Below are 144,179 nucleotides of genomic sequence, written 5' to 3' on the forward strand. Positions count from 1 at the left end.
TTGTCTTACAAGTACAAATGCTTTGCCTATAAATATGGCATTGCATCCTTCATTTTTTAGTGTTCATTCACTTTGTAATCAAAGCATTTGTAAAGCTTTCAAGTTGTTCGTAACTTGCTTGATCGTTATATCCACAGTTTTCTGTGCTTTGATAACCCGGTTGTTTTAATCACTAAATCTAGAATATACCCTGTCGAATTTATTCTACGAACTTTAGTGGACATTAAAACTGAACCATTTTAATTATATAACGACTTCAAACTTTGTTATATTAATTGATTAAAATCTGATTAACAAATCATATTCAATCAGATTCACTTCCGCGACGATTTGGTACTGATTGTATTCAACCCCCCCTTCTACAATCATATCTGGACCTAACAATTGGTATCAGAGCGAGGTTGATACCATTTTTTCGTATCAGATCCTATACACACTCTGTAACGTCCAAATATTTTTTATTCGAATTAATTTTATTCCAAAAATTAATTTTGATTAAAAATATTTTTCTTTCAAAAATCTAAATCTCTCCAAACACTATTCATTTCAAATCCTTAAACATGAGTACACAAAAGATCAGTAGCATCAAAATCCCACCGTTCAGCCAGGAACACTTTGGCCTATGGAAGAGGCACATGTTCCTATTCCTCCGCACTGCGAACAGAAAATACATCGGGATTTTGGACAAAGGTGTTACTACTCCGATGAAGGGATTTTGGACAGAAAATATAGCACCCCTTTGGAGTTGAGTTTTTTTTACTTTTGATGCTATAATATAGCAATAGAACCAAGTATAGTATTGCATGTCTAACCAAAGAGATTTCATTATCTCTTGGGTGTAGATTTTTAAATTTTTTTGACTTATTATAGTTTTGAGTTACCTTCCTTATTTATTAAGAATCTTTATACTATTTTCATATATTTATTTTTTTATTTTTAATTTTTTGACGTGAACTACCTACATATTAAAAGATTGGATGTGATCGTTTCCCGCCATCAGCTGGTTTTCCCCAAATCGGAGAAATCTAGGGTTTTACTCTTAGGAAGAGAGAAAGGAAGAAAAGAAGGTTTGGTTTGCGTTGTGTACAGATGTCGTCGTTAAGCTGGAGACACCACACGCTCATTCAGTCGCTCTTATCCCGAGGCCCTCTCAAGGAATCTGAGTTTCGTTCCATTTTTACTAAAATCACTGCCAATAGATCAGGTCCATCTCCTTTTTTTACACCCACCACTCTTTTATTATTAGTATGATTATTATGTGGAGATATTTGCTGGGTATTTTTGTTTTTCGTTTTTATATGCTGTTCTGTTTTTAATTACTTGTTGCCTTTTGTATGGAGTTTTGCAATGGATTATTTTGTGGATTAGATGAAAATGTATATTAAGAGATTACGATAATCATAGACCACAACTTTATAAAACTGATTGAATTTGATGACATGGATAAGTATCTTGCTCAAGTAAATGCCACCTTCGTAACCCTTTTTTTGTGAAACTAATCATGGAAGAAGAGTCCAGACATTGATTAGATTTTTTCCTTTGATTTTTATCTGTTATTTCGAGTTTTAGAATTTCCATATTAGTCATTACCTTTTGTTTGGAGTTTTCGGTGGATCAAATGTATCAGATGGAAATGTGTATCAATGGATTCAGACACAACCTTTTGGAATTTTTTGAATTTGATGACATGGAAAAGTCTTTAGCTTAAGTCAATCACCGGTTTTCGCATTTTTGTTTATCGTAATTACGGGGACTTGTTTTTGTTAAACTATTAATGAAGATTGTCCTGTGTGGTTTTTGTACTTGGTGACTGAGGAAACTACATGTACTAGTAATTCTTGATTGTAACATACTTTGTTAATTGTTTGTTTTCTATTTTTTTGTTACCAGATAATGATCGATTATTCCATGATTACCTCAAGAAGATAAATTCCTGTCTTGCTTATGTTCAGTTTGAGTTACGTGCGTTCAGAAACCAATATGATGGCACGGTGTATTATGGAGGGGTTAACAATGTTGCAGATGAACAGTCCAAGCTTGGCACTAAGTACACGGTTCCTCAAATTGCTTTCTATAAAGGAATTGTAAGTGTTGGTCTTCCTCTGCATTAGTTGCATTTTTGGTAGTTTGAATGTTTGTGCGATTTGTTTAATACGCCACACTTATAGTTACTGCTTAACTTTCTTCTTCTATCTGGTAAGATTCTATTAACTGGAGAAATTGTATAAAGAAAGTACCTGGTGTGAGAAACTAAGTTGTTTTAGAAGATTCCCTATCATGCCCCATTTCATAGTCAACAAGATATTTCACAAGGATAAATTATCCATTGTTTAAATGTATTTCTAAAGTTGTAATATATCAATAGTTAATGCATTTAAGATTTATACTATCTATGAGATAGTTACTTTCCTAGACTTTAGAATTCTACCTATTTCAGCTCATACTGTCTTACTATTAGATACAAATACATAAGCGTCTCTGGGTAAGCAGTTTTTTTGTATGAGTGGTATTAGTTTGCCTCATGTTTCTGCTGATGCAGCAATATTAGTACTTATTAGAGGTCAAAGTGCATACTATTGGATGTATAAGGTCATGGGTTGTGTCTGCTCTCTAATATAGTTGCTTAGGTATTCTTATGTGTCAGACATAGGAACCTATTATATCCAGTTATATATCTGTGGTACACTTTTAATTCTTCACTTTGTCCGCAGAACCATTTTATTAGTAGCCTGTTTTTATTTCTGACATGCAAGCACTAAATATCAAATCAAAGCAATTATACAAGATGATACTGCAAAAGGCAGCATTACCAATATTGATGCTCTTAATACAAGGTTGGAAAATCAGGTACTTATGCCCTACTTATCTAAAATATTTCCATGAGCATGAATCCATAAATGTGTACATTTTTTATGTTTCACTTACAAATATCCACCCTGTAATTTGTGATTTCTCATTTACCTCCTTTGATTAATATCTAATACAATAAAGAATCTTGCAACAATAATGAATTTGCACAATTCTTTGGTAGTTCTATTGCCGAAGGCTATATATGTGTGTGGGATGTTAAAAAGCCCTCTCAAGTAGACATAATGTATGTTTATTAAGTTTTTGACCAAAAAACCCAGAACTCTCTCTTTATACTTTAGTGTACTTATCTGGTCTTTATCTTGCCCCTATTCTTTCTTTGATCATGCTGTTCCAGCTAATCCAGTCAGTAGTCATGCTGAAAAGCTAGGGCTTAATTTAGCTGAAAAGTTATAATTATTATCAAATGAAACTTTGCAACACAACTTGAGAATATACCTTGAATATTAATTATTGCAGTTTCTCTTAGAATGTTTTGGTGTATCTAGGTTCCTAATGGAGGTGGGCCAGAGTCGCAGGGTGTTTCATCTCAGGTTCCTGCTGCTTTCAGAAATTTTTCTTTGTCCCAGAAGGAACGAACTCTTGATGAGCTAGTACGTGATTAATGGCTATGTGCAGCCTCAGATGGTAGGATTGGGCTTGGTGTTAGATCCTTTTTGGACCTAAGGAGCTGGTTTCGTAGTAATGACGTTCCTGCTTTTGATGTCTGTAATGAGGCTGGAGTGAAGGTCCCTCTTTTCACCATATATATGAGCTCTCTAGAGTTTTGAAAATGCATGTTTTTCTTTTTATATGAAAATTGCGTTACCTTTTGTTCTTTTTATTAGCAATATCACATCCAATGAATTTCTGAAATTCCTGTATAGAAATATTCCCAGTAATGAAGAGCAAGAGTTTCTAAGCACATGATATATTGACCAAATTTACATTGTAGTGCTCAACATATCCCTTAACCTGTTCATTAGTTTCTTAGAAATCCCTTTGTTTCTTACATGTCACTCAATTATTTCTCACTTGGTAGTTTTGTTTATGGAGTGTTACTTGATATTAAAGGTTTAGATAACATTTTCAGCCCTTAGATGACTCTGATAAGTATTTGCTGCCGATGGTTGTTTTCAGGCAGATCCATGATCAAATGGAAGTTGTTCTGTCTGACCAGGAAATTTTCCCAAAGAAGGGTAATATGTCTAATTTTCCTGCTGTTACATTTACCAATAATTTGAACTACAGGGTCTTTGTCAAATCATCTACAACCCATATAATCTGCTGGCGGAGAGGATCTGCCCCGGTTGTGGCCCACAATGGGATTATTCAGTGCCCAAAAGTGAATTTGTTGTACATGAGGAGGAGCTGCAAAATGGGAACTCTCAGAACGAACCACCTCCTGAACCCCCCAGGAGGAAGAAGCAGATACGCAGCAGAACTGAGGACGACACTAGTGGATCTGGTCCTTCTCAGACTTGCACTGTCAAATCTGAAATGAGGACAACCCGGCGCTCCTCACAGCTAGTCGGTGCCAGCCAAATTTAACCAGTACCTATTTACTGGAAAATTCTCTCAGAATCATGCTTGTAAAATACGCAATTGTCGCTTTCAGACTGGTTGTTTTGGATCCTGGAATCAGGATATGTTTCGAAACCAAGCTTGTAAATTTTTCTGGAACTAAATGGTTTTGGTACACTGAGCAAGCTTGTAAAGCTTACTTTGTTAAACTATGTCTTTCATTGCAAGTTGATTGACATTGTTTTAGTTCTGTTTGGTCTTTATTTGATTGAAGAACAAATCAAGGAAGAATATGCGTTTAATGAGCTTGTCCTTTTTTTTGAGTGTCACTCATCATCATTGTCAATGTCATCATTTTTAGTGATCAACTGCATTCACCTCTTAGTCCCTCTATCTCCATCTTCCCTGTCTCATTAATAACAATACCATCTCAGAATCCTTAACTAATCGCTCGATGCTCTCCAGAGTTGGTTCGTTTGTAAACTTCATTCTCTCTTTCCTTAGTGGCCAGGCACCTGTTCCTAACAAGCTCTTCCTAACATGACGCATGAACTTGGCCCTGTTTTTTAATCTGCGAACAAATTGAAACTATTACAGGGTGAATTATCTAGTTGGTTGCTCAAGTCAGTTCAAACTTTCAAGTTAATCATTCAAGTCAATTTGAAATATTAAGTTGGCCACTGAACTTCTTTCTTAAATGAGTTCAACAGAGTAGAGTGCTGGGGAGCACTCAGCCAAAAGGAAATGCTGCTGGATGAAGCTCATTTAGCTAATTTACAGCCTACATATCCTTCATTTACAACCTATATATCCCACAATCTTTTTTCCTCCCTATTTTTGTCAAACTCCTTAACTAATCTTTTTTACTCCCTTTTTTTGTCAAACTCCTTAACTAATTTTTTTCCTCCCTATTAAGTTTCATCACGATCTAAGCATAAAATCCGGGCATTGCATTTTGGGTGTCACCAATCTTTTTTCCTCCTTATTTTTGTCAAACTCCTTAACTAATCGCTCGATGCTCCCGGAGTTGGTTCCGTAAATTTCATTGTCTCTTTCCTTAGTGGCTAGGCACATGTTCCTAACAAGCTCTCCTTGTATATATATTAAGAGTAGTGTTAGGTGCATATCATTGTGTACATAAAATTTGTACAAAATGATATGACAATTGATATGTGATGTTTTAATTGGGGTGTTTCATGTGAATACAGGACGCCCGTTTCAATTAAAACCAACCACATATTATTATTGTACAAAATTTTGTATACACTTATTTGAACCAAATATTTTCCATATATTAAACATGACGCATGAACTTAGGCCCTGTTTTGTAATCTGTGAACAAATTTGTAAGGAATGCCGCAGAAAGTTATAAGAAACTTATCATGTCACTAGAAACAATTATAAGGTTAATTATCTAATTAGGTCATTGAAGTCAGTTTAAAATATGAAATTGGTCACTAAAAACCGTCTCAATCAGGTCACTTATTCATTTTCTTAAATCAGGTGTACATTTCGTCAATTGAGTAAAAATCTGTACACAGAAATTACTTACGTGCTAGGAATGATATCGATGTGGCTAACGTCTCTTAAGCTAACCATAATTACTCGACTAAAATTTAATTAAACTTGAGCTTAAAAACGTGAATTATATAGAAAATAAAATCAATAATACACGTAAAATATATATATATATATATATATATATATATATATATATATATATATATATATATATATATATATATATATATATATATATATATATATATATATATATATATATATATATATATATATATATATATAGGGGAGGGTTCCGGTACAAACTTACAAACTTACAAACTTTTTTTGTTCAACACATATATAACTTGAGTTCAACATTTTTTTAACATATTTTGTTGAATATCGATTAAAATAGTGGTGGAGAAGTACATAAACCAATTTTTAAATGTAAGAACTAAGGTAAACATGTTATTTAACTAATATTTATGTTTCTAGACCCTACCCAAACCCCAGAGGTATAGTTTAAACATCTTTTTAGATATATTCAACACAATGATAATTAGTGTTCAACACCCGATGTTGAACCCCAATTATAAATGTGTTGAAAACGCGATTTATTTATGCGTTATTTCTAAAAATTGTGATGTTTTTTGAAGAATTTTCAACATGGATACTTTATATAACTAAGGATTAACACGATGGGAGAATAAAAAAAAGTTTGTAAGTTTGTAACTTAAAAAAGTTTTTATTTGATCCTATCCCTATATATATATATATATATATATATATATTAATAATAGTAATAAAACACCTATTCTACTCTTCTTATTTATATACTTTCTGAAGACTTATTTTGAATTTCATGATTAGTTAATTTTGGGTAATTTTATTGACTTGACATCATTTAATTTTTTGTCGAAACATGTATGTTTTAGTTTTTATTGTGTATTAAGCTTTTTATAGATGAAAGTCTGTAATGTTTCCTATATCCTCATGTATGGAAACATGAGTAACATGGAAACACGAGTAACCGAACATACGTACATGTTCATGAAATTTTTTAATATTTTTTAAAAAAATTTATTATGGACAGAAGTAGCAAATATTAATAGTAGAAAAATCGAAAAAAAACCATAACCGACTAATGGTTAACCGCAACCGAAAAACCGTCTTAATCGGTGTGGTTACGGTTAATGATAATTAACCATACCAAACCGCATTTGGTTACGGTTAATGTCCGGAACCGCACCAAACCGCACCATGCACACCCCTGTACACAATTATGTGCACCTAGACTACTCTTAATATATATACAAGGAGAGCTTGTTAGGAACATGTGCCTAGCCACTAAGAAAAGTGTGAATGAAATTTACAGAACCAACTCTAGGGAGCATCGAGCGATTAGTTAAGGAGTTTGACAAGAATAGGGAGGAAAAAGGATTGGCGACACCCAAAATACAATGCCTGGATTTTATGCTCAGATCGTGATGAAACTACTTCATCATTGGAAAATTGTGGGATATATAGGTTTTAAATGAGGGATATGTAGGCTGTAAATTAGCTAACTGCTCTATTTACAAATAAAAGAGCTCTTTTGTGACATGACATCCATGTTACCTTCAAAATTCTATAACTTAAAGCTACAGTTGGAATGATCTTCTTAGATTCTCTAACTCTGGAAGGTCTGAGTGAAATTAAACCCAAACCGGAGACTCTTCTAGTTCTGGATCATGACTAAACAAATGCATATCTCCATGAACCAAAGCATTTCACACCTGCTTGTAATTATAAAATCTTCATAACTACGCGAATCTGAAAATTTCACGAAAAACAGAAAATTATACTAGTGGTTAAGAAAGTGGAATCAGTAATGACTACATGCAATTCTTTTGAGAAGATGAGAGATCTAAGCCTGGCAAACATATCTAGAAGAAAATACCAACCGCTTATGTGACAATGAACATGAAGAGATATTTTCCCTGAACTTTCTTCCATTTTATAACCACTTCATCTCTTGGTAGTTTATTATACCATCCTTGTATATATCTGACAAAAATAATATCATTTTTTTCATATTGTTAAAACATAACTTCATATAAACAAGCACAGAACCATCTTTAACTGGACATGAACACTCACGCAAATAAGGGAAGATCATGATACTACTGGCAAAATATTCAATTTTTTCATATGGACACTTGTTGATTGTAATAATGATTATAATAACAAAATCAAAGTATTGATTAAAAAAACAATAAACCAACAAAAAGAATCTATCCCATCAAATCAACAAGTCAACCCAAAATAAGAAATAGCTCTACAGGACGTAGAGAGTTCGAATCTGTTTACATAATTATACTTTTCATTGTTTATGGATTGATGGAGATAATTTGTGTAGAAAAATTACATAATCTCTCAGATGACCTTTGATATGGGGATAAGGGTGTCTGACCTATATCAACCTTACATGATATGTCTATTAGTAATTCTTTTGGATCTTGTATGCGTACTACAAATTAAAGCACGTTCCTTTTGTATACGGAGTCATTGATCTTAAACATTGCCAAATAATTAGGTTCGAAGAAGGTGCTAAAATTCTCTGTTTTTTTTTGTTGTTTGAAAATCTGTTTTATTCAGTGTACCTATGTTTCTTGCCTTCACTTTAACCTTATACTGTTGTAGAAATTTGGGTTGCAGATTCCTTTATAAGTTCAAACTAACAAAATCTCACAAGAGAGCTAAAAACCAGAGCCATATAGCCAAAGAACAAAGAGTAGATTCAGAAGTGCAAACAATTTAAGATAGTTTCAGTCAAACAAACATGATGGATATTACAAGAAGAATCTATAAAGCAGCCAATGTCATTATCCTCTTCTATTGCAACTAGGTACTACAATATATGAGATCAACTACACTATCCCAAAAACAACGATAGGCGATACAGACTACAGTCATAACTAATCAACGTGTTTATGTAACCTTATTGTCCTGTTTAGGCTTCAAGTTCCTCACAAAATCATTCAAATCCCACATGGACTCGCTGTCAAGAGCAGAAACATCGAGCTCAATTTCCCCGTCTCCATCAGGTGTTGTCAATTTAGGATTCCGCTTGGCCACAATCTGCAAAATCTCATCCAAATGTTCGTCAGCCAAGTCTTGCAACACCAGCCCCAACTGATCCCTTTCCTCAACACACATGTCTCTTCTCTTCCGTGGATTTTCTTTGGCCTCTGCCACTGTCCTCTTCTGCTTAGGTACCGTTTTGCCAGCAACTTCCTTGCAAACTTTCTTAGGCAATGCTGGAGTTGGAAGCTTCTGCAGGGGCTTTTCTGGATCGCGCTGAGAAGACACCACTGCTGGTGTTTGTATAAACTCAGCCCAGGGCTTGCTACGCCTTTTCTGTTGTGCACGCTTACCCTTAAACATCACACCGCACTTGCTCATCATGGCTGCCTCAACTTTTCGGGTCTCAGTCGAATCCAACTCCATAGTCTTGTTTTTCATCAAACGTTTACGTTTAGTTTCTGTATGAGGAGAAACAACAGGCATTGCACGCTTTTGGCCAATGATCTTCTTACTAGCCAACTCCAATTGACGGGACTGAATCTGTGTTAGCCAACTCTCAAGTCTGTCAAGATGAGAGATGAACTTGTGCTTGAGTTCCTTCAACTCAGTTTCCGAATACGAATCAAGATGGTAGATCACACGAGACTTTTTGGTAGGTTGGGGGTTTAGATTGAGATTTGTGGAGTTGTTAATGCACGGAGCCATGATCATGTGTTTAGACTGGAGTAGAAAATCAGAGAAGGGTTAATGATGTTAGGTAAATTGGATGAAGAATTTAAAGAGAGATCACAGCAGATAATCCAAATAGGTTTAGGTTTTGGTTATGGTTAGTGACCGTTTAAAAAGTGTTCACACTGCCTCAACCTGTAAACCTATTCGTATTAGGTAAATCTATTGTGTGTAGGAGCAGGACTGGTTTTTGATAAGCGAGGGTATTGGCATTAAGGCAAGATCACCGCAAGGACAAAGGAAATCGGATCATGTGAGAAATCTTCTCATCGTATATAAAAATAGATTCTGGACCCATGAGAATGTAATCCCAAATATATATAATTAAATAGCTTATAACCGAGCACGGTTGGATAGCTCACTGGTAAAGAGATGAACCTGGTTCACCCCGAGTTTCGTAGAACAGATACTCATTTGTAAGGTTATAAGCCATATTTGTCAAAAAAAAAATAGCTTATAAGAGCATCTCCAACGGCGTTGGCTATAATCGTTGGCTAAATTGGACCTGTAAGACATTATTTAAAATTTGCTGAACCTGTAAGACATTTTGCTTCAATGGTACTGGCTATATTGGTTGGCTATAATTTAAAAATAGTATGTTATTAATATTTTAAATTGTTAAAATAGAATATATCAGTTCAATATAGTAATAAATGATGTCCAATCTTCCTACAGATTTTCTTACAGACCTGTAGAGGTTCGACAAATTTAACCATCCATAGGAGGTTGGCTAAATTTATAGACAACAGGTGAGCATGGTTGGAGTTGAGTTTTTGGAGCTGTTGGCTAATTTTTTTTATTTTAAGTAAGCCAACTCACCTTTTAGCTAAGGGTTTTAGATGGTTGGAGATGCTCTAACACGTGCAAAGCACGGGCGGATATAATATTTATTATTTTATCGTATATATTTTAAATTTAACTAATATTGTGAAAATAAAATTATGATAGAATAATGTGGTTAAATAAATTTTTTATTTAACAGTTGAATAAATTCTTAATAGTTAGGTTCGTCAAATGACTAATTAAAAATTAGTTCGAAAATTTATACTTTAATGAAAATGTTAAAAATTAATAATTTAATATATAACATATTATAAGTTAAAGAGACATGCAAACCCAAATACCGGCACATCATACTAACCTAATTTTTAATGGTTTGGTTTAATAAATAATGAAAAGCATATTATAACATTTTATAAATTAAGGAGGTCTGTGGGTCGAATATCAACCTGATCACCAAACTTGACCGAGCTTTAATAATAATAATAATAATAATAATAATAATAATAATAATATACAGTATAGTATAGATTTATCATATTACTTTTTTAACTGAGATCATTACAGTATTTAAAAATAATGCTGTTGATAGAGGAATTTGGTAATCAACAAAGATGAGGTTCATGGCCGGAATCAAGATCCGTGACGGTGGTTTTGGTCGCCGGAGAGTGGTGGTTGTTTGTTTTAGGGGGTGGCTGAGATTAGGGTTTTGAGTTGGTCTCACGTGCTCTCAACTCATGATCCCCTAATGTGCCTACGTACCCCTATATTTATAGGGGATCAAGCCGTACGTAGTTCTATTGAACCAAGACTCCTAATTTGTTCAAGACTAGGCTTCTTGGGGATAAGACCAACCTTAAGCCGGTGACTTATCACTTAGAGTTCTACTCCAGTTAGAATTAAGCCTTGAGGCAACTACCTCAGACTCCTAGTCCAAGTACATCACGGATACGGCATCATCTCCACTACGAGAGATGACACTAACCGCTACTTTTCGTAGCATGGAGGAGACGTCTGGTAGAGCCGTGACCAATTCCTTGTGGTGTAGGGACGCGCCCTTATCCCCTAGTGAAGGTTCTCACTAAAAGGTAAGGCCAATGAGGAGCCAAGTTACACGATCGTCCCAGTCCCCCAATGAGGACTAACTCACCAGAATACAGGACCCGGACATATGATCGGCCTTCATGTCACCCCTGAGGGCCTTCTACAATCATGATCACCCCAAGCCCCCGCACGAGGACAACCCGGCAGATAGCAGGATTGGGGATTATAGATCATGCCCGGACGTAACCCGGGAACTACCAGATGAGCCTGATAACTACCAGATGAGCCCGGCACTAGTCTTCATATCCCTCGGAAGGGTAGGTCTTCGTATCCCTCGGAAGGGTCGTCGTCGAGACTCACTCAACCTCACACATATTCATCACCTGTGGGCGCGACCACGGAGGGCGCGCCCTTGACCCTTGTTCCTCATTCTCTTCACACTTCAGACACGTGACATCCTGCTCTTGAGACAAAGGGCCGCGCCTCCCGGATTACCCGCGGAGGGCGCGCCCTCTCCCAATTCACATGGCCAAATGTGGCCAAATATGGTCAAGCCTCTCATAGAGGTTACACCTCCAAGGGGTACGCCCTCTCAAAGAGTTCAAGCCTCTCATAGAGGTCATACCCCTCATAGAGGTTACACCTCCAAGGGGTACGCCCTCTCAAAGAGGTCACACCTCCGAGGGCCGTACCTTTTCATATATACTCATAGTCAAATTTTGGGCATAACAAGTACTCCCCAAATTTTCTTGATATTGGAGATATCAGGGAAATTTTTACCTCATACCACACATCCTCTTCCGAGAGCGCGTCCGCGCATAGAGGCGCGACATAAGCCACTATTATTCCTCGACATTCCAAGATGCAGGTTGTGCACAGACCTTGCAAGTATATAATGTTGGTATCTTTGATTATTTTAGCAAAGTGGCTAGACATGAGGCAGGCGCATCCTTATGATGTGTTCATAAGTAATGAGCAATCTTTATAAAAGAAAACAGGGGACGCGACCTATCTGTCGTTGACAGTGGCGCAGCTTCGCTTATTCCTTCCAAAGAACACATTCAACCATAACATTCGCGCCAATGAACTTCAACAAAAGAAGGGCGCGCCTTCGCGGTGCGAAGGTTGGTGGCTGTTTTTCAGCCTTAGTGTGTCCATGGTACCTAGGAACAGTACATATAAGGCGCGACTTACAAAACGGCGCCGCCTTGTTATAATATGACCCCTTTTTTATCTTTTTCTAAAGAATTGCCTAAGCAGAGGGCGCGGCTGATGGCGCTGCCTTGCAATATTTCTTTTCTTTCAAGGACTGTATAAGCAGAGGGCGCAGCCTACGGCGCAGCCTTACTTGTAACGTGGGCTCTTTTGATCTTTTCCAAGGATTAAGTAGAGGGCGCGGCCTTTGGCGCAGCCTTACTTTTTCACGCGTGAATCACTTGCTTAAGAAATTCAAAAGGACCACTCTCCAGTCCATACATCATCCCATATGGGGCATCACGAATCTTATCGTGGTTTATATAACTCCGGTGCATCGCACGGGTCCCAGAGCTCATAGCTCAATGGGGAATCAATAGTATAAAGCGTTACCCAGATCATATCATGGATATGTAAGATCCAGAGCGCGCTAATATAGTGTCCAGAGCGTATCATGGATGGTTAAAATTCACAGCACCCAGAGCTGGTCATTGATAATTAGGCAACTTTTGAAAGGCCTTAAGTGTATCATGGTCAAAGACCTTGTAGGTATCATGCTACGTTCATGTAGAACGGAGGACGCGCTCTCATCAAGATGGACAGCTCCTTTAGCATGTCGGACTTGACCTGCACTCAATCATGTATACCACTTAATAATGACGGTCAGTGTTACCTCATGACGTGCCCTGTTAGGGGGAAGGCATGTCCTCCCGAATTATCAACCCTGGAAACATGACTTTGGAACTCGGGGTGCGTCCAACTAGGAGGAGGCGCATCTTTGAAGCATCTTCCTTCTCAACCTTATTATCCTGGGGGCGCGCCCTCATGCGCTTTCTCGGGTGATGAGTACTTCCGAGAGGGCGCGCCCTAGGGAGGGACGTGACCTCTTCAAGACTAGTGAGCTCCTTCCTGAGTATGTTTGTCTTCATACATAATCATATTAAACAATCAATGCATCAGATATACCTGAGGGCGCGCCCTGTCAGAAGGAGGCGCGCACTTCGTTCTCTGACGAAATACCAGTAGGATATGGCGCACGCCTTTATGTGGGCGTACCTTGTTGGAGGAAAATGCGACTACTCCTCACGGCCAAGAGGTGTACTCCTCATAAAGGTAACACCGTATTACCTGTGAATTTATACATGTAGTAGTCTTAGGGAACCAAATATTGAGGGAGTTTAATATTTACCTGAGGGCGCGCCCAGTCAGGGAAAGGCGCGCACTCTTACGACTTTTTGAGCTAGGTTCCATCTAAATAACTCGCCCTTCGTAACTTTCCCGTTCATATCACCACATGTGGTCAGGCCTTCAACATGCGCCTTCTCGCGAACCTCAAATTACTTGCTCTGGGGAGGGCGCGGCTCTTTAGAAAACCGTTGAGGCTTCAAGGGAGGCGATCTCCTTCTCGTAATGACTCAAACCACAACAGACTTGTTAGCAATAACATGCGAAAGCATTATGAGAATCTTACCCGGAGGTGCGCCTTCTTCGAAGGTGTAAGGGAATTCGTTCCTCACGGTGGTAATTGAGCACCACATCACTTGGAGGCGTACCCTGTCAGGGGGAGGTGTACCCTGTCCAGGGGAGGTGTACTCTATCCGGGGGAGGTGTTTATGGCTTTTTCTTCCTTTAATTCATATTTAAGTGCCCTAAGTTGACCGGGCCAGCAGCTAATCCAAACGGACCTAAAAAATGAAACTTTTCACAATCGGGGTAGCGCGGGCGCGCTACCAGGGCGCACCAAGGGCGCGGGCGCGCCGCTCCAGGGCGCGGGCGCTCCCAGGGCGTGGGCGCGCCGCTCCAGGGCGCGAGCGCGCCACAATGACAGACACGGGCGCTCCCAGGGCGCTCCCAGGGCGTGGGCGCGCCGCTCCAGGGCGCGGGCGCTCCAGGGCGCTCTCAGGGCGTGGGCGCGCCGCTCCAGAGCGCGGGCGCTCCCAGGGCGCACCCAGGGCGCGGGCGCGCCGCTCCAGGGCGCGGGTGCTCCCAGGGCGCTCCCAGGGCGCACCCAGGGCGCGGGCGCGCCGCTCCAGGGCGCGGGCGCTCCCAGGGCGCACCCACGGCGCGGGCGCGCCGCTCCAGGGCGCGGGCGCTCCCAGGGCGCGGGCGCGCCGCTCCAGGGCGCGGGCGCGCCACATGGGCAGACCCCGGGCGCTACCAGGGCGCTCTAGGGCGCTCGTGATTTTCTTTCTTTTCGCTTCATTTCTCGACTTCCAACCCACCGTATAAGCTTGGAAAAGTCCATACTCCCTCCACCTAGGTTCTTCTGTCCGGGGGAGGCGTACCCTCTTCGTAGGTGTTAGGTCTCCGAAAATCGCATCCTTCACCGACTCCCCGGTCCAGAATACCTTGTTCGCATATTAGGTTACCTCCTAGAATTTCGTTGATGATCGTCCTCCTTCAAACTTCCGATGAAGGTCTCCTCTTCTCTTGTGCTCTAGCCATCGCCCTGCCGGAAAACGATCCTCCTCTACGTGCGAATCTCCGTCGTGTGACATCTCTTCCTCTTAAGATGATGATCTTGAATAGCCCCTCCTTCTAGCGCCAATTTGTTGATAGAGGAATTTGGTAATCAACAAAGATGAGGTTCATGGCCGGAATCAAGATCCGTGACGGTGGTTTTGGTCGCCGGAGAGTGGTGGTTGTTTGTTTTAGGGGGTGGCTGAGATTAGGGTTTTGAGTTGGTCTCACGTGCTCTCAACTCATGATCCCCTAATGTGCCTACGTACCCCTATATTTATAGGGGATCAAGCCGTACGTAGTTCTATTGAACCAAGACTCCTAATTTGTTCAAGACTAGGCTTCTTGGGGATAAGACCAACCTTAAGCCGGTGACTTATCACTTAGAGTTCTACTCCAGTTAGAATTAAGCCTTGAGGCAACTACCTCAGACTCCTAGTCCAAGTACATCACGGATACGGCATCATCTCCACTACGAGAGATGACACTAACCGCTACTTTTCGTAGCATGGAGGAGACGTCTGGTAGAGCCGTGACCAATTCCTTGTGGTGTAGGGACGCGCCCTTATCCCCTAGTGAAGGTTCTCACTAAAAGGTAAGGCCAATGAGGAGCCAAGTTACACGATCGTCCCAGTCCCCCAATGAGGACTAACTCACCAGAATACAGGACCCGGACATATGATCGGCCTTCATGTCACCCCTGAGGGCCTTCTACAATCATGATCACCCCAAGCCCCCGCACGAGGACAACCCGGCAGATAGCAGGATTGGGGATTATAGATCATGCCCGGACGTAACCCGGGAACTACCAGATGAGCCTGATAACTACCAGATGAGCCCGGCACTAGTCTTCATATCCCTCGGAAGGGTAGGTCTTCGTATCCCTCGGAAGGGTCGTCGTCGAGACTCACTCAACCTCACACATATTCATCACCTGTGGGCGCGACCACGGAGGGCGCGCCCTTGACCCTTGTTCCTCATTCTCTTCACACTTCAGACACGTGACATCCTGCTCTTGAGACAAAGGGCCGCGCCTCCCGGATTACCCGCGGAGGGCGCGCCCTCTCCCAATTCACATGGCCAAATGTGGCCAAATATGGTCAAGCCTCTCATAGAGGTTACACCTCCAAGGGGTACGCCCTCTCAAAGAGTTCAAGCCTCTCATAGAGGTCATACCCCTCATAGAGGTTACACCTCCAAGGGGTACGCCCTCTCAAAGAGGTCACACCTCCGAGGGCCGTACCTTTTCATATATACTCATAGTCAAATTTTGGGCATAACAAATGCTAATGTATTTTAGTGGAAAAGTATCACCGGTTATTTATTATTAATTATATATAATAATATTATATTTTTATAAATATGTCGCCCGCTCTGTTTATAAACTCGGTGATTAATAACGATTAATCATCAATTAATCCTTATTCCACAGCTCGCCGAACTGATTAAATATCAGATATTCTATTAATCCCTGATCAATCCAATTAATCCTCGATTAATCCTTGTTCGGTGTCTTTACCGATTAAATCTGATTCCTGCTTGTTACAACACTGATCACCCGTGTTAATTGTTGAAAATCGATTTTTTTAGTTTGAAAATCTAAAAGATATAGTGTGTTTTAGTTAAAATGGTAATTACTATGTTGCTTGATGTTATTTTAGAAGATTGAGTTTTTTTCGTCTATAACATAAAGAGATAATATATTTTAGTTAAAAAAAATAATTAATTATATAGATAGGCACGTATTTAGGCCCAATACCGACCGATCAAACTTCTGATTTCCGACTTTAATAGTATAGTATAGATTATAATAATATTCTTTTTTACATGTATGTTGCATCATGCATGTGTTATTTTTTAGAAAATCGGTTTTTTAGTTAAATATCTGAAAAAGATAACGTGTTTTTATGTTGTCTAATGTTATTTTTAGAATTTTGAGTTTTTTTAGTTAGAAAATATGAAAAAGATAATAGTTTTGTTAAAAAGGATAGGCCCAAGTACCGACCGGGGATAATTGATTATATAAAAAGCCCATAATTTGGCCTAAGTACCGACTAACCAAATTTTTAATGTTCCGGCTTTAATAGTATAGCCTATAACACGTGCAAATGCACGGGCGGGTAACATATTTGTTTTTATCGTATATATTTTGGATTTAACTAATTTTATTGTAAAAATAAAATTATGATAGAATAACGTGATTAAATAAATGTTTTATTTAACAGTGGGATAAATTCTTCATAGTTAAGTCCATTAAATGGTTACTTAAAAATGAGGTCGAACATATATATTTTAATGAGAATGTTAAAATAGTTTTTTTTACATGTTATAGTTTAAGTAGACCTATAAACTCAAATATAAACTAACCAATCTAACCTTTTAATATTTCGTTATTAATAATTAATAATATGGTATAAAACATATATTATAAGTTAAAAAGGCGCATGAAACCAACTACCGATCCATCATACTAACCTAAATTTAATATTTTTGTTAAATAGATAATAAAAAATATATATACTATAACATGTTATAAATTCAAGAGCTCCGTGGGTCGAATACCAACCGATTCACCAAACTTAACTAACTGTCCAACCAACTGAACTTGTTATGTTTTGGCTTTAATAGTGTAATGCTCCTGTGAAGTGTAGTTGTGCAATTTATTTTTAAAGTTTTCTTTATCTAAATTAAAGTTTGGATGTTAAACTTTTATTCAGGGAAAAAATCTCAAGAATAAGTTTCACTACTATATTTTATAGGAGCATTAAAATGCGTGTCGAGTAGTTGAAAAAAAACGTATACAATTAAATGGGACAGAGAGAGTAGTATATTATAGATTTGTAATATTTTTTTTAATGTGAGATCATTAGAGTATTTAAAAATAATATTATTAATGTATTTTGGTTGAATAATATCACATATTATTTATTAATAATTATATATAATGATATTATATTTATATATATATGTCGCCCGTATTAATTGTAAAAACTCGGGTTTTTAGTTAGAATATCTAAAAAGATAATGCGTTTTGTTTAAAATTGCTATGCTGCTCGATGTTATTCCCATGTTAATTGTAAAAACTCGATTTTTTAGTTAGAAAATCTAAAAAAGATAATGTGTTTTGTTTAAAATTACTATCTTGCTCGATGTTATATTAGAGAGTTTCTTTTAGCTAAAAAATATATAAAAGATAATACTTTTTAGTTAAAAAGATTCAATTGGCTATATGGATAGGCCTGCCCAAGTACCAACCTCCCGACCGATATAATAATATTTTATTTTTACAGATTTGTCGTCCGTGTCCGTATTAATTGTAAAAGACCAATTTTTTAGTTAGAAAATTTATAAAAAGATGATATATTTTAGTTAAAACGGTAATTACCACATTTCCCAATGTTATATTAGAAGATTGAGTTTTTTTCAGTTGGGAATATAAAAAAGGTAATATATTTTAAATAAAAAAAATAATTGGTTATATAGATAGGCCCCGTACTTTGGCCCAAGTACTGATTGACCAAACTTTTAAGAAGATTGATTTTTTTAGGAAAAAAATATATAAAAGATAATATATTTTAGTTAAAAAGAGTAATTGGCTATATAGATAGGCGCGTACTTAGGCCAAAGTACCGGCCGCCCGACCAATATAATAATATTATATTTTTATAGATATGTCGCCCATGTCCGTATTAATTGTAAAAGATCGATTTTTTAGTTAGAAAATTTATAAGAAGATAATATATGTTAGTTAAAAAGGTAATTATCATGTTTCTCAATGTTATTTTAGAACATTGAGTTTTTTAGGTTGGTGTTATGGTCAGTTTTGGCCATGGAAAGAGAAGAGAGGGCGCGCCCTCCACGGGACAAGTCGGGAGGCGCGGCCTTAGGTTTCAGAGACAAGTGTGCCAGGTGTGCAAAGTGAAGAAGGAAAGGTAGCGAAGATAAAGGGCGCGTCCTCTATGGTCGCATCCACAGGTAAGTATTGTGTGTGTGAGGATGAGTGAGTCTCAATGACGACCCTTCCGAGGGATATGAAGACTAGTGTCAGGCTCATCTGGAAGTTATCAGGCTCATCTGGTAGTTCCCGGGTTACGACCGGGCGTGATCTATAATCCCCAATCCTGCTATCTGCCGGGTTGTCCTCGTGCGGGGGCTTGGGGTGATCACGGTTGTAGAAGGCCCTCAGGGGTGACATGAAGGCCGATCATATGTCTGGGTCCTGTATTCTGGTGAGTTAGCCCTCATTGGGGGACTAAGACGATCGTGTAAATTGGCTCCTCAATGGTCTTACCTCTTAGTGAGAACCTTCACTCAGGGGTAAGGACGTGTCCCTACACCTCAAGGAATGGGTCACGGCTCTATCCGATGTCTCCTCCATGCTACGAAAAGTAGCGGTTAGTGTCATCTCTCGTAGTGGAGATGATGCCGTATCCGTGATGTACTTGGACTAGGAGTCTAAGGTAGTTGCCTCAAGGCTTACTTCTAAGTGGAGTAGAACTCTAAGTGATAAGTCACCAGCCCACGGTTGGTCTTATCCCCAAGAGGCCTAGTCCTGATCAAACTAGGAGTCTTGGTTCAATAGAACTACGTACGGCTTGATCCCCTATATAAAGGGGTACGTAGGCACATCAAGGGGATATATCGAGAGTTGTGAGAACGAGAGCATAAATATATTCCCTTGATCTCAGCCACCCTCAAACACCTAAAACTATCGTCCACGGCGGATTCCCGTCATATAGTCACCGTGAAACACCTAAGTCCGGCAACGAACCTCACGTTTGTTGATGCACCAAATTCCTCTATCAACAGTTGGGAATGTAAAAAGGTAATATATTTTAATTAAAAAGAATAATTGGTTATATCAATAGGCCCGTGGTTTTGCCCAAGTACCGACCGACCAACTTTTAATGTTTCGGCTTTAATAGTATAGTATAGATAGCATAGAAGTATAGATAGGTTAATTATCTAATTAATTATCAAAATAAGTTATTAAGTTAGGTTTTTCTCAATGAGGTCACTTTTTTAAATTAGATGTACACTCCATTAAGTGATTGTTGTCCCGGGACACCCGGGTTCGACTCTGGCTCATCCTGAGAATTATTAGAACAGATACTAATTTGTAAGGCATATAAGCCTGCATTATCAAAAAAAAGGTTTGTAGATAGGAAGTTGCTTACGTGACGGTAATTGTCTGACCTTGTATGCCCAGCCCAACACTTGTATCACTGTATGGCTGTATCTATGTTGTCAAAAGACACATGTAAAAACACCCTCCCCTTAAAACAATTGTATACATATATATATATATAGGCACTTGCTCAAATGAGAACTTTCTTAAATTGAGAACCGTGAGAACTTTTTTAATTTATCAAAATCTCATTCATTTGAAGGGCCCCGCCAGGGGCACCTTCACAAAAAATGTATATAATTATGGTCTCCACCTAGCTAGCCAAAAAAAAAATTATAATAAAAAATCACTGATGACGTGGCAGTGGACTTATTTTTTTGAATTTTTTTTTTTTGACTAGTTAGGGAGAGACTAGTTTTATATACATTTTTTATATTGGGTACCCACTAGTTTGATGTTTAGATTAGTCAAAATATGATAAATTAAGGAAGTTCTCACGGTTCTCATTTTAAGAAGTTCTCACTGGAGTAATCCTCTATACATATATATATTAATATATTTCGGTTCGGTTAATTTCGGTGCGGTTTTAGCATAAAACCGAAAATAAAACTACACCACTAATTTCGGTTATTTATTTCGGTTTTATTTTCGGTTTGGTTTTTTTCGGTGTGGTTTTTCGGTTTTTTCAGGGTTTTTTTGCGGTTTCGGTTTTTTCTGCTCACCCCTAATTGTGTACATAAAATTTGTACATAATGACATGTCAATTGATGCAAAAAGTTTTATTTTGGGTGGTTGATCCGTTGATATAAATACAGGAGGTTCATTCCAATTAAAACTCACCTCATGTCATTATGTCCAAATTTTTGTACACAATTTTGTGCACCAAGCATTTTTCATATATTAAACATGACGCATGAACTTGACCCTGTTTTGTAATCTGTGAACAAATTAGGGACACCGGCTCCTCTGAGCCTATATGGAACGTCGGAGAAAATTATAAGAAACTTATCATGTTAGTAATTATAGGGTTAGTTATCTAGTTGGTCACTAAGTCAGTTTAAAATATCAAATTGGTCAGTAAAAACCATCTCAATTAGGTCACTTTCTCAAATCGTGTGTACATTTCGTCAATTGAGTAAATAGATGGAAATTACTTACGTGATAGGAATTATATCGATGTGGCTAATAGGGATGGGCATTCACCCCGCCCCGCTCGATCCCGATCAGATCCCCGCCCCGTTCAGGTCGGGGATTCGGGGAATTTTTGGGGTGCGGGCGGAAATCGGGGAAAGTATAATAAAAAATTCGGGGATCGGGTCTGGTGTCTCCCCGATCCCCAACCCCGATTGTGTATATATATAAATAATAATATATTTAGTATAATATATATATTTAATAGATAATTTTTATAATATTATTAAAATTAAAAAATGATTTTTATTTTTATTGATTGATTATAATATATTGTAATATATTATATTTTAAATTGTCGTTTATTTATATTATAAATCAATTTTAATATGATTTGATATTGAAAATATAAAATAATATTATATTATTAGTATATTAGGAGTTAGTAGTTTGTTTTTTTATTAAAAATATATTATATATTATAAAGTTATTATTTTTTATTAAAAATTAAAATTCCCGAATCCTTGCGGGGATCCCCGATCCCCGCCGAACGGGGATCGTGGAGGAAAATAATCCCCGTTCGAGGTTTGGGGCGGGACGGGGATGGGTATTGAATTCGGGGATCGTTATCCCCGACCCCGAAGTGTCCCCGCGTCCATCCGTAGTGGCTAACATCCGTTAAGATATTCATTATTACGCAACTAAAATTTAATTAAACTCGAGTTTAAAAACGTGAATTATACCAAAAATAAAATCGATAATACATGTATACAAGATTACAAGTGTTCTAAGAGGAGGGTGTTTTTACATGTCTTTTGACAACATAGATAGGTACTCGTTATACAGGTCAGGCAATTACCGCCACGTAAGCAACTTCCGTCAACAAACTTTTAAGTACTTAATGTAGACAGTTTTCGGTAACTAGCTTGATAACTGACTTTAACCCATTAATTATATATATTTGGGATTTTATTTTCATGGGTCCAGAATCTACTTTTATGTACGATGAGAAGATTTCTCACATGAACTGATTTCCTTTGTCCTTACGGTGATCTTGCCTTAATGCCAACACCCTCGCGGCCTCGCTTATCAAAAACCTAATACGAATAGGTTTACAGGTTGAGGCAGTGTGAACACTTGTTCAACGGACACTAACCAAATCCTATTCGGATTCTGCTCTGCTGTGATCTCTTTAAATAGTTCATCCAATTTACAAAACATGATTAACCCTTCTCTGATTTTCTAAACCAGTGGTGATGGCTTCGTGCATTAACAACTCCATAAATTTCAATAAGCTAAACCCCAAACCTTTCAAGAAATCTGGTGTCATCTACCATCTTGATTCGTATTCGGAAACTGAGTTGAAGGAACTCAAGCACAAGTTCATCTCTTATCTTGACCGACTTCAAAGTTGGGTAAGACAGGTTGAGTCACGTCAATCGGAGTTGCTTCAGCTTCAGGATGTCGATTTACGTAAACAAGGGAACCCTGTTGATAAGGCTAGTAAGAAGATCATTGGCCAAAAGCGTGCAATGCCTGTTGTTTCTCCTCATACAGAAACTAAACGTAAACGTTTGATGGAAAACAAGACTATGGAGTTGGATTCGACTGAGACCCGAAAAGTTGAGGCAGCCATGATGAGCAAGTGCGGTGTGATGTTTAAGGGTAAGCGTGCACAACAGAAAAGGCGTAGCAAGCCCTGGGCTGAGTTTATACAAACACCAGCAGTGGTGTCTTCTCAGCGCGATCCAGAAAAGCCCCTGCAGAAGCTTCCAACTCCAGCATTGCCTAAGAAAGTTTGCAAGGAAGTTGCTGGCAAAAGTGTACCTATGCAGAAGAGGACAGTGGCAGAGGCCAAAGAAAATCCACGCAAGAGAAGAGACATGTGTGTTCAGGAAAGGGATCAGTTGGGGCTCGTGTTGCAAGACTTGGCTGAGGAACATTTGTATGAGATTCTGCAGATTGTGGCCAAGCGGAATCCTAAGTTGACAACACCTGATGGAGATGGGGAAATTGAGCTCGATGTTTCTGCTCTTGACAGCGAGTCCATGTGGGATTTGAATGATTTTGTGAGGAACTTGAAGACTAAACAGGACAATAAGGTTACGTAAACACATCGACTAGTTATGACGTAGTCTGTAGCGGCCTATTGTTGTTTCTGGGATAGTGTAGTTGATCTGATATATAGTAGTAGTACCTAGTTGCAATAGAAGAGGATAGTGACATTGGCTGCTTTGTAGCTTCTTCTTGTAAGGTCCATCTTGTTTGTTTGACTGAAACTATATTAAATTGTTTGCACTTCTGACTCTACTCTTTTGTTCTTTGCCTGTATGGCTCTGGTCTTTAGTTGTGTTGTGAGATTTTGTTAGTTTTAACTTACAACTTATACACTTAAACATAGTGATATAACATCTGAAATCACTCTTGCTATCTCTCAGACTATTAATTACTCTCAGGCATGAGATACTCAGAGTATTAAGATCTTGTATTAAGATATTATGAACAGGGAATCATGCTATTCTTTTCAATGCAACAAAGAAAAAAAATTGATCATCCTATTTTATTCCATTATTACAGATAACAAATAAAAATACCAGAGTACCACAGATTATAAAGCATACAGTAGCTCCCAAATATTGCCAGGATAAGTGATAACACACAGCCCACTCAGTATATCACACGTTTTCACAGAGCATATCAACTGGTGGCAACCCTAAAAAGTAAAAACGAGTAATATGTTTGAAAATTGAGAAGTGACAAATTAGTCGCTAACATTTGCAAAACTTTGTGGCTGAAGAAAACCTTGACCTGCCTCATATCAGGTCTAGGACTCTAGGGACTGTTAACAGAGGTCAGTATGAGCATCGAAGCTAACATGGGTCAAAATTTCTATCAAAAACCAAATTTACGAAACAGCCTTGAAATTTTGAAATGAGCAAACCATCAAAATACAAGAAGCTTACATCAAGGATTCTGGATTCAAGAGAGTAGCAACATTGTATATGTTACAGGAAATGTAAAAATGTCACTCATATTATAAAGTCTATTGCTACCACATTATGCAAAAAAATATTAAACATGTGCAGAAACCTTTGAACCACAGAATAATATAACATCTTTTATAAAATATGTTCCCAACCATTTTCATAGACATTACAATCTAATGAGTCAGTAACAAACCCATAAGTCGGAAACCCACTGAAATCGAGTTTTCTAGAAAAACCAACATTATAAGAACGATACTACCATACGATTAGCTAGTAAAATAATATAGAAGAACATGAAGCACGATGTATCCTCCATACCAGCTGCTTGCACAACACCAACTAGATCGCAAAACTTGTACCTAAAGATATAAAGTAACACGAATTAGAAAATTTATTAAATTAATTGACAGAGATATAGCTACATCTAGGTAATAAATACCCGAAGAAGCGAGAAAGGAAGTAAAAACGAGAACATGGTAATGGAATCAATCTACGGAGAAGTGGCAGACAATGTAACGGGCTGTTAGGATTAAAACGTGTACATACAAATTGTATGCTAAATAGATCTGACAGCAGACCTGTATCAAATTGATACAAGGTTAACAAATGTGTACCAATGTGATGCGTTGTTCAATGTGTCACATCCGTACGACATGCGTATAAGTCAGCCTACAACGGTGATACAGTGTACAGAAAGACTTATAACTATATATGTTAATCTCTGTCGTCTATCTTCTCTTGAAATAAAAACATCAGACACATCCGTTTTTCTTCAGCATATTAGAAGGATACACATATTGTTCATGCGTGATAGCAGGATACGCAGTCAGTTGCATGTATTTTTATTGCTATATTATTGTGTTGTGCCATGAATAAATTTGCAAAAGACGTGCTTGTTTCTTATCTCTTGATTCGTATATTGTCTAAAATCAATAGATGGTGCTAATAATGGACTAAGGACATTGGTTTTTGTAAGTTTTACTAGTATAAATAGATGTGTGTACTATATGGATGAATGTGTATTTACATAATGACCAAAAACAGCACATGTTGAACATTTGATTACCATTTATGTGAACTATGTACCTTATGATGTACTTTTAATTTTGCTCATTACGTAACATAAATGTAAAATAGGGAAAGAAATAAGGATATTACATTTTTACATGATATTTTTCAGAAGTCGTTTTGAATCAAATACTGGGCATGTGCCTTTTCCTTGATCTTAGTTTACCTCAATGTAATGATAAGAAATAAAACATGAAGAGCTACTATAAAATGATAGGCTAAATAAAATCAGCAAAACATATTGACATGCATGATGGCAAAAAATTTAGGTAAGTTGCTTACTCTAGCTTCTAATTCTACTACTGACTCGTGATTCTTATTTTTTAACTATTGCAACCATTGTTTAGCTTAGTATTGGCAATACTTGCACTGTATAAAGTGAAAAATAAACATAAGATCATATTCTAAAAAGATAAATGAACACATCATATTACTCTGCTGACATAAATTTTCGTGATGTGCTGTAAATGATCTACATTAATTTTTATTGCAAAGATGTTATATTAATATACACAACAATATATGCATTAGGCTTTGGAGTTCACATACATTTGACAATGAATTACAAAGATGTAAAAAAACTAATATGTACGGCGTTTTCAGTTTGTTTCTTGCGTAACACCATGACCATTACCAAACCCTCAGTTTCAACTTTTTATGGTGGTTCTTCAATTTAATTTCTGACTTACTGTGATAGGTATTAAAAACCCTACTTCATTCATATTATCTTATTAATAAAATTCGATTCTGGCACTAACTTTCTCTTCCAAAAGTTATGGTTTAAACAATTAATGTTTTTTCTCTTTGCAGAAAGATGTTGGAAGGATGGATGAAAAAGTAAACAAGACAGCTAGGAACTTATTATTTCTTTCTTTCTTAATACTGACCAGAAGGATTTTGTTCAGCTACAATGCTCATTTGTGCAATACGCTCTTCTTTGGGAATTTTAATTTTCTGTGACTGTGATTCTGCAAAAAGTACCAATAGCATCAGTATTTAGTTAGAATATACATTGTCCACATATGTGTATACACACTCACACACATTTATAAATGTGTGTGTGTGTGTGTGTGTAAAAGCGATGCAGTTTAAATGAACCTTTCGTCTTTCTAAAGCTTCAATATCTGTTCTTTCTCTCCAGTTGCTCTTGTGCAGTTTAATTGGCCGATTTCCAACATACTTGCCTGGAACAAATCAACATATACATCAGCTTCTGATTCATATTCTTACACCAGACATATTACTCCTTGTCAACATAGACATACCTTTATTTTCTAGATGTCTTCCAAATCATTATCAGCCTAGTTTGCAAAATATATTTTATACAAAACTAATTATTTGAATGCTAGGAAAATGAACAAGTATACATCTTCTAAAACTGTGTTAGTTACTAATTACATTGTGAGTATATCACCACGTGAATAATATTTCATAAATAATTGTATTCCATAGTCATTCAATCATTTACAACACAAATAGTTACATACTTACATAAGAATTATGCACAATTGTACCCAGAAAACTCAGTCTTAAGGACCAGCATCATTCCAAAATATCCCAAATCCTACAAGTGACTGATCAAATTAGTACCACAAGTTTCAATGCACTAATTTCAACCGTCACTTGTAAGAAAAAAGACATTCTAACATATCATATTCCTACAAGTAGCTGATCAAACTAGTACCAAAAGTGTTTGAGAATCCACCATAGGCTAACCCTTAAGTGCTAACCCATTTGGTGCACAATGGTAGTGAATTTGTTCTGTATAGATGCATCCGAAATTTCTCATACAATTGATGTGGGAAAGTGGAAGTAACAAAAGTAGCAGTGACATTACAGCTTCACGCCACACCGTACAAGGATCTCACTTACCATTCCAGAGATTACAAATCATGACCCATATTGACTAGAGACTTCAGAAATATAACAAAAAATAAGCACTTGAAATTTTGTATTACGAATATAGCTTTCAAATCAAGATAAAGCATACAAAAACATAGAAACTACCCAAAACAGTGTCATGCATACTCATACAAGTTAAACAAACTGTTATTATACTAGATACACATTCCTCCCCATTTTCGACTTGCGAAATCTAACTTAACACAAAACTCAAAAAATCTATCCACTTAAAATTAGGAAATATAGTTATCAGTCACATATGATATACACAGTACTACCAAGTCCTACTGTTACACTGTCATTATATAAAATCAAACAATGCAACCAATTTTGGGTGACAATAAGTTGATGTATTTTATTCAGAAATATAACATAAGTAATTTGGATCAGATGGAGCATTTCTTAAAAATATATTTTGCTTAAAAATACAGAAAGCAGATGTAAGAAGTATAGAGAAACGATAATTATAAGCAATGGAAGTGATATATTTTCATCACAGCAGTAAAGAAATCACCAGTAGATCTTTCTGAAGTGCTGCAGATATTGCAATAGCCTAAAAAAAATCCTCATTTCATGTTATTTTATAGATTATATTAGAATAGAAACTAAGCTAACCAGGCTTTTTTGCAATCCATCGCAGTTCTGTTATCCGGTGGAAAATACATAAAGAGGGCAATTCCCAACCTGGTATCTTTCAAAAAAGAATGTGCAACTCAATTGGAATTTGAATCTCAAAAAGAAACTAAAGTAGACTTGCCTATGGGGTAAAAGACTTTCAAACATGCCCCCATCGTAAAGCAAACTCAAGACAGAACACCACAAGGTGAGCTCACTCTAACAGTTTTAAGGTTCACTGAGATACAGTTCAAGCATGAGTACAAACATGAGATGAACTTGTAAGACTGATAATCTTTAGACCAGGTAAATGCAAGGTGTAAGGTCATAACACAAGAAAAGCAACCAAATTAGTCATATGAGCAACAAGCAAAAACTTCATTTCAGACGAAATATAGTCCTTCTATCTATAGACCTCTTCTATCTAAATCCTAACATTTGTCAGCAAGCCTGGTTGACACCTCACTTTGAAACAAACTGCGTCATGTTGCAAGAATTACCTTAGTTCTCCCATTACGGCCTAGAAAAACTGAAGAAAGACAAATCCACCAAAAAGACTTCAGTAACTTTTAACTTTTACATCAGCATATGGAGTTGCCTAACAGCAGAGCTTACTTATTTAAAAAGCAAGCAGTTACAAAAAAAAAAAAAAAAGAAACAGGAAAAATGTAAAAAGAAGTCAATATGGCTTCTAACATCCATCAACTATAAGATAAAAAAATTAAGTACAGAGAACGTACCCTGGCCATATTAAAAGAAGGAAATCGTGAGAATGCTTTCGAGAGAATATCATCATTCACCTCATTTCCAAGATCACCACAAAATAGCCGGAAATCATCTGCAAAACAAAACATTTAATGAGCTTAAAAGAGAGACTAAGATTTATATCATAACTAGGGTAAGGCCAGAAAAAGAAGTTTTATCTAATATAGTAAATCAATTAACTTACTATTAAATATAAGAAACAAACTATACATCCTTCTGGTGTGTGTGTGGATGTCTGGATGACAATAAATAATAAAAACTAAATATCTTTGCTACTGAAAGAAGGATTGAGTCCTTTGTAATGTTGTTGTTTGTATGTTCATATCTCAACCTTCATCCTACCCCTGTGGCCTGTACTACATCAAACAGGCTGTAAGTCCTACTGATCCCATTCCTGTCCAAAAAATAACTGAAAACACCCCCAATGGACCACTGTCCAAACCTCACTTGATGTCTCGGGACTTTCGTCAAGGACTTGAAAGAGACAAACACACTAGAAATCCCTACTTGCATACCCTTCTATTTCACAGCCACCACCGTTGCAACTAGAATTAGTCTGTGATATTTCATAATTCAGACATAAACCTACCTTGCAATTGCGTATCTGAAGGTAACAGATGCCAACTCCTGCTAGCTGGATACTCATGAAATAGAAAGATTACTATGATACTAATAAGTATCATAGCGATGACAAATATAAGTGTTATATTCAGTTGCTTTTATCCAGTACAGATCAAAGTATGGGTAGTTACAGGGTTGTTTGGGAGTATTGTCCTCAGAGTAGTTATTCCAAACTGATGTGCCTTGTAATAAACATTTGTGCAACTTAATCATTGATTTATGCTAGTTGCGCTAATGTTTAATCTCTATCAAACATTTGTTTTTTTTTATCTATGAGGCCTTTTGTCTAAACTTCAACCCTTGGAACTTGAAGTGATTTTCGACTTTAAGTAAAAAATGTGTGCTTGTGTAGCAAGTTAAAAAGTGACTTGGTTAAAAACAGTTTAAAGTCATAAGTTGGTACTATGTATCTATTGTTGCTACTTCCCTTATCTCTGTCACTGTCACCAAATAGTTAAGTAAACTAATTCTAGTCAAACTCAAATTCTAAAGTATATTCTCCTGGGTATATATACTACCAAATTATAAGAATCCTAAAATGTTCCTAGTAATCATATAATAACACCAGTAAAATAATGACATAGAATCTTTTATCTAAAGAACATAATAATAATAAGTCAACTAATTGTCCATTTCCAAGATATGCATCATCTTCTAAACCATGTTCCTCTGATAACCTATGTTAACCGGACTCTTCATTTTGTCTCGAGTACCCGTGTCGGACACTCGACACTCGGACATGGGTATGGACACTCCGACACTTATTTTAAGCCAAAAACATGTAAAATTTTCAAATTATTGCCGAGTCCGACACTCCGACACGTATCCATGTTGGACACTTTTAGCCGAGTCCGGGTAACTTAGCTGATAACTATGGAGATCATACTTACTTCCAAAACAATGGGTCCCATTTCAAACTTTTTTAAAATTTTATTGTGTGTGTCCCACATTTTACACTCCCACTATCACATTCATTACTGCTAGGGATAGATAAACTGATATAAAATCGAATCACGCTTTACTGACAGAATTACAACTTTTAAAGTTGCAAGTAGACTTTAAAAATATTTGTCACCAGAAAACCCTGACAAAGAGGTGCTTTGCTTTGCCTGCTAGGTATGTGAAAGCAGTTGGGGTATGGTTAGATGTTGTTTATGTTACCCGGACTCGGATAAACTGTCCAACATGGATACGTGTCCGAGAGTCGGACTCGGCAATATTCTGAAAATTTCACATGCTTTTGGTTTAAAATAAGTGTCACAGTGTCCATACCCATGTCCAGTGTCAAGTGTCTGACACGGGTTCTTGAGGCAAATTGAAGAGTCAGGGTAACATAGTGTGAGGTTCCATCTTTTTTCAAATATATTCTTTCTTATGGGTTCATCTCTTTTTATGTGTGCTGTGTTTTAATTAAGGACTTTAATTTGATTAGATCTTTATAAATGAGTATTACTGATTTCTAGCAAAATAAAATTGGTTGCACTTGGACTTGGACATACTAACAATTTAGAATCAATCAAGTAATATATGGTTTAGCACAGGTATAGAAAAATTAATATTAATTTATTAATCATAAACCAATATCTAGGAAGTGGAACATACTTTCGGGCCACTCTGCAAGAATAGGATCCTCCCATGTTTGACCAGCTGCTTTACGAGGTATAGCTTTTTTCTTAGTCTCTGCTTTGTGTTCGATTTCACTGCTTGCAAGAGCAGCTTTTACACTTTCCAGAGCTTCAGGAGCTATGGTTTGTGCATCCCTTTGGAATAGCTGTTGAGCCTGTTCAACATAGAAATATACTTCAATTATAAATACATGGGACTTGCCAACACAGCTATGATACACAATTTGGAGATGTTTATATTACAGTACTAAAGTGTCACAATATCTGGGTAAAACGTTTTTTCCACTGATAAGATTTAGATGAGAAGGTTAAGATATTAGATATGGTAGATGTTATATGAATGAACTCAAAGCAAGACCGATACTCGATATAACAAAGGATATGTAAGAAACCTAAAATAAGTGTGCGCACAAATCAGATGAAAATGGAATCAAGTGTGAGGACATTCCACCAACTTATTATAAGAAACTCAAATGAGTACATATATGCAGCCAATAAAAGAGAAGCCAGAAATGAAAGAATCTACAAACTTAAGGTATACGCAAAGGGGCGTGATTAAACCATATAAAAGTTTGATTCGCTGATTAAACTTTGTGAAAATCAGTGTAGCAAAGCTTGATCAGCGAATCAAACTCTAAGGACATGCTTGCACAATCACAAGAAAACACATCCAAGCCCTCGGCACTGAGATGGCCATGAGGAAGCTTGTTTAATCTATCAGCATTCGCAATTTCACTCCACACTGCCTACTGGCCTCGGGCCTTGACCTTGGGCTTCATGTAAACTCCATCCAGATATTCTGCATACAAAATCATTGTCCATCTGGATTATCCTTCCACTATAACTTCTTTAAAAATGCAACATATCTCTTAGCTTTTGTTCCAAAATCACAATGACACCCATGCTATTTCATAAAGAATTAATTACCAAAAAAACTATATAATTATGGTGTTTTTTTCAATTTAATCATAATAGTATATTTGTTGCAGGATAATGCAAGTAACTTTAATAAACTTTATTTTAAAAACCCAATCTCACTAGTTTATAATCATGGTTAAGTTAAAATTAAGATGAATGCCACATATATTATCAAGTTATTAATTAAATTATTTGGTACATGAGTTTTATTAATAACTAGTTGAGAAGCCGCGCGTTGCGGCGGCCTATAAAAATTATATTAATGATTCAATATTAATATTTGTATAATAAATTAATTTTGTGGTTGTTTATAAAATGTATATTAATATTTCAAAATTAATGTTTGTAGGATAAAATAAATTTATATTATAAAAATCTTGATGTAATACCAATACTAATATATAAAATTGCATAATTGGACTATAATTCATAGTGAAAAAATGAAAATAAATTTATACACGTAATTAAATTCAAAACATGACGAATCTTAATTTTATTTGTGTTTTTTTTTAAAGTAATCTTGTTCTTACATTGTCACCTTCCTCTAATTTTTTTGGATTGATTGTGCACAAAAACATCTAACTTAAATCTGTGAGATAGCTAACAACCTTTATTTTTTAATACTGTATAAGCAGCCTTCACTTACGGAGAAAACATATTATGCATGAATAACTTTTTTCTGTATACAAAATAAATTATATAAAAATTAACAACAACAAACATGTCCGGTGAACAAAACAAAAAAACAAACCAGAACAATTTTTTCTCGATCTCTCTTTATGTTTCTCTATCTTTGTTTCTTTTAACTCCCCACCAAACTCTTTCTCTTCTCTCGGCACTAACCACACTTATGATTCGAATACACATCAATTCTCGAGCCCGGATAGAGGACTCCATAATTATTCGTTCGCCAGAATCAGAAGTAAAAATTTTGGTAGAGTTAGAAATTGAGCAAGAGAACTATCGTCAGAAATATGGTTGTGGTATTGAGAAAAAGAGGAGGTTGTGTTTCGATAATCCAAAATCCTACGATCTATAAAGTATTTATAGGTGCAGAGAGACTTGTGTGCTACTCTTTCCCATAATTAAATAATTTGAAACAAATTAGATTAAAACTTTCAAGTTACTATTTTTCATAAATAGTCTGAAACAAAATCAGATTCTGAAACTTGCTTCTAATATATCAGAAACTAAAAAAGGTAGTTCTAATTTTTGATAATTTTCATTCAAAAATTCCAGAAAATTAGAAAAATAGAACGAAGCAATGTGAACAATTTTTTCTCGATCTCTCTTTATGTTTCTCTATCTTTGTTTCTTTTAACTCCCCACCAAACTCTTTCTCTTCTCTCGGCACTAACCACACTTATGATTCGAATACACATCAATTCTCGAGCCCGGATAGAGGACTCCATGATTATTCGTTCGCCGGAATCAGAAGTAAAAATTTTGGTAGAGTTAGAAATTGAGCAAGAGAACTATCGTCAGAAATATGGTTGTGGTATTGAGAAAGAGAGGAGGTTGTGTTTCGATAATCCAAAATCCTACGATCAATAGAGTATTTATAGGTGCAGAGAGACTTGTGTGCTACTCTTTCCCATAATTAAATAATTTGAAACAAATTAGATTAAAACTTTCAAGTTACTATTTTTCATAAATAATCTGAAACAAAATCAGATTCTGAAACTTGCTTCTAATATATCAGAAACTAAAAAAGGTAGTTCTAATTTTTGATATTTTTTCATTCAAAAATTCCAGAAAATTAGAAAAATAGAACGAAGCAACGTGAACAATTTTTTCTCGATCTCTCTTTATGTTTCTCTATCTTTGTTTCTTTTAACTCCCCACCAAACTCTTTCTCTTCTCTCGGCACTAACCACACTTATGATTCGAATACACATCAATTCTCGAGCCCGGATAGAGGACTCCATGATTATTCGTTCGCCGGAATCAGAAGTAAAAATTTTGGTAGAGTTAGAAATTGAGCAAGAGAACTATCGTCAGAAATATGGTTGTGGTATTGAGAAAGAGAGGAGGTTGTGTTTCGATAATCCAAAATCCTACGATCTATAGAGTATTTATAGGTGCAGAGAGACTTGTGTGCTACTCTTTCCCATAATTAAATAATTTGAAACAAATTAGATTAAAACTTTCAAGTTACTATTTTTCATAAATAATCTGAAACAAAATCAGATTCTGAAACTTGCTTCTAATATATCAGAAACTAAAAAAGGTAGTTCTAATTTTTGATATTTTTCATTCAAAAATTCCAGAAAATTAGAAAAATAGAACGAAACAATGTGAACAATTTTTTCTCGATCTCTCTTTATGTTTCTCTATCTTTGTTTCTTTTAACTCCCCACCAAACTCTTTCTCTTCTCTCGGCACTAACCACACTTATGATTCGAATACACATCAATTCTCGAGCCCGGATAGAGGACTCCATGATTATTCGTTCGCCGGAATCAGAAGTAAAAATTTTGGTAGAGTTAGAAATTGAGCAAGAGAACTATCGTCAGAAATATGGTTGTGGTATTGAGAAAGAGAGGAGGTTGTGTTTCGATAATCCAAAATCCTACGATCTATAGAGTATTTATAGGTGCAGAGAGACTTGTGTGCTACTCTTTCCCATAATTAAATAATTTGAAACAAATTAGATTAAAACTTTCAAGTTACTATTTTTCATAAATAATCTGAAACAAAATCAGATTCTGAAACTTGCTTCTAATATATCAGAAACTAAAAAAGGTAGTTCTAATTTTTGATATTTTTCATTCAAAAATTCCAGAAAATTAGAAAAATAGAACGAAACAATGTGAACAATTTTTTCTCGATCTCTCTTTATGTTTCTCTATCTTTGTTTCTTTTAACTCCCCACCAAACTCTTTCTCTTCTCTCGGCACTAACCACACTTATGATTCGAATACACATCAATTCTCGAGCCCGGATAGAGGACTCCATGATTATTCGTTCGCCGAAATCAGAAGTAAAAATTTTGGTAGAGTTAGAAATTGAGCAAGAGAACTATCGTCAGAAATATGGTTGTGGTATTGAGAAAGAGAGGAGGTTGTGTTTCGATAATCCAAAATCCTACGATCTATAGAGTATTTATAGGTGCAGAGAGACTTGTGTGCTACTCTTTCCCATAATTAAATAATTTGAAACAAATTAGATTAAAACTTTCAAGTTACTATTTTTCATAAATAATCTGAAACAAAATCAGATTCTGAAACTTGCTTCTAATATATCAGAAACTAAAAAAGGTAGTTCTAATTTTTGATATTTTTCATTCAAAAATTCCAGAAAATTAGAAAAATAGAACGAAGCAACGTGAACAATTTTTTCTCGATCTCTCTTTATGTTTCTCTATCTTTGTTTCTTTTAACTCCCCACCAAACTCTTTCTCTTCTCTCGGCACTAACCACACTTATGATTCGAATACACATCAATTCTCGAGCCCGGATAGAGGACTCCATGATTATTCGTTCGCCGGAATCAGAAGTAAAAATTTTGGTAGAGTTAGAAATTGAGCAAGAGAACTATCGTCAGAAATATGGTTGTGGTATTGAGAAAGAGAGGAGGTTGTGTTTCGATAATCCAAAATCCTACGATCTATAGAGTATTTATAGGTGCAGAGAGACTTGTGTGCTACTCTTTCCCATAATTAAATAATTTGAAACAAATTAGATTAAAACTTTCAAGTTACTATTTTTCATAAATAATCTGAAACAAAATCAGATTCTGAAACTTGCTTCTAATATATCAGAAACTAAAAAAGGTAGTTCTAATTTTTGATATTTTTCATTCAAAAATTCCAGAAAATTAGAAAAATAGAACGAAGCAACGTGAACAATTTTTTCTCGATCTCTCTTTATGTTTCTCTATCTTTGTTTCTTTTAACTCCCCACCAAACTCTTTCTCTTCTCTCGGCACTAACCACACTTATGATTCGAATACACATCAATTCTCGAGCCCGGATAGAGGACTCCATGATTATTCGTTCTCCGGAATCAGAAGTAAAAATTTTGGTAGAGTTAGAAATTGAGCAAGAGAACTATCGTCAGAAATATGGTTGTGGTATTGAGAAAGAGAGGAGGTTGTGTTTCGATAATCCAAAATCCTACGATCTATAGAGTATTTATAGGTGCAGAGAGACTTGTGTGCTACTCTTTCCCATAATTAAATAATTTGAAACAAATTAGATTAAAACTTTCAAGTTACTATTTTTCATAAATAATCTGAAACAAAATCAGATTCTGAAACTTGCTTCTAATATATCAGAAACTAAAAAAGGTAGTTCTAATTTTTGATATTTTTCATTCAAAAATTCCAGAAAATTAGAAAAATAGAACGAAACAATGTGAACAATTTTTTCTCGATCTCTCTTTATGTTTCTCTATCTTTGTTTCTTTTAACTCCCCACCAAACTCTTTCTCTTCTCTCGGCACTAACCACACTTATGATTCGAATACACATCAATTCTCGAGCCCGGATAGAGGACTCCATGATTATTCGTTCGCCGGAATCAGAAGTAAAAATTTTGGTAGAGTTAGAAATTGAGCAAGAGAACTATCGTCAGAAATATGGTTGTGGTATTGAGAAAAAGAGGAGGTTGTGTTTCGATAATCCAAAATCCTACGATCTATAGAGTATTTATAGGTGCAGAGAGACTTGTGTGCTACTCTTTCCCATAATTAAATAATTTGAAACAAATTAGATTAAAACTTTCAAGTTACTATTTTTCATAAATAATCTGAAACAAAATCAGATTCTGAAACTTGCTTCTAATATATCAGAAACTAAAAAATGTAGTTCTAATTTTTGATATTTTTCATTCAAAAATTCCAGAAAATTAGAAAAATAGAACGAAGCAATGTGAGAGGCGCCACCTACACGCCCCTCGCTTCTCCTTTATATAAGTATATTGATTTTACTATCTCATTAAGAGTCAAAATCCTAATTCACAATCTACACAAACGCAGCGCGTACTAAAACTTATGTTCGAAGGCGACCATGTTCGTGTGATTTTTTGAAACCACCGTCTGTCAGGTACTGTATATCGATTATTTTTCATGCGATTTATATTAATTTATATCGAATTGATAATTTTATTTAAGAAAAAATAGATTTTTTCGCCACCAAACTTATTGTGTATTTAGAAATTTAGAACTAAACTATGATTTTTTTGTCACTGATGTTAGGTTCGGATTTTTTTGTCACTGATGTTAGATTCAGATTTGATTGTTAAAACTATATTATTCTTTTTAGCATTATTAAAATACTATGGTAGTTTGCAATACTTTAGTGATATGAAAACAAGGTTTAACACACATTTTAATACTTCTAAAAAATTTAGTTTCATAAATTAATTTTTTTTTCTAAATAAAAATTTATTATTTGAATTTTTATGCACAAAAAGAAAATGTACATATAGCTGACTTCTTATGTATGTATAATAAATTATGTAAAATTTTAAAATTAAATTAAAAAAATTGATGTCTTGTGCTGCTTGTGACATTCATGTCAGCTATGAATTAATCATGGTTAAAGATTCATTAAAATTGGGTTATGTCAAATTGATTTTGTATTACTTAGTTGCATTATTCTGCAACAAAAACAGTTTTATGGTTAAAATGAAAAAATCACATAAGTTTAATAGTTTTTTTGGTAATTAAGTCTTTCAAAAATAATTTTTTCTTTCATGATCATAGAAATTATAATATTTTAATGTAAAACTGAAAACCAAATATAGAATCTCATCTTAAACTTGAATTAAATTCAAATTTTAAGCTGAATAGCGTTTTATTATGAATGATAATAGTATCCACCATGTTTAATAATAAATATTTATTAAAAATAACATGATTCTATGTAAAATAATCGTGCAAAAAATATATTTATATGATTCTATTATGGATTCTGATCTGGATTCTATAATATTTAATATCAATAATTTGGATGAGTTTGGATGTTAGATTTAATATATTAAGTTTAATTAGTGTTTAGCTATGTAGTTATAACCTTAACAAATAATTATTTGTGAATATTTGTGAAAAATGAAGTGTTATGACAGTGTTCTGTGTTGTTCTTTTTTTAAAATGTTCTATGTGGAGTGCAATCCTATATATATTTACTTATTTAAAAATATATATTTATATAGTATATATTCACGTATATATAAAACCATATCATACGCTAAATTTTTGTCAAAAATAAAACCCAAAAAAACAGACTTTACCGGGTCGAATTCTTCTTTCTCTTGTCTCCTGGAAAAACCTTAAACCTGACCTTCACTCTCACCCTCTGCGAACACCCAAACACTGATGTTGCGAGCTCTATCAAGCACAAGAAACAATGAGCTTCCAAGAAGATATTATTCAAGAATTAGTATACCCCCACGTAATTGCACCCCCAAATCACACACAGTAGTGCGTGTTTCCCCCAAAACCAACATCGCCCATCTAGGCCCACCTCCCAAGAATGAGTATAAGCCTCGACAGCTCTTGTCTCTCCCTCCTTTTCCTTGTAATCATCAGCTGCCCAGCTTGCTCTCGTCTCGTGTCACTGCGATTATGTGGATGAAGTTTTATTTTCAAGATATCGAAGCTCCTGTTATTCAATCCCACTTCAACAAGGGGCTAGTAAGTTCTCGACTTGAATGTCGATGTTGGAGTTTTGATTGCTGATTTATGTGGATGCTATATGCGATTTTGTGATGTATGGGCTCGTTTCGTCTTATATAAATGTGTTGTTCAGTTGTTAGTAAGTGTATTTTTGTAATGTAGTGTAGAAGGTACTGGAATATCAAGAATGCAATAAAAGTTAATTAGGAGGAGAAAGTAATTGATTTGCGGAGGAGGCTATTAATGGAAGGGGTGAGCTATGTTTTTTTAAGTTAAATCCATCAGGTACCATTCTATTAACAAATTTCTTAGGCTGTATCGTGTAAAGTTATATAGAATCTCGGCCAGCTCGACTTATTAATAAATTATAACTAAGCAGTGATTTTCGTTTCCCCCAGCTCAATCTGTTCCTACCTAGAATTTTCTCGTTGTAATTTTTCATCCCAACCTGTTCCTATCAAAGAATTTGTTTGCTTATATATATATTACCGGTTACCTATGATTTATTTAGTATGAACTACAAGGCAAAGGTATGGCGTACAACTAGAACCTGACTTAAACAAATAATAGATTAGATTCACTAATAGATCAAGGATGAACAAGTTTAGTCGGAAATTCTTCATGAAACAAAGTAATAATGTAATTAATCTGCAGTGTTCTATCATAGCTGAGCTGGCCTTTAGTCAGATGACTCAGATCAATGGTTACCGTAGAAGATAAATAGAGGCACAACTCATTACTAAATTATAACGTGTAAATATTTTTGTAGTAAACTTGATGTTGTGTGTGCATGTATTCATGGCTTCTGTTCTTCAGTTTTTGAAAGATACCGTGTTCTCTTTAGGATATTTTATACTAGTATTCTGTTGGCAAGTCGCCCTATATATTTTTCTTGACAACAAAAAAATAGGCCCCGGCCTTGGTCCACCTCCCCCCCTCCCCCAGAATCCTAGTTTCTTTCTCACTCTCTCCCAATGTCATAATGTTCAGAATGCAGCAGCGAATCACAGAAAGATTTTATCTAAGAATTAGTCGACCTCCACCAAATTGCACCCCTAAATCACACACTGTGTTGCATGTAGCCTATTCAACTAAAATAGCCCATCCTGGTCGACCATAAACATCGCCCAAAACCACGACAGTTCTTGTTTCTGCCTCCATTCCCTCATTAATCACCCAGTTTGGTTTTAACACATTTAACTGCAATCATATGGGTGAAATGTTTTTTTTTTTAAATATTGAAGTTTCTGTTAACCAGTCCCAGTTTTTATAATTTGTCTTATTATATGCACAAGCTTGTGTAATTAATTCCCTTTTTATTTGTGTGTTCTAATTACTTTAATTGTTTTATTTCGTTTTGGGGTTATTATATATGATGTTCTCTGCTGGTTAGATTAAGTGTATAATTTGTATTCAACAGGTGCATATAGATGATGATAATCGTTCAGATGAGATATCTCTATATAGCCAGGGAAAAACGGATCACCTGAGAAAGGTAATACTTCGATTAATGGGTTGTTTAATTGTTTCTAGAGCTTATTGCACTTTGTAACCCTACACTTTGGCTGATTAGCAAATCAGACCCTACACTTTGAAACGTGACAGTTTGTAACCCTAAGTTTCATTTAGCTTTCGATTTGTAACCCTGGCCCACACATCCGTTAAAAACAACCGTTGACTTTAACTGCTTGAGAGGTAACAGTGTGTATATTAGTTTCTAACAGCTACTTTACCCCCTGTGACCTCTCAAAATTTATGTATTATATTTTAAAATTATTTCTGAACACACACAACAATATATATTAAATCACAAATAATTTTTAAAATATGTATTTATTTTAAAATTTTAAAATAAGTTACATCGTTTATGTAAAAATAAATAAATTTTCAGATTCTAAATCTCAATATGTATTTTAGAAATTATTTTAAATTGTTTTACATCGTTGTGTGTGTTCAGAAATAATTTCCAAATATGATACATAAATTTTGAGGGGTCACGTGGAGTAAAGTAGCTGTTAGAAACTAATATACACACTGTTACCTCTCAAACAGTTAAAGTTAACGGTTGTGTGGGCCAGGGTTACAAACCGAAAGCTAAATGAAACTTAGGGTTACAACCTGTCACGTTTCAAAGTGTGGGGTCTGATTTGCTAATCAGCCAAAGTGTGGGGTTACAAAGTGCAATAAGCTCTTGTTTCTATTACTCCAACAATATTTTGTGGGTTTATTTCAGTGTTCTAAAAATCGGTCTAGGCGGCCGCCTAGGCGGTGCCTAGGCGCTAGGCGGCCCCGAAACGCCCCGATTCGGTCCTAGGCGGTGAATTAGATGTTTTTTTACAAAAATCGGTCCTAGGCGGTCAACATCCCGCCTAGGCGGTCCAAATCCCGCCTAGGCGGTCCAGGCGGCCAATAACAAAAAAAATAATATTTTTAATAAATAAAATCTTAAATTATAATTATATTATAAGAAATTAAGTATTCACTTGTACTTAACTTAATATCTTATAAAAAAAGTAAAATGACTAATATTTTTATTTAATATTTCTTACATTATTTATAAGAGACTGATTGGTATATATTTATTTAATCAACGATTTTGTATTACATGTATTAAGTATTTATTTTATATATAATATTATATTGTTTACCGGTTTCACTCTACTAGTAGTGAAAAGTAGATAAAATTATTAAATACATTTAATTATAATAATTTAAAAATAATATATGTCCGATTAATGCTCCGATTAATCTTTCCGATTAATCCCCGTTTTACCGATTAATCGCTAGAAGGTACCCCGACCGCCCTGGGACGCCTAGCGATTTCTAGAACACTGGTTTATTTATTCTACAATCTGCAGTACCGTACAGATTAAGCACAGCGAGGTCATGAAGACAGGGGCAAGGATTTATGTACCTGTTTCTGTAGCGGAAACAAGAATCTCGAACAGATTTAACTCTATACCAACGGGAACATTGTATCCTAATGCTGATGAGATTGAGTATCTGCAAAGGCTTGTCAAATACAAGGCATGTCTCTATGTCTTCTATTTTTTTCAAATAAGTTGGAATTGTGAAAAAACCTACAGTATTATAAAAGTGTTGATGCCTCTACTCAATCATATTATGAATATTGCTACTTTGATGTTTGATTTTTCCCCTTTGGAGATGATGTCTTGTTAGGGAACACTAGATGACTAATAATATTTGACTGATTATCTTCTGTCAAAAAGTAACGTAGTTTTCTTTTTTGCATTGTGTGGAATTATTTATATACAAGTTTTTTCTTACTAGGGGAATATATGTCATTCAAAATCTGTACTATTCGGGGTAGAAGCAAACTGCAAATGTACTTTTGTAGCTTATAAAATGGCTTCATGATAACGCTTTGGATCAAGATATGGTTACCTTATTAACTTTGTTATTCCTTTGTGTTTTCTGAATCCAGGACTCTGCCATAATTGTGCTAAACAAACCTCCCAAATTGCCGGTGAAGGTATGCTAATTTAGGATGCTTTTGCACTCCACCTGATATAATTTGTTTCCCTAAATGATCTTTAAAATGCTAGGGAAACCTACCTGTTCATAACAGCATGGATGCACTGGCTGCTGCAGCATTATCTTACGACTATGATGAAGGTCCTAAATTGGTGAGGTTCTTGTACATGTGATATCTTTTCTCACTCTTTTGCAATGGATTCCTTATGTTTTAGAAACAGCCTTTACTAAATCAGATCATTTTTTGGACATGTGGTTGAGCAAGATAATTCTGTTACATAATTTGTTATACGTGTGGTGTGTACTATGTGTACTCTATATTTATATGTACGTGCAGGGTGCACACCGATTCTTTCTACATGTATAGTAATGGCAATCTTGTTATATTAGGCCACTTGTGTAACTTATTTATGGAGTAATTTTAATATGAAATATGTGTCCAATTTTGTTTCTTTCTAAAATTACATTTCCTTTACTATTGTGGTTGTGGTTCATGTTTCTGTGGATGGAATGCATAATACATCTGTATTTGGACATCCTTATGTCAGGAACTCCAGGCCCTGGCAATGTATTTTTGTATATTTTTAGTGTTTTGTTGTGTTTAGGAGAGAGAATTAACAGAATAACAAGAGAACATAGGAGAAATAGCAGAAATATAGTTAGATTCAGTAGAGATACCAGAGATTAGGTAGAGAAATGAGAGAAAGATAGAATGGGTTAGAAACCTTAAAGAGAGAAAGACAGATAAGGTACAGAGAGAGGAGAGATGGTGGAAATCATTCCATTTCATATATTCAACATAATCGAAATGTAATTATAGACACTCTTTAACTAACTAGGAACTGAAATGACACCATCACCCTTATTATTACTATAGTACTGCTACTCTGCTAGTGACACAATGACAAATCTATTACTAATGCTAACATTCAAGACACCTTATCCGGTAGTTGTTATGAAGAGGCTACCTTAATGCTTTTAGTCATATAGTGAGTGTTGCAGTATTACCAGGGCTTCATTTATATATTCTAAGAGTCTTCCTGAATCCTGATCTTTGGTTATTTGTTCAGTCTAGAGAATATATGTGTGTGTGTGTGTGTACATGTATATATATGTGTATATATCTATATGTGTGTGTATTATAATGTTTTTCCAGCGTTTGTTTGATTTCTGGTAAATGTTTTCTTGATTTTCAAGTGTTTAGTTTTGGGAAAATCTTTTTTCTGAAGGGGGAAGTTCTGTTGAAAAAAGCTATGGTTGTAGGGAATTTTTTTTTCAATATCTGAAAATTTTCTCGCCATCCTCATCAATTTTATATTTATAGTCAAACGGTGGAATATAATTTGTTTTTCATGTGAATAAATTTTTTCTTAAAAATAAAGTATCCATAAAGTCTCCCAAGATATATCATGCGGAAAATATTTTCCAAAATCAAGTACTGTTCCAGTAACAAATGGAGCCAAAAATGTGCTCGTTTTATTAAAAAGAAAGGATATTTTGTGAACCTTAGGAAAGTTGTATATGTGGTTATGTTGCATATCTAATGTAATAATTTTTTTGTTGAAATTAAAATTACATTCATATCTCAAGTCTCTACACGCTTTTCAATTTTTTGATGCTAATGCGAATTAAGACAATTTTGGTCTACTTAACCGCTTGACATCATATAAAATTTGTTGGCATGCTATTTAATAGGTTCATCGTCTTGATAGAGAGAGCAGTGGAATTCATTTAATGGGCAGAACAAAAGAAAGTATAGCTCATCTACAGTGGTTGTTCAGCAGCATACCGAAGGGAAAGTCCTCGGATAAGGTACGATAGATCACGTTCTTGTACATACTCACTTCTGGAGGGCCAATGGTGCTTCTGATCACAGTTCGATTGAGAATTTTATAGTAATGTTTCAATTGTGACTAATGTACTAGTATCTTATTACTAACTTACAATGTTAGGCTTGGAATGATGCTTGTCATGCAACATATCAGAAATACTGGGCATTGGTCATTGGTTCTCCCAAGGAAAAAGAAGGGTTGATACGTGCTCCCCTGACGAAGGTTATCCCCCCCCCCCCCCGGCACACACGCACACGCACACACACACACACACACACGTCGTTATCGATGTGGTTACACCATCTTTTATGAGTGCCGAGCGGGGTGGATTTGTGCATTGAATAATTCGTCCAGGACCTTTTCAGGCATGACGAAATGACAAACCTTAAATCAATTGCAGGTACTTCTTAATGATGGAAAAACAGAGAGAGTTATATTGGCTCATGGCTCAGGTTTAGAAGCCTCACAAGAGGCAGTAACAGAATATCGAGTTCTGGGCCCTATGATTAATGGATGCTCATGGATTGAGTTGCTCCCACTTACTAGCAGAAAAGATCAGGTAATTAGATGCCGGGTGTATGTTTTCCCATTTATTATCCATTTCTTAAGACTTGCTATTAGTGTTAATATCATTCATCTCTGTTTTTGAGTGGCCTTTGTTGAATTTACACGTGTATCATGTCTGTTTGTGATCAGGCATATGAGCATATCTAATTGTTTGCATATTAATATTCTGTCCCTTCAGGTTACTTATATCATGTAACTATCTCATGTTCTGGCCTTGTATTGCTGTTTCTTTAATTTCCCATCTGCAATTTTGTGCTATTAAGAGTTATTTTAGCCTAGCTGATAAATTTGCTACAATAAATATAGCACCGTCTATCCTATGTCGTTAAAGGTATACAAGAAAAGTTACAATTATAATAACAATACTCTCCACTTTAAACAAAAGTAGTCAGACAATGATACTTTTGGCATGATATTGAAACGTTTAGATGATTTAGAAATGATTAGATTATATAGGGAATGTGCAAGGTGGAGCCAACAAAGATTCAAAAGAACTTGTAGGGAAAGCTGTAACAACTCCAATTTTGCCGGATATGTAAGAGGGAATTGGCTCTTCAGAGATAACTGCCACCATGTAAGCTAGGGAAGTTTTCATTTATTTCTGCCCCCCATACTTGTATTAGTGGTTTAAAAATAAAAAGTTAAGTGGTTTCTAATGCTTTCACTTGTCCCGACATTTACCTGTCAATTCCAATCCCTGTTGGGCCTCATACTCCAAATACTTGCCCACATTAGCTATCACCATTTATTGCTTCCCAAACTACCTTTCTTTCAGGTTAGGGGAATACTCGTTGCTTTCAACATCCGAATTGCAAAAACGAACAATTTTTATAGTTGATTAGTTGTATACATTTTAGCTTAAAAGATGTAATGCATATAATAAATACATAATGATGAGAACCAGAAGGGAGCTGGATTGGTGGGAGCCGACCCTTTAAATACATCAGTTATATTTTATTTGAAGAGTTTTTTTTTTTTTTTAAATAAATCTAAAAGCGATCAGTTCAGGATCAATAGGTAAAATGTTCAATCTACTAAACCATCATACCACAGAATAGTACTTGTTTCCTATTATATGTCCTTTGTTTTATTTTATATTCAATTTAACTACTGGTATGGTGGCTAATGATTTTTCGTTTACCAAGGTTATAGTATTAATCATATATATGACGATATACATGCCCTAAATTCAGTTGTGCATATCTTACTTCATTTTTTTAGACACTTGTAAAATTATCAGCATGATTTTGGAGTTATATTCAATAAATTTTAGCTCCTCACCAACATTTCTGGTTCTGCCACTGCATATGATCACTCTGTCTTATCTAAATCATATATGTAAAATAAATAAAGGAGATTAAATGTTCCTTGTATCTGGTGGATGATATTTGCATTACTATTGGTATTGACTATTGGGTTTGTGTTTATCCTTGAAAAACATAATCATCACGCTGAGAGCTCACTCAAGTCCTCTGCTATTACATTTTTTCCGGACAGATCCGTGTACATTGTGCTGAGGCCCTTGGAACACCAATTGTTGGTGACTATAAATACGGATGGTTTACCCACCGTAGATGGAAGCAAATGCCTAGAGTTGATTTTGAGCCAACAAGTGGTAAACCCTACAAGATGCGGAGGCCAGATGGATTGGATGTTCAAAAAGGAAGTGTATTATCTAAGGTACCGTTGCTACACATGCATTGCAGGGAGCTTGTACTTCCCAATATTGCCAAGTTTATCCAGCTCCACAAAAATTCATCAGAAAAAAAGCATAAGCCTCGGGACAGTAACTCTAAGCCTGATCTGCTTAGATTTGTCGTATCGATGCCGTCACACATGAAGATTAGTTGGAATCTTATGTCTTCTTATCTGGTCTAGTAACACTGAAAATTATACATCAGAAGGCTAACATCTAAACTGAGGCAGTTAGCAGACCAGAATTATGCCATGAATGACGATGGTTGGTACCTGGAAGTTATGTTCATATTTTGTAGAATACTTGTGTTTATTTATTAACACAGTCATCATGTTTTTCAGCTCGTCTTTGGAAGTTATAATTAAATGTACATATTGGTACAAAATTATTTTAATGATGAACTATAAATAATTTACTGCCAATTTTGCTAGTTTAAATATAATCATAATACTCCCTCCGTCCCAGTCAATAGTATACATTGGGGGACGGGGGCGCGGCACGGACTTTAATGCTTCAATATAGTATAGTTCTGTAAATTATTTTTAAGATTTTCTTTTTTTGTATAAAAATATAACATTTATACTTTTATAAAAAAAAGAAAATCTTAAAAATAAGTTGTAGAACTATGTTTTATAAGAGCCTTAAAAAGCGTGTCGAGCAGTGAAAAAGAAACGTATACAATTGATTGGGACGGAGGGAGTATACTGTCATAGGCACATATTTGTTGCCCAAGTAGGTATAACAGCATCTCCAATAGCGTTGACTATAATCATCGGCTAAATTGAACCTGTAAGATATTATGTAAAATTTGCTGAACCTGTAAGATATTGTATGATATGGTTATATTGGTTGGATATAATTTAAAAATAGAATGTTATTAATATTTTAGTTTGTTAAAATAGAATATATCAATTTAATATGGTAATAAATGATGTGCAATTATTTTACAGATTTCTTATAGACTTGTTCAACAGATTGGCTAAATTTATTATATTTAGAATATTAACTCACTTTTTAGCTAAGAGCAACCTATATGATGTCTTGAACTCACATTTAGGTAATGTGTCAAAAAAATGCACTCCAACAATATCCTAGTGTTATCTTAAATCACTAGCACAACCTTAGAACCTAGCCATTATTTATTTATAGGTAACCCTTAGCCATTACCTATTTAATATTTATGAATAAAATAATCATCTCTCTCCTTCTTTCTTTGTATCTTCTTTCCTTTTCCCCTTCTCTCTCTCAAATTTATTATTAAAATAATCTTAGGAGAACAAATATAGGAATTACTATTGGAGTTGACACTAAAAATAGATTACCTAAATCACTAAGACATACTAACACTCATTATTTTATATTATTTATAAGTAATAACATAGGTAATCTATTGGACTTGCTCTAAGGGTTTATATGATTAGAGATGCTCTAACAATTTATGTAAGTCCGGATTTAGACGATTCGATCGTATCCGCAGCAAGGTAACATAAAAGATCGCAAAAAATTAAACATGAAAATGGAAGTGAAAGCGAGCTTAGGAGGCCAATCAATGCCTAGATGGTTGGCAGTTAATGACAAGTTGACAACAGGGAGCAGTGAGATGCACAACAAATTTTTCTACCTAAAACAGAAGTATCGTTTCTCCTCTGTACTCGGTGATAAAATGAATGGAATGATCTGTTTAATATATATTATTTATTATATTATTAGTTAAATTAAATTATTATTCTATATTAAATATATATATTTATTTATTAAAAATAAATATAAATATCTTTTGGAAGAATATAAAATAAAATTAAAAATAATTTCCATATAACTTCCTCCTTTCTATTTGTCTTATGCATCAAAAATTCATATCTCGAGAATTTGAGATAACGAGTTAAAAAAAAATCATCCATACTGATTTTTAGTACCACCATCCAAATCAGTCAAATGGTTTGTAATTTGTATTGCCTTTAAAATTACAAGTACTACATTTGTGAAAAAAATACCGCTTCCCTTGAAAACATTGTGTGTGTTATAAAATAATATATTAAGTGATTGTCAAAAGCTTAGTCAAGAAGACTCGCAAATCTTATCAAGTAAGTTTGGTGAAACTTACTAAGGAAGAATCGCAAAGCTTATCAAGGAAGTCCGGCGAAACTTACTAAAGAAGACTCGCATAGTTTATCGAGGAAGACTTACGATACTTACTCGAGAAGAATCGTAATACTTAACCTAGAAGTATTGCAAATCTTAGTTAGGAAGATTCATCAACCAACCTCTATAAATAGCTGGTTCAGTTGAAATGAATTCAATTCTGAAATATTCTGAAATACAACTACTTTCTCTCTCCATCTCCTATTCTCTTTATACTTTCTAGAATAGTTTCCTTTTCTTAATTTTGTATAGTTTAATAGTATATATTACAAGATTTACAACACGTTATCAGCACGAGACTCTGCCGAACTGAGATATGCCAAAGAAGGACTCTGCCAAACTGAGATAAGTCAAACAGGTACATCATAAACAGGTACAATCTAACCAACTCTAAATACTGCGACTTTCACAGAAATAAGGTACGATCTATCTCTACTCATTTTACGATTATTACTATCGTTATAGCTTATGACTTTACTATTGCTTGATTTGTTAATGGCGACAATGCCATTAAAACTTTTTAGTTATATCATACTGTATAGATATTAAATTGTTTTTGTATTAACTTGAAATATTGATAGGTCATGTTTTAAATATTTATTTTACATTCAGAATGACGAACCTTGTAAAATTAGAATTTGTTGCCTTGGATGTTTCTGGGAATAATTATCTATCTTGGTTCCTTGATGTGATATTACACCTTAGTGCTAACAGCCTAGGACACTATTGATTTAGAAAATAATCCCCATTGTTTAACAAAATGTCAAACCAATTATCTTTCTAAGACATCACATCCATGAAGACCTAAAATCTGAATATCTCATTATCAGAAATCCCCTTACCCTTTGGAATAATCTCAAGGATAGATTTGATCACCAGAAACCTATTCACTTACCATCTGCCCGTTTTGACTGGTTGATTTGAGGTTACAAGATTTCAAATATGTAGCTGAATATAATTCTGCTTTTTTCAAGATAAGCTCAAATTAATTTTGTATGGTGAAAATATTATTGATGCTGAAATAATTGAAAAGACCCTATCAACTTTTCACCCAAATACTATGATTTTGGCACAACGATATAGAGAGCGGAGTTTCCAAAACTATGGTGCGATGGTATATCTCCTTCTTGTGGTTGAAAAGAATAATGAGTTGCTATTGAAAAACCATCAGATTCGTCCCATAGGCTCTGCCCAGGTACCTGAAGTACATAACACGTCATTCCTGAAGAATGAACGTGGGAAAGGGCATAGAGGAGGACGAGGTTATGGACGAAACTGTGGACGTTGAAATTTCCATAGTCGGTTTCGAAATCAATATCATTCTGGCCACCTAAAGGGGCAACGTGATGGTTAAAACTCAGGCCACTAGAAATGACAACGTGAAGTGCCAAAAGAAAGGCATCCAAGAAGGAGAGAACCGAGGCATACGTCATTGGTGCGGATCTGAGGGACATTGGCAATGTACCTATCGCACACCTAAACATCTTGTTGATCTGTATGGGTTATCCAAAAGAATAATGGAAAGAGAGTAGAAACAAACTTTTCTAATTATAATCTAGTTGATGAACCAATCAATAAGGTCTCAAATGAAATAGATACTGGTGCTAACCTTTATTATGGTTGAGAGGACTAGACTTCATACGTATTGTCTTGCTTTACTTATTACCTTTATGTTTTACTTATTTTCTTTATCTGCTTGTTTCATGTTGTTGTTTGGTATACTCGGTGTGTTTTTAAAAGATGTTTTTCATTTATATATGTATAGAGATGGAAGATATATGCATTATTGATTGCACAACCACACACTATTTTAAAAAGTTAGAAATACTTTCACAGTTGACTAATAAAACCAACTTACATGTCTTTGATACATCATACATAATAGAGGTTTCTGAGAAGCTAGTTTTATTCTGCCAAATAAGACGCACATAAGATGCTCTATACTCTAGAAAGGCAACTAGAAACCTACTAAGGTTTAAAGATACTCGTTTGTAATGGTTTCACATTGAAACTACTGATGAGAATGAAAAAGAATATCTTCTCATCACCTCAAACACCGTTGACAATAAAAAGGTCTTTGAAAAATTTCACTCAATTTCTTCAGGATTATATGTTACAAGAATAAGAGCTATTGAATCTCATAGTGTCAACATTCCCAAAGTCACAAACCTAAAACTACTTTTCCCTTGACATGAAAGGCTTGATCATCTAGGAATATCTATGATGCGTCATATTATTAAAGAATCTAGAGGACATCCTTTTATAACTCAAAAGGTAATGCCCAAGGTGAACTTCCTTGTTCAGTATGTTCCTTAAAAAGTTTTGATTGTCTGATCATTCCTAGTTAAGCTTCAAACTGAATCCCCGAAATTCTTAGAAAGAATTCAAGGTGACATTTGTGGTCCTATTCATCCATCTTCTGGCACATTTAGGTACTTTATTGATGCGTCAACTCGATGATCCCTTATATGCCTTTACCAAATTACTTGCCTTAATAATCAATAGAGTAAAGAGCTATGTGAGCTACAATTATTTAGTATCTTGTCAAATAGTAGTTCACAAATAAAATCGAATCATATGATTGTCATAGACAATCTTTTGGTTAACTGGTCATTAAAAAGATTTTAGAGATACTAGTGGGGGACTTTTGATAATTGAAGAATGTGCCCTTATTGCATTGTCACAAAGAACTACACTGAGGCACAATAGTATATATGCTGGTTTTGATTCTTCGTTTAATATAAGGTATCTAGAGCCATTAACTGGTGATATTTTTTCTGCTCAGTATGCTGATTTTCATTTTGGTGAATCTATATTCCCTAAATCAGGGGGAGAAAATATTTTGCATAAATTATGTGATATCTTCGAATGCATCAGTTTTGAATTATATTGATCTACTAATAATATGGGTCATAACTTCAAAGAGTTATTTATATGCAAAATATTGATAATCAATGCCGAATTCTTTTAGTGATTTTTAGACATATTATCACACATACATGCTATTAATGCTTTGGTAAGGATTGAAATCACGATTTATAAAGCAATTTTTGAAGAATTGGTTAGAATATAATAAGCACGCCGGAAGCGTGGGAAATCTATTCGTACATATGATATTGTACTGTGAAATTACAAATTGATTATACTTGCCCCAGAAGTGGCAAGCTTTTTGATATATACCCTAAAAGCGGTATTACCCCTTGTAGAGGTTATTCTTTTATGAAACGGAAATTAATTAGACTTGCCAAGAAGTGGCAACATGTAAAGCATAATGTAACGTAACTGTAATTACGATAACTCAACACAACAAAAGACAGGAAACAATACGTAAGTATTATACAGGAATCTACAGGTTGGAGATTCGATACGAACAGACAAAGACAATCAAGATATCTGAGACGAGCATCTGTCCACTGAAAGAAGTTCATTAATATGTTCAAGCCTCAGTGAAGAATAAAGTTCAATGTGTCTGTTATCAAGATTGCCTGAAAAACAAGTATCAAAGACCAGAAGATTTCAGTATATTTAATTTGATTATTTATAATCAAATTTATCGAAGCAACATCTAACCCGGAATGACTGATCAAGTATGTTATCAAGCAAAGGATTCAAAGAATCATTTCAGTTCGAGTCGTTCGTGAACCAGACCAGTGCACAGGACGTCAGGACATACGAAAGTATTCAGTGGATTCGATCAACGGATTAATTGATCAAGTCAATCGAGCTGCTCCTGTATTCATTGCCAAAGGGACTTATTAATTAGATATATATATATATATATATTAATTGTGAATTATTTGAATTTGAATAATTCAAGTAATTAATTAAAGACAATTAATTATATATATATGTATATTTAATTAGTATGCAAAATGGAAAGACATGAGAAATTGTCTAAGTACCAAGTTCATTACAGGAGGATATAAGTGCACTTGGAGCGCAAACTTTGACCAGTCAAAGTTTGCGACTCCAAGGTTTACTCACAGCATTTCTAATTATATTCTCTAAGTCATGGCTGTGTACAAAGCAGTGGCGCAAGGTTTGACCTCAAGTCAAAGCGCCAACTTTGACTTGAGTCAACCTCTTCTAAAACTGGCTAAGGCAACTCACAGTAGTTCAGTGGTGCCCAAGTGAGGCGCAACCTTTGACTCACAGTCAAAGTTTGCGCCACAATTCTCCAACCAAGTTCAAGCGCAACTTCAGTAAAATCTTCTAAGGCATATACATAGAAGCACTGTTGAGCGCAATCTTTGACCAGGAGGCGCCAAGTTTGACTATCACAATTGAAGGCACTGAAATATACATATATGTATATATGGAGCGCAACTTAGCTATACATATATTCATATATATATATATGTATATGAAAGTGGCGCCAATCTCATGTGCTTTGGAGTTAGTTTTATTTTTATAAAACGAATCCGTCCAGGACGAACTCAAGTCGTCCAGGACGAACTCGTTAACCATGGTTAGATTTTGTAAAGTCTATAAATAGGGCTTTGTGTTTTCATTTGAAAACAACTACACACTTTGTAAGTGCACACACTATACACGTTCTCGAGAGTTAAATTAGAAGATCGTATTTATCGAGAGTTTGTAATAGAGTGATTGTAGTCTCTGCAGCCGACACTTGTGTTGGAATTTGTAGCACCCGAGGATTATTTCTAATACAAGAATATTCCCCGACTTGCTGGAGTTATTTATTTACGATTGATTTAACATGGACTGAAACAAAGATTATCCGCAATTAAATTAAATCGAAGAAAATTGGTACGACGTATTCAACCCCCCCTTCTACGTCTGATTGGACCTAACAATTGGTATCAGAGCTTAGCTGATCGATATACAGATCTGAGATCCGTAACCAATCTGAAAAGCTAGCTGTCCGTACAATCGTAATTTTATCTGATAACAATGTCGACACACAAGTTAGGAATCAAAGTACCTCCATTCGACAAGGATGACTACAACAACTGGAAGATGAAGATGTTGCTGTACATCAGAGTTGCTAATCCCATGTTCATTGGGATTCTGGAAAATGGTCCATTTGTGCCTATGAAGATTATTCCTGAATCTGTTGAAAATGGTGTTCGTATTCCACAGAAGTCTGTTCCTAAAGAGAAAAGTGAATACACTGATACTGATAAGGAATATGTTGCACAGGATCATAATCTGCAACTCATAATTGTTGAATCAATGACCAAGACAATGACACATCTGATACTAAGTCTGAAAACTTCAAAGCAGATGTGGGACACTATTGAGGCATTGATGGAGGGATCTGAAGAAGTCAGGGAAAACAGATACGATATGCTAATTGCCAGATATGAAGCATTTCAGGCAATACCTGGAGAGAACATTTCTCAAATCTACGAGAGGTTCATGTTGTTACTGAATGAACTCACCCTGCATGGAAAGACTTATCCACAGAAAGAGATTAACAGAAAGTTCTCATTTGTGATGCCACCCCATCTAGTTGTAAAGACAGAGACCATCCGGGAAAGAAGCGACTTCAGGACTATGACTTTGGAAAAGCTGTTTGGAAAACTGAAGACGTTTGAGATGGAACTTGAACAGAGAAAGATCATATATGGTGGTGGATCAACAGAATCCAAGAGTATGGCCTTACAGAAGACCACTGCACTGATTGCTGATCAACCATACTTTGGTTATCAACAATTAGTTGAATATGGTATCAATGATCACACTGTTGCTCAGAGTGATTGTTCATCCATCAAAGCTGACTATCCTTCTACCATTACTGAGATTGTAGAAGCTGAAGTTGATGAAGTTTCTGAAGAACCGGAGGATGAGTTCTACACTCAAGAAGAGCTGGAGCAGCTGGAAGATAAGTCAATGGCTTATATGGCTGCAAGGTTCAAGCATATCAAGTTCAGGAAGAACCCCCGGTACAAGAAAACTTCAGGGAACAAGTTTCAGGGTAAAGGAGGATACTCAGGCTCAGGGTCAAAGACTACTGGCAGTTTCAAACCAAACATGTATGACAAGAGCAAGGTCAGATGCTACAACTGCAATGACTTAGGGCACTTTGCAACGGAGTGCAGGAAACCCAAAGCAGCTCCTGTCAGAAGCAACTCATATGATAAGAAGAATTCTTATGAGGATCTGAAGAAAGAAAATGAGAAGCTAAAAGCTAAGTTGGAAGCAATGGTGGCCAAGCACAAAGGAAAGGCTTACATTGCTGAGGGAAAAAGCTGGGATGACACAGATTCTGATGATGAACCTGTCCAGAGCAATTATGCATTTGCATTAATGGCTGACACTGTCGAGGAATCTCCATCTCAGGTATCTCCTGAAATTTCTGTTGATGACATGACTACTGCTGATTATAAAAAGACTATAAATGAACTAGGTCAAGAGATGTATAACTTGCACACTAGTTTGTTAGCTTCAGAATCAGATAACAGTAGTCTCTCTCTAAAAATAGCTAAACTTGAAGAAAGAGTAGATGATATAGCTTTAGAGAAACTCATGAACACTAACCTTAAAGATAGAATTGAATATCTAGAGAATAAGGAGAAGTGTAGTGCAGAAATTGAGGAGTCCCTTAGGTCTCAGATTGCTGACCTAGAAACTAAGCTTAGGGCCTATCAGAATTCTGCCTTTCTACAGAAAGAGATCTTGGATAGTCAAAGGGTTGATAAGAAGGTTGCTATTGGCCTTGACTATAGTTCTTTGGAAAGAGCTAAAAGAAAGAAAAGAAAAGAGAATGAAGGCATATTTGTTTCAGCAGGAACTGAGAATGCTCCTGAAGGAACAAACATACCTAAAATTCTGAAGAACACCAAGACCCCTATCTTTAGAATGGCTCAAACAGAACCTTTGATAGAAGAAGACCTTGTCATCAAGGAAGAGTTGAAAAATGAGGAAGTTGTTAAGCCTCAAGTAAAACAGGAATCACAAGATGTACCTTCTAATCCCCATGTCAGAGATGAATCAGATAAAACTGGATTAGGAAGTATTAGTTCCAACAAAAAGAAGAACAACAGGAATGGCAAAATAGATCCTAAGACCACCAACTCTAGGAATTCTAATGCTAGAAAGGTTTGTAATAATTGCTATTCTACTAATCATCTTACTCATGCATGTAAAGTGATTAAAGTAGATAATTCTGTTTCTAGCATGCCTAATACTGTTAACATGAATGCTGTTCATTTGCCATGTGGTAGAGTAGGTTGCATGCAATGTGCTATGAATATGATGTCTGCATGCTTTACCATGTTGAATGCATCTTTTTCTGCACCATCTGCCATGAATATGAATATGCCTGCACCTTCTGTTGCCCCTGTGGCAAAGACTGCTAGTCCTTCTAAAAAGAAGGAAACTCCCAACTCCAAGTCTAAAAGCACTTCTGCTAAGACTACAAAGGAGAAGAGTCCAGTCATCCCTGAACAAGTACATGTTAAACCAGTTTCTGTTGATAATCCTGTTTCTACTAAATCACCTGGACCCAAGAACGTCTGGGTACCAAAGAAAGTTTAATCCATTTGTGAATGCAGGGCACAGGAAAGAAAAGAAAAGTTGTGTGGGTTCTTGATAGTGGTTGTTCAAGACACATGACTGGTGAAAAGTCCCTGCTCACAGATGTGGTGATGAGAACCGGCCCAATTGTAATCTTTGGAGATGACAGCAAAGGTTTTACAACGGGATATGGTAAGCTGAAAGTTGGAAATGTCATAATTGAAGACATCTCTCTGGTGGAAGGACTCAAGCATAATTTACTAAGTATCAGTCAGTTCTGTGACAAAGGATACGACGTAATCTTTCAGAAGGAAGTTTGCTTAATCCAGAACCGGAAGAACAAGGATCTTACACTCCGTGGTGTAAGAAAATCAAGTTTGTTTATAGCCGACATAGACTCAGCAAGTAAGGGGGAGGTCAAGTGTTTCTACACCAAGGCCTCTGCTGATGATAGTTGGTTATGGCATCGGAAGCTCTCACACTTGAACTTTAAGACTATGAACTCTTTAGTCAAAAGGGAACTTGTGAGAGGATTGCCACAGAAGGAATTCTGTCAAGAAGGACTCTGTGATGCATGTGAAAAAGGGAAGTCAAAGAAAGCATCACACAGGAGCAAAGGTATGACTGATATTGGTTCACCCCTTCAACTGATTCATATGGATCTGTTTGGACCAGTCAACATTCCTTCTATATCAAGGAAAAGATATGCTCTTGTGATCGTCGATGACTACTCAAAATACACATGGGTATTATTCTTACATTCAAAGGATGAAGCAGCACTCGTCATCATTGATCATATCAAGAAGATTGAAAAGGAAGCAGATCTGCCAGTAAGGGCAATCAGATCAGATAATGGAACAGAATTTCGTAATGCTGTTCTTAATGACTTCTGTACTGATAAGGGCATCTCTCGTCAGTATTCAGCTCCAAGGACTCCACAACAAAATGGTGTCGTAGAAAGGAAGAACAGAACCTTGATTGAAGCAGCAAGGACAATGATTAGTCAATCAAGACTTCCAATCTATTTCTGGGCTGAAGCTGTAAGCACTGCTTGCTACACTCAAAATCGTACCCTGATTAACAAAGATCTGGATAAGACTCCTTATGAAGTAATGGCCAACAGAAAACCATCACTGAGTTACTTTCATGTGTTTGGTGCAAAATGCTTTGTGTTAAAAGAAGAGCATTTGGGAAAGTTTGATGCCAAAGCTGAAGAAGGCATTTTTCTGGGTTATTCCTTGGAGTCTAAGACCTACAGGGTTTATCTGATCAATGACAACAAGCTGATTGAAAGCATCAATGTAAGATTTGATGATACCAAACTCCCAAGTCTTCAAAAGGAAAATGAATCTGATTCTCTGGAGTTTGAGAATTTAGAAGACATCTACTTAGGAGAAGATGAACCTGAAGCTGATATAAGAGATCCTAATGCAAATGAAGAGAATGCTGATCCTGAACCATCTGGAGGAAGTATTGGCAACAATACAAATGATCATCATGGTCACAGTGGTCAAAGTGGAGGATCATCAAATAGGATATACATCAGCTCAGGGGGAGTAAGTCAAAATGGATCTACTAGTCATCACACTCAACACAACTATGATTTTGGTGAATCATCAAGATTGAATCTGCCAAGACAAAGAGTATGGAGTAGAGACCATCCTGTTGAACAAATCATTGGTGATCCAGACACAGGAGTGCAGACTAGAAGAGCAACTCAGAATGAATGCAACTTTGCTGGATTCTTGTCTCAGACAGAACCAAAGAAAGTTGAAGAGGCTCTAAGTGATCCAGATTGGGTATCTGCAATGCAGGAAGAACTCAATCAATTCGAAAGGCAGAAAGTTTGGAAGCTGGTACCAAGACCTAAAGGAAAATCTATAGTTGGCACCAGATGGGTTTTTAGAAACAAACTGGATGAAGATGGTATTGTTACGAGGAATAAGGCAAGACTGGTTGCAAAGGGTTATTCACAAGAAGAAGGAATTGATTATGATGAAACCTACGCTCCAGTTGCTAGGCTTGAAGCAATCAGGATGTTCTTAGCATTTGCAGCACACTCCAACTTCAAAGTATATCAGATGGATGTGAAAAGTGCATTCCTGAATGGTGATCTGGAAGAGGAAGTCTATGTTGAACAACCCCCTGGGTTTGAAGACAAAGAATTTGAAGACTTTGTATACTTTCTCTTCAAAGCTCTCTATGGCCTGAAGCAAGCCCCTCGAACCTGGTATGACACTCTTTCCAAGTTCTTACTTGAAAATGGTTTCACCAGAGGTATCATCGATAAAACTCTTTTCCATAAAAAGCATAAGGATGATATAATTCTTGTACAAGTATATGTCGATGACATTATATTTGGTTCTACTAATGATCTTTTGTGCGAGAGATTTGCTAAGTTAATGCAGAGCAAGTATGAGATGAGCATGATGGGAGAATTGTCCTTCTTCCTAGGACTTCAAGTCATTCAGAAGCCTGACGGTATTTTTATCTGCCAATCTAAATACATCAAGGATCTTCTGAAGAAATATGGAATGGAAGAAGCATCTACAGCCAAAACCCCTATGCCAACTGCTGTCAAACTTGATCAGGACAAATCTGGTAAGTCAGTTGACATCACGAAGTATCGAGGTATGATTGGCTCTCTCTTATACTTAACTGCTAGTAGACCAGATATCATGTTCGCAACTTGTTTATGTGCTAGATTCCAGGCTGATCCTAAAGAGTCACATCTTATAGCTGTTAAGCGTATTTTTAGGTATCTTAAGGGAACCCCCAATCTAGGGATTTGGTATCCTAAAGATACAGGTTTTAATCTAGTTGGCTATACAGATTCTGACTTTGCAGGATGTAAGATTGATAGGAAAAGTACTTCAGGAAGCTGTCAGTTTCTTGGACGAAGATTAGTGTCATGGTATAGCAAGAAGCAACACTCCGTGTCTACGTCTACAGCGGAAGCTGAATACATAGCTGCTGGAAGTTGTTGTGCTCAAATCTTGTGGATGAGGAATCAACTACAAGATTATGGACTCATGTTGGATAAAATTCCGATTCTGTGTGATAACACGAGTGCCATTGCCATTGCCAACAATCCTGTTCAACACTCCAGGACAAAGCATATTGATATCAGGTATCATTTCCTTCGCGAGCATGTCATGAATGGAACAGTAGAGTTACACTTTGTACCTACTGATCAACAAATTGCAGACATCTTCACTAAACCACTAGACGAATCCACTTTCTCTAGACTGGTTGGTGAACTTGGGATGTTAAATATGTCTAATTAATTAGACAAGAAATAACTGCAATTTGTTCGTAAGTTCACAAATTTTAAAATGTACATATTTTCAGGACTTGTGAATTTACAAAGTGCATCCATTATTTTACATATTAATCTGATAATTAGTTTTAATTATTTGCCATGATTTATATGATTTGCATGATTATGTAATTAATTGCTAAGTGGTAGATATTTAGAATTAATTTTCTTGAAGTATTTAAGTGCTTATATTCAAATTAATGAATATTAGTGTTTATTTATTTCATATTTTAATTATATTTGATTAATGGATTTGAAGCAATTCAAATTATATTTAGTTTTTCATTAATTAGATCTTAATTAAAATACTTGCAGCATAATTAATTAGATATTGTTGACTAAAATTAATTTAGTTAAACTTTATTTGATTTAATTGTGATTTTCTTCTTATCAAATTATTAAATAATTTTGAGTTAATCAAAATAAATTTAATAAAATGATAAGTGAGCATATGCTTTTGAGAATGTCAAAATTTTCTAAGGCCAAACTGTGTTGCTTGATGGATGCGTAGCGCAACATTTGACCAAAGTCAAATGTTGCGACTTAGTCTGTTGTTGCCATACAGTATGCTCAAACCTGCGCAACATTTGACCAAGTCAAATGTTGCGCCTCGCGCGTCTGTTTGTATATGACATGTTTTGACTTAGTTTTTTTCTTTTAAGTCTATCAAAGTTGCGCCTCTCATACACTGTATGTGTATGAGGGGCAATTTCGACCTTTCAAAACTTGCGCCACGATTCCCTCCTGCATGCACTATGAGGGGCAACTTGGTAAATAACCAAGTTGCGCCTCACTTGCATATATGTATATGTACACGACTTAGACGTTTTCTTTTCTTTATCTTCAAACCAGTCGACACACGCATATACATACAATCTTCAGCCATTTTCAAACTCTCGAGCATCGACCTGTTCAATCGAACAAAACACTATTCTTTTCTTGTCCATTTTGTGATCTGAGACCTGTTTTGGATTCACTCAGTCGAGAGCTTTCACTTCGTGTAAAAATATTAACGATCCATCGTTGTTTTTCGTTAGGGCTTTTTCGAAACTCTTGATATTCTTGGACTGATTTTTACGTGTTTTAAGCATCAATAATTTGCAAAACCGATCCCATAATCCTTAGAATTTCGAGAGGAACAACATACTTGAATTTCATCGAAATCTAAAATTCTTGGATTTAGGGTTTTTCGGAGCGTTATTATTTAATTATTTTCGTGACATAAGTTGAAATTTGTTCGTTATTACTCGTGAAACGAAATTTATAATCATTTTTAATTCTAATTAAAAATGGCTGCAAATTTTGAGATTCCGAAAACAAATTTCACAATTGTTGAGAATAATAATTTAATTACGCAAGCGAATTATCGACGCTGGGTTCGTTATATGTCTGAATATTCGTTTGCTAGATTTGCTATGACAGAGTCAGTATATCTTAACAAATCTCTACTTCGAGATTTTCTGTCTTCTATTTCTGTTGTAAATGAAGGACAGGTATTTGGACTCAAGTGTGTTATTCAGGGACGAACACTGATGATAAATGAGCACACCCTGAACAATGCACTCCACTTGCCAACTGAAGACTTTGAAGCTGTTCCTGATAGAGCTGAAAGGACTAATTTTTTCTTTGCTATTCACTGCCAGAGGGAGAATGGTGATCTTCCAAGTAAAATGTACGTCAAGCATTTACCTCGAGAATGGAATTTCTTCTTTAATTCCATTTCTCATGTATTTGCACCAAAGACTGGAGGGTTCCATGGCATCACAACCTTCAACCAGGAGATTGGAATTGCAATAGCTCAGAATTCAAGGATAAATCTGGGACACTTGATCATGGGAGCTTTTCAGGACTCCCTAAGGAAAAACCGAAATATACTCCTCTATCCTAGGTTCTTCCAGATTGTGCTAAACCAGATGCTGACTCCTGCTGAAAGAGCTGTCTATCCCAATATAGACAATGTTATATGCTCTTTCATGACTACCAGGGTCATCTCTATGCTGGAAAACCATCAGAACTACACCAACAATGAAGATGTGGTTCTTCCGGAGGCAATGCAAGAATTCCTGAACAATCAAAATTTGCCTCCACCACATATTCCAAATGTTGCTGATCCAGTGGTTCAGGAAGAGGAGGTCCCTGGAACACAAAGTGCAGAAGTTCCTGAGTCATCTCATCAAGCTGACATTCCTGAGACTCAAACTTCTCAAGTTCAAGAAGAGGTGATAGTGGAAGATGCACAGACATCCTCAGATGACAATGCTCAATCTGAAGGAGAGGATTCACTACAAGACAACTCCACTGATTCTGAAGATGAAGTGGATACTCCTGTTCAAACCACTGCAGCTGATGTAATGGTGGATGTTGATGAACTTTTCTCTAACACTTACAATCCACTGCAACAGTCAGGTATTCCTTCAGACTCTGACAACTTGTCCTTTGATGCACCTGATTGGGTTCAGAATCTTTTGGATTCCAATCAGCTTTCACCACCTTTCACAAGTGCCAATGAATTTGAAATCCCCCAAGTTCATAACCAAGGCACCACTTCACAAACAATTGAAGCAGAAACTTCTCCACCCCTCAGCCAACCACTTATTATTTCTGAGAGAGAGGGAGAAAGTGCCTTAAGTGCACCACATAAGGAGATTGTTTCTGAAACTGCAGCTCTGTCTCCTAGTCAAGAAAGGAGAATAGAACCTGAGACAACTGCAGATATGTCTATTTCTTCACCACCTCAGCCAAATACTATTCCAATGCACAGTGAGGTTGCACACACAGTTGAAGAATTGACGGTTGCGAACACTTTGTCGTCCATGTCAGGGATAGACACTGTTGTTTCTGATCCTTTTCAGGGTCAATTGCCTTCACAGGCTTCTGGGGGAAACTTGGATGAATTGCCACATTCTACATCCTTGTCTACCCCCCTGGGAGGAACATTCCCAGATCCTTCAAAGGACTCTTCACCTCTCGAAGGTGAACGGCAATCTGTTTCTGAGCCCTTCGTATCAGGAAGTGTGCCAGTTATAGAGGACTTGTCACAAAGTCTTTCGCCGTCAAAGGCAGTTGTGGGAAACCAGGGTGTTTCGCCAATTCAAGGATCACATCCTTCGAGCCCTGTGTCTACCCACCCTGAGATTCCAACTCAGGATCCAACAAAGGACTCACTACTTTCGAGTAGTCGGCAACTTGTTTCTTATGACTCAGATTCATCTGACGAGGAAACCGAGGACGAAGGCTTACGAACCTTCATTGCACCTTCTGTGACCTCTCTAGAAGAGGCTAAGAAGATTTCTTCTGCAGGTACATCTAAGGATGCTGGAAATCCACTGAGTGAGAGGGAAACACTTACAGAACCAGTTATACAGAAACCCTCTGCCCCACTGAGTGCTCTAGTGTTGAGTGAAATGAGAGAAACACCTGCAGAACGAACTAGTGAGAACCCATCAGCCCAACCTGCACCACTTCCAACTGTATCTGTGACAGAATTTGAAGCTCTGAAATTCAAAGTTCAACATTTAGAAGCTGAGAATCTTGTTCTACGGGAGGAGTTGGTAGAGATCAAATCAACAATGGAACAAAGGTTAGCTGCCCTGGAGGCTAAGTTGCTGGCATCTCAACCTTCCAGAGAGGATTACTCAACTGAGGGGGAGAGAGCAGCAGAAAAAGCAAAGGGAAAGAGGGTGATATCAGGGGTGTCTGAAGAACTGATTGATTCTGCTCTGAGGCATCAATTCAGTTACAGTCATGATGAATACATCCCTGAGTTTGTTGATGACAGGGTGATTAGGATGGTTGGTGCTGAGAATGAAGATCTTGAAGAAGGAGAAATCCCAGATGCTGAAGTCTTTGCTGATGAACTTGCATATCACAATGACATCTTTCCTGCTGAAGAGTTTGAAATTGCAAATCCACAAGACATTGCTGATGTTGCTAGGGATTATGCTGAACAAAAGAAAGCAAGGGAGAAGTTAGAAAACCAAAGACGGATTCGAAGGGAAAGGAGACTTGCCAACTTACATAAAGATGGAGCTGAATGGGATGCTGCTAGATCTGTGTTTGATTTCCCAGAGGTCACTCAAGACAATGATGATGACGAAGTAAAAGATATCTTTGACTCCTTCAGGAACAACTACAAGGATTTACATGATTATCACGAGGTGTTAAATGATATCATTTCTACTGTGTCTGTTGCTGTTCTTCCCAGGAGAGGATGGATGGTGAACATATCATTTGAGCTACAGAGAGAAGGCCATGGACTCAAGCATGTGTCAAGTCAGTTTCTCAGAGATCTTTCTTTAACTGAGCTGTTTGTGGCAAGAAACAAGATCATCTCAACCGGCAGAAAGCATAATGAAATATTCAGAGATATGGTGGAAGGTTGGATATCTGATATTGGAGTTGAAATTCATGACAAGCCTTCAGTTATCAAGTATTTCAAGGATGGTATGATTCAGAGTATTGGACTCACTGATGAAGCATTATCAACATACAATCCTCGTATACTGAAATATCTGGAAGCTCAAGTCAGAGAGAAGTGCTCAAGGACTAGCAAGGGAAGACTAACTGCTGAATTGTTATATGCTTATCGTCTGAACTTTGCTGCTCTGAGAGACTTAGACTTATCAGCCATCAATCGTCAACCACCATATCCACTGCCTCCACTCAACCCTGAAATTCCTGAAAATCCAAATGCACCTGTTGTTACTTACAATCCTACATCTGTACTATTCAAGAAGAAGAAAGACTCTGAAGTCACTGCTATACCACTCACAGAAATTGGAAAACTCAATTCCAAAAGAATCACTCGTGCAGTTGCAGCTGTTAAGTGGTCAGTGGTAAAAGAAGACAAGAGTGTGCTCAAAGATTTGGTTGATCTTCTGGAGATAAGAAAAGCTGTAGAGACTGTCCACAACACTTCTAGAGTTCGTGCTCATCCATCAAGGATCATTATGAAAATTGAAGGAATGGAGATGAATGTCACTTTTAAGAAGTTGAAGAAGATGGTTCACCTGCAAACTTTAGAGAAGATGAAGAAAAATCTAGAGCAACCTCCACCTGAGAATACACTGGAGCAAGTGGCACTGAGTACCATCACTGCTAGGATTGAAGAGATTGAAAACAAGCTTACTCAGAAGAGAGTAGAAGAAGCTGCAAAGAGGAAAGCTGAGCAGAAGCTGATTAATGCAAGAGCCAAGAAACCAAGGAAAGATTAGTTCAGGCTAGAGGAACAATGGCTGCTTGTATTTACTTTTGAATTCTGGAAAATGTAATATATAATCCAGACTGTACTTAGTATTATTTCCTGTTTAAAATAGTATGCTTTTTCATTGTGTCAGTTGAGTTATCCTCTTAAAGGATTTGCTTGTCGAACTCTAACAATCAAATAGGGGGAGATTGTAAAGCATAATGTAACGTAACTGTAATTACGATAACTCAACACAACAAAAGACAGGAAACAATACGTAAGTATTATACAGGAATCTACAGGTTGGAGATTCGATACGAACAGACAAAGACAATCAAGATATCTGAGACGAGCATCTGTCCACTGAAAGAAGTTCATTAATATGTTCAAGCCTCAGTGAAGAATAAAGTTCAATGTGTCTGTTATCAAGATTGCCTGAAAAACAAGTATCAAAGACCAGAAGATTTCAGTATATTTAATTTGATTATTTATAATCAAATTTATCGAAGCAACATCTAACCCGGAATGACTGATCAAGTATGTTATCAAGCAAAGGATTCAAAGAATCATTTCAGTTCGAGTCGTTCGTGAACCAGACCAGTGCACAGGACGTCAGGACATACGAAAGTATTCAGTGGATTCGATCAACGGATTAATTGATCAAGTCAATCGAGCTGCTCCTGTATTCATTGCCAAAGGGACTTATTAATTAGATATATATATATATATATTAATTGTGAATTATTTGAATTTGAATAATTCAAGTAATTAATTAAAGACAATTAATTATATATATATGTATATTTAATTAGTATGCAAAATGGAAAGACATGAGAAATTGTCTAAGTACCAAGTTCATTACAGGAGGATATAAGTGCACTTGGAGCGCAAACTTTGACCAGTCAAAGTTTGCGACTCCAAGGTTTACTCACAGCATTTCTAATTATATTCTCTAAGTCATGGCTGTGTACAAAGCAGTGGCGCAAGGTTTGACCTCAAGTCAAAGCGCCAACTTTGACTTGAGTCAACCTCTTCTAAAACTGGCTAAGGCAACTCACAGTAGTTCAGTGGTGCCCAAGTGAGGCGCAACCTTTGACTCACAGTCAAAGTTTGCGCCACAATTCTCCAACCAAGTTCAAGCGCAACTTCAGTAAAATCTTCTAAGGCATATACATAGAAGCACTGTTGAGCGCAATCTTTGACCAGGAGGCGCCAAGTTTGACTATCACAATTGAAGGCACTGAAATATACATATATGTATATATGGAGCGCAACTTAGCTATACATATATTCATATATATATATATGTATATGAAAGTGGCGCCAATCTCATGTGCTTTGGAGTTAGTTTTATTTTTATAAAACGAATCCGTCCAGGACGAACTCAAGTCGTCCAGGACGAACTCGTTAACCATGGTTAGATTTTGTAAAGTCTATAAATAGGGCTTTGTGTTTTCATTTGAAAACAACTACACACTTTGTAAGTGCACACACTATACACGTTCTCGAGAGTTAAATTAGAAGATCGTATTTATCGAGAGTTTGTAATAGAGTGATTGTAGTCTCTGCAGCCGACACTTGTGTTGGAATTTGTAGCACCCGAGGATTATTTCTAATACAAGAATATTCCCCGACTTGCTGGAGTTATTTATTTACGATTGATTTAACATGGACTGAAACAAAGATTATCCGCAATTAAATTAAATCGAAGAAAATTGGTACGACGTATTCAACCCCCCCCTTCTACGTCTGATTGGACCTAACACAACAATTCCATAAAATACCCCAGAAGTGGTTTTACCTCCTGAAGAGGTTTGAGCCCCTGAAGTGGCTGAAACAAAATTCCTAGAAATGGGATTATCTCTGAAAGATGATATTGTCCCAGAAGTGACAAATACATACCCCAGAAATGGTATTGCCTCCTGAAGAGGTTCAAGCCCCTGAAGTGGCTGTGACAAATCCTCCTGAAGAGGAAATTGCCCCAGAAGTGGCACATGCCCTAGAAGTGGCAAATGCCCCAGAAGTGGCAAATGCTTCCATGGAAGCAAAGGTACCTGAAAGTTATGAGATCTCTATAATTTATGTACATAAAGAGAAATTATTGGATCGTGAGAGTACTAAGATTGATGATGTGTATGTTTTTCCGTGATATGTGATATTATTATAAACTCCGATCCTAAAGTGTCGACAATGAGATGATTGGATCGTGGGAGTATTGAGATTGATGATATGTATGTGATATTATTATAAACTCCGATCCTAAACCACAAAGTGTGGAGAAGTGTCGACAATGAGATAATTGGATCGTGGGAGTATTGAGATTGCGATATGTATGCAATATTATTATGAACTCCGATCTTGAACCACAAAATGTGGAAGAGTGTCGACAATGATATGATTGGCCAAAATGAAAAATTGCAATCTAGGAAGAATTGCAATTCTTGCGCAAGGTAAATGTATATGGACCTATAGTTTAAACACCAGCTGGTGAAGTCCCTGTTGGGAATAGATGGGTATTTGTATGAAAATGAAATGAGAGATGAAATTGTGAGATATAAAGCTTGGTTGATAGCCCAAGGATTCTCTCAGAGACCTGGATTTGATTATTAGGAAACATACTCTCCTATAAGGGATAGAGTTACTTTTATATCCTAATGGGTATAATTTTAATCACCAGGAAATATACTCTCCTGTAATGGATGGAGTTACCTCTCATTTTATAATGAGTATGGCTTTGGAAACACGTCTGATGGACGTTGTGATAGCATACTTTTATATATCACTTGATAGTGATATTTTTATGAAAATCCCTGAAGGATTAGAGATAGAGGACACTAAGCCTTGACATTTATATTATGTTATATCCCAACGATTATTATATGGTTTGAAACAATTTGGTCGTATGTGGTACAACATGCTTGGTAAATAATTATTGAATGATGGATATGTTAATCACCAGATATGTCTTTGCATTTTTATTCAACGTTCACCAACCGTTTTTGTTATAATTGTTGATATGTGGATGATTTGAATATTATTGGTACTTTTGAAGATATTACTAATGCTATTAACCATTTGAAAAATGAGTTTTGAAATGAAAGATCTTCGAAAGACAAGATTTTATTTAGGTATACAGGTGGAACACTTATCTTCAGGCATATTTGTTTATCAATCAAACTACATTGAAAAGGTCCTTGATCGGTTCTAAGTGGACAAAGTTCATCCACTAACCATGTCAATGGTTTGTCAATCACTTGAGGTTGAAAAGGATCCCTTCCGTCCTAGAGAACAGGATGAATAAGCACTCGAATCTGAAGTTTCCTACCTTCGTGCAATTGGAGCCCTTATATTGCATTTGTTGTGAACCTGTTGGCGAGATTCAATTCTGGCCCAACTAAAAGATGCTGGATACATGTCAGATCTTCACTTTGGGCGATTACAAACAAAGTTACTGGAAATTCATGAAGCAAGCAAATGATGTATTTGGTTAAGACAACTCAAGAAAAGACATATCTAAGGAGATCGAACAAAACACATATTGTCAGAATTCTTCTATACTCAGGAGTTTCAAGAAAATGGTGATATTGATGTACAACAAGTTCGTTCATCCAATAACCTGGTGGATAAACCTGCAAAGTCATTACCGACATCAACATTTGAGAAGTTACGAAGTTATATGGGTATACGAAGATTAAAAGATCTACTAGATCAAGATGTCGAAATGTGAGTAATTTAATTCAGGGGGAGACTGTACTCTTTTTCCTTCGACAAGGTTTTTATCCCACGGGTTTTTCCTTGCAAGGTTTTAACGAGGCAGTCAATCTCTATGATAACTCGCATTTGACAATCAAGGGGGAGTGTTATAAAATAATATATTAAGTGATTGTCAAAAGCTTAGTCAAGAAGACTCGCAAATCTTATTAAGTAAGTTTGGTGAAACTTACTAAGGAAGACTCGCAAAGCTTATCAAGGAAGTCCGGCGAAACTTACTAAAGAAGACTCGCATAGCTTATCGAGGAAGACTTACGATACTTACTCGAGAAGAATCGTAATACTTAACCTAGAAGTATTGCAAATCTTAGTTAGGAAGATTCATCAACCAACCTCTATAAATAGCTGGTTCAGTTGAAATGAATTCAATTCTGAAATATTCTGAAATACAACTACTTTCTCTCTCCATCTCCTATTCTCTTTATACTTTCCAGAATAGTTTCCTTTTCTTATTTTTGTATAGTTTAATAGTATATATTACAAGATTTACAACAGTGTGGATATAAGTATTAACATAATGGAATCAGTCCAATCCGATTAACAGATATTCCCTCTGTTTTTAAATATAAGTTATTTGATTTTTTGGCACCCAATTTTAAATCATTTGACCGCATAGTTAAAATCATTATTTTTAAAATTTTCTTTTTTTGAATAAAAGTATATGATTAATATTATAATTTGAATTTTTTTTTTAAAAAATAACAATTTTAACTAAGTGGTCAAAAGACTTAGAAGTGTGTGCCAAAAAGTCAAGCCACCTGTATTTCAAAACGGATAGAGTATTGGGTTTGTTTGTTTCATGTCGGCTGGGCGGAGTGAATGCACCTCCCTAAAATGATTCTATTTATTTAAATAAACGGCTCAAGAAAAATAGAAATGAGAAACAGAAAGTGTTTCTCCAAAACAAACATGTCCAGAAAGCCTTTGTAGTGCACAAATAATGGGTTCTGATTGAGCAAATTTAAAACCAAAAATTTATATATTTTTATTATATTACTAGAAATCCCAGTTTTGAGTATTGTTTTATCAATAAAAATATTAATATAATATCTCTATTTAAAAGTTAAAATTTTAATTATATAATTAAAATAGTTAATATATGTGTCAAAACGGGAGACTATCATATTTTTTTAATAATTAGCGGATTATATATTTAATAACGGAGGAGTATCATCTCTTTGCCTTTACCGGATCAAATTTAATTATAAAAAATTTGAATGATATCGATAAGAGTCATAAGACAAGTACAGTTGGAGTAGGGGTAGGTTAGCTGGTTGCACGAAGTCCTCCTCAGTTATCACGCTCCACCTCACCACTTTCTCTCCCTGTTTTTGTCTTGTTTTTCCCCGGACTCTCTGCTTACTAGCCCCCCAATCAATACATCTCAATCAATTATTCATACATATCTCCATACAAATACAAAACCCCTTGATTAGTTTGCCTTCTCTGTCTTCATTCTCATCTGGGTATTATTTTTCTGCTCACCTCTTGCCTTCTTTATTCAACTCTTGTGATTTTCTTATCTGGGTTGTTTTTGTTTTGCTCGTATTCTCTAGATTTTATGTTAAAGTTGTCTTCTTTTTCATTGTTTCTTGTCAGATTTTGATGGGTCTTTTACCCTTCATGTAGCTTACTTTAGGGGTTCTTGATTTTTGTTAACAAGCTAAAATTGAGGTTTATACTCTAAATAGCTTAGTTATGTAGTTTTGGGAGTTCTTGATAGTTTGGTTTACATGCTGCATAATGATCTCAAGGTTACACACAGTATATACATGGATTGTAATTTGTATGCATCAGTTTTGTGCCTGTTATAAAATCACCTTACTCTGGTTATCACAATAAGGTTTATACTCTAGACTACTAGTATGTAGTTTTGTGCTTTTCACATTGGGATATTCATATTTCTTTGGTATAAAGACTATTTTTAATAATTTAGTAATAATTATTCTCTTAATACTGATGCTGTTAAGTATCAATGATGACGGATTAAAATTAGTATGTAGTTGTTTGTTCATGATTGTAGGCTAAATGTAACAATTAACTGTAGTTCATACAAATGTGTTCACATCTCATCAGCCTCTAAGATTAGTTTATTTGATTTTGTATCTCTATTAAAAAAAAAGATAAAGCATTGAAGCTATAAAATATCATATTAATTATGAATTTATTGGTTACATGAGAATGAAAGTATTTATCTCAAACAGAAAGGTAGTGAAGGCAGTGGATTGTATGCTTAAGTATTTATTTAACAAATCTACGTCTTCTGGCGTGGATTGTGCAAAGCTAGCTTTGCAAGCTATGGAGTGTCTTGACCGGAAGATACAATATTTTACTCTTACTAATAAGCAGTGCTTAATTCTAAGATCCATGATAGGTATCATTGCTTTAGAGATAATGGATGAGCCTAGTTCGTTATAGGATTTAATATCCTTGATTTGCTTCTGCAGCACTACCATTTGCTAACGATAATAGATATCACAACAATGTAATAAGTCGTACCAATTAATAAATTCTTGTTTGTTATCTTATCCAAGAACTGACTGTTGATTTCTTGCTTTATCATGTCTCTAAAATGCAAGTACATTCATTCTATTTGCTCAAGTATATTTCTTTATTGCTGGTCCCGGACCACTTAATAGGTGGTATGATGCGGTCTGTATAAGTTTTGGAGAAGTACTTGTGGTCATTTTTTTAATTATTAACCATGTTAGTTCATCTCACGTAACAATTAGTGCATAAGTAATAATGCAGTTGCATAAGAATAGCTTTTCTCTTTCTGTTAATTAATTCTGTGTTCAGAATACACTTATACAACTATTTTAGTTCTGAATTCTAGTCACTGCAAAAAGTTTTGAGGCCAAGTAGGAGTTATCCCATACATACTCATTAAATGATGTACGATAATCCGTATGCAATAAACGTTCTGCTAGTATAACTTTTCCTTGTTGCTTATGTCCTATAGGAGCTTTGAAAAGACATCAGAAATTCAAAATAAGAAGTAACCAGAAGTGTGTTGATCGTTGCATATAATTATTGCTTAAAGATGGCTCCTGGAGGCAGTATTTATCAGGACATTTCTGAGTCTTGTGTTACATCAACTGATTATGATGTAGAACCTGCAAATCTGGAATACAGAGGTTCCCCTTGCCAGAAATCAAATGCTGTTAATGGTAAAGGCACAATGGCGTCGAACAGTGCCATGCATGACCTACTTGACTGTCCTGTATGCATGAATTCAATGTATCCTCCCATCAATCAGGTATATTATATGTGTAATAAACTTGGGAGCTAAAAATTAACTGATCACAGTGGAACTATGATTATATAGTTACAGTTTAATAGTTATATGTAGAGGAACCATTTTCATCAGGTGGCCAACAATTTGCTGCTGCCACCTTGTTTAAAATCCTATTAGGAACATAATTAGTAAAATGATATCGTATAGGGAGGATTTTTATCTTATCTTAAAGTGGAGAGACAGACTAGACGTGTAACTTTTTGTCATAATACAAATAGTTGGGATTTGTTGTAAAACTTGTTATTGTTTTGACGCCAGCGGAGAAAATATGTATCGACATGTTGCTTCTCATTTGAAGCAGCTCCTTTTGTTAACATAAATATAATGAGGGTGTTTGGATTTTGCTGTTTCAGCCAACATATATGTGGGAACCTTAAAAACATTATGGTGGGATCTGTTTGACAATATTATATGTCTTATACTGTAGGATAGAACCCATGTTTTTCTTCAAGAAAATCTTTCATTTAAGGGTAATATTGGTTTAATGGTACATACCTAGAGATAAAGAGAGTGTAAATCTCGTTTTTGTTGCAGTGCCCCAATGGTCACACATTATGTCACAGCTGTAAGGCTCAGGTACAAAACATTTGCCCTATTTGTCGCCATGAACTTGGAAATATTAGGTGCTTGGCTTTGGAGAAAGTTGCAGAGTCACTAGAATTGCCATGCAAGTACAAGTTTTTGGGCTGTGAAGGTATATTCTCCTACCACAGCAGGCTCAGGCATGAACAAAGTTGCAGGTACAGCCTGATTGATCTTAGCTTGACAGATCCCGGTGATTGCCAATTTCCAATTATTATAATTTGCAATTATTATGTCACTTCATGTTAGGATGATTCTTTCAGATATCGCCCATATGATTGCCCTTATGCCGGAGCTGAATGCCCTATTACTGGTGATATCATGTTCCTTGTTAAGCATCTTAAAGATGATCACAATGTTGACATGCATGATGGAAGCACCTTTAATCACCGGTATGTCAAAGCTAATCCTCACGAGGTGGAGAATGCTACATGGATGTTGACTGTAAGAGTTTTCTCCCCATATTACCCTCTCTTGATCACACTGAAGCATAAGAATATGGATATCTATGCATGCTAAAAGCTCATGTCATACATACAACTGTGTTGAAAGGTTCATTACCTATCATAAAATGTGGCGTGGTTTGTGAAATTCTGTTATGATGTTGATACTGGTACTTCAGTTATATATGTCTATACATTTATACATGAAGTGAGTCTCGTAAGATAGTAATGTGATTTTGATTATCTTAGCATCATGTAACATCTAAATCTTTGAATCAATACACTTATGTAATTAGGGATCCATATGATTTGCATCATTGCATGGTACTGCTAATTGGTAACACCCACCATTTCAGCAGATAAAAATATGACTGCCATTTCTTTGAACATATTCTTTAGATTATACACACACACGCACATTCTTCTGTTAATATCTGCTACAGTATTTCTTCCCCAGAAACAGATAAAAGAAGGAAATGTTACTGAGACTGTTAATTAGTCTGTATGTCGAAATATTCCCCAAGTCACTATAAACTAATCTGTCTTTTCAATAATCCATTAATATTATGCTTCATCTATATAATTTGCCCACATACGTCCCCACCTCATGTATTATAAAAAAAAATGCAGTTACTGTATTCCTTTATAGTATATTGGTGTTTCTTACTGTAACATTTATTCAATTTATGTTGACGTAATTTTTTATTTGTAAAATACAGTTCTTTTTCTCTGGTAACTTAAACGCTTTCATGCCTTCAGGAAATTTTCTGTTAGTACTACTACTTCCTGATGGACCTGCTCCTGCACTATACAGTACTTTTAAAAAAAGTTATCTCTGAATTGTTCTGCAATTCCTTTAATCAATTGACTTTAAAGACTTGTGTACTTAGGCATGACTGAGCCTCGTGCATCATTCTTATCTTCTTGGTATTTAGGAAGTGTTTTACATGTTTTATACCTAATGACTTCTGTGATTATACATATATTACCTTATTGTTTTATCCATTTGTTGAACATAATGTACAAATGGAACATAGGTTTGACGAGTCAAATGTAAGGGCTTGTTAATTTACATGTGTTTTAACCTTCACTTGAAAAGAATAAAATTTCAAGAATTCCTTAGGGAGATTAGTAGAGTAATTGAGCTAAAAGCTGATGTCCATGAGCTGTTAAAATGAAAATTTTGAAGTTGGGCAATGGCAATTTGGTAAGTTTTTTAATATTATAGGTTATATCTACCTGAGCATAATATGGCTGAACTTTAAAATTTGGTTCACCTTGTTAAAAAAAGTTTGGTGCTTGTGTAACATCAGATAGAAAACTTGTTATTGATTTTTTTTTTTGTATTTGGTATAGGTTTTCAACTGTTTCAACCATCAGTTCTGCTTGCATTTTGAGGCTTTTCATATAGGAATGGCTCCTGTTTACATGGCTTTCCTTCGTTTCATGGGAGATGATCATGATGCAAAAAAATTTAGTTATAGCCTAGAAGTTGGTGGAAATGGCAGGAAATTGACATGGCAAGGGGTCCCGAGGAGCATTCGTGATAGTCATATAACAGTTCGAGATAGTCTAGATGGACTCTGTATCCAAAGGAGCATGGCACTATTTTTTTCAGGTGGTGATAGACAGGAGTTGAAACTCAAAGTAGCTGGCCGTATATGGAAAGAACAGCTATAAATTTTAATCAGTATGTGAAACCTCTTCAGTTACAAGTAAACTTCCACATTCATGTATATATTCCTTGGTTTAAGTGGTTTTTATATTTTTTTTGAAGCTAATTTATTAAGTTATATGTATAAATTTGTATTAAATATTACTAGTTAATTTGTAGTTACCCCTCCAATTTTTTTTATCTAATGAATTGTATTTGTACTACAAAAGAACTAATCAGCGCAATTTAAATCATAGGATTTACCAAGTTCATAAAGATCTTTGGGGCTTGAATTATATATCCAAAAGGGTCCGTCGAATTTTTGATATATATTTGGTCTTTCAAGGTGATAATTTTTGGATTTGGATTATAGGTAGTGTAAACATCCAATCAGAAATCTGGAATCTGATCATTTTGTTCCAATATAAACGTGACTTAGATCTGAAATCTTAAAAATACTTGAATACATAATATATTAAAATAAAATTCTTTCGAGTTCTCATTTTTTAAAATTGGATAAATTATAATCTAATGATTTTAATTAATTTATTTTTGGTGTACAATATTTTCACATGTGCACATACAGTATATGATAACAATAATAAATCACTCGTATAAACATACCGACCAAAAAAAGTCACTGAATTAATAAAAAATATTGATAATAGTTTATGTTTAAAATATTTACAAATAACTTCAGATTTGTGGCGTTGATGGCTTGCTGCAGCCTGCATGCTTTTGCGTTTTGCACCTGCATCTGTGTGGTTTCTGCGTGGGGCGTGACTCGTGAGGCCTTACCCCTTCTTTCCCTGTGTCCTTTTTTCACTTCTAAGTTCTAACTTTAGATCAAGATAAGAAAGATTTAAAATACATGACCACATAATTCTAAAAAAAAAAGAAATGTACTAGAACTTTTTCAGAATAAGAATTCGCAACCAAACTTGTTGAGAACAATTGAAGTTAATCTTAGATTGGAATGGTTCTTGATAATGAATCTACTTCTACTTATATAATAGCCAACACCTTCATGTTAAGCCTCCATCCTGAGCAAATAAATTACCTAACTCCGAACCCGAACTTAACTCCTCATCATACATATAAAAAAAAAATGTTATTCATGCATCATTGTATAACATACGAGATTACGAGTTAAATAAAATGATTCAAACTATAATTAAATTAATTAATCATTTACAAATTAAACTAATAAAATATAATTAATTCTGAAATGGATAATCCGACGCGATAAGGTGAAAACTAATATCTGATTAAACGAGATTAGAACAAGAATAGTTTTCCATAATCCAGAATATCGAACACCTAATTTGATCTTTAACAATTGAACATGATATGCTACATTGCTCACCCCTAAGGAATAAGAGTATCATAATATTTAAAAATGTGAGTTTGCACAAAGCTAAAAACGTAACTATACGACAAATTAAACTAAATATTTCTTATTTTCATGAACTTCATGGTGCCTAACTGACATCTACTCTATTTTTGCTATTTGAGATCTGGTTTATAACAATTACATGAAATCATTAAAAGTCTTAATCAACAAGTTCAGAAAACTAATGATAAAAAATTAATATTTTATAACAAGAAAATATTATAACACGCGGTATCAAAGTAATAATCATCTAATATTTTAAATTAACAAAAAAAAAATACAAGACATTGATGTACTATATAATTGATATGAAAATTAAAAGGATAAGCCACATCAAACGTGTAGGAATTTTTCGGGTACAATTATAAGATTAGTAGTTCAATTGATGCTTTTATAATATATTAAGGTAGGGTCTTTTACATACAATATATGTTTCAATTATTATTTATACAAGGTGTGTGCAATATATGCTAAAAAATAATGTGTTGATGGTCTGTCCATCATATATCACTTAACTATTACACAAACGTACGCTCAAAAAAGAGAAATAAATATAAAACAACGCGGACCACACATCTTCATCTAATCATGATTTAGGATATCGTAATTCACATATCAAGAACAAGTTTTCATATTAGATGAAATAATTTAATAATTTTCAACAATAAATTACAGATCTTTTTAATGAGCTATAATATATTTAAATTCTAAAAGTTTCAGTATTAATTTCGAATATAATTTTGAACATGTAGATAATATGGTAGTGGCCTCTATATCCTAACGAATTTGAATATTGAAAAATCAGTTCAAATGTTGTTTTTGATCCATAATTTTTTTTTAATATAGTACATATTATTACTATCAATGCTACTCCCTCCATTCCAAAATAATAGTCGCTTTGACTTTGTACACGTATTTTGAGGTGCAAAAAAAAACATACTTCTACGTGTTATTTTTGAAATTTTCTTTTTCTGAATAAAAATAGAGATGTAAAAAAATCATATTTCTACACATTATTTTTGAAATTTTCTTTTTTGAAATGGAAAGAGTATTAGATTGCAAATGTTACATTTCATATTTACATATTCTGTTAAATAAGACGTAATAGTTATGGTCGAAATAATATGATAACACACGAATATTATTTAAAACACAACAAATACTAGAGTCCCGTGCCTCGTACGGGCTTTTATGCTAGTTTTAAATTAATTTGGGATGAAGACTTTTTTTGCTTGTTATAGTAATCGTAGTATCGGCTCTCGTCAACTCTCTCACAGGGCACGAAACATCCTGTTGGTTAGGTTCCAAAAAAATATGTTATTTTATAAAAATAATAAATATATACTTTCAAATGATTGTCCAAAGGAAAATTATCAAAATCATAAAAATCATTTTATAAGAGAATAATCAATCATTAAATTTTTTGGATACACTGTGATCTTGAATGAAGAATACTGTGGAAGGAAAATAAGAACTTGCTGGAAGGAAAGTAAGAACGGACCGGTAATCATTTGAAAAGAGGACAATCAATCGTCAAAAATTTTGGATACATTGACAAACCCCCACAATGAAGAATGCTTATCGAAGAAAATAAAAAAATGATTATACAAAAAAGAATATGAAAAACGAGTGGAAAAAAAAAAGCTAACTTGGTGAAAAAAGAGGATAAATTTTAATATTTTAGAGGTGATTAGCCGGAATGTTGACTATCGTTGAGAAGTATTATGCATAAACAAAAATTTTTTGATGAAATTATTATCTATTTTTTAAAATTTTAAAAATATTTGTCCAACAGAAATGCTCTACGAAATCTTATCAATTTTACAAAATTTTATCTTTAACTACGTTATTTGTTCTGGATTCTTGATCATTTATATTCAATAAACAGCGATACAATATGAATGAAAGTATATTTTAACTTTTAGCGAATTCTAGCGTAAATAATATTACAATTACAGGTTACAGCCAAAAGATGACCCGTATTGTCTAAAATTTATTCAAATATAAAATAAAACAAAATAGAATAAACCAAAATTGGCCGTTGGGCTGAAATGATGCTCAGTATGTTTCGTGGGGCTTATAAATTATGAGAGTTGAATATATTACTGTTTAGAGGGAAATTTACGCACACATACAAATGGATAGGGAGACTTCCTCCGGTGACATAAAGTCGGCTTTGTTGCCGGCGGCCAACGGCGGAGGGCGGAGGCTGAGCAGTGGGAGAGGGAGACTGAGTCGACGTAACTCGGTGAACTCGTTGAAGAATGAGTTCGTATCTAGACTTCCAGATAAAGTACGGTCCGGCGTTGATCTCGAGTCTTCTTCTCTCTTTGACCTCTCCGCTACTTCTTCCTTAACTCAAGGTCATCTATCTCTCTCTCCCTCTCTCTCTCCCTCCCTCCCTCCCCCTCTCTCTCTCTCTCTCTCTCTCTCTCTCTCTCTCTCGCTCCCTCCCTCCCTCCTTCTCTCCCTCCCTCCCTTGCGTATATTTTTGTGTTCTGTGTATGTGAAATGTCTGTTTCTCAATAATTTGCTGATCATCAAACAAAGGCGCGCGCGCGCACCACACACACTTTTATCTTTGTGATTATTACCGGGGTATAGTTAATTAGTTACTTACTCTTGTGGAATTTGGCTAATAAAGCTGATTTTAGAATGCTGCACATTTTTTTTTTATCAAATTAGTTTTACAGAGTATAATTTTTTATTTTTTTTATTTTACAAAATTATGATTCAGTTAGCTACATCTTAAATTGATCCTCAGCAACTTATGCAAATCTGAACTCTACCGAGGCATGGAGATTATTCCTCTATTTCTTAATTGGGATAAATATCGAATAGGTGACTCATTTCGTCCAAATATATCAATTGAGTTACTGCTTTCCAAATTGACTCAAATTAGACACTCATTAGAAAAATTTGTATCAAAAATATCACTATATCGTTAGTCGAAATTTTGAAAGTATTATATATTGAGTTTCACACATTTTTTATGAATGGTATTACATCCAAATGAAAGATTCCGAGTCCTACTATTTTCGCTAATATTTTTAGATTTTTAAAATTTTATCAACTATTTATTTTTAATTTTTTGATCGTTTTATTTGATTTAAATAAAAATAAATAGAAGATAAACTTTTAAAAATCTAAAAATATTATCTAAAATACTAGAACTCGGAATTTTTCATTTAGATGTAATACCATTCATAAAAAATGTGCGAAACTTAATATATAATACTTTTAAAATTTCGACTAACGATAGAGTGGTAATTTTGATACAAAATTTTCAAATAAGTGTCTAATTTGAGTCAATTTGGAAATCAGTAACTCAATTGATACATTTGGACGAAACGAGACACCTATTTGATATTTATCCCTTTCTTAATTTAATCCTGTAAAAGTACTTTCTTATATTTTTCCTGTAGAATCAAACATAAAAAGGCATAACTGTGAGAAGAACCTTATAAATGTTCCACTGCTTTTTATTGAAGGTGAAAAGGATTACTACGAAAGGCAATTCGCAACATTAAAATCATTTGAGAAAGTTGATTTGGTGGTGGAGTCTGACAATATTGAAGAGGAAGATCTAGCAGAACAACATCAACAAGAAAGAGCAATGAGGATTTCTAATTATGCAAACATTTTGTTGCTGGCACTTAAGGTGACGAGATGTTTCACTTTGTTGTTCCCACTCCGGACTCTTAAAAGTTATTTCTTCAGATAGTCCTGGACATATATTTTAATAGTTAGGCAGTCCATGATTGATTAATCCTACATAATGTATAATGATGCTGGGCAGATAGTGAAAAATTTGGTTCACACTGAGTTTTCACAGAATTGAAATGGGTTTTCATCCTCAAACTTTTGTTGTGTATATACTATAAAATACTATTATCACCTACTTTGTCAATAAACACAATGCAATTATGCTATTCTAGGATAACATTTGACCTTTTAACGTGTATATTGCGAAACATTTTCACCTGGCTAGCCATGTTGTCAAGTCAAATTACTACAATTATCATAATAGTGTTTGTATGGCAATTTTCAGATATATGCAACAATAAAGAGTGGATCCATAGCAATTGCAGCTTCAACCCTAGATTCTTTACTAGATCTAATGGCTGGTGGTATACTTTGGTTCACACATCTGTCAATGAAAAACATAAACATATATAGATATCCTATTGGGAAATTGAGGGTGCAGCCGGTAGGAATTATTATCTTTGCTGCAATCATGGCGACACTTGGTATGTTAATCTTCTTTATGACCATGTTAAATATGAAGTTTTGAGCATTCAGTCCATACTTGGTTGCAATTGTCGTTAAATTGTTGAGCCTGTATTAGCTTCTTATGATTCATTTCTTGATTGACTTTCATTTTGCTGTGTTACTCTGGTGTAAGGTAATGGGAAACTAATAGGATAGGACGTTGATGTTAAATGGTAAAATTGTAGTATGTTACTAGCATAGTTTATGACAATGTAATTTACGTTATCTTTTTGCATAACATAAGAGTCAACTTGGTAGTTCTTTTGTTACTGTGTGGAACTATTCCGACTTCTTGGATGCCAAAGTAATTGACAGCCTTGCAATGCTCTTGTTGACTCTATCAAAATTGTACCTGGTAATAGTTGAAGTACTTTATAGGAACGTTCTCTGTTGTATGATAATCCTGGTGCCACGACATGATATTATCATTCTTCTTTCGAAGATAAACAACATCAGATGAAGTCTGGTGGCTATCTATTTCCCTGTTTTCTATAAGTTTGCCATATTTTGTTTGTATTCATGCATCTCATTTTTTAAGCTTACATCTCAGATTCCCCCTTGTACTGAGACCAATAGATTTTGGACCTAGATCTATCAACCAATTGTTTTGGATTCTAACAATATGTTGTACAGCCTGGGGGACGCTACTAGTTATCCGTCAAAAACCCTTCTCTTCAGTGGGAAAATATTCTTTTGCAAGGGATTTGTCTTATTATAAATTTCTTTCTCAGGCTTTCAGGTTCTGATCCAAGCCATACAAGAACTGATAAAGGACGATCCTCCTCAGAGGATGAACTCTGATCAATTACTATGGTTGTATACAATAATGTTAACCGCGACCGTTGTAAAACTTGCCCTGTGGCTTTACTGCAAAAGCTCAGGAAATGACATAGTACGTGCCTACGCCAAGGTACGTGACTTTGTTAACCTTAAACCTCCCCAACAAAACTACTTCTGTAACTCTCCTAGTTGGATTATGTAGGATCACTACTTCGATGTGATAACAAATGTAGTAGGATTAGTTGCAGCTGTTCTTGGTGACAAATTTTACTGGTGGATCGACCCAGTTGGTGCTATTATCCTCGCTATATACACAATCACAAACTGGTCAGGAACTGTTTTGGAAAATGCAGGTAGATTCTTAAGGCTCATTCAGGAACTAAAAATGATAAATACCTTACTAGAAAGTCTATTTGGTGTATATTAGCTGGTTATATGTAGATCTTACATCTATTTTGCCTGTGCTTACGGTGAGGTTTCTTGATGCAGCGTCATTAGTGGGACAATCAGCGCCTCCAGAGGTTTTGCAGAAACTAACGTATCTGGTCATAAGACACCCACAAGTCAAGCGTATTGACACAGTTCGTGCATACACTTTTGGAGTTCTATATTTTGTAGAGGTTAGTCATATATAATGTAGGCTTAACTTAGATATCAACTAGCAGTAAAAAGAACATCCAGATTTTATTTCCTTATGTTTTAAAAATATTTTTGCACTCAGTTCCATTTTGTTTATTTGGGTGATTTTATGATACTTTCTCTCATAATAGGTTGATATTGAGCTTCCAGAAGATCTGCCACTGAAAGAAGCTCATTATATAGGAGAGAGCCTACAAATAAAAATTGAGAAACTAGCTGAAGTTGAACGTGCCTTTGTTCACCTTGATTTTGAATGTGAACACAAACCAGAGCACTCTGTTCTCAGTAGGCTGCCCAACAGTGAGCCGTAACATGATTACAGCATGATCCACAGCTTGAGAAAAGAGTATCATCACTCAGTAATATTGTTCTTCCTCTTTTAATGCATCAAAAATGAAAAAGATCATAGTGAGAGCCTGATTTGAAGTCATCATGATGATCAACATCTGTATGGAGATGTGAACTTGGGTACTGGGCAGTAATTGTATAGGGTTAAGTATCAAATCGGTCACTGAAGTGAAGACCATATATCACTTCTTTTATTGATCTTTTAGAAGTATCATTTTGATCACTAAAGTCGTATAAAATATCAAATAGATGCTTCTTAATTTGTGTTGAGAAAGTAAATATTTTTTTGTTAAGTTGTACACATTTTTCTTCAACACCACTATAACCAAATGAAAAGTAGTGAATTCCAGTATTTTAAATAATTTTATCTAGATTTTAAAAACAATATTTACTATTTATCTTAAATTTTACAATTATTTAATATTATTTAAATAAAAATGTATAATAAATAATTTTTTAAAAAAATATAGATATATTATCTAAAACACTAGAATTCACCACTTTTCATTTGGTTATAGTAGTGTTGGAGGAAAATGTGTAGAATTTAACAAAAAAAAATTGCTTTCTCGACACATATTTAAAGGTATCCATTTGATATTTTATACAACTTTAATGATCAAAATGATACTTCTAAAATATCAACAAAAAAAGTGATATATGATTTGATACTTAACCCTAATTTAATATGGAGTATTGAGATTAATGTAAATTACAATTTAGGCATCCAAAACTATCTGCATATTATTTTGTTTGTGCTGGTATTTTGTGTTTATCTTTTTTTTTACAGAGTATTATGTGTTTATCTTTAAATATTTGACTTGTATTTTGTCAGTCAGTCACAAGTTGAGCGGATGTCGGATCGGTGCGGTTTTACAGTAAAATTGAAATCGAAACCGCATACCCTTGGTTTTTAAAATAAAAACCAAAACAGCCGGTTCGGTACGGTTCGGTTTCGATTTTAAATATCTCTCGGTTCGGTTACAATAGTTCCGGTTTCGGTTACAAAACCGCCTACACATAAATAAAAAACGAAAGCCTTGCTTCATTCAAAATATGAGGAACCGATATTATAATATACGTACTTCCGAAATAGAAATAAAATGTTTATAATAGAGTAGTAAAATAAAATCCCTACAACACAGGAAGTCTCCTACAACAAGTTTGTTTCATGAAAGATGCTACACCAGCTTGCAGTTCTTGGCAAATACGTATCCAGCGTCGAAGGAAAGAAACACAAAATGATAATGCAAAATGCCTCCAGAACCACTGCACTCAAGACAGAGGACTCTGATTTGTTAAAATGATGAACTAACTTGGCGACTACCTTGTCACCATCACACATATATGATATCCTTGATTTTCTAGACACTGTGTTCTCCTGGAAGATGGAGTAGTAGTCCTAGATCTATCGGCGGCTACAATACTTAAGATCGGAAAGTACTTTATAACTTTTAATTAAGATTTTATATAAATAATATTTATTTCAAAAATCGGATTGGTTCAGTTTTTCCCGGATTGGTTCTTAGCTGTAACCGGAACCGAACAATCAGTTTCAGTTTTTAAGTTTTCGGTTTTGGTTTCGGTTCGGTTTTATACGGTTCGATTTTTAGCGGTTTCAATTTTGGATTTATTCGTTTTTTTCTCACCTCTAAGTCACGACGAAGTCCAGACCATAAGCGGAAAATAGGTATCTTTATAACTCTAACGTGTTCTGGTCCAAGGCAATCCGAAAATCACATGTAGTTCATACTATATCGTTTAAGAAATATGAAAAATATGATTTAATCGATAAAAAATAAAAAAAATGAAAAAAAACTATCATCTTAACACATTACTATTATGAAAATATTTACAGGTAGATGCTAAAAATATATATTGTCTTTACTGCCCATTTACAATATAAAAAAAAAAATCATAAAAGTTAAATTTCCAAGAGATAATATAATCAATCGATTAACAATATTTGATCGAATTTCAATACATTATAACTCCTCATGTACAAAAATGGACATCTAACATATGAAGATCTCTTCTGAAAGTTGCTTTGTTTTTGAACTCTTTTAAACTTCATCTTCTTAACGCCATTGACAGGATAACAACCATATCCTGAATGTCAGAATCATCACTATCACCATCAGTATCTGATTGCAAGTCGTCATATTCTAACTCCACTTCCACACCTCTCCTTCTAGATCTTGATTTCGACTGCTTGCTTTCAATATTCAAGGCAATAGATTTTGCCTTGCTAATCCTCTTGTTTTTTCTTTATTGAACCTTAAGATCTTAGGTTCACAGCATACCATAAACTTCATCAAGTGATACAACATCGAGATCATACTAGTGTCTGATGATTGAGGATTGTGTATCCTATTCCTCAAGTAAGGCTCTCAAAGCTTGGTGTTAGAATCTTCCGCATCATATTCTTTTCCAACTAAAGACAAGTTATTGAGTAAAGTAAGGAACCTGTTATACACATTAGTAAGATTTTCATCAGCTTTAGCCTTAAATTGTTCATATTCTTAAATCAAGTGAGCCCTTCTGTCGTACAAGCAATCACTTTGTTACACATGACTGTGTCTAGACTATTGTGAAGACACGAGGATGGTGAACTTTAAGACGCTAGATCTCCGTGTTCTTTCATTTAACTTGCTTCGGATTTCAAATTGTCTTTGCTTGATCAGAAATCTTCCTAACCTGCAAAAACTTGGAGTAACAATGGTGAGAACTGGAAATAGTATTAAGAAGTCTGGGGACAAAGATGCAAACTTGATGATATGCTGCTTTAAATGGATATTTAAATGTATATTTGTTAGTTTATTTAGTTTATTATAAGCTTACATTGAATTTGTATATATGTAGGTTTCAAGGCGGCGAGATCAAATTTTGTAGACTCTGCAATTGAACGTTATCTGGAAGCACTAGACTGGGAAGATGTGGTACTAAACAAACTTCAAATTGTGCAAATACGTGGTGTAATAGGTGTAAGATCTAAGCTTCAATTTTCAAAGATTTTACTCGCATCTTCCTCAGGCTTAAAGAGATTTCAGTTTTCTGTAGCAGAGCATTTAGTAATCCTGATGAAAAATTGAGGATTAAACAAGAGTTTTTGCAATTACCTAAAAAATCCTAGCAAGCACAACTTTTATGGCATGATTAGCTTCTTGAGATGTGGGGTGGACACATGAGAGCTCATCTAATTGGGAAAGTGTTGCCGAGAATTGTCAATGTATTAGTCTGGACATGCATGTGTCTGCATGTATCTTATCCATATGGAAGTAATATAGTTTAGGGAGATTTGCAGTGTCAAAGTGTGTATGTTTAGGAGACTTGTAGTGTGGATGTGTGTGTTCCCTGTTCTGAACAAAACATTTCTTAAACAGATGAATCCAGGTTGCAGGTTAATGTTTACGCGATGTATTAGCTTCTAATGATACTATATTTGCTTCTTATGGCTTATATGCCTATATGCCTTACAAATGATTATCTGTTCTAATACTTTTCGGGATGAGCAAGAGTCAAACCCGAGTGTCCCTCGACAATAGAGGATAAACCCACCACTTGGGCTATCTAATGGTGCTCATAAAAGTCATCGGGTTAGTAGTTCTTGTTCAAAATACTTCTGTAGAACTATTCAGACTTCTTGTCTTAGTAATCGGCAAGTTTTAATTTCTCTCGTTGACGCCTTGTCATAGTTAAACCAAGAAAAAATGAAGTACTAGGTGTCAAAGTATGCCGTTCTAGAACTTTTCAGAGTTCTGGGATGTCAAAGTAACTGAGCCTTTAACTGTGCTGTTTGATTCGTCGTCAAAGTTGTATCAAGATAAAATAAAAGTACTTTGTGGAAGGTTTCTTACGTTATTAAAATTTTCCGTTGCTATGATCTTGTCACATCTTTTCAAAACAGGAACTGCGTCGCATCAAGTTTGGCGGCGTTCTCTCGTAGTTCTTGATTATATATACATAAATTAATTACGATGTCGTAAATAAAATGCTAAGCAATATGTGTATCAAGTTTGGCGGCGTTCGATGGTAGTTCTTGATTGTATACATAAATTAATTACGAAGTCGTAAATAAATTGCTGAGCAATATGTGTATACCAAACACATAACTGAATAGTGGAGATGATGATCAAATACAATAAAACAAGAAAAGATGGATAGATGAATCCGGGACTAGTGCTAAGTTGTCTCCTTAAAACTTATTTGCTCGTAAAGAGTGGGCGAACAACCTCCCCGGATAAAACGGGATGCAGTTCTAAGACGACCACCATTTTCAAAGAGTTTGAAATCTGGTAGAAATATAGCATAAGATCCATTTGGGGTCTTCTTCGCGGGCGCCCATCTTTGGGGCAATTAATGCCTTCGTGTCCATATTAAATTTTGAGAATATTGGGGATGATATATGGAGAGTCGAACTTGAGACCTCCGTCAAATTGGAACTCTGATAACATGTTGAGAATCATAGACTCCATTAATGGCTGAACTTCGTACACCGGACTAATTATTACATAAGGAAAAAAAATGTATTTACATGTTTTGAGAGAGAAAGCACAAACTGAATATGAAAGCTAGAGTGAGGAAAAATGAGAAGATGGAAATAAAGCATAAGATTCATTTGAGGCATTCCACTAACACCTTAAGGTATTAGATGAACTCGTTCTCAACAAAATCGAGTTAAAAACTACAACAAAGTACCAAGTACCAATATGTATAAGTTATGCATAAATCTCGTGCGCTACATAATTAATTAATTAAACACATTAATCAAATAGATGGTCAATTAAATTCGTGATCAAATAAAATCAATTAATAACTATATATTTAGTTTGACACATTATCAATTTAATATCTTATCCATCTCTTAACCATTTTGAGTAATTAAACATGTCCTAGAATGATCTCACAGAGGAGAATCTACTCCAAGCATCACTTGTCATCTGCACGCAACAACCACCTACCAAAAATGCGGCTCAAAATGACTAGTTAATGTGAAGTTAAAGCCGCATTTTCTGACAAATCTGTTGGGCCAGCTAAGCGAGCCTAACTCCACAATAGTACGATATTGTCCGCTTTGGGCCTAGCCCGCACGGCTTTGTTTTTGAGCACCTCCCAAAAAGCCTCATCCTATTGGAGTTGTTCTGGCTGCTTATATTTTAGCTTTATGCCTCTCCCACAACCGATGTGGGACAACTCCTAACAATTTCCCCCTTCACACATCGGGCTGGACACCTGTCGAATTCCGCCTCCTGATGTGCGATCGGGCTCCCCCTTAAACCCATAATGGAAGCCCGTCTGGCTATCTGGCTCCCCCTAGGCCCAAACTGAAAGGCCCACCTGCCTTTATCCTTAAGCCCAATCTGGGTAGCCCATCCTCCTCTTCCTAGTCCCATTCTGGAGCCCAACAGAGATTGTTACGCATCGTTTCAACCTCGCTCTGATACCACTTGTTGGGCCAGCTAAGCGAGCCTAACTCCACGATAGTACGATATTGTCCGCTTTGGGCCTAGCCCGCACGGCTTTGTTTTTGGGCACCTCCCAAAAGGCCTCATACTATTGGAGTTGTTCTGGCTGCTTATATTCTAGATTTATGCCTCTCCCACAACTAATGTGGGACAACTCCTAACAAAATCCTCCGCATAGATGAGATCAGTTAAAGTCGCATTTTCCGACAAATCCTCCGCATAGATGAGATCAGTGTTCTGGTAGCACATATTAGACAAACATACACAGAATTTGCCTTGGTTATATGTTAGATCCCGATGTTGGGGTTGATTAAACTAGAAAATGGTTGAATACCTTAATCAACGATTTAAAAGTAATTATGACATTTTAAATTTTTTATGCCTTTTTTAAGATCTGCATCGTTAAGGAAAAGAAAGAAAAATACCACACTAAAGATTTTCATCATGGTTTGCAATGGAACAACCCCTAACGGATCCGCTCACCCCTAATACAATCCCGAGCTCCTCCCAGACTAGAAATTTTCAATATAAGAATAACATACTCCTTATAAAAGATATAAAAGGAGGATAAGCCTTTTGATGATGTCGCTATATTTGTGTGTGTGTTGAACTAGTTTAAACTTTACATTTTTAGAAAATTGTTATTATAATTATTATTCAATTATTAATCTTATCAATTTTTACATCACATATAGTTATGTCATAATATTTCTTTGTTAATATAATTTCTATTATTTTGACATAGTAACAAAGTTGTCATTGACCTAAATTTCAAATGATTACCCAACACTTATTTTATTTGCAATGTCATAAAAATTCGTAAATTTTATTTAATAAATTTAAGCTCATACCGATTTGTTGGACTTGTTAATTTTGTTTTGGGCCAAGCCCGTCAAATAATCCAGCCCACTTTTTGAAAATAATAGGGCACATGTATCATTCGTAATCGTAGAAACACACACAAAAAAAGGGGGTTTAGAGGCTTCTGCGACAAGAGAGTGAGACATTTTACAGATATCGAAGAAATTAAAGTAAAAAGAGAAAAGTTTAAGGACTATTTCTTGTGAGATTTCTCCAATATTTCTTATCTTCAATTGCAAGGTACTATCTTCTTCTCTTATACAATTGATTTATATTGTTTGTTTATCGGTCAGTAATTAGGGTTTTGTTGAAATTTTATTATTGTTCAATTTAGGGCTTTTCTTTGTTGATTAATTTGAGAAATTGAACTTCTTGATGGCGTTACTCATATTATTATGGGCGATTTGTGTTATTTTTATTGTCAAACTAATTTAATGACCGTGGAAAATATAACGAATGAATGATTGCTAATTTAGTTACTTAAAATCTCGAAGAATGAAGACCAGACGAATATCCACTAATTTAGCTTAATTTGGATGAGTTGCCTATAGATTTAGGCTAAAGATGGTAACTTATTATCTGGATGATAGAAAAGAAAAGAAATAGGACTATAGTATATGAAAAAGAGGATTTCTCAACAAAACGCTTATTTTTTTAACAACTATGCAAGGATAAAATAGGCTGGTTTATTTATAATTAGTTCGAGAACCGTCTTAATTGATCAAATGTAATGGATCGGCGAATTCAAGATGTATTATCTTTGTTATTATTTTAATCAGAGCATGGTAGTTAAAGTGGAACGATTTGCTACAAAAAAATTTTATTTTAGTGAGCATGTCACAACTTATTTATATTGTTATTTTGCAAAGAAGACGACAATGATGTATATAATACTTAAGAATCTACTAATTGAAGACATGTTTTGAAAAAAATTAAAAAGATCATATAGGAGGCTTCGATACTTTTCGCAATATATGTGTGAAAGGTAATTAAGTTTTGGTGGAAAAATAAAAATTGGTAGAAGTATTTATGTTAAATAAATAAATTTGGTCTGATCATTATACTCATATATTTGCAAATGTAAGTGATCATTATACTCTCTCTCCTCTCTTCTAACGAGTATCGAAGAGCATCTCCAATGGACTTTTTAAACAAGTGCTTAACTTTAAATTTAAACCGCATGTAAAAAAATAAGGCTCCAAATTCCAATGTGCTCTTAGGGGCTCTTTAAAAATTAAGAGTCTCCTCTCCTTCCTCTCTTTTAAAGAATATCTAGGTGCTCTTAACCATTATTGTTGAATATAATATTCACTTATATTTCCAACCTTTCTCTCAAATAATAATAAAACATAAATATGGAGCAATTATAAAAAGTGGCGTCAGAGTTATCACGGTATCAATGTATTAACTTGCTAGAACTCATTAGTTAGTTAAACTTATTTTTGATTTTAATTCCTGACTTATTACAAAAAAAAAACAAATATTTTTAAGGTTTAATTAAGTCGATATAATATTTTGACGCAGGTAGCATGTCGGGTGTGTGCCGGTCACTTGATGATGATAGGTTGAGCAACTTGCCCTTGGCACTGAAACATATCATCCTAAATCGTCTGCCGATTCATGATGCCGCAAGAACATGTGTTTTGTCGAAAGCTTGGAGGGAAACATGGACAACGCAGCCCTGCCTAGCTCTTAATATGTTGTTTTATGTGCGAGTGATTCATAACAAAAACCAAGAAGCAGCGCAGCTGTCTGCATTTTCAGCAGCAGTCGACAAGATTCTTTCGGTCCGCACTGACCCGATATCGGACTTTCAAATGTTCATCCCACCCAAACTTCACAGCCATCATATCCATCACTGGATTCACCTTTTACCAAAGGAGGATGTTAGGGTGTTGAAACTCGATAATTCGCAAAATTATGCTTGCTTACCTCCCTCATATCTTTATGATTTCGCAAATTTAAAAGAGTTAGGACTCTTTAAGTGGAGACTGAGCCCGCCACCTCAATCTAGATGCTTCTCTAATCTAGTCTCTGTTGATCTTATTAGTGTCTCGATCTTTGCTCCTGTATCATTTGGCACCCATCTCCAAGTTCTGAAATTGCACGGATGTACTGGCATTGAACATCTGGTCTTCATCTATTTTAACAATCTCAAAACGCTGATTATTGGTATGAGTTCAAAAATAGATTGGCGGTGGATTGAAAACGCAAAAAACCTGGAACATTTTGCTCTTCTGTTGACCCATGCAGATTTCATCCAGAGTAAATCTGTCAATTTGATCAGGCTTCTTAGCAATTGTACAAGAATCAATATCCTTGTCCTCAATGATTTTCTCCTTGAGGTGCGGTAAAAATTAAAAATTGAACTATCTGTTTAATTTTCTTTTAGTTGCTTGTGTGTGACTGTGTTTGTGTTGTCTTACATTTCGATGTTTTAATAATATTTACAGATATTGGGACCGGATCCCTTTACGGTGAAGACACATGCGACAAAGATGGTGAACTTGAAGACGCTAGATTTCTGTGTTCTTTCATTTATCTTGCTTCGGATTTCAAATTGTCTTTGCTTGATCAGAAATCTTCCCAACCTGCAAAAGCTTAGAGTAACACTGGTGAGACTGGGAACTGGATATTGTATTAAAAAGTCTGGTAACAAGAATGTGAACTTGATATGCTCCTTTTTTATTTTTTTTTATTTTTTATATTACTACTAAATATGTGAGCTTGATATGCTGCTTTGGAAGAATATTTACATGTATATTTGTTAGTTTATTTAGTTTATTATAAGCTCACATTAGTTTTGTATGTAGGATTTTAAAGAGACGAGATCAAATTCTGTAGACTCCGCAATTGAAAGTTATCTGGAAGCACTCGACTGGGAAGATGTGGTACTAAGCAAACTTCAAATTGTGCAAATACATGGTGTAATAGGTGTAAGATCCGAGCTTCAATTTTCCAAGATTTTACTCGCATCTTCCCCATCGCTTAAAGAGATTTCAGTTTTCTGCAACAGAGAAATAACTAGTTTCAATGAGAAAATGAGGATTAAACAAGAGTTCTTGCAGTTACCTAAAAAATCCCAGCAAGCACAACTTTTATGGCATGATTGGCTTCTTTAGATTCGGGGTGGACACATGAGAGCTCAGCTAATTGGGAAAGTGTTGCCGAGAATTGTCAATGTATTAGTCTGGGCATGCATGTGTCTGCGTTTTGTGTTTTATCCATATGGAAGTAATATAGTTTAGGAAGATTTGCAGTGTTAAAGTGTGTATGTTTAGGAGATTTTTAGTGTGGATGTGTGTGTCTGTGTGTGTTCCCTGTTCTGAATTCTAGTATCCTGGAGATTTTTACTTAATTTAGTATATTACAAAACATTGCTTGAACAGATGAAATCCAGGTTGCAGGTATCTGTCTAAATGTTGTTATGTATTAGCTTCTTATGATACTGTACACTTCAGGATTGACTTCATTTCGATGTAGGTTAACATGAAATTCGAGGGATGAAGTTTAAATTGTAAGATGTTATTAGCATAATTTATAACTGTGTAATTTACGCGATCTTTTAAGTAACATAGAAGTCAGTTGTCACCGGGTTAGTAGTTCTTGTTCAAAATACTTCTGCAGAACTACTCAGACTTCTTGTCATAGTAATCGGCAAGTTTTAATTGCTCTCGTTGACGCTTGTCATAGTTAAACCAAGAAAAATGAAGTACTTGATGTCATATTATGTCTCTCCAAAATTATTCAGAATTCTGGGATGTCAAAGTAACTGATAGCCTTTAACCGTGCTTTTTTGATTCATCATCAAAGTTGTATCAAGATACAATAGAAGTACTTTGTGGAAGGTTTCTTATGTTATTAAAATTTTGCCTTGCTATTATCTAAGGATAACAGTTTTACCCGACCCGATGAATACCCGATCCGTTCCGAACCGATTGAATCTACCCGAACCCAATTTTTTTGGATCTGCATCTGGATATGGATCTTATTTTTAGACCCGAAAAAGTTTGGATATGTATCTGTATCTTAAGTATTCTGAACCGAGACCCGATCCGAAACCCGAAACCCGATAAAAACATGATATAAAATATTATATATATATATATATGTGTGTGTGTGTGTGTTTTTTTTTTGTTTTTAAATGTATAGTATATATATTGAAATATTATGAATTATTAATTACGTATATTACCATTTTACTTAATTTTATATGCGCGATACAAAATTTATATTCGAATTAAACCCGAACTCGAACCGAAACCCGAAAGAAATCGAACGGGTCAGATTTGGATCTTTATATTAGAAATCCTGATCCAGACCCGAACCGACTCGAAATATATTAGATCGGATCTAGATCTCAAGAAACCCGACCCGTTGTCATCCCTGCTTTGATCTTGTCATATAATTTCAAAAGAGGATTTGTGTGTCCATATCAAAGTGTGAGAATATCGGAGATGATGGAGAGTCGACTTTAGACCTCCGTCAAACCAGAACTCTGATACCATGTTGAGAATTATAGACTCCATTGATGACTGAAATTCATGCACTAGACTACTGATTATAGAAGGAAGAAAAATGTATTTACATGTTTTGAGAAAGAAAGCACAAACTGAATTAGAAAGCTAGAGTGAGGAAAAATGAGAGGATGGAAAGATAGCATAAGATCCATTTGGAGCATTGCTCTAAATTTTAGATGGACTGTTTTCAACAAAATCGAGTTAAAAACTACAACCGAAGTACCAATATGAGTTATGAGTAAATCTCGTGCGCTACATAATAAATTAATTAAGCACATTAATCAAATAGATGTCAATTATGTGTGTGTTGAATTAGTATAACTTTACATTTTTAGAAAATTGATATTGTAATTATTTTTCAGTTATTAGTCTTATCTATTTTTACATAACATATAATTATGTCATAATATTTTTTTGTTAATATAATTTCTAATATTTCTACATAATAACAAAGTTGTCATTGCACATAAACTTCAAATGATTACCCAACAATTTTTATTTTTTGCAAAGCCATAAAAATTCGTAAATTTTAGTTAATAAATTTAAGCTCATTCTGATTTGTTGGACTTGTTAATATTGTTTTGGGCCAAGCCCGTCAAATGGTCCATCCCACTTTTGAAAATAATAGGGCACATGTATCATTAGTAATCGTAAAAGCACCGGAAAAAATTTGGGTTTTGAGGTTTTTGCGACAAGAGAGTGAGACATATTACTGATATCGAAGAAATTAAACTAAAAAGGAAAAAGTGTAAGTACTATTTCTTGTGAGATTTCTCCAATATTTCTTATCTGCAATTGCAAGGTATTATCTTCTTCTCTTCTACAATTGATTTATATTGTTTGTTTATCAGTCACTAATTAGGGTTTTGCTGAAATTTTATTATTGTTCAATTTAGGGCTTTTCTTTGTTGATTTATTTGAGAAATTGAACTTCTTGATGGCGCTACTCATATTATTATGGGCGATTTGTGTTATTTTTATTGTCAATCTAATTTAATGACCGTGGAAAAGATAACGAAAGAATGATTGATAATTTAGTTATTTAAAATCTCGAATAATGAAGACCAGACGAATATCCACTAATTTAGCTTAATTTGGATGAGTTGCCTATAGATTTAGGCTAAAGATGGTAACTTATTATCTAGATGATAGAGAATAAAATAAATAGGACTATAGTATATGAAAAAGAGGATTTCTCTACAAAACACAGATTTTTTTTAACAACTATGCAACGATAAAATAGGTTGATTTATTTATAATTAGTTCAAGAACCGTCTTGATTGGATCAAATGTAATGGATCGATGAATTTAAGATGTATTATCTTTGTTATTATTTGAACCAGAGCATGGTTGTTAAAGTGGAACAATTTGCTACAACCACTAATGCATGCCTTGGTAAATACCTGCTAATACGTGGTTAACTCAAAATTTGCAACATCATGCCTAATATTTATTTAAGTCCCTCCTCCAATCTTTTAGCCTGACTAATCTCGTCAGCAACTAAGGTACAAGCGTATTTAGAGAGCCTCACAAACTCTGCTTTATACTCTACTGTCCTATCTCCCTGCTTAGATACTATATCTCATGTTATCGAATCAGTATTTGGCTCATTCATTCTCTTTTCCATTAGCCGCCAGTCATATACAATGCCTTGTAATTGATACACAATTAAAGTAACCTTATGTCCATAATTACTTCCCAACAATTCAAACGCCCTTTTCCATTACTTGGATCCATTTTTCCACAATAGCAGAGTTTGTTGCATTATCAAGTGTTGGGGATTCAAACACTTGATTTCTGACACAATATTTCGTTGAGCTGATTTCCAAACGAGTGTTGCTAGGGTTTGCGTGAGTTGGTTCAACTCAATTCCACCTTCATTATTGTTGTTCTCATTATTATTTTCATCGCTCCCGTTGTTGTTTCTATTGTTGTAATTTTTAGCATCTCCTCGTCAAGCACTCATAATTTCTTCAAACAATAATTAAACCATTTATAATATTGATCATAATTATCAATAAAATAAATATATTTATAATCCAATACAATGAAACTCATAAAAATGTCGAAGCAAATATATTAAATTTATTAATCAATTAAGGTTCAAGATAGACCACAATATGTTTCTTAAACAATACCAAATAAAAGTTAGACAAACAAGAATTTATATCCAAAAGAAACAGTTCCAAAGCTAAACTATCTAAATAATAATCTATGCTTTTTTTTTCCACATCTATTGTGTCCTTGGTCATCATTGAGATCTATTCCTTAAGTTGAGATATAAGTTGTTGTGTTATAGCCTGGTTTTCTTCAAAGGAGTGCAGCTTGGGTTTCAATGGTGGGAATTGATTTTTCATGCTTTTGGTGTGATTCTTCTGCCATTTTTGTGTTTCTCTAGTAAGAACATCATGGCTCCGGTACCAAATATCAGTGATAGAGCTGTTTTGAAAGGTTTTTTGATGATAATTTTTTTGATTTTTGTAACTTGGTAAAGAAAGCAAGATAGAAATTCAGAAAACAAAAACAAAATCATTCTCAAAATGATAATTGATGCGGCTGCTAAGGTTGTTACTTATACAAGTCTAGTGGTCTTCATGCCCCGTGTCACACTCGTACCGGATAAAGCAATAACTACACTGCTACATGCTAGCATATTACGGAATAAAATCGATATCATTTAATATAGTGACTCAAACGACGACATCTCCTACAACATATAAACTGAGAATTCCCGCACTTATAATCGGGACATTTCCTCTCAAATTCATACATATCTAATTGTGAGAAAGTTATTATTATTTTTTTTGTTGGAGAGGGAGTCGAATATTAATCAATTATAAAATTATATATAAATTATTAGTATATAATTAAATTAATGACTAAAAAATATATCAGATATATAATTTAAAAATAATATTTTCAATTGATTAGAATTAAATTACTCAATACATTTGAATCAAAAATATATATTCCCCTCTTCAAGATATCAAAAATAATAGTTCAAATCCACACCCCACATTTCCAACAACACCTTTTGGGGAACTAACCTTTTCCGAGCCAATATCACCGTTTAACTAAAGCTATGAATGAATGTAAGTAAATTCATGAATTTATAACACAATTAAATTTAAATATGTATTTAATCAACAGATCATAGGTTAGAATACAACTAAACTTATTCCCATTTCTCTGTGCTTAAATCTGTTCAATATGTAATCAAAATTATCTGGTCACTGAATCACAGTAAACCAAAGCTCAATCTTTCTCTCCTGGTGTTTGATTAAATGTCTAACATATATCAATATATACACTGAATAATGAAAAATAACAGCATGCTGGAAATTTTTTACTCCTTCTGCCCCATCAGGTTTTTTACGTTACCTTTTATTCAAAAAACAAAAATAATTAAAAAAAAGTAATAGAACTATAACCTCAAAATGCATACAAATAATGAACGTAAACAATATATTGGAACCAAGGGAGTACTGAATACTCGGTGTAAAAATTCCATGCAGGGTAGCATGTCAAGCGTGAGCCCATCACTTGATGATGATAGGATTAGCAACTTGCCTGTGGCATTGAAACAGACCATTCTTGACCTCGTGCCTGTTCGTGATGCTGCGAGAACATGTACTTTGTCCAAAGCTTGGAGGGAGACATGGACAACGCGACCGTGCCTGGTTCTGAATAAGCTGTTTTACTTGCAAGTGATTAATAACAAAAACGAAGAAGCAGAGCAGCTGTCTGCATTTTCATCAGCACTCGACAAGATCTTTGCGGTCCAAACTGGCCCCATTGTGGAAACTGAAATCTACATCCCGTCCAAACTTGAAAGCCATCATATCCATCAGTGGATTCAGCACTTGACAGAGAAGGATGTTGAGGTGTTCAGACTTGATAATTCGGAAAACGATGCTTGCTTAGTTCCTTCTGTTTTTTTCGATTTTGCAAAGTTGAAAGTGTTAGAACTTGATAAGTGGATACTGAGCCCCCCACCTGAATCCAGATGCTTCTCTAATCTAGTCTCTGTTGATCTCATTCGTGTTTTGATCGCTGCTCCTGTATCATTCGGGACCCAACTCCAGCATCTGGAATTGCACATATGTGATGGCATAGAACATCTGGTCTTCACCAATATTAACAATCTCAAAACGCTGATTATTGGTATGAGTTCAAAAATAGATTGGCGATGGCTCGAAAACGCAAAAAACCTGGAACGTTTTAGTCTTGTGTTGTCCCAGGCAGATTTCATCAAGAGTAAATCTGTCAATTTGATCAAGCTTCTTAGCAATTGTACAAGAATCAATTTCCTTCTCCTCCATGATTTTCTACTTGAGGTACGGTGAAAATTGAAAATTCAACTACTTGTTTTTATTGAGGTATGGTGACTGTATTTGTTGTCTTACATTTCGATGTATTATTAATATACACAGATATTGGGACCGGATCCCTTTACGCTGAAGACACATGCGACAAGGATGGTGAACTTGAAGACGCTAGATCTCCGTGTTCTTTCATTTAACTTGCTTCGGATTTCAAATTGTCTTTGCTTGATCAGAAATCTTCCCAACCTGCAAAACCTTATAGTAACACTGGTGAGAACTGGATGTAGTATTAAGAAGTCTAGTAACAAAGATGCAAACTTGATGATATGCTGCTTTAAATGAATATTTACATGTATATTTGTTAGTTTATTATAAGCTTACATTAATTTTGTATGTAGGATTTCGAGGTGACGAGATCAAATTCTGCAGACTCCGCAATTGAACGTTATCTGGAAGAACTAGACCGGGAAGATGTGGTACTAAACAAACTTCAAATTGTGCAAATACATGGGGTAATAGGTGTAAGATCTGAGCTTCAATTTTCCAAGGTTTTACTCGCATCTTCCCCATCGCTTGAAGAGATTTCAGTTTTCTGCAGCAGAGCAGTTAGTAATCCCAATGAAAAATTGAGGATTAAACAAGAGTTCTTGGAGTTAATTAAAAAATCCCAGCATTCACAACTTTTATGGCATAGTTAGCTGCTTGAGATTTGGGGTGGACACATGAGAGCTCATCTAATCGGGAAAGAGTTGTCGAGAATTGTCAATGTTTTATCCATATGGAAGTAATTAATATATTTTAGGCAGATTTGCAGTGTCAAAGTGTGTATGTTTGGGAGATTTGTAGTGTGGATGTGTGTGTTTGTGTGTTCCCTGTTCTGAGTTCTAGTATCCTGGAGATTTTTACTTAATTTAATATATTACAAAACATTGCTTGAACAGATGAAATCCCGGTTGCGGGTGTTTGTCTAAATGTTGTTATGTACTAGCTTCTTATGACACAATTCTAGAATGAATTCTTACTGCAATTTACGCGATCTTTTAAGTAACAAAGTCAACCGGGCTAGTAGTTTTTGTTCAAAATACTTCTGTAGAACTACTCAGACTTCTTCTCATAATAACCGGCAAGTTTTAATTGCTCTTGTTGACCCCTTGTCATAGTTGAACCAAGAAAAAATGAAGTACTTGGTGTCAAATTAAGTCGTTCTAGAACTATTCACAATTTTGGGATGTCAAAGTAACTGATAGCCTTTAATTCTGCTGTTTGATTCATGTTCAAAGTTGTATCAAAATGAAAGGGTTAAATAGCTAATTCATCACTGCACTCACGGAAAAATTGCAACTAGATCGTGATGTTGAAAAAATTTCAAACGCATCATCAAGTAATTAAAAACTTTCAAACACATCACTCTCCGTCAGTTCCGTTAATTAATTAACGGGAAGTCCAAAAACAATCTTAAAAAATATATTAAAAAATCCGGAAAAACCTTTGAAAACCATTAAAAAATATATTAAAAATCTGATAAAAAAAATCAGAAAAATTTGAAAAAATTCAAAAAAAAATCTGGATAAAAAAGGAAACAAAATTCGGAAATTCAAAACAAATCCAGAAAAAATCCTAAAATCTAAAAAGAATCTAAAAAAAATAAGGTGGCAAGTTTTTTCCCGGATTTTAGAAAAATTTGAAAAGAACAACAATAACATCAAAAAAAGTTTGCCACTTAATTATTTTCTGTTTTTCCATTTTTTTCAGATTTTTTTGATGTTTTATGTTTTTAATGATTTTATTCAGATTTTTTAAAAATATTTAAAAAAAAGTTCAGATTTTGTTGAATTTTTCCAAATTTTTTAAGGGTTTTTTTTGATTTTTTTTAAAATTCGTTGATATTTTTTTGTATTTTTTTTTTGAACTTCCCATTAAGTAATTAACGGAACCGTGGGAGAGTGATACTTTTGAAAGTTTTTAATTACTTGATGATGCTTCTGAAAGTTTTTTCAACAACATGATCCAGTTACAAGTTTTCAATGAGTACAGTGATGAATTAGCTATTTAACCTTAAAATGAAATAGAAGTACTTTGTGAAAGGTTTCTTGTCATATCTTTCCAAACACGAATTGCGTCGCATCAAGTTTCGTGTCGTTATCTCGTAGCTCATGATTATATACATAAATTGATTACGAAGTCGTAAATAAAATGTTGAGCAATATCTATATACCAAACACATAATTGAATAGTCGAGACGATGACCAAATACGATAAAAACAAAAAAAGCGGGATAGATGAATATGAGACTAGTGCTAAGTTGTCTCCTTAAAACTTATTTGCCCGTGAAGTGTGAGCGAGCAACCTCCCGGGATAAATCGGAATGTAGTTATAGACGACCACCATTTTCGATAACTTTGGAAGGCCGCAAATGAATTTTATGTTGTATTTCAACACTCCCGCTCACTCGAAATCCCATTTTTGGGTTGTGTTAGGCCGAATAAACTCACTATATAAGATAATATAGTGAACACAATCAAGAACAAAACACCAGTATAAGAGAATAATTCAACTAAACTCTTATTCACAAATCACAGTAGCTTACAAATAATCTCTTAGTGATTTATAACTTATCACTAAGAGCTGCTAGGTTACACGAGTGATATTCAATTGATAACTCATCTAGAGTAAACCCTAAGCTGTGTTTATATACACAGTTACATGATATCTACTGATTGATTTATAATTATCTGCTTCCTAAAATAATCTAATCAGTAGCTATCCTTCTGCTGTCCTGATCTGCACAATCTCTCTTAATCTTTATCTTCCTTATTTAGTCAGATATGCTCCTGAAAATCAGCCGCCTGCAAACTCTGATCATCGTTTAAACTCTGATCCAGCTGTCAGTCGTTAAACTCTGATTTCCAGCTAAACTCTGATATTTGCTTCTGCACACTAAACAAGTTAGATACCTGTGACATCATCAAATATGTAACAATCTCCCCCAACTTGTGCATTAGACAGAATGAACAAGTTCTATATATTTACTGATGATGTCAAAAACAATCAAGGACAAATGCATGAAGTAACTAATCTGCATAAATAAATTAACACTTACAGAGTAGGCAGAACTAATTACAACTTACAGATCATAGCAGAACTAATTATCCAATCAGTCTATACCCATAGCTCTCCTTAACAAACTTGGTAATCAGATCTTCTTCAATTTGTTTCAGAGTTTGTATCATTTGAGCTTTGACAGTCTTCAACTCTTCATCTTCATCTCCTGTCTGGTATATGGCTGATCTCAAAGCATTAGCTTTGCTTTTCTTCATTGCTTCTCCCAACTGAATGGCTCCTGGTCTTTCAGCTTCATTATTATAACCCAGAATTCTGGTTCCAGCAATAGTCTCCATAACAGAGCTATTTTTCTCCATGTCAATCTCTGAACCATCTTCCAAGGTTATCTTAGGCACATATTCAGCATCAGAACTTATCCCATAGAATCTTCTTTTCTCTTGAATAGTTCTCTTCATTCTGTCAGACCATCTTCTGGATGCTTCATTCTTTATCTCAAGCATATAGTGAATATGCTCAAGTTCCCTCAGAGATTTTAACAGTAGATCAGCTTCAGAAATTCTGTAAACCCTGCCAGATTCCAAAAATATAGCAATTTTTTCCTTGTCTTCTCGTCCATCATGAGTGTCTATCAGAATTTGTGCTGATTCTATTCTGTCAAGGTCTTCCTGTGTTACAGTTTCTCCAGCCTTTTTAGTAAAAAGAAATGGATCTCTGAAGTTAGTTGCTGCACTTGTCTGTATTTTCTCCTTTCTGTGACCCAGACCTGTAGTGTCTCTTGCTTCTTTCCCTCTTGTTCCTTTTGCTCTGATCTGAGTAAATAAAGAGCTTTCCTTGTACTGACCTGTACCAAGGCTTCCAAATAAACTCTTCTTCTTAGATTCAGCTGTGTCAACTTGAGCCTTGTCAGAGATTGACTTGATCCAGGTAGCTCTGTCTTCAACTGGCTTCAGCTTTTCTTTCTTCACATCTTCAGCTTGAGCAATGTCAGAGGCTAAACTCTGATCAGTGGACTTAGAAATGATCTCAAGAGTTTGGTTAACTTCTGATTCAGCCTTCCTTTTACATGGAGAACCATCTATAATCTTTTTCCCTTTTTCACTGGAATCAGATTCAGACTTCTTCTGATAAACTCTGGGCCTATTGATATCAGAGTAATTAACTTCACTGATCACAATTCCTTTTCTTCTTGAAGAAGTTAATTTCCTTGTAGAGGAATTAGTGACCAGTTTCTTGCCATCAGAGCTTACTTTTAGATGATCAGTTTGAGCTTCCTTTTCATCAGACTTTGATTTTCTTGTCTTGTTCTTCTCAGCAACCAACCTTTCTTCTTCTTTTCTAGCATCTTCAAGTGACACTCCTGGATTTTCTTCTTCAAATAAGTTCTTTGCAACTGCTTCATCAAAATCCAGTTGTGTAGGGGCCTTGTAGAAGAAGGTTGTTTCCTCTCCCTGAAACTTCACTGTGTGACTCAGAATCTTAGATTCAGGATTACCAAGCTTAATTAATTGCTCAGAGAGAGCTCTGGTTTTACTGTCAGCTGGTATCAGAGGTTGAGATTTTGTTTTCTGAGATGGATGAGAACTGCTTCCAGCCTTATCACTCCTCTTTTCTTCAGATTGACTCTGAGAGTGTAAGATTATTTCAGAGTTTAAATTTTCAGACTTCTTCTTATCTTCATCCTCTTCCTCATCATCAGGTTTTCTCTGTTGCTGATCAACCTTGCATTTGTCTTTTAGTACTTTCTCCCCCTTTTTGACATCATTGGGGTTGAGAAATTTCACCAGTTGAGCAACAGAAGAGCTCAACTCAGCCAGAGTTTGCTGCATGGATTTCTGAGTGGATTCTATAGAGGATAGTCTGGCTTCCACAGAGGAAATTGGAGCTCTGTGCATCCTCTTAGAGTAACTGAGAGTACAAACTCTGTTCGCTGTAGGTTTGGAAGGAGGAATTTCACAGACAGGAGCCGTTGATGCAGATGGAACAGGTGAAGGATCTCTGACTGGAGAAACTTCCCTGACTGAAATGCTTACTCTGTTCTCAGCAGAGACTTCAGCTGCAAGAATAGCTGAGTCAATAAGATGAACAGAAGTGACCTCTGTAGTATCTGTATCATCATCATCATCATCATCAACTGCAATACTGAGTGTCTGTGAACACAGAGGAGCTGTAGCTTCCTCAGAATTTGCAGCAGATAATATCTCCTGATCAGGAGCTGCAACTAAATTTTCAACAGGGGTCAGAATTTCTTGAGCAATGTCTGGAGTGGTTACAATTGCTTCTGGAGTGGAGACATGTGCTTCTGGAGTATGTTCTGAGAGAGTTATAGCATCTGCTGGTGAGTGTGGCACAAGATCCTCTGACTGAGGAATGTGCTCTGTCATTGGAATGTCAGCTTCTGATGTAGTAGTTAGGGGTACTGCAGATAGAGGTTCTACCATCAGAGGATCAGAAACTGTGACCATCTCAAGAGGATTGACTGTGGATTCCTGAGGAGGGTCCACAGTAAGATCAGTAATTGTGGAGGTGGGCTTGATCTTCTTCCTGGGCCTTGAGATTAGAGGAACTGGCTCTGGCTCAGGGTCAGAGTCAGAGTCTGATAATCTCTGCAGAAATCTTCTCTTCCTAGGTGGAGGAGATGGCTGTTTGGATGGAGATTTAGAGGACCTCAGTACCCTTGTTGGTGAAGATGTTACAACTGGCCCTTTTTGGGAAGGACCAGAGGTTGTGTTTAGATCAGATTTTACAACTGGCCCTTTTTGGGAAGGACCAGAGGTTGGTATATCTTGTGTCTGGTGGGTGGAGGATGGTAAGTTCTCATCAGAGAATAATGCATCATATTTATCTGGGATTGTCAGCTTCAGTTTATCCTGAACAGTTACTGGTATAGCAAAAACAGGCAGTTGAGGTTTCTTACCGTCTTTTTTTATTAAATCAGTGAAAGCTCGTTTTGTGATTTTAAAGGGTAGTTCAGTGTCAGTATCAGGAATAGGGACCAGAGGAAAACAATAAGAGAAAATAAGCTGACAAAATCTAGCAAAGTAGACAATATTTTCATCTTCTAATCTCCTATCACCAATAAATCTCAAAATAGATGGTGCTATATCAAAATTGAGATTATGAATGAGAGCATACCCAATCTGCTGACTGAAGAGAGGAATAGCATCAAAATTGCTGCATTTATTCCCAAAAGCTCTTGTTATACAGTCATAGTAGAAACTCCATTCTTTGCAGAGACAAGTGCGCTTAAGTTCCCCCATCTTATCAGTGTTACCAGAGTATCCAAAGAATTGCATCATATCCTTCAGAGTTTGTGTAGAGACAGAGCTGTGATACTTGGAATGCGCTGGAAGGTGAAGAGCCTTTCGAACCGTTTCAGGAGTTACAATATACTCATGACCCTCATAAGAGCATGTCAAAGATGGTGATCCGTTTTCACCACCATCATTATATCTTGCTGAACGCCAGAGAGTCAAAACTTGTGCCGGAGAAATAACTTCTGGTTGTGTGAGTGCATACATGAACTCACTGTGAGCAAGATAGTCTTGAATGAGATGAAACTCGGATGGAGCTTCAGCATTTGACAGGATTGCAGCATAGTTGTTGGTGACGAACTTTGCACCAGCATATTCAAAGACTTTGGTCGACATTTTCTGAAAAAATCAAGAAAATCGTGAAGTGTAGATGAGATGTTTGATGAAATGCGCACAAGAGATTTTGAAAATATTATCAGAGAGAGAGAGAGATAACGTGTGAAATAAGAGAGAAAATACTCGATCTCTGAGTATATATATGTATGTACGCATGCGGGTGAGATATCAACGCTGTAGTGGGGCACGTGGCAAGTTCTGAACGGTAAAAAATATGGTAGTGGAGAGGTAATAATGAGTGGCGTGTGAATCTGAACCAATGTGCACCATTTACCAATAAAACACAAATAATTACCGTGTTTTTCTCCACTCAGGAATACAAAAGGATTTTCTACCGTTTGATAATTAAATCTAATATTATCTTGACCAAAATATTTACTTTAACTCGGACTTCGATCAGAAGCTGACCAACGACCAGAGTTTAAATAAATGACTTATAATCTGACAAATCAAGGAGTGATCATAGAATCTTGTAATGATGAGAGATAAATATTCAAGGTCTAAACGACACTTGCTCCTCAGAGTTTGCAAATATTTATTGAACTCTAGTCAAAAATTACTCGAAGCCAAAAAAAATTGTTAATCACAGAAGTGGAGTGAGGTGTGTGTTTACATGAATATTCTAATGTCACAGAGATTGTCAACTTTCTTAAATAATATTAGAAAGAATCAGATAATAAGAAAATGTTTTAATCATCTCATAAGCCGAGTTTCTCACAAATGGATCAGAGTATACCATTTCTTCTCTTTTGAACAACATTTGTCTTTTGAAAGGGAACTTCTCATGGTAAGTGAGTCATAACCTTTATCAGACTTTTGTTTGCTCAGAGTATTTCTCCAGTAATCAGAGAATGTGAAAAGTCCCCAAAAATTAACTTAATTTTTGATGCATTTGCTTAATACCAGCAGTGCACTTGGATCTTTCCTTTCACAAATTTTCTAAGATCTCAAAGGAGTACCTGAGATAATTTCTTTTGTTTTTCTTTTCTTTTGATTTTCTTTTCTGAGAAGGAATATCTTGAGAATCCATAACTGAGATATATTAACTCTTAGCTCATAAGAGGAGGAAAGCAGATTCTTTTCTGAGTACATATCTAATATTTAAGAAGTGAGACAGTCTAGGTAACAAAATTAACTCATGTGTTGTGTGTTAAAGATTTCCACAGCTGTAATATCACAAAATTCAGACTTTAGAGAGGCTTATGACTAAACTCAGTTAAGTGCAACATATTCTTCACAGGAATATCTTTCATCATGAAAAATTCAAGTCATCAGAGTTTGTCGGGTCAGAGTTTAAATATCAGAGTTTATCAAATCAGAGTATAATCATCAGAGTTTAGATCAGAGAATAACAGATGCAGTTGTAGATCAGATTTATAACAACAAATACTAACAGATATAGTTGTAGGAACAATCGGACCTTGGTCCTGCGTTTTATGATATTAATTAAAAGTTCGAACAGAATATTAACCTTAATCGCTACGGCGCAAGCGATTCAAATCCACGTCTTCTACTGTATTCCTTGATTCTCCTTGGACGAAGTGTGGCCTTCGATCTCCCAAGGTGTGCCTCTCCTTAAAGCTCCGAAAACCCAAAACCCTAGCTGTCTCCTTGAGAAAAACGTCTGCCTCTCTCTGACTCTAGGATTAATTCGTTTTGGTGTGTCTTTCAGCTTTAGGAGAACGAGAATATATATAGGCTACAGCAGGGATCATGGATCATTAGGTCAGGCCTTCCAATGACATTCCGGGCCAGGCCCAATGTCATTAAATATTAATTCTATCCACTAAAGAACTAATATTTGCACTACCTTTCCTAATTCCGTAAATTAATTATTTAATTCGGCTCCCATATTAATTGCTTATAAATTCCCCATGCTTAAGATATCGCATGTCCATTAATTAAATTAATTTCTGACAATTAATTTAATCAATATCTTTTATCCTTGATCATCCACTCAACCTTATAATTATGCAAGAACAAATCTGCCTGCAGGACTAAAGCATAATTATCTTTATAAGCTTTCAAGAGGACATCATCACCCGAATATATTTTTCGGACACGGTTTCCTTTTATAGTCAATATCCCACTCTGTATATAATGTCATTTCCCAATACATAAATTCGTAATTTAAAATAAATTACTTAATTTATGAGTCAAGGCATGTGCATTAAATACAAGTGTCAATCACTATATCCGGATTAAGAACTTAAGCATTAATAACATCATAGAATCTTAGTTCTTTATTGTCAGAATTAAAGAAACAATTATTCTACTATTTTGATCCCGTTCAATATACACAAAGTATATAAGTATTATTCAATAGTCAAGATAAACTATTTCCAAATAATACTTCAGCCGTTCCAGTGGTTTGTCTAACACCACCTCGACTGTGAACCTTTATTATATTATATAAGGAGTCTGACAATCTAATCTTCTGCTATCCCATTTGATACTAGATTGTCTACAATATATAATATACAGACAATGTGAAAACATGCATTGAAGATTCTCAAATAATTGTTATATACTTCAAACGAATATTTCAGTATAACCCTAACAATCTCCCACTTATACTCAAGATATTCTTTGAGTATATCAGTGTCTATTACAAGCAATCCACTACCAACTATATATAACTATGTGGCAAAGTATCTGACTCCTATCGCTTCCACGTGCTCCTCAAAAGCCTTAGCTGGTAAGCTCTTCGTGAAAGGATCTGCCCGGTTATCCTTCGATGCTATGTCAGCCACAATGATATCTCCTCGCTTAACGAACTGTCGTATGAGGTGATACTTACGCTCTATGTGTTTCGCTGCCTTATGGGCCCGCGGTTCCTTGGTATTCGCCACAGCACCAGTGTTATCACAATAAATCGTGATCTGCTGTGGCAGATTAGGAACCACATCCAAATCCAGCAGGAAGTTTCGGAACCATATAGCCTCTTTGGCTGCCTCCGAGGCTTGCCACATATTCGGCTTCCATGGTTGAGTCCGCGATGCATTTCTGCTTCACACTCCTCCATATTACGGCTCCACCTCCCAAAGTAAAAACACATCCCGAGGTGGACTTTCTCTTATCCTTATCTGTCTGGAAATCCGAATCAGTATATCCCAGAGGCACTAAATCAGAGGACTTGTAAACCAGCATATACTCCTTAGTCCTACGCAGGTACTTGAGTATTGCTTTTACAGCACTCCAATGTTCTTGTCCTGGGTTCGACTGGTATCTGCTAACCATGCCCACGGCAAAACAGATATCAGGCCTCGTACATAACATTGCATACATTAGGCTCCCACATGCCGAAGCATAAGGAACTGCCTTCATGTTCTCTATCTCCTTAGGTGTCGAAGGACACTGCCTCTTTGATAGAGTAACTCCATGTCTGAAGGGTAAATTACCCTTCTTGGAGTCCTGCATGTTAAAACGAGCTAATACGTCATCTATGTAGGGCTCCTGAGATAAAGCCAACATCCTTTTCTTGCGATCCCTTATAAGTTTGATCCCAAGGATGTATGCTGCTTCACCTAAGTCCTTCATTTCAAATTGTTTGAACAACCATGCCTTTATTGAAGACAACATCTTAACATTGTTTCCAATGAGTAAAATGTCATCAACATAAAGCACTAGAAAAACCACTGCATTTCCCTCACATCTCTTATACACGCATGCTTCGCTTGGACATTGATCAAATCCATATGACTGGACTGCCTGATCAAAGCGAATGTTCCAATACCTAGAAGCTTGTTTAAGTCCATAAATAGACCTCTTCAGCTTACAAACAAGATGCTCTTGGCCTTCTTTAATGAATCCCTCTGGTTGCTGCATATAGATGGTTTCCTCAAGATTTCCATTAAGGAAAGCTGTCTTGACATCCATTTGCCAAATCTCATAATCGAGATGAGCTGCTATAGATAAAAGAATACGGATTGACTTAAGCATGACTACTGGCGAAAAGGTTTCCTCATAATCGATACCTACTTTCTGAGTATACCCTTTCGCAACAAGTCTTGCTTTCCAGGCTTTCACCTTTTTGTCTGATCCCCTCTTTTTCTTGTAGACCCACTTACATCCAATAGGTTTTACACCTTTGGGTGGTTCCACGAGCTCCCAGACCTGATTAGAATACATTGATTCCATCTCAGAATCCATTGCCTTTTGCCAAAGACTTGCATCTTTGTCCTGTATTGCCTCTTCGTATGTCCGGGGATCATCATCATGTTCACCAGAGACCAAGTCCGAAGACTCTCCCAAAAACATGAATCTGTCGGGCTGTCGAACAACCCTCCCACTACGACGAGGAACTGGTGCGGTATTAGTGACCGGTTGCACAGTCTGCTGTGGTTGTTCTACTTGTACTACAGGTTCATTATTCATCCCTCCCACTAATTCCTCTAAAACGATACTACTCATGGGTTTGTGATTCATTATATAGTCTTCCTATAAGAATCTTGCATTGGTGCTAACAGTGACATCCCGATCCTTAGGACTATAAAATAAATAACCTTTTGTTCCCATGGGGTAGCCTACAAATAGCTTTACTTCTGTACGAGATTCTAGCTTAGTCGCGTTCTTGTTCAGCACATGTGCTGGACAACCCCATATCCGAATGTGTCTCAGACTCGGTTTGTCCCCGGTCCACAATTCTAAAGGGGTTTTAGGAACCGACTTAGAAGGTACTAAGTTCAGAAGATAAGCTGCTGTCTCTAAGGCATGTCCCCAAAAGGACTTGGGTAAATCCGAATAACTCATCATCGATCTAACACTCTCTAAAAGAGTCCGGTTCCTTCTCTCTGCTACACCGTTCTGCTGGGGTGTGCCTGGTGCAGTCAACTGGGATTCTATCCCATTCTCTGATAAATATTCCCTGAATTCCCCAAGCAAGTATTCGCCACCACGATCAGATCGTAGTGACTTGATACTTTTATTATGTCGCTTCTCCGTTTTAGCTTTGTACTCTTTGAATTTCTCAAAGCACTCAGACTTACGGTGCAACAAATAAACGTATCCATATCTAGAATAATCGTCAATAAAAGTGACGAAATACTCATAACCACCTCTTGCTTGGATATTCATAGGTCCACATAAATCAGAGTGAACCAATCCTAACACTTCTTTGGCTCTATTCCCCTTTGCCTTAAAAGGCCTTTTGGTCATTTTACCTTCCAAGCAGGATTCACAAACTGGAAATGGCTCCACTGCCAATGAGCCTAAAGGCCCGTCTACTACCAGTCTTTGAATCCTCCTCAAGTTAATATGACCTAATCTCAAGTGCCAAAGATATGTTTGGTTCAAACTAGAAGGTTCCTTTCTTTTATTAGAGGTAGAAGATGTGTTGTTCAATACCCTATGTTGTAGTTGCAGTGCAGGTTGACTAGGATTAATTATATACAAATTGTCTTGCAATGTACCAGAACATATAATCCGTTTATTCATCATAATAGAAACATTACGATCCAAACAAACATTATAACCATCCATAGCAAGTTTAGAAACCGAAATCAAATTCCTTCTAAAAGAAGGTACATAAAGACAATTGTTCAAAACCAAAATCCTATCAGAACCAAAAGATAAATGAATAACTCCTACTGCAACTACTGCTACTTTCGTAGCATCTCCCATGAACACGTATATCTCGCCATCTCTAAGCATTCTGGATTGCTGGAACCCCTGCATAGAGTTACAAACATGATCAGTGGCTCCAGTATCTACACACCAAGTGCTCGTAGATATAGCCGCTATAAATGTTTCTGTAACTAGAGAAAGAGACATACCAGTATTGTTTGTCTTCTTAGGAAGAGGACAATCCTTTTTCCAGTGACCCGACTGCTTGCACCGGTAGCACTTCCCCTTAGGCTTTTTCACACCACCTTGAACCCCCACTGCCTTCACAGCTTGCTGTGTCTGAGCCTTTTTCTTCTTCTTATTGCCTTTCGGCTTAGAGGAAGAACCTTTCTCAGCCACATTCACTTGAACACTCTGGCGAAATAATCCTTCAGCTGCCTGAAGTTCTGTCAGCAGTTCCGCAAGACTATACTGCCTCTTGTTCATGTTGTAATTCAAGCGGAACTGCTCAAAACTCTTGGGCAAGCTCATAAGGACAATGTCAATCTGGGTTTCCCCGTCAAGCTCTGCACCAAGGATCTCTATCTCATTCAGATGTGACATCATCTTGAGAACATGATCCATTACAGGTGTACCTTCAGCCATCTGAGTGTTCATTAAAGCCTTCATGGCTACTTGCCTAGCAGCCCTATTCTGATCTCCAAAAAGTTCCTTGAGATTAAAGAGCATATCCGAAGCAGTGGCCATAGCCTGATGCTGATGCTGCAAAACACCCGACATTGCTGCCAGAATGTAACATCGCGACATCTCATCAGCCTTTGTCCACCGCTTATAATACTCTTTCTCCTCATCAGGAGCATCAGCAGCGGGCTGCTCAGGCTTGGGTTCATAAGTGCAAAACTTGTACTCCTCAGCAGTCAACACAATGTCCAAATTACGTTTCCATTCAATATAGTTAGGTCCGGTAAGTTTGTTATCCTTAAGTATGGTGAACAGTGGATTAAACCCCATTATATCCTGAGAATCATGCATGAAAAAATCACATTACACATAAAGAAGGGTGCATAAAAAATTAAGTCCTATTGGTTCCTCTAACAATTATTAAAATTAAATGCACTAACGTTTAAACACCATAAGTTTCTGGTACGTCACTATGGGTGACATGTATACCACCTAAATTTGTTTAAACGTTACTTCGGTCCTATTACTAAACAATAAGCCACGTTGGGGTGGTCTATATTATTTTTCATAGCTAAGTGTATACCATCATCAAATCTTAAATTACCCGAAACCTATGGAACTTGGTACGCCACGATGGGCGGCATGTATACCTTCCAATATTTCTCGAATAGAATACTTCAATTCAATATTCGTGTCTGATTTGACTTCTAGGCAGTGGAGGAGTCACATCGGTCTCACTTAATACCCATAAGCCTTAGAAATCGCCCCAAATCAGAGATAAAGAAAATTCGTATCTATTCGTATTAATTCAAGAAGTTTGTTCCAGTAATATCTATAACATTCTAGGCACCATAAATTACATGCCACGATGGGTGACGTATACATAATTTATATTCGCCTTATATGTTAAATTACATACAAACAATGATGGAGACCATGGGATTTAATACCATATTAACTCCCTCTCCCACTTAGAATTTACTTTGAGGATTTTAATCTAGATGCATCGCCCAATGTTATTTCTTCGAAGTCCACATGCATACTATCATGGTTATAGCAACATAAAGAACACATAACATGGCAGCATACTAGCATGATTAAAGCATTAATTAAAAACATCCCTATGTCCATGTCATTCTAGCATGCGAAGGGTTAGTATCACATGGCATAACAACACAGACAAGAAACACATAGTAGCAATAATCAAGAAAAGGCAGAAATTATGTAAAACATAATGAAACACATCCACTATTATGGCCCCGGAAAAACAGCTTCGAAATCATCCTTCGAAAAATTCCGAAAATCTTCGAGAGCCCGTTTGGATGCCTAAACAGCCTCAGAACGCCCTGAAAAACTGCACCAAATGGACTACGTCAATTTGGAGCCTGTCCGTCTAGTTCTGCCGTCCCCGAAAAGGTATTATGCGCCCAAATCGGACATCGCATGCAAAAGTTACCCTAAATAGCAGCGGCAACAGATCGCAGCAGCGGAAGATCTCTGTTTCTTGCAGCCCCGTTGATCAACCAATTACATACAAATTGTACATGCGAACCAGCCTATTCTATTACATCAGATCATAATCTAAAACAATTACAAATTGAATTACAAGATTAAACTATCACGATCAACCCTCGTGATTTACAACAGCCACGATAAACCACGTGGAATCCAAACATAACAGAATAATTAAAACACGGCCATAATAGTGGACAACGACCTGCATCACAGAATCACTATATACATGCATATATAATCATGACATGGACTACATATCATAAATCGCAGAACCGCAACCTGGCTCTGATACCATTGTAGGAACAATCGGACCTTGGTCCTGCGTTTTATGATATTAATTAAAAGTTCGAACAGAATATTAACCTTAATCGCTACGGCGCAAGCGATTCAAATCCACGTCTTCTACTGTATTCCTTGATTCTCCTTGGACGAAGTGTGGCCTTCGATCTCCCAAGGTGTGCCTCTCCTTAAAGCTCCGAAAACCCAAAACCCTAGCTGTCTCCTTGAGAAAAACGTCTGCCTCTCTCTGACTCTAGGATTAATTCGTTTTGGTGTGTCTTTCAGCTTTAGGAGAACGAGAATATATATAGGCTACAGCAGGGATCATGGATCATTAGGTCAGGCCTTCCAATGACATTCCGGGCCAGGCCCAATGTCATTAAATATTAATTCTATCCACTAAAGAACTAATATTTGCACTACCTTTCCTAATTCCGTAAATTAATTATTTAATTCGGCTCCCATATTAATTGCTTATAAATTCCCCATGCTTAAGATATCGCATGTCCATTAATTAAATTAATTTCTGACAATTAATTTAATCAATATCTTTTATCCTTAATCATCCACTCAACCTTATAATTATGCAAGAACAAATCTGCCTGCAGGACTAAAGCATAATTATCTTTATAAGCTTTCAAGAGGACATCATCACCCGAATATATTTTTCGGACACGGTTTCCTTTTATAGTCAATATCCCACTCTGTATATAATGTCATTTCCCAATACATAAATTCGTAATTTAAAATAAATTACTTAATTTATGAGTCAAGGCATGTGCATTAAATACAAGTGTCAATCACTATATCCGGATTAAGAACTTAAGCATTAATAACATCATAGAATCTTAGTTCTTTATTGTCAGAATTAAAGAAACAATTATTCTACTATTTTGATCCCGTTCAATATACACAAAGTATATAAGTATTATTCAATAGTCAAGATAAACTATTTCCAAATAATACTTCAGCCGTTCCAGTGGTTTGTCTAACACCACCTCGACTGTGAACCTTTATTATATTATATAAGGAGTCTGACAATCTAATCTTCTGCTATCCCATTTGATACTAGATTGTCTACAATATATAATATACAGACAATGTGAAAACATGCATTGAAGATTCTCAAATAATTGTTATATACTTCAAACGAATATTTCAGTATAACCCTAACAATAGTATCATGCAATGTATCAGAGTTTAGAGAGGATCAGAAATCATCCCTAATTCGTTTACAAGCCTTGTAAATGTTGCTTCAGCCAGAGGTTTGGTGAAGATATCTGCCAACTGCTGATCTGTTGGAACAAAGTGAAGCTCTACTGTTCCTTCCATCACATGTTCTCTGATAAAATGATACCTTATGCTGATATGCTTGGTCATGGAATGCTGTACTGGATTTCCTGTCATAGCAATAGCACTTTGGTTATCACAATAAATAGGAATTTGAGTCAGAGTTAACCCATAATCCAGTAGTTGATTCTTCATCCATAAGATCTGAGCACAGCAGCTTCCTGCAGCAATATACTCTGCTTCTGCAGTGGATGTGGAGATAGATTTTTGTTTCTTACTGAACCAAGAAACTAATCTTCCTCCTAGAAATTGACAGCTCCCACTTGTACTTTTTCTGTCTATTTTGCATCCTGTAAAATCTGCATCAGAGTAACCAATCAGTGTAAAGTCTGATTCTCTGGGATACCAGAGTCCCATCTCAACTGTTCCTTTGAGATATTTGAAAATCCTTTTGACTGCTACAAGGTGTGGTTCTCTTGGATCTGCTTGAAATCTTGCACAGAGACAGGTTGCAAACATGATATCAGGTCTACTAGCAGTCAGATATAAAAGTGAGCCTATCATACCTCTGTAGTTAGTAATTTCTACTGGTGAACCAGTATCTTTATCTAACTTAGTGGCAGTTGCCATTGGAGTGGTAGCAGCTGAGCTATCCTGCATGCCAAATTTCTTTAGCAGGTTCCTGGTATATTTAGACTGATTAATAAAAATACCCTCATCAGTCTGTTTGACTTGAAGTCCCAAAAAATAGCTCATTTCTCCCATCATGCTCATCTGATATCTGGACTGCATAAGCTTTGAGAATCTCTCACAGAGTTTAGGATTAGTAGACCCAAAAATAATATCATCTACATAGATTTGAACTAACAGCAGATCATTACCATGATTGAGATAAAATAGAGTTTTATCAATTGTACCTCTGTTGAAACCACTGTCCAAAAGAAATTGAGCCAGAGTTTCATACCATGCTCTAGGTGCTTGCTTTAGTCCATACAGAGCTTTATCCAATCTGTAGACATGATCTGGAAATTTTGTGTCCACAAATCCTGGAGGTTGTTCTACATATACTTCTTCCTCCAGCTCCCCATTGAGAAAAGCACTCTTTACATCCATCTGAAACACTTTGAATTTCTTGTGTGCTGCATAAGCCAAGAAAATTCTGATTGCTTCCAATCTGGCAACTGGGGCAAAGGTCTCATCATAGTCAATTCCTTCTTGTTGAGAATATCCCTTAGCTACCAGTCTGGCTTTATTTCTTGTAATTACACCATCACTGTCTGTTTTGTTCCTAAAAACCCACTTAGTACCAACAATTGATCTGTTCTTTGGTCTTGGTACAAGTGTCCAGACTTTATTTCTCTCAAATTCATTTAACTCCTCCTGCATTGCTGTTACCCAGTCTGCATCCTTTAAAGCTTCTTCCACTTTCTTTGGTTCTGTCTGAGATAAAAATGAATGAAATAAACACTCATTTGCTGTTGCAGTTCTGGTTTGTACTCCAGCATCTAGATCACCAATAATCAGATCTGGTGTATGAGACTTTGTCCATTTTCTTTCATGTGGCAGTTGATTTCTGGAACTAAATCCTCCCCCATGATCCATGCCAGTATTATTTTGATTCTCTGATGCCTCTCCCCCATTATTCATGCTATCTCCATGAGCATTCTGAGTTTCTGATGCTCCCCCTGAAGATATGTTCTCCTGATTCTCTGATGCAGAGTGATCAGAGTTTGAGGAGTCAGAATCAGAGTTTGTGTTTTCTGCCGAGTCTGCAACATTTTCATCCAGATTTCCATCTTGAAAGTGCTCCCCCTCAACACGTGCTTGAGGTTGGTGAGTAGAAGTGACATGCTCTGATATTGTCTCAGAGTCAGAGTTTATGGAGTCAGAGAATGTATCTTCATCTTCAAATCTCAGTTGCTCATGATCTTCAAAATCTTCCATTCCAGTAATTTTCTTATCATCAAAGGATACATGAATGGATTCCATGATTACCCTTGTTCTCAGATTGTAAATTCTGAAGGCTTTTGTTGATAAAGGATAACCAACAAAAATTCCTTCATCAGCTTTTAAATCAAATTTGGTTAGCTGTTCAGGATGATTTTTCAGAACAAAACATTTACATCCAAAGATATGGAAGTATTTGAGATTTGGTTTTCTGCCTTTAACCATTTCAAATGGAGTTTTCCCATGTTTATTAATCAGAGTTGCATTCTGTGTGAAACAGGCAGACTGCACAGCCTCAGCCCAGAAGTAGGTTGGTAACTTTGCTTCCTCTAACATGGTTCTAGCAGCTTCAATTAGAGTTCTGTTCTTCCTTTCTACAACACCATTTTGTTGAGGTGTTCCAGGTGCTAAAAATTCCTGTTTAATGCCATTTGCTTTACAGAACTCCTCCATTTTAAAGTTCTTGAACTCAGTGCCATTATCACTTCTTATGATCTTTACTGCATCTTTAGAGATTTTGTTCAACTGCCTGACATGCTCAATCAATAAAGATGGTGTTTCATCCTTGCTGTGAAGAAAATATACCCATGTATATCTGGTAAATTCATCAACAATGACCAGAGTATATCTCTTCTTTGCAATGGACATTATATTTACTGGTCCAAAAAGATCAACATGCAGCAGATGATATGGCTCAAGAATTGAGGACTCAGTTTTACTTTTGAAGGAAGACTTCCTCTGTTTTGCTTTCTGACAGGAATCACAGAGTCCATCTGGAGTAAAAACTGATTTTGGAAGTCCTTTCACAAGATCTTTCTTCACAAGTTCATTTATATTATTGAAGTTCAGGTGAGATAATTTTTTGTGCCAGTTCCAGCTTTCTTCAATACTGGCTCTGCCAAGTAGACATATTGCAGAGCTTTCAGAGTTTAAAGATAGCTTAGCTTCATAGATGTTGCCATGTCTGTATCCTTTCAGAACAACTTTTCCAGTTCTTTTACTAATGACCTCACAGTGTTCTTCCAAGAAATTGACATGATATCCTCTGTCACAGATTTGACTTATGCTCAGCAGATTGTGCTTAAGTCCTGAGACCAGAGCTACAGATTGAATGATGACATTTCCAAGATTGATATTGCCATATCCCAAAGTTTTCCCTATGTTGCCATCTCCATAAGAAACATTTGGGCCAGCCTTCTCCACAAAGTCTGATAGCAGGGCTTTATTTCCTGTCATATGTCCTGAGCATCCACTGTCCAGAACTAGGATGTTTTTCCTGTTGCCCTGAAATCACATACACAACTAATGATTAGTTTTAAGGACCCAGACTTGCTTGGATCCTTTGTTCTTGTTAAGTTTGTTAACACTAGCAGCGGAAGATTTATCAGAGTTTATATCAGAGTTTGTGCTAACAGACTTTTTAACAGATGCTGAACTAGGAGAATCAATCTTTTTCTTCAAAGAAGGTTTTAATTCATAATAATCATAATATAAACTATGGTATTCCTTACAAGTGTAAATGGAATGCCATAAACTACCACAATGAAAACAAGGATTCTCTGGTCTAAATCTAGTATTCCTAGTCTTAACTTCTGATTTTGGAGACATAGCATTTATGTCCTTATTTTTCCTGCAAAAAGAAGCAAGATGATTAGGATTACCACAATTATGACAAGTTTTCCTAGGAGCATTTGGAAAAGACATGTAATTGTTGCTTTTGTTTATTCCAACCTTTCCATTCCTATTTTTCCTAGGTTCCTTAATCCTGTTTTCTTTCTTAACCTCCTTGAGTTTATGCTTAAGCTGTTTCTGAGTCATTAAACCAATATTAACCTGTTTAGGAGTATCAGTTTTTGATTCTGCAACAAATCTTACTGGAACTACCTTGGGTTTTTCAATTTTAATGGTTTCTTGTTTATATGACTCAGCTTCATTTTTATCAGAGTAACCTAACCCTTTCTTCCAGTTCCCACTTTCTAAGATATTCTGAGTAGTCTTCCCTGAGTTAGTCCAAGTTCTGATTATCTCTCTTTCCTTAGCAAGTTCTGATTCAAGAGAAGCATTTTTCTTTAAGAGTTCATTTTTAACAAAGATAGAATCATCTCTTTCCTTCTGAACTTCTAGCATCTGAACTAGTTCCTTTTCAAGATAATCATTCCTTTTCTTAACATTCAAGATCTCAGATTTTAGTCTGTCATTTTCTAAGGTCTGATCTCTATAACTAACATGCAGAGTTTTAAGAAACAATCTTAACTCAGTTATATCCTCAGTATCAAAAGCAAGAGTGGAATGAGGTACCTTAGTTTCAACAGTCTCAGTGATGTTGTCCATGTTCGCCATCAAGGCATAGTTGACTTCTTCCTCTGATTCTGATGAGTCTGTCCAACTCCCCTTCTTTGTGATAAAGGCCTGTTCCTTTTCTTTCTTAGCTTTCTTGCACTCAGTTGCAAAATGTCCGTTCTCTCCACAATTGAAGCAGGTGTATTTAGACTTATCAGATTTTCCAGATTTTTCTTCTTTGCCTTCATTCCTTTTGAAGACCTTCTTATCAGAGTTTCTGTCTTTCCTTGAGAACTTCTTCCCTTTGTTGAAGTTCTTGTAAGCCATCTTCTTGAAGCTTTTTACCATTAGTGCTGCCAGCTGCATCATCTCAGTATCACTGTCATCAGAGTCTGAAGGGATATCAGAGTCTGAGTCAACATCAGAGTTTGATGACTCAGTATCAGACTTTTTGACATGAGCTTTTCCTTTGCTTTTCACAGTTGAATCTTCTTGAACTTTTAGAGCAACTGGTTTGGGTTTCCCACCATGTCGTTTGCTCCTTTGCTCCATCTCAAGTTCATGAGTTTTCAACCTTCCAAAGATTTCATCCAGAGACATCTCTTCAAGATCATGATTGTCTCTTATAGTGGTTACTTTCAAATCCCACTTTTCAGGAAGAGCAAGCAGAAATTTGAGATTTGAGTCTTCCAAATCATATTCTTTGTCCACAAGAGACAAGTCATTCAGCAGCTTGACAAACCTATCATAAAGATCAGTCAGTGATTCACCTGATTTTGAATCAAAGTGTTCATACTCTTGAGTAAGTATGGTCCTTCTGTTCTTTTTGATGGCTTTGGTTCCTTGACATCTGACTTCCAAAGCATCCCATATCTCCTTTGCAGTTTTGCACCCAATTACTCTATTGGACATAGCATTGTCTAGAGCACTATGCAACAGATGCTTCACCTTTGCATCCTTACTGATAGATGAGATGTCCTCTGGAGTATAATCCTTCTTCTCTTTAGGGATCATCTTCTGGGGTTCATCTCCCACTGCAACAGAGAGCTTTGTTGGCATGTGTGGACCATCATAAATTCTATCCAGATATTCTGGATCTGTAGATTCCAGAAACATGATCATTCTTACTTTCCAGACAGAATATTCAGATGCCCTGAGGACCGGAACCCTAAGAGACTCATATCTACTGTTTTGTGATTTCTCAGACATGATTGTGTGATTAAGATCTCACTGTAGGTATATCAACAGACCTCGCTCTGATACCACTTGTTAGGCCGAATAAACTCACTATATAAGATAATATAGTGAACACAATCAAGAACAAAACACCAGTATAAGAGAATAATTCAACTAAACTCTTATTCACAAATCACAGTAGCTTACAAATAATCTCTTAGTGATTTATAACTTATCACTAAGAGCTGCTAGGTTACACGAGTGATATTCAATTGATAACTCATCTAGAGTAAACCCTAAGCTGTGTTTATATACACAGTTACATGATATCTACTGATTGATTTATAATTATCTGCTTCCTAAAATAATCTAATCAGTAGCTATCCTTCTGCTGTCCTGATCTGCACAATCTCTCTTAATCTTTATCTTCCTTATTTAGTCAGATATGCTCCTGAAAATCAGCCGCCTGCAAACTCTGATCATCGTTTAAACTCTGATCCAGCTGTCAGTCGTTAAACTCTGATTTCCAGCTAAACTCTGATATTTGCTTCTGCACACTAAACAAGTTAGATACCTGTGACATCATCAAATATGTAACAGGTTGAAGAGTAGATCACGGGCGCCCATCTTTAGGGCAATTAATGCCTTCATGTCCTTATTAAATTGTGAGAATATTGGGGCTGACGGAGAGTTGAACTTGAGACCTCCGTCAAATCAGAGCTCTAATACCATGTTGAGAATCATAGACTCCATTAGTGGTTGAACTTTATACACTGGACTACTGATTGAAGAAGGAAAAGAAAAATGTATTAACATGTTTTGAGAGAGAAAGCACAAACTGAATCTAAAGCTAGAGTGAGGAAAAATGAGAAGATTGAAATATAGCATAGGATCCATTGGGGCCTTCTTCTAACACTTTAATGTTTTAGATGGACTTTTCTGAACAAAATCTAGTTAAAAACTACGGCCGAAGTACCGATATGAGTTATGAGTAAATTTTGTGTGCTACATAATTAATTAGTTAAACACATTAATCAAATGGATGGTCAATTACATCCGTGATCAAATAAAATCAATTAATAACTATTTATTTAGTTTGAAAAATTATCAAATTAATATCTTATCCATCTCTTAACCATTTTGAGTAATTAAACATGTCCCAGAATGATCTCGCACTGAAAAATTTGCTCCAAACATCACTTGTCGTCAGCACGTACACAAGAGCCTGCTACCGAAAATGTGGCTCGGAATGACTAGTTAATGTGAAGTTAAATTACCTGCATTTTCTGACAAATCCTCTACATGGATGAAATTAATTTTCTGGTAGTACACATGAGAAAAACATACACAAAATTAGAATTAGTGATATCTTAGATCCTAATGTAGGGGTTGATTAGCCTAGAAGGTGGTAGAATACCTTAATCACCAATTTAAAAATAATTATGACATTATAAAACATCTATCCCTTTTTTAAAATCTTGTTTCGTTAAAAGAAAGAGAGAGAAAAATACTAGACTTCAGATTTTTATTCCGGTTTGCATTAATGGAGCAACCCTCAAACGGATCTACTCACCCTTAGTACAATCCCTGAGCTCCTCCCAGACTAGAAATGTTCAATATAAGTTAATATACTCCTTATAAAAGTGGGAGAAGCTTTTTGATGTCACTATTTCAAGTTCGTACCATCAAATTTAATAGGTTTCTCTACATATGCAGCAGACAATGAGGTACAACATGTGCAATAGGCATCACAGACCTATGTATAGTCCTCGAAGGAGTAAAACTTGTGCACTATATAATTAATTTAGTTTAATGTGCCAACTAATTTGTCAGTTATAAATTAAATATCTAATAAAATGAAATTTATTTAAACCATATCAATTAATTCGAAACAATATCAAATTAAGATATTCAAAATATTTGAGCGAAAGTCTAATGAAAAATAATAACTTAAAAAAATTAGTTTATATTTATTGGGCTACAAAATATAATTATATTTATGTACACAGTTCACACATGCGGAAAAACTCGAGACTTGCAAAATCACAAAATTTACCTCAAAATCCAATAATTTGCACCCTGCAAGCATGTAGATGGTGGACTAATATCTTATCTAATTTTAGATAACATATAGTTATGTCATAATATTTTTTTTAATATAATTTCTAATATTTTGACATAATAACAAAGTTGTCATTGCACCTAAATTTCAAATGATTACCCAACACTTATTTTATTTGCAATGTCATAAAAATTCGTAAATTTTATTTAATAAATTTAAGCCGGTGCTGATTTGTTGGACTTGTTAATTTTGTTTTGGGCCAAGCCCGTCAAATAGTCCAGCCCATTTTTTGAAAATAATAGGGCACATGTATCATTAGTAATCGCAAAAGCACAGAAAAAATTTGGGTTAGAGGCTTCTGCGACAAGAGAGTGAGACATATTACAGATATCGAAGAAATTAAACTAAAAAGGAAAAAGTTCAAGTACTATTTCTTGTGAGATTTCTCCAATATTTCTTATCTGCAATTGCAAGGTACTATCTTCTTCTCTTCTACAATTGATTTATATAAGGTTTGTTTATCAGTCAGTAATTAGGGTTTTGCTGAAATTTTATTATTGTTCAATTGAGAGCTTTTCTTTGTTGATTTATTTGAGAAATTGAACTTCTTCATGGCGTTACTCATATTATTATGAGCGATTTGTGTTATTTTTATTGTCAATCTAATTTAATGACCGTGGAAAAAATAATGAAAGAAAGATTGCTAATTTAGTTACTTAAAATATCGAAGAATGAAGACTAGACGAATATCCACTAATTTAGCTTAATTTGGATGAGTTGCCTATAGATTTAGGCTAAAGATGGTAACTTATTATCTGGATGATAGAGAAGAAAAGAAACAGGACTATAGTATATGAAAAAGAGGATTTCTCTACAAAACACATATTTTTTTTTGACAACTATGCAAGGATAAAATAGGTTGGTTTATTTATAATTAGTTCAAGAACCGTCTTAATTGGATCAAATGTAATGGATTGTTATTATTTGAACCAGAGCATGGTTGTTAAGGTGGAACGATTTGCTACAACCACTAATGCCTTGTTAAATACCTGCTCATACGAGGTTAATTCAAAATTTGCAACATCATGCCTAATATTTATTTAAGTCCTTCCTCCAATCTTTTAGCCTGACTAATCTCGTCAGCAACTAAGGTACGAGCGTATTTAGAGAGCCTCGCAAAGTCTGCTTCATACTCTAATGTCCTATCTCCCTGCTTAGATACTATCCCAAGTTATGTTTTGCTCATTCATCCTCTTTTCCATTAGCCACCAGTCATATATACTGCCTTGTAATTGATACTCAGTTATAGTAACCTTCTATCCATAATTACTTCCCAACAATTCAAACGCCTTTTTTATTACTTGGATCCATTTTCCCCGATAACAGAGTTTGTTGCACTGTCAAATGTTAGGGGGTTTAAACACTTTAATTCTGACAAAATATATCGTTGAGCTTATTTCTAACGAGTGTTGCTAGGGTTTGCGTGAGTTGGTTCAACACATTTCCACTTTCATTGTTGTTGTTCTCGTTATTCTTTTCATCGTTCTCGTTATTTCAATTGTTGTGATTTTTAGCATCTCCTTGTCAAGCACTTATTATTTCTTCAAACAATAATCAAACCACTGTTATTATTATTTTTTGTTGGAGAGAGAGTCGAATATAAATCAATTATAAAATTATAGATAAATTATAAGTATATAATTAAATTAATGACACAAAAATATATCAAATATATAATTTAAAAAATAATATTTTCAATTGATTAGAATTAAATTACTCAATATATTTGAATCGAAAATATTCATTTCCCTCTCCAAGATATCAAAAATAATAATTCAGATCCACACCCCACATTTCCGACAAAACCTTTTGGGGCTAATATTATCACCAGAACTAAACTTTTCCAAGCCAAGATTACCGTTTAACAAAAGATGCAAATGAATGTAAGTAAATTCATGAATTATAATACAATTAGATTTAAATATATAGTTAATTAGCAGAATATAGGTTAGAATACAACTGAACTTATTCCCATTTCTCTTTACTTGTATCTGTTCAATCTGTGATCAAAACTACCTGGTCTCTTAATCACAGTAAACCAAAGCTCAATCTTTCCCACATGGTGTTTGATTAAATGTCTAACATATATCTATATATAAACTGTATAGTGAAAAATAACAGCATGCTGGACATTTTATACTGAATACTCTGTGCAAAAATCTCATGCAGTGCAGCATGTCGAGCCTGAGCCCATCACCTGATGATGATCGGCTTAGCAACTTGCATGTGGCATTGAAACAAACCATCCTTGACCTCATGCCTATTCGTGATGCTGCGAGAACATGTACTTTGTCGAAAGCTTGGAGGGAAACGTGGACAATGCGACCCTGCCTGGTTCTGAATAAGCTGTTTTACTTGCAAGTGATTAGTAACAAAAACGAAGAAGCAGAGCAGCTGTCTGCATTTTCATCAGCACTCGACAAGATCTTTGCGGTCCAAACTGGCCCCATTGTGGAAACTGAAATCTACATCCCGCCCAAACTTGAAATCCATCATATCCATCACTGGGTTCAGCATTTAACAGAGAAGGATGTTGAGGTGTTCAGACTTGATAATTCGGAAAACGATGCTTGCTTACTTCCCTCAGTTTTTTTCGATTTTGCAAAGTTGAAAGTGTTAGAACTTGATAAGTGGATACTGAGCCCCCCACCTGAATCTAGATGCTTCTCTAATATAGTCTCTGTGGATCTCCTTCGTGTTTCGATCTCTGCTCCTGTATCATTCGGGTCCCAACTGCAGGATCTGGAATTGCGCGTATGTAATGGCATTGAACATCTGGTCTTCGCCAATATTAACAATCTCAAAACGCTGATTATTGGTATGAGTTCAAAAATAGATTGGCGATGGCTCGAAAACGCAAAAAACCTGGAACGTTTTGGTATTGTGTTGACTCATGCAGATTTCATCCAGAGTAAATCTGTCAATTTCATCAAGCTTCTTAGCAATTGTACAAGAATCAATCTTCTTCTCCTCCATGATTTTCTCCTTGAGGTCTGGTGAAAATTTAAAATTTAACAATCTGTTTTTCTTGAGGTACGGTGACTGTATTTGTTGTCTTACATTTCGATGTATTAATAATATACACAGATATTGGGACCGGATCCCTTTACGTTGAAGACACATGCGACAAGGATGGTGAACTTGAAGACGCTAGATCTCCGTGTTCTTTCATTTAACTTGCTTCGGATTTCAAATTTTCTTTGCTTGATCAGAAATCTTCCCAACCTGGAAAACCTTATAGTAACACTGGTGAGAACTGGATATTGTATTAAGAAGTCTGGTAACAAAGATGCAAACTTGATGATATGCTGCTTTAAATGAATATTCACATTTATATTTGTTAGTTTATTTAGTTTATTATAAGCTTACATTGATTTTGTATGTAGGATTTCAAAGTGACGAGATCAAATTCTGTAGACTCCGCAATTGAACGTCATTTGGAAGCACTAGACTGGGAAGATGTGGTACTAGACAAACTTCAAATTGTGCAAATACTTGGTGTAATAGGTGTAAGGTCTGAGCTTCAATTTTTAAAGATTCTACTCACATCTTCCCCATCGCTTCAAGAGATTTCAGTTTTCTGCAGCACAGCAATTAGTAATCCCAATGAAAAATTGAGGATTAAACAAGAGTTCTTGCAGTTATTAAAAAAAATCCCAGCAAGAACCACTTTTCTGGCATAATTAGCTGCTTGGGATTTGGGGTGGACACATGAGAGCTCATCTAATTGGGAAAGTGTTGCCGAGAATTGTCAATGTATCAGTCTGGGCATGCATGTGTCTGCGTGTTTAGGGAGATCTACAGTGTCAAAGTGTGTATGTTTAGGAGATTTTTAGAGTGGATGTTTTCTGTGTGTGTTCCCTGTTTTGAATTCTAGTATCCTGGAGATTTTTACTTAATCTAATATAATATAAAACATTGCTTGAACAGATGAAATCCAGGTTTCTGGTGTTTGTCTAAATGTTGTTATGTTTTAGCTTCTTATGATACACTTCTGTAGTGGCTTCATTTTGATGTAGGTTAACATGAAATTCGAGGGATGAAGTTTAAATTGTAAGATGTTATTAGCATAAAATATACTTCTGTAATTTAGGCGATCTTTTAAGTAACATAGAAGTCACCGGGTTAGTAGTTCTTGTTAAATATATTTCTGTAGAACTACTAAGACTTCTTGTCATAGTAATCGGCGAGTTTTAATTGCCTTTAACTGTTGTTTGATTCATCGACAAAGTTGTATCAAGATAAAATAGAAGTACTTTGTGGAAGGTTTCTTACGTTATTAAAATTTTCCGTTGCTATGATCTTGTCATATCTTTTCAAAACAGGAACTGCGCGTCGCATCAAGTTTCGTGGCGTTCTTTCGTAGTTCTCGATTATATACACAAGTTGATTACGAAGTCATAAATAAAATGTTATGCAATAATATGTGTATACCAAACACGTAACAAAATAGTGGAGACAATGATCAAATACAATAAAAACAAGAAAAGAGGGATAAATGAATCCGAGACTAGTGCTAAGTTGTCTCCTTAACATTTATTTGCCCGTGAGGGGTGAGCGACCAACCTCCCAGGACAAAACGGAATGCAGTTCTAGATGACCACCATTTTCGACGAGTTTGGAAGGCCCCAAATTGATCTTATGTTACATTTCAACACTCCCCCTCACTCGAAATCCCAATTTTGGGTTGAAGAGTGGATCACGGACGCCCATCTTTGGGGGCAATTAATGCCTTTATGTCCATATTAAATTGTGAGTATATTGGGACTGATGGAGAGTCGAACTTGACACCTCCGTCAAATCAGAGCTATGATATCATGTTGGGAACCATAGACTCTATTAATGGTTGAACTTCATACACTGGACTACTGATTAAAGAAGGAAAAGAAAAACGTATTTGCATGTTTTGAGAGTGAAAGCACAAACTGAATCTAAAAGCTAGAGTGAGGGAAAATGAGAAGATTGAAATATAGCATAAGATCCATTTGGGGCCTTCCTATCTAACACTTTAATGTTTTAGATGGACTGTTCTCAACAAAATCTAGTTAAAAACTACGGCCGAAGTACCGATATGAGTTATGAGTAAATTTTGTGTGCTACATCATAATTAATTAATTAAACACATTAATCAAATGGATGGTCAATTAAATCCATGATCAAATTAAATCAATTTATAACTATTTATTTAGTTTGAAACATTATCAAATTAATATCTTATCCATCACTTAACCATTTTGAGTAATTAATATAAACATGTCCCAGAATTGATCCAAGCATCACTTGTCGTCAACACACAAGAGCCTGCTACCGAAAATGCGGCTCATAATAAGTAGTTAATGTGAAGTTAAACCTGCATTTTCCGACAAATCCTCCACACGGATGAGATTAATTTCTGATAGCACACATTAGACAAATATACACAAAATTAGAATTAGTGATATCTTAGATCTGATGTAGGGGTTGATTAACCTAGAAGGTGGTAGAATACCCTAATCACCAATTAAAAAATAATTATGGCATTTTAAAATTTTTATCCCATTTTTAAAATCTTGTTTCGTTTTGTGAGAGAGAGAGAGAGAGAGAGAGCACACTTGAGATTTTTATTCCGGTTGCAATGGAGCAACCCCAAACGGATCTGCTCACACTTAGTACAATCCCTGAGATCCTCCCAAACTAAAAATGTTCAATATAAGACTAACATACTCCTTATAAAAGTGGTAGAAGCCTTTTGATGTCACTATTTGAAGTTCGTACCATCAAATTTCATAGGTTTCTTTACATGTGCAGCAGATAATGAGGCACAACAGGTGCAATAGGCATCATAGACCTATGTATAGTCGTCGAAGGAGTAAAACTTGGGCACTAGATAATTAATTTAGTTAAATGTTCCAAGTAAATTGTTAGTAATAAATTAAATATCTAATCAAATCAAATTTATTTAAACCATATCAATTAACTCGAAACAATATCAAATTAAGATATTCAAAATATTTGAGCGAAAGTCTAATGAAAAATAATAACTTAGAAAAATTAGTTTATATTTATTAGGCCCAAAATATCGTTATATTTATGTACACTGGTCACACATGCGGAAAAACTCGAGACTTGCAAAACCACAAAATTCACCTCAAAATCCAAAAACTGCAAGCGCGTAGATGGTGGACTAATATATTATCTATTTTTAGATAACATATAGTTAGAGTATCTCCAATGGGAGGTTTCAAGAGGGGTGCCAATGCCAGGTGGCATGACATGGATCGGCACTCTCGTTGGCACCCTCATTGGAGATGTTAAAGTGCTATTGGGGTGCCAATTGAGTTGGCTTTGGGGTGCCAAAAGTTGGCAACCCATAAAGTAGGGTGCCAACTTCATTTGTGGTCCCAATAATACATAAAATATAGATTTGTGGTCCCAATAATACATAAAATATTATTTCTCTATTATAAAGTTGGCATCTTGGAGCCAACCATTGGAGTGTATTTTAAAAGAAGGGTGCTAAAAATGATTTGGAAGAGTGTGAATATAAAAAATAATATTTTGAGTTATGTGTCAAAATTGACACCCCTTGAAGGGTGCCAACCATTGGAGATGCTCTTATGTCATAATATTTTTTTTTAATATAATTTTTAATATTTTGACATAATAACAAAGTTTTCATTGCACCTAAATTTCAAATGATTATCCAACACTTATTTTATTTGCAATGCCATAAAAATTCGTAAATTTTATTTGATAAATTTAAGCCCATGCCGATTTGTTGGAGTTGTTAATTTTGTTTTGGGTCAAGCCCGTCAAATAGTCCAGCCCACTTTTTCAAAATAATAGGGCACATGTATCATTAGTAATCGTAGAAACAAAAAAAAATTAGGGTTTAGAGTATTCTGTGACAAGAGAGTGAGACATATTACAGATATCGAAGAAATTAAACTAAAAAGGGAAAAATTTACGTACTATTTCTTGTGAGATTTCTCCAATATTTCTTATCTTCAATTGCAAGGTACCATCTTCTTCTCTTCTACAATTGATTTATATTGTTTGTTTATCAGTCAAAAATTAGGGTTTTGCTGAAATTTTATTATTGTTCAATTTAGGGCTTTTCTTTGGTGATTTATTTGAGAAATTGAACTTGTTGATGGCGTTACTCATATTATTATGGGTGATTTGTGTTATTTTTGTTGTCAATCTAATTTAATGACCGTGGAAAAAAGAACGAAAGAAAGATTGCTAATTTAATTAATTAAAATCTCGAAGAATGAAGACTAGACGAATATCCACTAATTTAGCTTAATTTGGATGAGTTGCCTATAGATTTAGGCTAAAGATGGTAAGTCATTATCTGGATGATAGAAAAGAAAAGAAATAGGACTATAGTATATGAAAAAAGGATTTCTCTACAAAACGCAAATTTTGTTATAACAACTATGCAAGGGTAAAGTAGGTTGGTTTATTTATAATTAGTTCAAGAACCGTACTAATTGGATCAAATATAATGGATCGGCGAATTCAAGATGAATCTTTGTTATTATTTGAACCAGAGCACGGTTGTTAAAGTGGAACGATTTGCTACAACCACTAAGGCCTTGTTAAATATCTGCTCATACGTGGTTAACTCAAAATTTGCAACATCATGCCTAATATCTTCTTTAATCCTTCCTCCAATCTTCTAACCCGACTAATCTCGTCCACAACTAAGGTACGAGCGTATTTAGAGAGCCTCGCAAACTCTGCTTCCTACTCTATTGTCCTATCTCCCTGCTTAGATACTATCTGATGTTATCGAATCAATATTTTCCTCATTCCTCCTCTTCTCCATTAGCCACCAGTCATATGCACTGCCTTGTAATTGATACACAGTTAAAGTAACCTTTTGTCCATAATTACTTCCCAACAATTCAAATGCCTTTTCCATTACTTGGATCCATATTTCCACAATAGCAAAGTTTGTTGCACCATCAAATGTTGGGGGGTTCTAACACTTGAATTCTGACACAATATTTCCTTGAGCAGGTTGTTGATTTCCAACAAGTGTTGCTAGGATTTGCGTGAGCTGGTTCAACACCTTTCCACCTTCATTATTGTTGTTCTCATTATTATTTTCATCGCTCCCGTTGTTGTTTCTATTGTTGTGATTTTTAGCATCTCCTCATCGAGCACTCATGATTTCTTCAAAAAATAATTAAATTGTTTATAATATTGATCATAATTATCAATAAAATAAATAAATTTATAATCCAATACAATGAAATTCATAAAAATGTCGAAACAATAATATTAACTTTATTAATCAAGGTTCATAATAGGTCACAATATGTTTCTTAAACAATACCAAATAAAAACTAGACAAGTAAGAATTGATATCCAAAAGAAACAGTCCTAAAGCTAAACTATCTAAATAATAAACTATACTTTTCTTCACATCTTTTGTGTCCTTGGTCGTTGTTGAGATCTATTCCTTAAATTGAAATATAAGTTGTTGTGTTATAGCCTGGTTTTCTTCGAAGGAGTGCAGCTTGGTTTCAATGGTGGGAATTGATGTTTCATGCTTTTGGGGTGATTCTTCTGTCATTTTTGTGTTTCTCTAGTAAGAACACCATGGCTCTGGTACCAAAACCAAATATCATTGATGGAGCTGTTTTTGAAACATTTTTTGATGATAAATTTTTTGGATTTCGTAACTAATTGGTAAAGAAAGCAAGATATAAATTCAAAAAACAAACAAGTTCATTCTCAATATAATATCTGATACGGCTGCTAAGGTTGTTACTTATACAAGTCTAGTGATCTTAATGCCACGTGTCACCCTCGTACCAGATAAAGCAACAACTGCACTACTACTTGCTAGCATATTACAGAATAAAATCGATATCATTTAATATAATGATTCAAACGACGACATCTCATACAACATATAAACTGAGAATTCCCGAACTTATAATCGTGACATTTCCTCTCAAATTCATACATATCTAATTGTGAGAAAGTTTTTTTTTTTTTTTTTTTGAGAGGGAGTCGAATATCAATCAATTATAAAATTATATATAAATTATTTGTATATAATTAAATTAATGACTCAAAAATGTATCAGATATATAATTTAAAAATAATATTTTCAATTGATTAGAATTAAATTACTCAATATATTTGAATCGAAAATATTCATTCCCCTCTTCAAGATATCAAAAATAATAGTTCAAATCCACACCCCACATTTCCGACAACACCTTTTGGGGCTAATATTATCACTGGAACTAAACTTTTCCGAGCCACTATTACCGCTACGAATGAATGTAAGTAAATTCATGAATTTATAACACAATTAAATTAAATATGTAGTTAATCAACAGAATATAGGTTAGAATACAACTAAACTTATTCCCATTTCTCTGTGCTTGTATCTGTTCAATCTGTGATCAAAACTACCTGGTCTCTTAATCACAGTAAACCAAAGCTCAATCTTTCCCACCTGGTGTTTGATTAAATGTCTAACATATATCAATATATAAACTGTATAGTGAAAAATAACAGCATGCTGGACAATTTATCCTGAATACTCTGTGCAAAAATCTCATGCAGGGCAGCATGTCGAGCCTGTGCCCATCACCTGATGATGATCGGCTTAGCAACTTGCCTGTGGCACTGAAACAGACCATCCTTGACCTTGTGCCTGTTCGTGATGCCGCGAGAACATGTATTTTGTCGAAAGCTTGGAGGGAGACATGGACAATGCGATCCTGCCTGGTTCTGAATAAGCTGTTTTACTTGCAAGTGATTAGTAACAAAAACGAAGAAGCAGAGCAGCTGTCTGCATTTTCATCAGCACTCGACAAGATCTTTGCGGTCCAAACTGGCCCCATGGTGGACACTGAAATCTACATCCCGCCCAAACTTGAAAGCCATCATATCCATCACTGGATTCAGCACTTAACAGAGAAGGATGTTGAGGTGTTCAGACTTGATAATGCGGAAAACGATGCTTGCTTAGTTCCCTCAGTTTTTTTCGATTTTGCAAAGTTGAAAGTGTTAGAAATTGATAAGTGGATACTGAGCCCCCCACCTGAATCCAGATGCTTCTCTAATCTAGTCTCTGTTGATCTTATTCGTGTTTCGATCTCTGCTCCTGTATCATTCAGGGCCCAACTGCAGGATCTGGAATTGCGCATATGCAATGGCATTAAACATCTGGTCTTCACCAATATTAACAATCTCAAAAGGCTATATATGGTTCATAGTCCAGAAATAGATTGGCGATGGCTCGAAAAGGCAAATGGCCTGGAACAATTGACTCTGGTGCTGACCCCTGCAGATTTCCACAAGAGTAAATCAGTCAGTTTGATCAGGCTTCTTAGCAATAGTCCAGGACTCAGTGTCCTTTTCATTCATGGTTCACTCCTTGAGGTACCGCGAAAGTTCATAAAAAAGAATTATCTGTTTTTTTTTTAGTTGCCTACTTGCAATTTTCTGTACTTTGTTGCGCTATATATTTGTCTTGCATTTCGATGTTACAGATATTGGGAGGCCCCCACACGATGAGGACACATGCAACAAGGATGGTGAACTTGAAGATACTGAATTTGTGTTCCGTTTCATTTAAGTTGTTTCGGATTGCAAATGGTCTTAGCTTGATCAGATGTCTTCCCAACTTGCAAATACTTCTAGTAAAGCTGGTAAGAACTGGATATTGTATTTAGAAATTTGGTCAACAAAATTGAAACATTAAATGCTGCTTTGGATGAATGTTTACATATAATTTGTTAGTTTATTTAAATTATTGTAAACTTACATTAAATTAATTTTGAATGTAGGATTTCAATGTGACGAGCTCAAATCATATAATCTCAATAATTGAAAGTCATCTGGAATCACAATCCCGGAAAGATGCAGTACTGGACAACCTTACAACTGTGCAAATATCTGGTCTAGTTGGTTTAAGAGCTGAGCTACTGTTTTCAAAGATCTTACTCGCATCTTCCCCATCACTAGAAGACATGTTCCTATCCTTCAGAACAGATGTTAGTTATCCCAATGAAATATTGAGGATTAAACAAGAGTTCTCGAAGTTACCTAGAAAATCCCAGAAAGCTGAACTTCTTTGGTGCAATTAGCTGCTTGAGTTTTGGGGTGGAGTCTTGAGAGCTCTATTTTACTCTTTGGTTGCAAGTGTTTGTTCAACTGTTGTTGACTTGTTATGACTTATGTACTGGCTTCTTATGATAAACTCCTAGATTGACTTCATTTTGCTCTATTACTTATTCCGATGCAGGGTAATATGATCACATTAAAAGCATGAAGTTTGATGGTGAAATTGTAAAATGTTATTAGCATCAAGTATGAATCTGAAATTTACGTGATCTTTTAAGTAACATAGGATTTACCAGGCCAGTAGTTCTGCAGTTGTTCAGAATGCTTCCGTAGAACTACTCAGACTTCTTGCATGTCATAGCAATTGATGGCCTTTAATTCCTCTAATTGACACCTTGTCAAACTTGAACCGGGAAAAATTTAACTACTATGCAGAAGTTCTTTATCGGGCAAAATTAAACATACACAATTGGATAGCAGAAGTAGGTGCACACCATCAGTGACATGAAGTCACAGTAGTTGCACACCTCGGATGGTGTGGCTGATAGTTGTGTTGTACAACTGTGTACGTATAACCAGCCCCTTATTTGTTTTTTTTACAAAATTTTGTGTGCTATGACATTATCTTGATCTTGCCCTTCTTTTCAAAAGATAAACAGCATCGCGGTCTAGTTTGGGGCATTTCTCTCTTCCTGATTCTATACATATGCCGTACTTTTTTGTGGTTGTGCACCTCCATTTTCTTACATTTAAGACTATGCTCTTACTACTCAAGATTTGTTCTAGGCATATTTCATGTAAATTAAAATTAGATATCGACTAGCTGTCTAGAACTACCTGGTTTTATTCCTTTGATATTCTCAGAGAAGATTTTGTACTCGGTTTCATTTTGTTTGTCTCGATAGGAATTATGTCACCATCTCCTCCTCACAATAGGTTGACATAGAGCCAACTAGGAAAAATTTAAACTCAAAACGGAACAATCTACTGATAGTGGGCTGCCATAGAGTTAAATCCGGCATAAACCAGATGCTAACATAATAAGTCTATTTGATGATGGTAAAATTAGCAATTTCCCGGGGACATAAAACATTGCGTCGATGATTTATGCTAAGGTGTGGTAACTTGATGATTCAGACTAGTAGTGCCGGCTTCTTTTTTACTGTGCAGAGTTTAAAAGATTACAACTTTCTAATGGAGATCAAGACTCAAACTAAAGATGCTAGTTTCCAGTAATTTGCAGTAACTAAATTTATAGATTAAAAAACCTAACTATTCAAAATCAATAGTGCAATAGAATAGCAAGGGCCTAAAAAGGACAATGAAAAAGACAAAGAAAGATTCTGCAGATCTAAGCCAGCTTTGTATGTGTCCATTTATAAAGACAGAGATTCTGTTACATCTAGATCTACAATGCTTAAACTCAGTTAACATGTGATAAGGACCAAAAGTCAAGCTTCAACCTCATGCATCTCACATATATTTCTCAATTTGCATGCAACTCATGCTAGTCCTGCAAGCTGCAGAGATTGTATATTGTATCTTTTTCAACAGATTATTATTTCATGGAGCAATCTTATTGTTCACGAATACACATTAAAGTAGATAATGTTATTAATTCTAATTAATATAAACAAAATGAGTAACACAACAAAATAAAGCTGCAAGACAGAAGCACAATGATGAACCTGACTCTGCTATTTATTTTGCTACTCTGCGGTTATACCCGTAGATATCACCTAAATACGCATAATAATAGGGATGGATGAGAGCAACTTTTGTGGCGAGAATAGTGTCAACTGTTCTTGTGACCACAACAACAGTTGACACTATTCTCGCCATCATTGGTCGATGATGATGATGCTAGAATACGTATAACTATTATTATATTCTAACACTAGTTACTTGTTGATACTATTCTAGCTACCATTGGTCGATGTTGGTGCTAGAATACGTATAACTATTATTATATTCTAGCACCAAACTATTTAAATATAGTTATATTTCACTCACCAAATATTTCACTTACATGTTTATACCGCAATTATACCAACAACTTTTATACTTGGTTCAATATTTAGAATTAAGTATAGCATTTTGCTTTTTCAAATCTATATTTAGCACCCCCGTTGAAGTAATAAGGTTTTTCACTTCAATGTTATATGGTAACAGATATAGCATAACTTTTAACCCCTCCATCCCACCTATTCCGATATCAGAAGAATAAGTATCCAAATACCCAATTGGTGAAAATTGTGTGTAGGTAAAAATTAAATCTTACCGTGATATCAGAAGATTAAGTATCCTAATTTCAAAAAAAAAAAAAAAATAAGTATCCTAGTGAAAATTGCGTGCAGGTGAAAGTTAAATATAATATAAATATGTGGGTACATTATTCTTAAAAAAATAAAAATTCAGGTGACTTAAATTATGTTCTGCCCATCCCGGGCCGACCTGGACACAATATATATGCAATCTATTGGCAAGAGTTGAAGTCGTACACCCACTATAAACAGTATATTCAGAAGTCACATGACCTTGTTTCTTTCTCTGCTGCTGTGCTAGTGAATGGGAGAAGGGCCACCATACTCGTACGGATATCAAGAACAGTCTTGCTCTTTTCAAATTATTCAAATCAAGACTGCTGTTTTTACTCCCACAACAAGAAGAATAATTACATAATAACTATGTCTCTGTGATTACCTACTACACCTTATCAACTTGCATTGCCATGTAACAGACATTCTTAATGATCGGCCAAAATTTATGGGGGAATGATGCATGGTTGAGCTTTTATCACTAGTAGAAGAAACTATAAATGCTTTACTGTTAATTTCTCCGTCCCAAATTAAATGAGCTAGTTGATTTTGAGCACGTAATTTAAGATGCATTGACCGTATAATTTCGATATTTATTTTTTTCAAATTTTCTTTTGTAAATGAAAATTTCATGTTTAAAATTTTATTTGCAAAAATAAAATTTTAAAAATAAATAATATAGCTATGCGGTCAATTAAATCAAGACTTTAAAATGCGTGTCCGAAATCAACGAGTTCATCTAATTTGGGATGAAGGGAGTATTGTTAAGATAAAATTAAGTAAATCTTGGTTTATTGCTAATTATTTTGTTAGTCTTCTGCACTGAGTACAACTCATATTACTTCACATATTACTTCTAGATTTTGTGTTACATGAGTATGAGTAAGGTTTGTAAAAAGAGAGAATCGGACTTATTTAGTAAAGTTACGAGACAAGAATTAATCGAAAATTAATTATATTGATCAGGACTAATCAAATGATTAACGAAATAATTCAAAATTTAATCAGTTCGATGAGTAATAAGGATTTATTAATTGACGATTAATCGTAATTAATCACCGGCTTTTAGAACGGAGGTAAGTTCTAATGATACTGATTGACTACACTTGTTAACAATGGTTAGGATAGTGTGTTTGTCTTACCATTCTATGTAACTCAACCATAAAACAGCAAGATCAGGGCCACTTGTTACCATATCAGAGAAAGATGAACAGATTAATAACAGTCCTTAATTTTGTCTCGAATTGTGAATCCTCAGCAAATTAACAGAGTACGTGTAGCAAAATTATTAGACTTAGACTGTCAAATCTGTTTCTACATTCTAACCTAAGATTAGAGAAGTAAATGAAAAACATCAAGTAGAGGACCACCTCATCAGTTTCCTGCATCAATTTTCAAAATTAGTGAGCTATCTTTCACAATGCTTTACCAATAATCCTAGCTATGGTGAACCTGCAAAACAAAGAATCCGCAACTATTTTTCCACCTTATATGCAAGTAGATTAATTCACTAGATTCAGGAGACCACAATATATTACTAACACAAACCATCACATTTGAGAATCAGATGAATACATGCAACATATATATCACAACATTATACTTTTTTTTTTTTGGCTCTAATAAATTCTCAGGTGAACCAGGGTCGAACCCAGCACCTAGGACAACCGAGGATAAACTCTTAACCACTTGAGCTAGTTAAGTTCAGAGCACAAAGTTACACCAGAAGCATACTAATACAGCACCACCCTAAGCGTGACAATAGTCATAAAAATGTAGAAAACAAGGGCATTGAATGAAGGCTGATACATGATGAGAAAATACAGCAACAGAAGCAGCATGGCAATCCCCCAGGGCGACCCTCCGGCTCCATAAATCGCATCAGGCTCCGAACCAGGGACCGAAATGCTAACCTGGTTCGGTGTGGAGAGCAAGTGAACTAGAAAGACTAGGAGCAGAGGAGAGATTATCAGCAACCTTTGCAGGAGCTCAGCAGCAGTGGACATTATGGCATCGTAAACTAAGTAACCGAGCACCGAGCATGCAACAATTATAGCGGCTTTGAGGTACCATTGCTCTAGGCTTGATGTTGTGGAGGAAGCCATGGGAGGAGAGGGCTAGATGGCCACACTGAGTCTGAGTGTGTGTGGAGTGTGTGGACTATTTGTGTTTGTGCTGAAGTTTTGATGGTTGAGGTTTGGTGATTTGCATGAATGTGATGTGTGGTGAAAAAGAGTAATTATTTGGGGGAAGTCTTGTTCGTGCGACCAATGAAATAATTGAGTTTCTTGTTCGCGAACTTTCTGATTTATCTAGAGTAATGCTACACTTAATGTACATTCATGGTAATCAAAACTAACGAGGGGTAGGGAGAATCTAGGAAAAGGCACCGGAGACACGTGCCTCCTAAATTTTTTTTTATATTTTTTCATCATTTTAAATTTTGCAAAATTATAAATATGGCTCCACAAAATTTAAAAATATATACGTGTTTCTGGAATTTTGCTTGATGTCTCCCTAATATTTGTGTGCTAGATCCGTCACCGATAGGGGCGATACAGGGGCAAGAGGTATAAATTTGCAACAAGAGTAGTTACTATGCGGTAGTTGGGATGAGTTTTGAGTAAATAAATGAAATGAAAATTAACGACTAGTCAACTACATATAATTGGGCATAAAAATTTTCAAGGTGACATAATTTGGGGTTTGTATAAAATTCGATGATATTCAATTGAGGTTATTTTAAATCTATTAAAATTTGATGTTGTTCAAATGCTGATGAATTTTTTAAATCTTAATAAAATGATGGATATGTGAGATTTTTCAATATATTTTAAAATATTTAGAATCTCACCAAAATTTATGAGATATTTTGAGCCATTGTGCTCACATCCTAAAAATTATCTTCAGCTTTGTGATATTTTATCTTGAATCAGCATGAAATTAAAATCAGATATAATCCCGATTATATACACCCCTTAAATTTTGATCAGAATGGGTCTTGTATTTGCACTCGGTAAAAAGTAGGGAAATTATCTTGTATACTGGCTTTTCAATCTTATTTTCAAAAATACTACTTTCTCCAATCTTATTTTCAAAAATACTACCTTCTCTAAAATCTTTCAAATATACTATCTTTTTAAAAATATTTTCAATATATATATATATATATATACATTCCAATGATGAGGTCGAAAATGACATTTGAAAACTGCAACTTGAAATCAGAATTTGCAGTTGCATATGCAACCACCGTATTTTTGAAAATATTAAAGAAGGTAGTATTTTTGAAAATAAGATTGGAGAATGTAGTATTTTTGAAAATAAGATTAAAAACTTGGTTATGAATACAAAAAAGCCCTAAAAACTACTACCTCCCTTTTTTTTCCTTTTCCGGTTTAATATGTTAGAACTGTTTATGACATGAGACAAATTTCACGTATAATTTATAAGACTAAATATAGTCGTGAGTAATCTTGTCGGATTCGTATTCATGAATATTTTAATATAGTAATGTTTTTATATTTAATAATTAATATAAAATTAAAAATAATAAGGATTAAATGTTTGTGTTGCGTGAGGCTGTGATTTGATTTGTTTGATCAATCAGCATCGAAACATCAGAATGTAAAGACGTGAGGTTGTGTATATCTACACCTAAATAAGCTCACTAACTTAGAATGTAAAGACATTCTGGTTTATCTGTAAACATTATTGCATCAATGTTAGGCCCAAATTTAACCTCCATCATGTGACAAGACATACACACAAGTCAACAATGGTGGACTCTCAAATTACGTTGTGACTTTGGGATAGCATCACAAGTAAAACTTTTTTTTTTCTGAAAAGCCATCACAAGTAAACATTAATCAGCGCGCGAGAGCTGAGCTGGTATATCGAGCGGTTCGGCTAAATTTATGGGACCGTTTACATAAATTTAAAATAAGGATCTACTCTCTTGGTCTCTATATACATATTATTTTTAACTTTTGACTAGTCAAAATAATTATATTTTAACTGAAATTTATATATATTATATAATTTAAAAAGGTTTAAAAAAAATACCATTGAAGAGTAAATCTAGCATATTTTATTATATAACTTTTTATTTTCTAAAAAAATAAATAATTATTTTATTAGTTAGTCAAAAATTAGTCATTTTGACTTCTCGAAAAGCAAAAGAGGTACGTAAATTGAGACGGAGCGAGATTAAAGTAAAAATATGAAATAGAAGTTAAAAATAAATAAATCAATAAATGAATAAAGTGTTTAGAAAAGAAGTAGAAGTCATGAAACAAAAACTAGTATTTTCAATCTCTTATAATTACTTTTTGAAGTGTCTCTAATTTATAAATCTAAAAGTTTAAACCTGGCCAAACAACTCCTATGACTTATGATTTAAAAGTATGTCCTAAATCACTAGGACATAATTTTTTATATTATATTTAAGACATCAACTAGGACACTCTTGGACTTGCTCTTATGACTTGCTGTGATTTATAATTTAATGTAACTTATGTGATAACTGAGAGTTTAAAATATCTGTTTATATAATTTTGAGGTATTAATAAATTGTGAGTTATTAAAAATATAATAATAAAAAAAATAAAAGTGATTTATATGTAATTTATGTCTTATGAATAATATTTATCAAAAAAAAGTTTAAAAATAATTAAGTCACTGAAAAAAATAACTAAAACTAACTTCTGCATTTAAATCAATTTCCGACTTTCAGGACTTTAAGTCAGCTTCAATTCAAACAAACATTTTTGAATTTAAAATTGAAAATAACATTAAGTCTCATTTTTAAGTCCCAGTTTTACAGACGTACTCACAGATCCTTCACAAAAATGAGGTACTTTGAACCAATAATTTTCAAAAACAGACACTCATAATCAAACATAAAACATGACAAAAATGGGTATCCTGATTGATTTGTTGGACGAACACAATATCTGCAATCGTATAGAAATTTTTCGATATGTTTGTGCGGTTTGTGAACGAACTATACATCAACATACATGAACAAAATTGTTGAAGAAATTTCTTAACTTCGTTCCTTTAGAGGACGAAAAGAGGAAGAAATTGTAAATTTCGTTTCTATAAAAGACGAAGAAAATATGTTGATATTGATCGTCAAGTCCAACAATGTCATAAGTTAAAATTTAAGACATTTGGATAAAATGTATGCTCCAATAACATCCTAATGGTGCGTTAGAGCAAATCCAACATTATCCTAGTCAGAGTTCCAAATATAATATAAAGAATGATGTTTTGGTGATTTAGGACATGTTTGTCCAGGTTCAACTCCAATAATGTGCCTTATTCTTACGGATATTCGATTAGGATTTTAATAAATAGTTTTTAGTTTATAGATTTTAATGGATTGTACATGATTTTGATTTTGTGCGGATTTTTGATAAAATGTCGCAGAGTTAAAAGGATTCAGCACAATGCTTCTAAATCTCATAGATTTTGGTGGGATTTCAAAAAACTCAAAATACACAGAATAATCCCACAAAAATCCTTCATTTTATGAAATCAAAAAAATCCATCAGCATTTGAATACCATCAAATTTTAATGGATTTTAAACAATCCCAATTGAATACCATCAGATTTTAAAGTATAACTTAAAATCCTAATTGAATACCACAAGATTTTGTAGCATAATTTAAAATCTCAATTGAATACCCCAAAATTTTAATGGATTCCAAACGATCCCAATCGAAGATCCTCAGATGTCATGAATGAAAAAAATGCTTCAAAATCCCAATCCAATACACCTATTTAACTGTTATAGGACATCATTTTAATATATCAATTCCAACAATATGCCCCATTATTGTGCCTTATTATTAAAATAATAATATATATTTGAATTGTTATTGGAGTGAATTGAAAAGGAGGGGGAGAGAGATGTAGTGGAATGGTAGGAAACTATTTTTTTATTGATAGGGCATGCACAGTGGTTCCTCAAAAATAAGGCACTTGTTGCATACTTATATGTCCTAGTATTTTAAGGCACCACTAGGACATTGTTGGAGCATTGGTTTGCTTCTTGTGCCTTAAATTTTGATTTAGGACATCAATATAGGGCACTCTTGGACTACCACACTTATCCAAAACTATTTTAATCCATAAAATATTCACTTTCTCTCCCTTTTCACACCTTTTCATGCTTGGCTTATATATAGTTGTATTCAAATATATTACTCCCTCCGTCCCCTTTTACATGTCCCTTTTGAAAAAAAAATTGTCCCAAATTATCTGTTCACTTCTCTTTTCAAAGCAACTTTTTGTATGTTTTTTCAAAATGTATCAACTTTCAATGTTTGACTAGCATATATATATATACACAACTCTATCTAATTCATTACATTTATTAGGGATATGTATGAAAACAAGATATCCACCTAACATTTTATTAAGATGCGTTATTTTTTCAAAAAGGACAAGTAAAAGGGGACGGAGGGAGTAATATTTTAATTTTAAGGCATGAAGATAAGGCATATTATTGGAATAGATGTATGTGTATAGTGTCTTAAATCACTAGGGTATTATATTTTATTATATATTATATATTTAAGAATTATGCTAAAACACTGTTGGAGTTTCTCTTAAACCACCACAACTAGGGATGGGCATTCACCCCGCCCCGCTCGACCCCGATCCGATCCCCGCCTCGTTCGGGTTGGGGATTCGGGGAATATTTCGGGGTCGGGGCGGGGAACGGGGAAAAGTTTATAAAAAATTCGGGGATCGGGGATTTATGTCTCCCCGCCCCGATCCCCGACCCCGATTGTATATATATGTAAATAATAATATATTTATATGTAAATAATAATATATTTATATATATTATACTAAATATATTATTAAAAATAGATACCTTTTATAATATTATTAAAATTTTAAAAAATAATATTTATTTTTATTGATCGATTATTATTATATTGTAATATAATATATTTAATAATATTAAAATTATCATTTATTTATATTATAAATCAAGTTTAATATGATTTGATGTTAAAAATATGAGATAATATCATTTTATTAGTATACTATGAGTTAGTAGTTTGTTTTTTATTGAAAAAATATATTATATATTATAAAATTATTATTTTTTATTAAAAACTAAAATTCCCCGAATCCCCGCGGGGATCCCCGTTCCCCGTTCGGGGCGGGGATCGGGGAGAAAAAGAATCCCCGTTCGGGGTTCGGGGCGGGGCGGGGATGAGTGTTGAATTCGGGGATCGGGGGTGGGGATAGTACTCCCCGACCCCGAAGTGCCCCCGTGCCCATCCCTAACCACAACATCCGACAAGTGCCTATTTTTTAGGCACGGCTAAGCATGTCCTAAACCAATTTTCACAATGAAATAGTAGTATTAACTTCTCACCGTTTTCAATGCATCTCTCTCCTCCTACTTTTTCGACTTAAACCACTAGCACATTCGACAGTGCCTATTTTTTAGGCACTACTAAGCATGTCCTAAACCAATTTTCTCAATAGAATATTAACTTCTCACCATTTCAATATATCTCTTTCACCTTACTTTTTCACTTCCCTCCAATACTATTTCAAATAAATTATTAGTTTAATAATAAGACATAAATATAAGGCATGTTATTGGAATTTATGTATTAAAAAAATGTCCTAAATTACTAGGACATTATTTTTTATTGTATTTATGAAGTATCGATTTGGACATTGTTAGATTTGTTCTGACGGACGAACACATGTATTTATTATTATTTTTAAATATTCGATTATTAAAAAAATAAACATAATAAGTGTTGTTTTTAATATTCTGTTGAAATAAATATTGGAACATTATTTATTTGGAAATCAATATAAATTAATTTTATGTTTTATATAAAATAAATACTCCCTCTGTCCCATTTTAACTGATGTTTGACTTTCTGACACGTATATTGAGGTGTGAAAAAACAATATCTATACTCAATAAAAAAATTCAATTCTTATATCAAATAAAAGTTTAGATTCTAAACTTTTATTTGATATAAATTTTATAAAGAATAATTATGTCTAGATGTGATTTTTTTAACATCTTAAAATACGTGTAAAAAAGTCAAAAACAGTTAAAATGGGACGGAGGGAGTATTACAATCTTATCTATTTAAAATTCATTATAAATTAATTGTATGTTATAAAATAATAATCTATAAATAATATTTATATTTAATATTATTAAATAAGTATAGGAAAAAACGTCAATTTGATTTCATCCTTCCAACTTCGAATTTTAGGGGCTGTTTGTTTCGTAGAAGCAGAAGCGGCTTCTGGCTTCTGCTTCTCTTGACCCGTTTGTGTAAATAAGTACAAGCATTTTTAAAAAGCTGAGAATGCTAGCTTCTCTCTCACATCTTCTACTTTTTTTCCAAACACTTTATTAACTTATTTACTTCTCACTTCTACTACACTAGTTTAACCAAGAAGTCACTTCTTTTAAGGTAAACCAAACGATCCCTTGGAATAACACAAACTTAAAATGCATACATTTAGCTTAAAATTTAAATATGAAATAAATTGAAATGAGGTCGTAACGTTTTTAATTCTTCGTGGGTTCAACAACATAATTTCGTCAACATCATCCACATGATCTTATTATATTTTAAATCGAACCAAACTTCCTGAAATGTTATCATAAATAATAGATAAAATTTAAAAAATCTAAATATATTTTATAAATACTAAAAGTCATAATATTTTACTTGATCTTGATAATATTAAAATTAATGTGTTAAACTTAATAAAATATATTTTTACTCTTAAACTAAAATTTAAAAGTACTTCATTAATAATTGATTAATATTTTTGTGAATTTACGATTGAAATGATATTAAGATTAATGAGAAAAGTGAGCTCCAATTATTTAATCTTTTAATATCACGATACACGCTCTGCTCCAGAGTTTTCTAGGAAAGAAAGCAAGTCAAAACTCTATCTCATTTTTGAAGTGAAAATATGTTACAATATATTCATTTTCACTTTTTTTTTCTTCTTTTAAAAAATTCGGGAGCACAGACGGGCAGTAACTTTACTTGTTTACTTCCTTTCCTCCGCATTATAACTCGGAAGCGGGCCTTGAAGTAAAAATGAATCACCGGAAAGCCGGACGGAGTAATTTTTAGGCCCTGTTGTCAGTCCCAATTACGTAATTACAGTTCAACACGTTATTAAGAAACCCCTGTTTAATTTAAAATCGATAGAGAAGATGAAAGCTTCAGAAGGTCCCATGAAATGCAGCGAGAATGAAATGAAGGCTGCGAAGACGAAGCCCCCTTTTAGACCTGCTAAAGATGATACAAAACCGTTTCTCCAAGACCCGGTACTCCCTCCCTCTCTCTATCTCTCTCCCTCCCCCAATATCTTTCAATTTATACGCATGTTTATATAACATATACCCTTTTAGATAAAAGACTGTTTTTAATAAATTGTGTAGATATTGAGGTCAGACCCAACAGAGACTGAAGAAGCTGTTCTGCGTTTGCCCAAATTCAAGAAACCAGATTCTCAATCTAAATAAATAGTTTAAGTTATTGATATTGTTGTTCATTTAAGCTTATCCTACTTGGATTATTGCAGTTTCAGTAAACTAATTGGGGTATTAATTCTATATCGATGTTGAATTCTGTCACCAGTAGTTAGAGAATGTCATGTATATGCTGCGCACATTTTCCATTCACATTTTCTTTGGTATGTGAGGTTTTGTCTTTTGATTCTTGAGTAAGTTGAGATCATCACTATGAATAGCGTCGCTGCTTCTTGGAGTAGTGTAGGTTACGGTCTGCGGACATCAATTTTAGACATGAACCTACTTAGATTGATAAGTCAGCTTCCATGGTCTAGGGACTGGGGAGAATAGGTGATGCCGGTGATGCCTTGCTAGATCCAGGCTCCATATTTGAATTATTTGTACCCGAGCTGTTGAAATAATTACATATTTTGCAACATAAATCGATGTAGCCTACCATTCTACCAACATATGTATTTGCAAAAAACACCAACTTAACAATGGACAACAAGAGTGATGCAACCTTAGCAGTGAAAGATAATGGTAGTTAACTTGATTTATAAGAAAACTCGATAGTCTACCTTAGTGTCTGAGGAGGAGCAAATACGGATAGGAGGTTCTAATAAAAAATCAACTTATTTGTATCTGAAAATGTAGTGTCTTAATTGTTCTTGTATTCAAGTAAGCACCTCCATCATCCTTCAATAAGGTTGAATTAATCTGACTTGAATTAAACCAATTCACCATCTGCTGTGGAGTAAATAAGGCACCGGTGATTAAATAAATTATATATCTTGCTTATAAAACTCCACTATTCTTCATATCCATTTTGTCCATTGTTGCGACTTCGAAGTTTTGGCCGCTAACAGATAGTGCTTTATCGCCCAAGGTGCTTACTGAATACAAAACTTGTATGACCAATTTTATCTTTTTATGTATTGTTTGCCTGGTAAAGTGACATTCGTTTCTGCATGTGAGTCTAAATTTAGTATCATCAACTTTTCATTTCAATTCTAGCACTTTCAGGATTCTCGATGCATGGAAATTCAAAACAAGAAGCTTACCTAAAAGCAAAAATTCAA

At 35.2% G+C, this 144,179-nt stretch overlaps 9 protein-coding genes across 17 annotated transcripts; 8 read left to right on the forward strand and 1 right to left on the reverse strand.

The window, feature by feature from the left end:
• Window positions 1–886: 886 nt before the first annotated feature.
• On the forward strand, window positions 887–4,673 carry LOC108193974 (uncharacterized). Its single transcript, XM_017360839.2, has 4 exons — window positions 887–1,204; window positions 1,891–2,084; window positions 3,357–3,596; window positions 3,988–4,673. Exons 1-3 carry the CDS (start codon window positions 1,090–1,092, stop codon window positions 3,471–3,473), a joined length of 426 nt encoding a protein of 141 aa, XP_017216328.1. The 5' UTR covers window positions 887–1,089; the 3' UTR covers window positions 3,474–3,596; window positions 3,988–4,673.
• Window positions 4,674–24,497: 19,824 nt separating this feature from the next.
• Window positions 24,498–31,869, reverse strand: LOC108193255 (uncharacterized). Of its 8 annotated transcripts, XM_064081638.1 has the most exons (8): window positions 31,757–31,869; window positions 30,967–31,144; window positions 28,719–28,816; window positions 26,953–27,025; window positions 26,727–26,762; window positions 26,560–26,645; window positions 26,349–26,429; window positions 24,498–24,752 (listed from the first exon to the last, which is right to left on the reverse strand). In XM_064081638.1, exons 1-4 carry the CDS (start codon window positions 31,802–31,804, stop codon window positions 26,960–26,962), a joined length of 390 nt encoding a protein of 129 aa, XP_063937708.1. In that variant the 5' UTR covers window positions 31,805–31,869; the 3' UTR covers window positions 24,498–24,752; window positions 26,349–26,429; window positions 26,560–26,645; window positions 26,727–26,762; window positions 26,953–26,959. The 8 variants fall into 8 exon arrangements, 7 of the variants coding, with proteins under 7 accessions (XP_063937708.1, XP_063937707.1, XP_017215325.1 ...); XM_064081637.1 differs by lacking the exon at window positions 26,727–26,762; XR_010285704.1 differs by lacking the exons at window positions 26,727–26,762; window positions 26,953–27,025 and having other exon boundaries at window positions 31,382–31,847.
• Window positions 31,870–38,106: 6,237 nt separating this feature from the next.
• On the forward strand, window positions 38,107–46,539 carry LOC108193540 (RNA pseudouridine synthase 3, mitochondrial). Of its 2 annotated transcripts, none has more exons than XM_064082173.1 (9): window positions 38,107–38,545; window positions 39,948–40,022; window positions 41,396–41,554; window positions 41,973–42,020; window positions 42,094–42,174; window positions 43,718–43,834; window positions 43,975–44,076; window positions 44,255–44,413; window positions 45,919–46,539. In XM_064082173.1, exons 1-9 carry the CDS (start codon window positions 38,228–38,230, stop codon window positions 46,297–46,299), a joined length of 1,440 nt encoding a protein of 479 aa, XP_063938243.1. In that variant the 5' UTR covers window positions 38,107–38,227; the 3' UTR covers window positions 46,300–46,539. The 2 variants fall into 2 exon arrangements, with proteins under 2 accessions (XP_063938243.1, XP_063938244.1); XM_064082174.1 differs by having other exon boundaries at window positions 38,478–38,545; window positions 41,386–41,554.
• Window positions 46,540–69,253: 22,714 nt separating this feature from the next.
• Window positions 69,254–74,115, forward strand: LOC108196327 (E3 ubiquitin-protein ligase SINAT2-like). Its single transcript, XM_017363562.2, has 5 exons — window positions 69,254–69,482; window positions 70,979–71,275; window positions 71,849–72,054; window positions 72,160–72,340; window positions 73,696–74,115. Exons 2-5 carry the CDS (start codon window positions 71,060–71,062, stop codon window positions 74,017–74,019), a joined length of 927 nt encoding a protein of 308 aa, XP_017219051.1. The 5' UTR covers window positions 69,254–69,482; window positions 70,979–71,059; the 3' UTR covers window positions 74,020–74,115.
• Window positions 74,116–77,454: 3,339 nt separating this feature from the next.
• On the forward strand, window positions 77,455–81,653 carry LOC108193983 (metal tolerance protein 4). The gene is made up of 7 exons (XM_017360853.2): window positions 77,455–77,749; window positions 78,878–79,047; window positions 79,438–79,636; window positions 80,390–80,568; window positions 80,641–80,791; window positions 80,928–81,058; window positions 81,209–81,653. Exons 1-7 carry the CDS (start codon window positions 77,524–77,526, stop codon window positions 81,386–81,388), a joined length of 1,236 nt encoding a protein of 411 aa, XP_017216342.1. The 5' UTR covers window positions 77,455–77,523; the 3' UTR covers window positions 81,389–81,653.
• A 7,624-nt stretch (window positions 81,654–89,277) lies between these two features.
• Window positions 89,278–90,870, forward strand: LOC108195691 (F-box/FBD/LRR-repeat protein At1g13570-like). The gene is made up of 4 exons (XM_064081983.1): window positions 89,278–89,920; window positions 90,002–90,093; window positions 90,202–90,363; window positions 90,562–90,870. Exons 1-4 carry the CDS (start codon window positions 89,278–89,280, stop codon window positions 90,868–90,870), a joined length of 1,206 nt encoding a protein of 401 aa, XP_063938053.1.
• Window positions 90,871–95,789: 4,919 nt separating this feature from the next.
• Window positions 95,790–96,614, forward strand: LOC108195675 (F-box/FBD/LRR-repeat protein At1g13570). The gene has a single exon (XM_017362652.2). The coding sequence runs from the start codon at window positions 95,790–95,792 to the stop codon at window positions 96,612–96,614; it is 825 nt and encodes a 274-aa protein (XP_017218141.2).
• Window positions 96,615–122,194: 25,580 nt separating this feature from the next.
• LOC108195683 (F-box/FBD/LRR-repeat protein At1g13570-like) lies at window positions 122,195–124,061 on the forward strand. The gene is made up of 3 exons (XM_017362661.2): window positions 122,195–123,149; window positions 123,246–123,407; window positions 123,545–124,061. Exons 1-3 carry the CDS (start codon window positions 122,322–122,324, stop codon window positions 123,839–123,841), a joined length of 1,287 nt encoding a protein of 428 aa, XP_017218150.2. The 5' UTR covers window positions 122,195–122,321; the 3' UTR covers window positions 123,842–124,061.
• Window positions 124,062–129,394: 5,333 nt separating this feature from the next.
• On the forward strand, window positions 129,395–131,390 carry LOC108195603 (F-box/FBD/LRR-repeat protein At1g13570). Its single transcript, XM_017362585.2, has 4 exons — window positions 129,395–129,445; window positions 129,732–130,553; window positions 130,664–130,822; window positions 130,961–131,390. Exons 1-4 carry the CDS (start codon window positions 129,440–129,442, stop codon window positions 131,258–131,260), a joined length of 1,287 nt encoding a protein of 428 aa, XP_017218074.1. The 5' UTR covers window positions 129,395–129,439; the 3' UTR covers window positions 131,261–131,390.
• Window positions 131,391–144,179: the final 12,789 nt, after the last annotated feature.

Source organism: Daucus carota, chromosome 7 (assembly GCF_001625215.2).
Source record: "Daucus carota subsp. sativus chromosome 7, DH1 v3.0, whole genome shotgun sequence".
Lineage (NCBI taxonomy): Eukaryota > Viridiplantae > Streptophyta > Magnoliopsida > Apiales > Apiaceae > Daucus > Daucus carota.

Excerpts from the sequence above, each read along its gene's own strand:
- LOC108193540 (XM_064082173.1), top strand. The coding sequence starts at position 38,228 with ATGTTGCGAGCTCTATCAAGCACAAGAAACAATGAGCTTCCAAGAAGA. Across the intron at positions 41,555-41,972 it reads AAAGGCTTGTCAAATACAAG|GACTCTGCCATAATTGTGCT; the intron begins GCATGTCTCTAT and ends TTCTGAATCCAG. Across the intron at positions 43,835-43,974 it reads AGGGAAAGTCCTCGGATAAG|GCTTGGAATGATGCTTGTCA; the intron begins GTACGATAGATC and ends TTACAATGTTAG.
- LOC108193255 (XM_064081636.1), bottom strand. The coding sequence starts at position 31,804 with ATGATTTTGTATGCAGAATATCTGGATGGAGTTTACATGAAGCCCAAG. Across the intron at positions 28,817-30,966 it reads TCTTGCAGAGTGGCCCGAAA|ATGATTTCCGGCTATTTTGT; the intron begins GTATGTTCCACT and ends TTTGTTTTGCAG. Across the intron at positions 28,055-28,718 it reads CTTCTTTTAATATGGCCAGG|ATACCAGGTTGGGAATTGCC; the intron begins GTACGTTCTCTG and ends CTTTTTTGAAAG.
- LOC108195691 (XM_064081983.1), top strand. The coding sequence starts at position 89,278 with ATGTCGGGTGTGTGCCGGTCACTTGATGATGATAGGTTGAGCAACTTG. Across the intron at positions 90,094-90,201 it reads TCAATGATTTTCTCCTTGAG|ATATTGGGACCGGATCCCTT; the intron begins GTGCGGTAAAAA and ends TAATATTTACAG. Across the intron at positions 90,364-90,561 it reads AAAAGCTTAGAGTAACACTG|GATTTTAAAGAGACGAGATC; the intron begins GTGAGACTGGGA and ends TTTTGTATGTAG.
- LOC108193974 (XM_017360839.2), top strand. The coding sequence starts at position 1,090 with ATGTCGTCGTTAAGCTGGAGACACCACACGCTCATTCAGTCGCTCTTA. Across the intron at positions 1,205-1,890 it reads AATCACTGCCAATAGATCAG|ATAATGATCGATTATTCCAT; the intron begins GTCCATCTCCTT and ends TTTTGTTACCAG. Across the intron at positions 2,085-3,356 it reads TTGCTTTCTATAAAGGAATT|GTTCCTAATGGAGGTGGGCC; the intron begins GTAAGTGTTGGT and ends TGGTGTATCTAG.
- LOC108195603 (XM_017362585.2), top strand. Across the intron at positions 130,554-130,663 it reads TTCATGGTTCACTCCTTGAG|ATATTGGGAGGCCCCCACAC; the intron begins GTACCGCGAAAG and ends TCGATGTTACAG. Across the intron at positions 130,823-130,960 it reads AAATACTTCTAGTAAAGCTG|GATTTCAATGTGACGAGCTC; the intron begins GTAAGAACTGGA and ends TTTTGAATGTAG.
- LOC108193983 (XM_017360853.2), top strand. The coding sequence starts at position 77,524 with ATGGATAGGGAGACTTCCTCCGGTGACATAAAGTCGGCTTTGTTGCCG. Across the intron at positions 79,637-80,389 it reads TGCAATCATGGCGACACTTG|GCTTTCAGGTTCTGATCCAA; the intron begins GTATGTTAATCT and ends TTTCTTTCTCAG. Across the intron at positions 81,059-81,208 it reads GAGTTCTATATTTTGTAGAG|GTTGATATTGAGCTTCCAGA; the intron begins GTTAGTCATATA and ends CTCTCATAATAG.
- LOC108195683 (XM_017362661.2), top strand. The coding sequence starts at position 122,322 with ATGCAGTGCAGCATGTCGAGCCTGAGCCCATCACCTGATGATGATCGG. Across the intron at positions 123,150-123,245 it reads TCCATGATTTTCTCCTTGAG|ATATTGGGACCGGATCCCTT; the intron begins GTCTGGTGAAAA and ends TAATATACACAG. Across the intron at positions 123,408-123,544 it reads AAAACCTTATAGTAACACTG|GATTTCAAAGTGACGAGATC; the intron begins GTGAGAACTGGA and ends TTTTGTATGTAG.
- LOC108195675 (XM_017362652.2), top strand. The coding sequence starts at position 95,790 with ATGTCAAGCGTGAGCCCATCACTTGATGATGATAGGATTAGCAACTTG.
- LOC108196327 (XM_017363562.2), top strand. The coding sequence starts at position 71,060 with ATGGCTCCTGGAGGCAGTATTTATCAGGACATTTCTGAGTCTTGTGTT. Across the intron at positions 71,276-71,848 it reads TGTATCCTCCCATCAATCAG|TGCCCCAATGGTCACACATT; the intron begins GTATATTATATG and ends TTTTTGTTGCAG. Across the intron at positions 72,341-73,695 it reads ATGCTACATGGATGTTGACT|GTTTTCAACTGTTTCAACCA; the intron begins GTAAGAGTTTTC and ends TATTTGGTATAG.